The sequence below is a fragment of the Onychomys torridus genome, chromosome 13 (assembly GCF_903995425.1).
Source record: "Onychomys torridus chromosome 13, mOncTor1.1, whole genome shotgun sequence".
Taxonomy (NCBI): Eukaryota; Metazoa; Chordata; class Mammalia; order Rodentia; family Cricetidae; genus Onychomys; species Onychomys torridus.
Window position 1 is genome coordinate 31,389,821 of NC_050455.1, and position 144,179 is coordinate 31,533,999.

The following is a 144,179-nucleotide window of genomic DNA, read 5'->3' on the forward strand; positions in this document are numbered from 1 at the left end:
GGCTTATAAGGGCAATGTGACACCTGAGTCACTAAACACGGCTTTTGAGCCAGATGTGGTGGTCCAGCAGGCCTGTCATCTAGTAGGAAAGGCAGGGGCAGGAAATGCAGAGTTCCAGGCCAGTCTTGGCTACAATGCTAAGACTCAGTGTTTAAACAAAGAAAAATCAATGCCTGGTGATATAGGTTTATAATCTCAACTACTCAGAAAGCTGAGGAAGGAGAATCACAAATCCAAGGCCTGCCTGGACTACACATTCAAGTTCAGAACAGTCTAGGTAACATCATAAGAACCTGACTTAAAATTTAAAGTTTTGAAATGATGTCAGATGTATTTCATGAGCAGTGATTTCCTAGTTCTATCTCCAAGAAAGGGAAGAAAGAAAAAAGAAAAAACAAAAACAAACAAACAAACAAACCAAAAAAAAAAAAAAAAAACCCCAAAACTAAACCTCTCGCCACCTAACAAATTCCCTAAACCCTAGTGGTAACAAACCATTCATTATCTCCCAGAGTTCCTGTGGGTCGGGAATTTGGTACACCTTGCTAGTTTGAGTGCTTTCATGAATATGTGAGAAACACAGTTGGAGCAGGAGAGCAGTGGGTTTGTTGTTGTTTGGCTTATTTTGTAGACAGAGTTTTGGTATATAGCTCAGGCTAGCCCAGAACTTTCATTCCTCCTCCATCGACCTCCAGAGTGCCAGGAACAGGCGTTTGCCTCTGCCCTACAAGCCATTCTTTAAGCCTGTTTTTCCCCCATTCCAGGCCAGTTTCTCAGGCCAAACACTTTGGTGTCAATCTTGACTCATATATGTCTCTTATACCCAAATTAATCTGTCATCGAAACAAATTGACTTTATCTTCAAAGTACATCCAGAGTCCAACTGCTCACCACTCACCTAGCTAAACTTCCATTCTCTTCTCTTGCTGGCTTCCCAACCCCAACTATTGCTCACCTCTCTAGTCTGACAGACATGAAGCAATCACAGTGACCACATTTTTAAAACAGATTTTATTCATGTATTTTGATTGTGATATTCATGGCCTCTTTTTATTTGTTGTGGTTTTGTTGTTTTTGAGACAGGGTTTTTCTGTGTGGCCTTGGCTGTCCTGGAACTCTCTGTATGGACCAGGCTGGCCTCTGCCTCCCAAGTGCAGAGATTAAAGGCATATGCCACCACACCTGACTCCAATCTTACTGTCTTTACCCAAGAAAGTAGCTAAAGGATGGTAGTGTGCTCAATACACAGAATACACAAAGTTGAATGAATTTTGAAGTAACCCCACAGCTCGGATTATAATGTTTGTCATCAAGATAATTTTATGACAGTTAAAGGTGTGAGCTCTGGAGTAAAAGGGGCATAGTTGAGGATGGATCCTTGTGTTCATTATTTTGCAGACTTTCTGGGTTACAGTTTTCTTGCCTGTGACGAATGCCTATATATTTAGGGGTGTTTAGGGTAGTGTGAGAATGAGAGATTGTAACAGTGTACTGAAACAGTGTACTTATCACAGGATGGGTACAGAGTATGGGACTTGCTTCTAAAAGTTTCTTTCTGTCACTGTCTCTTCCTCTCTGGTATGGGGATTGAACCCAGGGCCTTATATATGGGTAAGTGTTCTACTGAGTTACACTGCTCAATACAAATAAAAGAATGAATATAACTTCAAAATTTTCTTTGTTTCTGGCATGTGGAAAGCAGCACTAATTATGTATCTGCATGTTGAATATATATATATATATATATATATTGCATCAAGGTAACCTAGTAACTGCATGCCTGGAGTAAATGCACCATCCATTCATGAATTGCAGGTGAGTCAGTTCTTTATACACAATGCATGCTACCAAATAAAAATCAATGGAAAAATTCTGGCTCATAGCTCCTGAATATATCTAAACCATCTGGCAAATTCAGTGAGCCAAGCATGGAGGTGGAATTGACTACATTGGTTGGACAGACTTACTCCTGTGAAAGTAACTGTTCTTTTAAAAAAACAAAAAACAAAAAAAACCAAAAACAAAACAAAACAAAACACCCCCTCAAAACCACATTTATTTATTTACTTATTTGTGTGTGTGTGTGTGTGTGTGTGTGTGTGTGTGTGTGTGTGTGTACATGAGCATGCTCCATCGTGTGCAGTGGAGGTCAGGAGAGTCTTGTAGGAGCTGTTTCTTTCCATGTGGATCCCAGGGATTAAACTCAGGTTGAACTCAGGTTTTCAGGCTTGGCAGCAAGCACCTTTACCTTCTGAGATACCTCACCTGACCAAACCAATTCTGTTATACATGGTACTTATCCAAGAGACGGTTTGCTATGTCCAAGAAGTGGTCCTAGTGTTTATAAATCTTCAGACACACACACACACACACACACACACACACACACACACACACACACCAGGTATGTATATATGTATCAAATGCCTAAATTAACCAAAGCAATTATGATAACACTGAAGTAGAGAAAAGAAGAAAATTAGGCAGAGAAGAAAAGTTGAGTTTGAGGCCAGCCTGATCTACAATGAGAGTTCCAGGACAGCCAGGGCTACAAAGAGAAACCCTGTCTCAAAAAACAAACAACAAAAAACCAAAACAAACAAACAAAAAACCCACAAATAAACAAACAAATTAAATACAAATAAAGGGCTTGAAGTTAAAAAAAAAAAAAGAAATTAGGTTGTAAATTTGTTCAGTAAATACATTAAACATTTTGTTGTTGTTTTCAAAACAGGGTTTCCCCGTGTATGTGCATCTCTGGCTGTCCTAGAATTCACTCTGTAGACCAGGCTGGCCTCAAACTCACGGAGATCCTTCTGCCTCTGCCATCCAAGTGCTGGGATTAAAGGCATGATCACCATGCCCAGCTTTTGGGTTTGGTTTTTAGAAAGAGACTGATTCCTTTTTATTTTATGTGCATATGTGCATGCCTGAATCTCTGTATGTGCACCAGAAAACGATGTCACATCCACTGGAACTGGAGTTACAGGCAGTTGGGAGCCACCAGCATGGGTGCTAGGCTAGGCGTGCCCTTTGGTCCTGTGCAAGCGAGCACTCTCTCACTCTTAACTGCTGTGTACTCTTATGGTTTTTGTGCTGTTGCTTTTATTTCTTTTTTGAGACATTATTTCTTCATGAAGTTCTGATTATCCTGGAACTAACTTGCTATAGAGACCAGAGTGGCTTCAAACAACAGAGATTCACCTGTTTCTGCTTTCTAAGTGCTGGGGTTAAAAGTACGTGTCACCACACATAGCTTGTTGTTTGGTTTTGAGACAGGGTGTTATTATGTAGCCCAACTTGGGACTGACCTGAGACTCATTACTATTCCATCTCTGCCTCTAAGTGGTGGGGTTACAGACATGAACCACCATACCTTGCTTATACCGTCAAGTTATACAGTTAAAATTAGGCCTGATCAAGTCACTCTTTACATGTTATTTATTTGCTTATTTCTTTTCTTTTCTTTTCTTTTTTTTTTTTTTTTTTCTTTTTTGAGGCAAGGTTTCAGGCAGCCCACCCTGGTCACCAATTCACTAGGTAGCTGACACTGGCCTTGAACTGCTTAATCCTTCCTCCTTTACCTCACAAGCAGGAGTGTTAGTGTGTAAGCGTGAGTGAGGACTGCATTAGGATTTGTTCTTTAAAGCTTGTGTCATTTTTGAGAGTAACACTGTCATTGCTGAAGTGAAAGAAAAATGTGAGGAAGCATTAAAGGGGGAGAAAGAAGAGGGAAGAGGGAGCAGTGGGATGTGGGAGGGTTCTAGGCTGCCATCAGAACTTCTGGGGGCTGCTTCTGCACCGCCTGTAGAGCTGTGATGCCCGAGAAACCAACTCATCTCTCTGGGCCTTCCCAGAGGCTATTTAGGCCTCCCATTTTGTTTCTCCTTATAAGGGGTATGCAAATGGAGGCCAGGAAGCCAAACTCCACCGCCGGCACCTGACTTCTGCACCTGTGAGATTACAGTGCCGTTGACATTTTCAAGTGATTGAAAAAAATGAAAAGAATAAATTTTTTTTTTTTTTTGTATGTGGAGCTGAGGATCGAACCCAGGGCCATGCGCTTGCTAGGCAAGTGCTCTACCACTGAGCTAAATCCCCAACCCCAGGAATAATATTTTATGAAATGGAATCAGCCTAGATGTCCATGAACAGGCGAATGGATAACGAAAATGGGCTACATACTCACGATGGGATTTTATTCAGCTGTAAAGACAAATAAAATTATGAAATTTGCAGGAAAATGGATAGGTGTGTGCATTATTATACTAAGTGAGGTAACCAAGTTCTGAAAGATAAATATTGCATGTTTTCTCTCATACTCAGAGCCTAGCTTTTAATGTTTTAATGTTTACATGAGTGAGGTCCTGACACCTGAAAGGGGGTCATAAGATGGAGGAAAGCCGCACTGAGGAAAGCGTGAGGGTAAATGAACACTTGTGAACTTGTGACATGAGAGACTTACTAGGGTAGAAGAGAAAGGGACAGGCTGGGGGATGGGGGAGAAGAGGGAAGAAGGTGGAGTAACCAAAACAAACTGAAAATGAAATAACGATAATAACATTGGGTGCAATTTTTTCAATTTATTTTTTATTTTTATTTTATTTTATTTTATTTTTATTTTGCAGAGGCTGGTGAGTAGAGATGAGTCTCAGGCCAGTTCCAAGATCCTGTCTCAAAAGCCAAGAAAAATAATACTTTACGATGCAAAAACTTTACATGGAATTGACAGTTTTATTCATTAAAATTTTCATGCTACTGGAACACAGACAGCCACGATCACTTGTTTACATATCATCTATGGCCAGATTCATGCCAAGTCATTTCATGTTGAGTAGTTGCCACATTGACCTCAAAGTTCACATCACCAGAAATGGTTACTATCATCTGGCTCCCTTTATAGAGAGCTAGCTTGCTCTCTATAAAGGTACCTGTTCTATGTATGGTATATTTAGTACAACTGCTTATTTTGTGTTGATCTACCTCTTTTATGTGAGATATGTGCTCATTAGGTGTTTTCCAAAGTGTTATTATACTGCATAACTCCACAAACTGTTCAGTTATCTAGAAGAGGTTCCCCTCCATTGGACGCTAATGCTTTAGTGTAAGTACATAACAGGGTCTCCGTATTTGTTACTGAATAAGCCTTTTAACACCAGGGACAAGCCACCAATTGAAGAACACAAACAGGAATTTCTCATCTCATAAAAAACTCAGTAACCTATTCTTGGCAATTTCCAACTCTCCTTTGCCATTATTTATTTATTTGTTGGCTTGTTTTTTGAGACAGCCCCGCTTTGCCGTTATTTTTTAAATGATGTTTGCTGATCAGAATTCTCCCTGAAAAAAAAAAAAAAAACAAAAAAACGAGAGAGAGAGAGAGAGAGAGAGAGAGAGAAATTGTGAGAGATTTTTGCGTGCTTTAACCCCAGTACTCAGAAGGCAGAGGCCAGTAGTCTGGTCTACAGAGAGTTCCAGGGCAGTGAGGGCTATACAGAGAAACCCTGTCTCAACACTCTCTCACACACACACACACACACAAACACACAGAGAGACAGAGAGATTCTGTGTAATTGAAGATTAGCAGCAGTAAAAAACAAACAACCCCCCCAAAACAAACAAACAAACAAAAAACGGAAGCATGAGTGCCTATCATCAAAATGAGTATGTAATGAAGAAAAGAAAAAAAAAAAAAGCAAGATCTTGCTTCTTTGCAATGTGTCCAACGTGAACGCATTGCACGTTGTGTTGCAGATTTACTACAGCTGAGTCATTTCGGGACACCGGAGTGAGTTTCCAGGGAAAAAACGAGCGGAAGGAACCAGGAAGAGGGGCTCTCCGGGTTCCCCCAGGCACTCCTAGCAGTAGACACCGGTTATTCCGGGCGTGGGTGGCGGCGTGGTGAAAAGAGGCGCCGCGGACCCTTTAAGAGGCACAGCACCTTCTCCAAGATACCATCTTGCACCGGGAGTTCACTGAACTCTCCACCTACCTTGCTAGGTCCCTCCGCCCTCACTGGATACGGCCGGCAGGCGGGGCGGGTGAGCCTTACGATTGGCCCATCGCGCGCGGCCCTCTCTCGCCTATTGGTGAGTGCGGCCGTCACTCCACATTATCTCCCGCCCACTGGAGCCTCCGGGCTTGGTTGAGTGGGGCTCTTGGGTTAGTTCCTGTTAGGCCCCGGCCCAGGGAGTAGGTGAAGTCTCTAAGATGCCCGGTGGGTCAGGGCACCCGGAGCTGTGAGGGAACGTGAGGCGGCGGCGAGCGGAGACCCGCGGCGGGCCTTAGGAGGAGCGGCGGCCGAGCCCGCCTTCCCTGCACCATGCTCATAGAGGATGTGGATGCCCTCAAGTCCTGGCTGGCCAAGTTACTGGAGCCGATGTGAGTGCGCCGGGCCGCGCCGGGCCGGCGGCATGGGCGTTGGGGACCCGCGGGGGCGTGGGGGGAGGGGAGGCGGGAGCCCGGGCCGCCCGCCTCGTACACGTCCAAGGTGGTGTGAGGTGTGTGTGTGTGTGTGTGTGTGTGTGTAGCGGGGGAAAGGGGCCGGACACGGGCGGCGGGGCTTCCCGAGTACACTGGGAGCCGGCCCCGGGCTGCAGGCCGGCGGGAGACTGAAGGACGCCGACCTGGGAGCCGGGGCGGGCGGCGCGGCTGTCGAGGGATTTTTAAATGTGAAAGCTTGAGGTATGGGACGGCGGAGCGGGCTGGAGGACTTTGCAAACAGTGTCCAGGAGCCCGGTGTCGAGGGCCTTCTCGGAATACAGGGGCCAAGAAGGGAGAGCAGGGGGTCCTTGGAGCTTAGTCGTAATTAGGGGTGAGCTCCAAGGCGTGAGGATGTTGAAGGGTTTGGAAGATGGAGTGCTGAAGTGCATGTGGGGGCATGAAAAGGGTTTTGAGTATGAGAGCAAGGAGACTAAGGGGTTTGTAAGGTGTTCTTGAGGAGTTGACGGTAGAATTGATTATTTTTAGGAGCTATAGGATGTTGGGGGACGAGTCGAGATTTTTATGTTTTATTGAGGGTTAAAAGAACTAGTGTATATAGTATGGATGATGAGGTTGAAGCGGGTATAGTTGCAACATCTTTTTTTTTTTTTCCCCCTAAGATACAGGTATTAGACGAATAAAAGGAGCCCAAGAATAAGGACCTTGTAAACACTGTTGGAAGATGATAGGGCAGCTGTAATTGGGGCGTAGGGTGACTGCTGAGGGGCAAGGAGAATGAGAGACCTGTCCTCTTCAGATGCTTTGAGTGGTGTCAGTTGTGGACATCTCATTGAGAGGCTTGACAGGGACAGCAGAGGTGTCAACCCCTTGTTTTAAGAAAGTAGAGGCTGTGCGGAGTGTCTGGAGATACTCGGGTGTAGCTAGTCTCTGGCACAGCCTTGTGGGGAGAAAGGATGGAAGAAGGCAGGAGAGACGTCTAGTCGACTCTTTGAAGAGAGCATGGGAAACGGAATGGGAGGGAAAGAAGCATTTCCTGCTCTCTCTCTTTCTCTCTCCCTCTCTCCTTCCTTCCCTCCCTCCCCTTCTCCCTCCTTCCCTCCCTTCCTCCCTCTCTCTCTCCCCTTCGCTCTCTGTCTCTGTTTGTTTGCCTCCCCCCCCCCCCCCCCCATCCCGGATGGTTCGAGGAGAAAGGCCGGCCTTGATTCATGAAATCAGATTACTCTAGTTTAAAAAAAAAAAAAGGAAAAAAAGAAAAGAAAAAGGTGTTTTTCAGGGGATGGAAATGGGAAGTAGTCCCAGAGGTGTGGAGGTATGAAAAGTTGAGGCTGTTGGTAGACATGGTCATGCTTGCTTTCCTGTTCATCTATTATTTCCTCCCCCCCCACACCCCCAAGATACTTGGTTAACTTTTTGTTTTGCTACTTTGTTTTTGGAGGGGTGGGGGATGGGAAGGTACCTCAAGGGGAGGGTCATCTGCGGAGGCAGGATGGTAAAGGAGGCTGCAGTGGGGGTATTGGATGTCTGAAGTGATATTTGTATTCTGAGAGTGAATGGGTAGAGCACAGGTATAAATGAATGAATGAGTAAATAAGTGCACAGTAAGGACTTCTGAGGTTTAGATGAATGGTGGTCTAGGTAGAATGGGCAGACTTGAAAGTTTGCTAGAAGAATGTTTGCATCCTTTTCCTACATTGGAAAGTTTCAGAGCTCTAAGATGGAAATGGATTGTGATGTGCAATTTGGAAATAAGATAGAACTAGGTAAATTTACCATACATGAGGAGAACTAAAAAAGGGGAAAAGTCTGTATGTTTTTAAAAATCGTTTGTATTTTTCTTAACACTGGAAAGAATCTGTTGTGAACACCTGTGTCCTGTTGTCTTTTCTTGCATTGTAGAACCCAGGGCCACACTAGTGCTTTACTGAATTACAGCCCCAGCCAGCCCCACCTTCTTCTTTTTTTTTCCTCCTCAATTTTCCCTGGTATAAGCTCTCATTCTGTTGGTTAGTAGAGCTCTTTACTATCTTTTAAATTTTAATCTTTTAAATCTTTTAAAAAGTATTAAATGTATGTTTTATGTATTGGGTAGATAGTAACAACTTTTAGCATTATAACTCCTTTTATTTAGTTTTTTTTTTTTAAGATTTATTTGTTTATTATGTATACAGTATTCTGTTTGTATGTATGTCTGCACACCAGAAGAGGGCACCAGATCTCATTATAGATGGTTGTGAGCCACCATGTGGTTGTTGGGAATTGAACTCAGGACCTCTGGGAGAGCAGTCAGTGCTCTTAACCTCTGAGCCACCTCTCTAGCCCCTCAGTTTTTTTTGAAACACCCTAAAATGTTTTACTAGATAGTGAAGTTACTAGCTAGTACTTTTCTTTTTCTTTTTTCATTTTTTTTAATATTTTTTATTTTTCAGCACAGGGTTTCTTTGCATAGCCCTGGCTGTCCTGGAACTCATTCTATAGACCAGGCTGGTCTCCAATTTACAGAGGTCTGCCTGCCTCTGCCTCCTGAGTGCTTGGATTAAAGGCCTGTGCCACCACTCACCAGCTCTTTTCTTTTCTCTTAAGGTAAAATCTAGTGTTAGAATGTCATCTTTCTTACTAATGATGTTTTTGTTGGGGTGATTTTTTTTTTTAAACTGGACTGACAATTTTAATTATTCTGTAATCATGAATGAAAATTACATTTTAAAATGAATGTTTGAGAGATGGTTCGGTGGTTAAGGGTATTTGCTAGGCTGGGTGTTGGTGGAGCACATGACTTTAATCCCTGCACTCTGGAGGTAGAGCCAGGCGGATCTCTGTGAGTTCAAGGCCAGCCTGGTCTACAGAGTGAGGTCCAGGACAGGCACCAAAGCTACACAGAGAAACCCTATCTCGAAAAAACAAAAACAAAAACCCCAAAACAAACAAACACAGAGTATTTGCGGGTTGGGAATTTAGCTCAGTGGTAGAGCGCTTGCTTAGCAAGCGCAAGGCCCTGGGTTCGATCCTCAGCTTAAAAAAAAAAAAAAAAAAGAGTATTTGCTGCTCTTCCAAAGGACCTGAGTTTGGTTTCTAGAATTCATGTAAAGTGGTTCAGTCTGTAACTCAGGCTCTAGAGGATTCAACATCTTTGGCATCTGAGGGCACCTGCACTCACATGTACATATACCAAAGTGCAGAAATACACCTACAAATAATTAAGAATAGAATAAGAACTCATCTTAAAAAAGTAAATGAATACTTGAAAGCAAGGCATGGCATTGTACACTTGCAGTTCAGCACTTTGGAGGCTGAAGCAAGAGGATTGCCATGATTCCCAGGCCAGCCTGGCCTGCATAGTGAGTTCCAGCTAGGACTATGTAATGAAGACCTCGTCTCAAAAGAAGAAGACCAAACAAACAAACAAGATTGCTTGAATTTAGTGTTAAAACTTAATTTGTGTTGATTTTCAAGTTAAAATGAAAAACACAGCATTCTTTGTTTTTGTTTTGAGACAGTATTTTCCCATGTAGCTTGTAGCTCAGGCTGGCCTGAAGTACTTTTGTAGCCCATACTGGCCTTAAACTTCTGACAATCCTCTTGCCTTGGCCTCCTAAGTGCTGGGATTAAAGTTACTCATTGAAGATTAGAAAAGAAAAAGACTTAGGCTGGCGTTATATGCTAAGCCATATAGCATATACTTCCTAATGTATGCTTCCAAACCCTGAGTTTGCTCTCTAGCATACAAACATAAGCTAAATAAGAAAAAAGACGTAACATCACTAATTAGACTAACAATGTGTCTTTCCTATGAAAGTTTAATTTTTAACTTATAGTATTGGTTTTAGAAAAAGATGTTGATAAAAAACAGTAAGTGCAAATGTCATATAAATCTTCATTCCTGATACACTGTCATAGCAAATTACTTTTTGTTTAGATATTCTAAAAACATAATAAGTATATGCTAATGTGAGTTGTGTTTGTAAATTTGCTTATTTCATATTCTAGATTCAAGAACACTTTTCATGGCAGATTGACATGTTATTTCAACATAGCATTTCAGAGCAGTTGTCAGGCTTTGAGATAATGTAGTTGCAGGGGTTAGGTTGGAATCAAGCTATGGCTGAACACATGAGTTCTGTTGTACTTTTTTAAAAGATTTTATTTTTATTTTATTGTATGGGTGTTTGGCATCCATACATATCTGTGCACTTTATGCTTGTGCCAATATATGCCAGAGAGGTATTAGGTCTCCTGGAATTGGAGTTAGAGATGGTTGTGAGCCATTTAGGGTCCGGTAGAAGAGCAGCCAGTGTTCTTAACAGGTGAGCCATCTTTCCAGCCCTGGAAGGAATAACCCTTTACCTCCCCTAGCTTTCTGGGAAAGACCATTACCACCATTTTTGATGGCAGTACACTAAAAAGGGAGGAAACTAGGTAAAGAATTAAAGACAGACTAGACCAACAAATCACATGGGTCCTTATTTTTCTTAAAAAGAATCGTAGACATCGTTATCAGAGATACCATATAGGCATTATGCATAAATTATGATGTTGTGGCATCATTTTATCAGAAATCACTACTCATTTTAAGAGGTGTGTGTGTGTGTGTGTGTGTGTGTGTGTGTGTGTGTTTCCACACGTGGAAATCAGAGAACAACTTGTAGGAGCCCATTCTCTCCTACCATGAGGGTTCCAGGGATCCAATTCAGGTTATCATGTCTGTTGGTGGGTGTCTTTATCTGCTGACCTATCTCTCTGGGGCCAAGACAAGCATTTTTATTTAAGAGACCTGCATTTCTACCAAAATAAATAAAATTTAACTTTTTTTCTTTTACAATACTAAGATTTGAACTTGGAACCTAGAGCATTCACGTCAAGTACTGAGCTTTCTGAAGGGAAATTTTAAACATTTCTTGCTTCTTGGTTGGCTTATGGTAAAGATTTGTCTTAGTATGTGGTCCCCCGCAACCCCCCATTTTTGTTTTTTTGGTTTTTTTGGTTTTTTTGGACAGATCTTACTGTATAGCACATATTGTATTGGCCTGGATTTCACTGTTGCCCAAAGTGACCTTCAATTCACTCACAATCCTGCCGAATTCTAAGTGTTTTGATTACAGGTCGTGTGCCATTGGTGTGTGTTTTTAAAAGACTGATGGGGTTTGTAAACTTCTTAGACAGTTGCTTCTGTCTGTGTATTATAATGGAACACTGTATGAATCAGGGCAGTGAGTTTCTACTTCTATATCTGTCTGATTCATTTTGATTTGGCAGAAATTATATTTCTCCTTTTAAATATTAATGTTTTACCTACCTTACAAATATAGTGTGGTAATAATGCAGATTCTCAGAAGTGTTCTTCAGGCATGAGGTACCATATATTTTATTTTATTTTATTTTTTGAAATAGGAAGATACACTAAGCTTTATAGATATTTTGCTTATTAATGTTGGGTACCACTACCATCTTTTTTGTTTGTTTGTTTGTTTTTTGTTTTGTTTTTTGAGACAGGGTTTCCCTGTGTAGCTTTGCGCCTTTCCTGGAACTCACTTGGTAGCCCAGGCCGGCCTTGAACTCACAGAGATCTACCTGCCTCTGCCTCCCAAGTGCTGGGATTGCAGGCGTGTGCCACCACCGCCCGGCTACCGATACCATCTTTAACAGACGTCCATTTGTCTTGTGTATAACACAGCCAGTGACTCATTGCCATCCTATAAGTAAGAATAGGGGTTGCAGGGCTGGAGAGATGGCTCAGAGGTTAAGAGCACTGTCTGTTCTTCCAGAGGTCCTGAGTTCAATTCCCAGCAACCACATGGTGGCTCAAACCATCTATTAATGAGACCTGGTGCCCTCTTCTGCCATTCAGACATATATGCAGGCAGAACATTGTATACCTAATAAATAAATAAATTTTTTTTTTTTTTTTTTTTTTTTTTTGAGGCAAGGTTTCCCTGTGTAGCTTTGGAGCCCTTCCTGGACCTTGCTCTGTAGACCAGGCTGGCTTGAACTTACAGAGATCCACCTGTCTCTGCCTCCCAAGTGCTGAGATTAAAGGCGTGCACCACCACCGCCTGGTTTAAATAAATAAATCTTAAAGAAAAAAAAGAGTAGGAGTTGCTAGTGAAAGTCATGGACTTGGCATGTAGTTTCTGTGAGTTCTGACCATTTCAGAGTCTTTAAAACTATGATAGGAAATATGTTATTTTGGAGTATGATGGAAAGGATATCAAAAGCTTCAAGAGTAGGATTATTTTATTGGTTCATATTTATTGGTTCAATAGTCATGGCAGGTATGGTTCACATCCTGGAGTAGGCTGGCAATTCTTAGGACATTAAACTCTGACTAGTTATCATTATAGTTGCTCAAATGGGAGGAAACATGAGCTATTGGTCACTAGGCCTGATCTTCTGGTAAATAAAATAGTAGGGTATAATGAGTATTTGGTACTCTATTCTGTTTTTTTTTTTTTTTTAAAGATTTATTTATTATGTATACAGAATGTATGACTGCAGGCCAGAAGAGGGCATCAGATCTCATTACAGATGGTTGTGAGCCACCATGTGGTTACTGGGAATTGAACTCAGGACCTCTGGAAGAACAGCTGGTGCTCTTAACCTCTGAGCCATTTCTCCAGCCCCGAGACTCTATTCTTAAGATGGAGAAATATTCCGAATTTTCTAAAGTGCACTAGTGGCTTCGCAGAATCCTTGTGCCTATAGTACGGCATGAGACTTGTTTAAGGTGACATTCACAGGCTTAGAGGACAGGGGTTATTTTGCCAGATGACTTGTTGGCATATTTTGGTGTATTAAGTTAAGAGTATACTTGATCTTAGGTTCTGTTTTGCTTCCTAACTATGTCTGACTTCATTCTAGTGGCCTAACAGCTATAGACTAGAAGCCAGAGTTGCTTGTATAGCCCTGCATTTCCTGTCACTGTGCTCTCTCATAGTTATTTCATGTCTTTTTGTCCCATATGTGAGTTTGTTCTGTAGTTTTTTTTTTTTTCATAGTCATCTCCTAGTCATGTGACTTGAAGAGCAAGGTCTGTCTTACTAAAAGTAATCCAAGTCATCAAACAAGAGACTTGGCACTAAGCCAAGTGGTGGTGGCAACACATGCCTTTAATACCAGCATTTGGTAGGCAGAGGCAAGTGGGTCTTTGAATTCGAGGCCAGTCTGGTCAACAGAGCGAGGTCCAGGGCAGCCAGGGCTACAAAGAGAAAACCTGTCTTGAAAAATCAAAAAAAGAAAGAGACTTGGTACTTCATTTCAGTAAATGTTGAAATGAATGAACAGCCATGAACAGCCATGAACAGCCTCATGTGTATATTTTGATTGCTAGACAGTTAGAAAATTAAGTTCAGATTGGGGGTGCAGCTTAGTGATAGAGTAATGCAGAGGGCCTTGGGTTTGAGTCCCAGCATAAAAAAGATTTGATTTTTGCTAATTTAACTTTGTGTATATATTTAACTGGTAGTAGCTGTTCTAGGATCCACAGTTTGGATATCAAAATGGCATTTGGAGCTGACAGATGGATGTGTATGTCATGCATATCATCCAGAGCAAAACTAAAAACAAACCTGGAGGTATCTCTTCCATATATATTTTAATTAAGAGTATTAATTAAGGGTTGGGGATTTAGCTCAGTGGTAGAGCGCTTGCCTAGCAAGCACAAGGACCTGGGTTCGATCCTCAGCTCCAAAAAAAAGAGTATTAATTAGCCCCTAATTAAGAGTAAAATGAGGGAAAAAAGAGTAAGATGAAGCCACGTGTGGAGGCACAGGCAGGGGGATCTCTTGTGAGTTCCAGGACAACCAGAGTTACATAGTGAAACCTGACTCAAAACCAAACCAAACAAACAAAAACTAACAAAGAATAAGATGAGCTAGGTGTTGTGCACTCCTTTAATCCCAGCACTTGGGAGTTTGAAGTCAGCATGTTGTACATGCTAGTGATGGCCATGTAGTGAAACCTTATCTCAAAGAGTGGGGTGGGTAAGAGGAAAGTGCTGCAGTCTTGATGTTAGTGTCACCCAATAGTCATGTGTTGAAACCTAATCCCCAATGTGAGGGTTTTAAGAGGTGAAGCCTTTATTAGTGCACTATAGAAAATAAAATTATCAGTGTTTATTTTCAGTTTCTCCTTTATGTAGGAACTTTGTGTAAGCACTCACTGTGAAATTTTCTAGCTTGATTTGTAGTTGACATGTCAGAAAAGCATTTTCATATTTGTGTGTTAACTTATATAGCCAGCACTGTGCATGCCTAATATTTCCTGTATCACTGACAGAGTGGTTTCCCTGACTATTATTATTATTATTTGGTTAGAAGTAATGCTATCTTTCTATAATAAACAGATTTTTTTTTTTTTTTTTTTTTAGTGTCTGAGTATTTTCAGTGTTAACCTTTGTTTCTTTCTAGTTTTAGTAAATATGGATATTGGTGGCTGTTAATACACATTAGGAGTAGGAGACCTTTACCCTATGATTCGTTAGTATACTTATTAGTGGCCTTATCTCTGAAACAGATCATACTAAGAAGTTAAAATTAGGCTCAAGTTAAGAAAAATGTAGGTTTTGCTTGAAGTGGAAGGAGGTCTAGTAGACTCTGTCTTCTTCCTGAAGCAAAAGACTGTAATGGCTTTTTAGTGGTATCAAAGGTAGGCCCTTGACTTTTTCATCTGCGATTAGTATATGACTGAAATCTGAAGCTGGTGTGTTAGCTGTGCAGATAATAATGTCTGCAAGTGGGGAATTTATCAAAAGAGAAAAAATTCAAAGTTGAGGACTTCGTGTATGTTTGTAGGTCAGTATTTCTGTTAGCTTTTCCTAATAAAAAGTCTGATTTTTTTCTCTTTCTCCCTTTCCTTTTCTTTTTTGATACTGAGGATTAAACTTTGGTCGTCACACATGCTAGGCAAGCACTCCATCACTGAGCTGTATCTCCATTTTGAGATAGGGTTTTGTTAAATTGCCTAGGCTGTTAGTTCACTCTGTATTCTAGGAAGGCCTTAAAATTATAATCCTCTCGCCTCAGCCTCTCAAGTAGGTGGGACTTCAGGTCTGCTGTGTAAATGATCTTGTTCTTTAAGATGACTTAAAGATCATTAAAACGTATTATACAGGATGTGAGTTTTAATGAGTCCTTGTATTGGTAACACACTGTTTTATTTCTTTTGTTATTATTTCAATTAAAGGTAACTACTGGTTGAGGCTTATAACACATTAATTTATCTTGCAGATATATGTTAGAAAAGTATATGTGATGTGAAATACATTTTACTTGCATGGAGTTACAGCCTAGTTTTACTTCCAAAGGAGGTAAACATTTTAAAAATTTATTTTATTTGTGTATGTGTGCCTGTGCATGTGTGTGTGCATTCTATGTATATGTGTATGTGTGTTGTTTGTGTGGACATTGAACTCAGCTCATCAGACTTGGCAGCAAAGGCCATTAACCCACTGAACCATCTCACTAGCCTTTTTCTTGAGTGGAGTGCAATTTTAGTGTTAGTTTTTTATTTTTATTCTGTCTGCCTGTCTGTCTGTCTGTCTATCTAGCTATCTGGTTTGTTGTTTTTAGACTTTAATCTGTCTGTCTATCTGCCTGCCCGCCCATCCATCCATCCATCCATCCATCCATCCATCCATCTATCTGGTTTGTTGTTTTTAGACAAGGTCTTACTATGTAACCCTGGCTGGCCTAGAACTTACTATGTAGGCCAGTCTGACTTCTAACTCAGAGATCCACCTGTCAGCCCTTCTTACCCCTCCACTCCTCCTCTGCCTCTTTCTCTCTCCCTCTCTCCTTTGCCTCTCCTCACTTCCTCTCCTTCTCTGCCTCCTCTACCTCACTTTCCTCTGCCTCTCCACCTCTCCCCCCTCCTCTGTTTCTTCTCCTCTTCTCTGCCTCTTCACGTCCCTCCACTTCCTCTGCATCTTCACCTCCTCTGTCTCAGCTTCTCCCCTTCTCCTCTGCTTCTCCATCTTTCTGCCTCTGGAATGCTGGCTGTTTTATTTTTTGAAACAGTGTTTCCTATAGCTGAACTGAACTTGACCTCTGATATTGTACCCTGATCTGCCTCCACCTACAGAGCGCAGGTGCATGGGCTACCTTTCCCAGCTCAATGGAATAACTGAAGATAGATGTTAGGAACTTTTATAACCTTTTTAACAGAAACCCATTTTTGCTGGGAAATACACGTGTCCAGTGTAGCTATGGACATAATAATTTTAAAATTTCTTTCTAAACTATGCTGCATCAGTAGTCAAGCAGAATCTTTGAGTTTGGTTCTGTAAAAGTAGCTAAAGGCTTTGTGTACTGTTGTTGCATACTGCTCCTGGGTACAGGAAGGGAAAAATCATTTTGATAGGACAAGGATGGTTTTGTATATCAAGGGTCTTAGGCTGTCTCTGTGATAGTTCTGGAAATCCTATTGGGCTACTATTAGTGTGTCAGTACCATGCGACTGTGTAATAATTGTGAACTTTTAACGATTATATAGTAGGAGCTGGTGTGTAGAAAGGATGAGTAAGACTTGAGAAAGGTCTTTGTTTCATCTTTCACTTAGTGTGACTTGGTGTTTTAGACGGATGGTTTCCTTGATAGCCCACTTTATTGGCACAACCTGGGAGATGGCAGATTTAAATGCTCTTATTTCTTTGGATGTAACATGCATTTGTGTTCAGTGTAAAATTCTACCAGGTAGTAACATTCATTCATTTATTTCCATTAAACAAATGCTTAAACTGTGATCACCTTTCCTAGAGTCTATTACTCTTTTGTCTTAACTATTAACTTTAACATTATTACACCAAAGTGGGTTTCATTAGCTCTCAAGGGGTATTGTGGAACATGCCTAAGAGCCTAGCAGGAAAGCGGGTGCAGCAGCACAGCTCCAAGTGTGAGGCCAGCTTGGGCTGCATTGAGATCCAGGCTAGTGTGGGCTACATATTGATAACTTGTTTCAATCCCTAAAATGTGTTTCATCAAAAACAGCTCAATTCTCTATTTGTCTTTCAGTCCAAAAACTCAATTATGTAAAAGGCACCTGGGTTTGTGTAACTCAGTAACTAGATATTTTGCCTATTTCTAACTAGAAGCTTCATTTTGTTTTTTTTATTTGTTTTGTTTTTTGAGCAGGGTTTCTAAATAGCTCTGGCTGTCCTAAAATTCACTGTGTAGACCAGGCTGGTGCTGAACTCACAGACATCCACCTGCCTCTGGATTAAAGGTGTAAGTCACCACACTGGGCTTCATATTCTAACTCAGAATTATGCTTGTCAAGTCATGAGACTAAAGATTTTGATAACTGCAAAAAGTAAAATAAAAAAATAAATAAATAATTTGTCATTTGCCACATTTATTCAGATATTTTATGTGTATGAGTGTTTTGCCTGTACATATATATGTGTGCATCCTGTGTTACCTAAGGAGACTAGAAATAGGAGTTGAATACCCTGGAACTAGAGTTGCAGGTGGTGACTACCATGTGGGTGTTGGGAACCAAACCCAGGTCCTCTGCAAGATCTTAACCATTTAACCATTTCTCCGGCCCCTTATTTATTTTTCTGTATCCCTTTTTATCTGTGTTAGAGACTATCCTTATCCATGACTGGTAAGACGGCTTAGTAGGTAAAGGTGCTTGCCACCAAGCCTCTTGACCTGAGTTAAGTCCCTAGAGCCCCCACGTGTTGGAGGGAGAGAACCAATTCCCACAGGCTGTCCTCTGATCCCCACCGGTGTGCATATACACGTACACGTACACACACACACACACACACACACGTTTAAACAAGAAGAGTATACTATCTGGTTTTATGTCAACTTGACACAAACTGGACTCATTAGAGAGAAAGGAGCCTCATTTGAGGAAATGCTTCCATGAGATTCAGCAGTAAGGCATTTTCTCAATTAGTAATCAATGGAAGAGGACCCAGCCCATGGTGGGTGGTGCCATCTCTGGGCTGATGGTTCTGTAAGAAAGCAAGCCCAGAGATGAGCAAGCCAGTAAGCAACAGCCCCCCCCCCCATGGCCTCTGCCTTGTTTGTGTTCCTACCCTGACTTCCTTCAATAATGAACAACTATGGAAGTATAAGCCAAATAAACCCTTTCCTCCCCAACTTGCTTTTTGGTCATGGTGTTTCATCACAGCAATAGAAACTCTGTCAAAGATCTGAGTTTTCTTTATTATGTATAGTGGTATGCCTGAATGCCAGAAGAAGGCATCAGATCTCATTACAGATGGTTGTGAGCCACCATATGGTTTCTGGGAATTGAACTCATGACCTCTAGAAGAGTAGCCAGTGCTCTTAACTTCTGAGCCATCTCTCTAGCTCCCTTCCTTCCTTTCTTTAGTCTTTTGAGATACAGTTTCTCTGTGAAGCCCTGGCTCTCCTGGAACTAGCTCTGTAGCCCAGGCTGGCCTTGACCTCAGAGGTCTGCCTGCCTCTGCTTCCCAAGTGCTGGGATTAAAGCCGTGTACCACCACTGCCCAGCTGACTTTCCTTTTTAAATTGTGTATTATTGTAGTATGCAAATAATAATATAATTCATTCCTAGCACACTTTGACCATTCCTTCTGATTTTGTAAATTAGCTCTGTATTTTATAAAATTGACAATGAATATATTTTTTCTTTTTTAGAATTAGGTGCATAGTCTGTCTCTGTCTCTAGAATTAGGTGCATGATCTCTCTAACATGTGTATGTGGAAGCCAGAGGTCAACATCAGGTGTTCTTTCTATATCCCTCTCTACCTCATCTCTTACTGAAACTTGCTGATTGGCTACATTGGTTGATCATCAGGCTCTGGGGATCTGACTGTCTCTGCCCCACTAATACTAGAATTACAAACATACGACCATAACTCTTTTTGTATGTGCTACGTATCCGAAGTCAGTTCTCATGCCTGTCCTCCAGGTGTATAGGCTTTAGAGAATCCCCTTCCTTAAGACAGTATTGGCAAGGAAGGAAAGTTCTGCTTTTTTACTAATGTGCAGGCTTTTGTTTAGGCTTATTTATTTTAAGATAGTTTCCTTGACCCAATGTGCCCCTAAACTCAGTGCCCTGGTCTTCCTAATCCTGGAATTTTAGGTTTGAGACATCACTTCTGAAGTAGAGGTATTAGTTTTTCTTTTGTTGGAAAATGTGATTGACAGTCATAAGTTTAAATGTCTTAGGCTTTCTCTTTGACGGAGGAGGCCTAAGAATTATCGAACAAGATTATATTGAGTAGCATTTTATAAAGATTTGATCATTTTGCTTAGCCGATGATTTAATTTACTATCATCCTGAATGTTCATTTTACCTTGATAAAGCACAACAAGGTAGCATACACCTCCAATTCCAGTAGGCAAAGGCAGGAGGATTTAAGGCCACATAAAATTCTAGATGAGTGAGACTCTGTCTCAGAAATAAAACAAAACAAAACAAAAACCCAAATAACTCTGAGGCTACATGGGGTTATGTGCTACTTAAACATGCATGTATTGGGAAATATAGTCTATTTTAAAAATACATACATATGTACATACAACATGTAAACTTTTAGTGTGATGTGACATAGATCAAACATTACGTCTGACAGATTGGTTAGGAGTCAGCAGCCAGAATCATATGATCTCTGGCATAGGAGGTGTTTTTGAGTATCAAAGCAAACGAGGGTTCTTTCTGCCACCTTTCAAGCACTTGTAGACTTGTTTTTAGCTCTTGGTGCTTTCTTTTGCTTGCAGCTGTGAAGCAAGCTAACCAGTAATGACTAAAGAACAGGGTGAGGTTAGTAGTAGGTTGAGTAGCCAATTTTGGATGTTGATCCCTGTGGCTCTAGGGAAGGGTACTCTTGAGAAGAGGAATAATCTGTCCATCACTTTCCCCTTTTCTTGCTTTTTCTTACTGGTCACATGAAACACACAGATCCTGGGGGTGTTAGTGGTGCTAGCATTGTAGGGGCTACCCTTTCCCTGTTGCTTCTGAGAAAGCAAATAAATGTCCTGGTTCAATGTTCTTGGTGTTACTAGAACTTTGGAAATAGGAGGCAAATTAATTATTAAAACAAACAAACAGAAAAGGAAAATCTCACTTGGAGTACATATATGCTATTTGTTATGATAGCTGCCTGTGTTTGAAGTCACTTTAAATCTTTGATCTTTGATTTTCTAAAACGGGTAATTTTACTAATAATGTCACTGTTTATACACAATGTTTACAATTTTAATTTTCTCTTTGTCTAACTAGATGTGATGCTGACCCTTCAGCCCTAGCCAACTATGTTGTAGCACTGGTCAAGAAGGACAAACCTGAGAAGGAATTGAAAGCCTTTTGTGCTGATCAACTTGATGTCTTTTTACAAAAAGGTAATTGTTTGGGGCCTTCAAGTATTTTAGGTAAATATTTGTAATTTAAAACTTCCTGAAAACAGCTAGAAGCAGCAACACAACCAGACTTCATGAAGGTATAAGCTTGGGGGCGGGGGGCGGCTTTGGAATTTGTGTGTAATCCATCCTCGAATAGTACCATGTTAATCTCTGTATCATTCCAGTTTTACTATATGCACCAATGAAGTGAGATGCTTTACAGTAAGGTAGTCAGGGTCCTTTGAATCCTTCAGTATACCCATTCATGAGTGCTTATACATTTGTTTTGTGTTTAGGAAGGACAGATTTTTCCTATCCTTTGCTTCTTTCCTGTACTGAGACAGTGGCTTTAATACTTTAGATTCTTTGCAGCTTTGGCAGTACTTAGCTGATGGTTGAGGGATAACTATTTAAGGCAACTGAAGTTGCTTTCTAGTGCTTGTGTGTGTGTGTATGTATGTGTGTGTGTGTGTGTGTGTGTGTGTGTGTGTGTGTGTGCCCATGCATATGTATTTATGATATTCGTGTATGTGCAGGTGCACATAAGTATTTGTGGTGAAAGTAGGTCAACTCTGGTGTCATTTCTCAGGAGCCTTCCATCTTAGGTTTCTTGTCTCATTGGTCTGGAACTTGGCAAAGTAGGCTAGGCTGGCTGACCAGCAAGCCCCAGAGGTCTTCCTTCTCCAGTGCTGTGACTACAAACAAGTGCCACCATGGCATGGATTCTGGGTTCAAATTCAGGTTCTTACACTTGTGTAGCAAGCACTTCATTGAGCTGTCTCCCCAGCCCTGAAGTAGCATACACTTGCTGTTAATACAGAGAACACAGTGTTCTTTGTCTTGTCTGGGGCATTTGAGATCCAGGAAGAATGGGTATGATTCTCTTCTCGCTGTACCTTTAACTTCTCATCTCCAACTGGACATGAGGTGCTGGCTGTGACTCAGCACTTGGAATTGGAAGCAGAAGGATCAGAAGATTGGCTGTCCTTTGCTGCATAGGCTGGACTGCATGAGACTGTCTCCGATTTCCTTTCCCAGCATCCTCCAACCATACAGAGCTGGCAGGAAGTTTCTCTTGCTGTTTTTTTGATAGTTTCTGTCCTATCCCACCTCTGCCCAGTCCTCTAAGCCACACTGCCCACCTCCCTGTCTTTGTCATCGAGTGTATCCTTTCTTCGAGCCCGTGGATGTGTTTTATGTTTGCTTGGGAGACTCTCATGTCCTCTGGATCTCTTGAGATGGCATCTCAAGTTCTCCCCAGTGTAGTTTGTAGAATAGTCCATGCTCCAGTTACCCTTTTCTTTCCTCCTTTCAGTTCTGCTTTATTCCTTTTTTCTTTTTTTTTGGGGGGGGGGGGGGTTGAGACAGGATTTCTCTGTTTAATAGTCTTGGCTGTCCTGGATCTCACTTTGTAGACCAGGCTGGCCTCGAACTCACTGAGGTCCACCTGCCTCTGCCTCCCACATGCTGGGATTAAAGGCGTGTGCCACCACCACCTGGCTCCCCCCCCCACACACTTATTTATTTATTTATTTTCTATTATCAGCTTGATACAGTACAAATTCTTATCCTAATAATGAAATGTTTCATTGAGGCTTGCCCAGTAATTGAGTAAAACCAAAACTTATTATAAGTCACAGTCATCCTAGGGTCTCCCCTGCTATATAGCCTTCCTGGTTCTGTGGGTTGCAGTCTGATTGTTCTTTGCTTTATATCTAGTATCCACTTATGAGTGGGTACATACCATGTTTGTCCTTCTGGGTTTGGGTTAGCTCACTCAGGATGATATTTTCTAGTTCCATCCATTTGCCTGCAAATTTCATGCTGTCATTGTTTTAATCTGCTGAGTAGTGTGTATACTCCATTGTGTATATGTACCACATTTTCTTTTTTCTTTTTTTTTGAGCTGAGGATCAAACCCAGGGCCTTGCGCTTCCTAGGCAAGTGCTCTAACACTGACCTAAATCCCCAACCTGTATCACATTTTCTTAATCCTTTCTTCAGTTGATGGGCATCTAGGTTGTTTCCAGGTTCTGGCTATTACGAATAGTGCTGCTATGAACATAGTTGAGCATTTGTCTTTGTGATATGATTGAGCATTCCTTGGGTATATGCCCAAGAGTGGTATGGCTGGGTCTTGAGGTAGATCGAGTCCCAGTTTTCTGAGAAACCGCCATACTGACTTCCACAGTGGTTGTACAAGTTTGCAGTCCCACCAACAGTGGAGGAGTGTTCCCTTTGCTCCTCATCCTCTCCAACATAGACTGTCATTAGTGGTTTTGATCATAGCCATTCTGACAGGTGTAAGGTGTTATCTCAGAGTTGTTTTGATTTGCATTTCTCTGATGACTAAGGATGTTGAGCATTTCTTTAAATGTCTTTCAGCCAATTGTGATTCTTTTGAGAATTCTCTGTTTAGCTCTTTAGCCCATTTTTTAATTGGATTGTTCAGTATTTTAAAGAAAGGGTCTCACTGTGTATCCCTGGCAGGCTTTGAACTTAAGACATCTGCTTGCCTTGTGTCTCCTAAGTACTGAGATTAAAGGCAGGTACCACCATACCTGAGTGCCTTATTCTTTTTTTTCATGGTGCTTGTAACACTCTGCTGTATTTTGCCAGTTTATCTGCCTTTTCCTTGTTTGCTTTTCCTTTGTTTGAAAGTAGAGACTTGGAACCAACAGTATTTGGTAAATAGACTCTGAAAAGTTACATTTATCTATCTATCTATCTACCTATCTATCTATCTATCTGTTTATTTATTTATTTTGCATGTGTGCGTGTGCCACAGCATGCATTTGGAGGTCAGAGGACAACTTTCTGAGTGGGTTCTCTCCTACACTGTGGGTCATGGAGATTGGAGTCGGGTCAGCAGGGTTTGTGGTAAGGGCCTTTACTCATTGAGCCATCTCATTAGCTTTGTTTTTGTTTTTATTTATCTGTTTGTTTTTATTGAACTATCTTTCAGATTACAAAATTGATACCTGTGAAAATACAATAGATTATGAAGAAAGTTGTTTATAAAAGGTTTCGAAGAATCTAATCTATTACCTTAAAGTTATATGTAACAGTCAGCAAGAGTTAGCAGTTTTTTTATTCTTATGTGTTTTTCTTCTTTGTTGATAGGGACTCATATAGCACAGGATATATTTGAACCTGTCATGTATTGGAGGATAACCTTAGACTTCTGTGAACTTCTGGTCTTCTTGCCTTTGCCTCTGAAGTATTGGGATTGTAGGCGTAAACCACTAAGCCTAGCTTACTATTGATTAAACCCAGGATTTTCTACATACTGGGCAAACACTCACCTACATCTACAAATCTATTTTTAATTTTTTGAAAGTTATTTTTATTTTAGGTGTATGAATGTTTTGCCTACATGTTGTCAGTATACTGTGTGCATGCCTGGTGCCTGTAGAGGCCACTAGAGGGCGCCAGATCCCTTAGAACTCAGTTATGGATGCTTGTGAGCTGCCAAGGGGTTTCCAGAACCAAACCTGGGTCCTCTATAAGAGCAGCAAGCAAGCTCCCTTAGCTGCTGAACCATATCTCTAGCCTCTGGGTTGTGTTATTTATTTATTTATCCTTTGGTGGGAGTATCACTCTAGTACAGGCTGCCCTGGAACTCACTAAGTGGTCTAAGTTAGTGATCCTCTCACCCCGCCTCCTAATTATAGTAGTACAGCTATGAACCACCATGTTCCACTTCAGCTAACAGTTTTATACTGTTTTGAAAAAAAAAGTTTGCTTATAAAATTAGTAGTGTAAAGGAGTTTGTCTGAGGATGCTTTTCTGAGGTAATCTGTTGTTCTTAACTTAAGCAACAAAATCTTAAGCTTATATCATTTGTACACATGTAATTATGTTTGAAAGATTTAAAAAGAAACAAAACTTCTAGAAGGGATATTTCTTCCTTTAAGGTAAGTCTTGGTTTTAAAAACCTGACAGCAGTGTTAAAGATCCCTTGTTTTTCTAAAACATTGGTAACAGTGTTTAAACTTTCCATTTTTGTTTGTAAAACATTTAAATTTTTTTTCTCTTTAGAGACTTCAGGTTTTGTGGACAAGCTCTTTGAAAGTCTTTATACTAAAAACTACCTTCCACCATTGGAACCAGTTAAACCTGAGCCAAAACCACTAGTTCAAGAAAAAGAAGAAATTAAAGAAGAGGTAATACACTTCTTAGATTCCGTTACCAGCATTCTTAATTGCAAGTTGAAATTATTTTTGTTTCTTTGTGGGTTTTTTTTTTTTTTTTTTTGAGACAGGGTCTTACTATGTAGCCATCACTGGCCTTGAACTTAGAGATCCACCTGTCCCTGCTTCCTATGCTGTGGTTAAAGGTGTTGTCACCATGTCCCCTCCCTCTTTTTGGTTTTTTTGTTTGTTTGTTTTAAGGCAGAGTTTCTCCCTACACCTAGAGTTGGATTTTCTTAGCTAGGCTACAAACCAGCCAGCGCTAGGAATCTTTTGCTTCCCAGAGTTGGGTTACAGGTGGGAGTAGAATACCCCGTTAATGTGGGTGACAGCATTTAAACCCAGGTCCTTGTGACCAGACAGCAAGCACTGTTAGCTGTAGAGCTATTTCTTCGTCCTTCAGAGGAATCCAGTGATTTCTAAAGAAGGAAAATTTGGCTACATACAGAGGCTTGAATGAAAGTAAAGTATGAAACTTCAAGAGAAATCATTAGGTAACATACTGTCACATATACAGAGAATGATTTACTCCATTAACCACACTGTCAACATTGGAAAAATAAACAGAAATAAAGACATGATTAAAGATACCAGGCTAAGGAGCTAGAAAGTTGGCTCTGTAGTTAAGAGGTTAAGAGTACATACTGCTCTTGCAGAGGTCTTGAGTTTGGTTCCCAGCACATACATCTGGTAGCTTATAACCATGTGTAACTCCAGCCCAGGGGATGAGATGCCTTTGATGTCAGTGGGCACCTGCACTCATGTGTATGTATATACTCCCACAATATAATTTTAAGAAGATTCCAACCTAATTGCTTGCTTGAACCAATAAAGGAACAATATAGCTTTCATTTATAGTTTCTTTTCTATATAAATCAAGCAATATTTGATAAGAATGTGGAAAAGAGGGTTTTTTGTTGTGTTTTTGGCTTTTCAAGACGGGTGTTTCTCTGTTTAGCCCTGGCTATCCTGGAACTCACTCTGTAGACCAGACTAGCCTTGAACTCAGAGATCCAGCGTTGATATTAAAGGCATGCACCACCACCACCACCTGGCTGTGGGATGAGTTTCAAAAGAGATGGGGTCTCATATCCCAGGCTGGTCTCAAACTCACTATGTGGCCAAGGATAACCTTGGAAACCTGCTACTTCTGCCTCCACCTCCAGAGTGCTGGTATCATGTGTCACCATTGCACCCAGTGTGGGACCTGAACCAGGCAAGTGCACTCTGAGCTACACTCCCAGCACATATATCTTTATTGAAATTAAACTTTTAGTCCTCTGTGTTGAAGGAGGACTCATAGAGGTCCTCCTGCCTCTACCTCTGGAGTGCTGGGATTAAAGGCATCCATTACCACCACCCAGCTGGAAAAGAGATTTTTATGTACACATATAGGTAGTCTTTAGACCAGTACCAGGAACAGAAATATTTTCCAACTTTTTAAAGAAATATTTGTTTTTATTTTAATCAGCTATAGAGTTGGCTTAGTGGTTAAGAGTGCTTGTTCTTGTAAAGGATCTGGGTTTGATTCCCACCACAAACATAGCAGTTCACAATCATCTATAACTCCATTTCCATGATGCACATAGTACACAGACATACATGCAAGCAAAAAATTCATACACATAAAATAAATAAATCAATCTAAAAAATGATTTTTCATGTATGTATCTGCCTGCATGTATGTCTGTGCACCATGTGTGCATGCCTGGTGACTATGGAAGCCAGAAGAGGATGTTGGATCCTGTGCTGGCTAGTTTACTGTCAACCTGACACAGGCTGGAGTCACCAAGAGAGGTGGGAACTTCAATTGAAAAATGCCCCCATAAAATCCAGCTGTGGGCAAGCCTGTAGGGCATTTTCTTAATTAGCAATGGTGGGGGAGGACCCAGCTAATTGTGGGGTGGTGCCATCCCTGTGGGTGGTTCTAAGTTCTATAAGAAAGCAGGCTGAGCAATCCACTACGAACAAGCTAGGAAGCAGCACTCTTCCATAGCATCCGCATCAGCTCCTACCTCTAGGTTCCTGCCCTGACTTCCTTCATGATGTGGAAGTGTAAACCAGATAAACCTTTTCTTCCCTAAGTTGCTTTTGGTTGTGGTATTTCATTATAGAAATACTACTCCTAACTAAGACAGATTCCCTGGAACTAGAGTTATAGACAGTTTTGAGCTGTCATATGAGTGCTGGGAACTGAACCTGGGTCCTCTGCAAAAGCAGCAAATGCTCTTAACTGCTGAACTGTCTCTCTAACTCCCATTTTCCAACTTCTAAAATTTACTTAATTCTACAGACAAAATGACTTAAAAATCTTTTATTTAGCAGTAACTGTAAACTTAGATCAGAATTATCCAGGTAGCACCCACAGCACTCATGATGCCTACCAAGATGTGTTTGTTATTGAGGATTTGCCTCACTTACTTTCATTATATCATTATATGTCTGCACCTTAATTTTTTTTGAGTCATTGTTCTCATAAACCATGGCCCTTCATCTTTTTGTATTTTTAAGAATAAGAATATTTTTTCGGGAGCTAAGATTGAGCTCAGTCTTCATAGAGTGCTGGCCAAACACCTACAAGCCTCAGGTTTGAACACTAGTGCCATATTAAATTAGGTGTGATGGTGCAGACTGTAATACCAGTATTTGCATGGCAAGGGCAGAGGAATCAGGAGTTCATGGCTATAATAGTGAATTCAAGGCAATAAATAGGATATATGAAATGTGGGATACATGAAATCCTGTCTCAATAAAAAGCCGGAGATTGATTAAAGTGCTTGCTCCACAAACATGAGGGCCAGAGTTTGATTCTGCACCTCCAGAACCCTTACACAAACCCTAGTCCTTGTGCCTATAATACCAGTACTGAGAGGATGCCTGGGACTTGCTGGGTACCAGTCTGGTGGTACCAGTGAGCTCCAGGTTTAGAGAGAGAACCTGTCTCAAAGAATAAGGTGGGGAGTCATAGAGGAAGACACCAGACATAGACCTCTGGTGTCTACATTTATACACACATGGGGTATCACACACACACACACACACACACACACACACACACACACACACACCCCAGTTTCAGTATCGTTAACCTCCATACCATGTACTGTCTATTTCAATTTTATTAGTTTACCCAGCAGTGTTTCTTACTTATAGACTGTTCATTTCTTTCTATATGGAATTCATTCTGAGGTTTTTGTGTATTGTTTAGTTGTCATTTCTGACTCACTTTAAACATTTCTTAGATTTATTTTTATTGTGTGTATGGATATTTTGCCTCCATATATGTCTGTGTACCATGTGTATGCACTGCCTAAAGAGAGCGTTGGATCCCTTGAAACTTGAGTTAAAGACAACTGTTAGCCATCATGTGGGTGCTGAGAATCGAACTCAGGTCCTCTGGAAGAGCAGTCAGTGCTTTTAACCAAATATTATATAATTGAACTGATCTGACAAACTGGCTGTTTTAAATTAAGATCAGCTGACACCATTATCACTTACTTTTTTTTTTTTTTTTTTTTAAAGTTTTCAAGACAGGGTTTCTCTGTGTAGCCTTGGCTGTCCTGGAACTCACTCTGGAAACCAGAGTGGCTTTGAACTTACGGAGATCCACCTGCCTCTGCTTCCTGAGTGCTAGGATTAAAGGTGCGCCCCACCACTGCCTGATTTTTCTTTGTTCTTATATAATTTCTTTTTATTTATGTATGTACTTCTTTTTTTTTTAATAGTATTTTATTTTATGTGTTTGGGTGTTTTGCCTATGTGTGTGTCTGTACACCATGTGAAAGGTAGTGCCCTCAGAGGCAAGAAGAGGGTGTTGGATCCCCTGAGACTGGAGTTATAGGCAGTTTGAGTTGCGATGTGGGTGCTGGGAATTGAACCCAAGTTCTCTGCAAGAATAACCAGTGCTTAACCACTAAACCATCTCTTCAGTCCCCAACTTACAGTTTTTGAGGCAAGGTCTCATGCAGCCCAAAGTGGCCTTGAACTCTTGATTTATCTGCCTTCACTTCCCAAATGCTAGGCTTCAACGTGTATACTAACTGCTGAGCCTGGCTCATAAAGTCTTTAAAAAGTAGGCTAGTGAGGTTTTTGCTATGTCTTTTCAAGTAGGAAAAATGGAGACCTTCCTTGCATACAGTTGAGAAATTTTTCTTTGGTGCTTTATGGTATATAATTTATATATTTGGTATAGGTAAAATATTTTATAACCTATTTTTTTAATGACAGGTAGACTTTTTCTATAGTTATAGCAAGTACTCACTGACTTATGAGAATCTAATGACAATTGATTTGAATATTAACAAAATGATCCTGGGAGCTGAAGAGATGGTGGCTCAGTTGATAGAGCATTGCCATTCTTCATGATCTTCCCAGCTCCCACATGAGATGGTATAAACACCTGCAACTATAGCTCTAGCTGATCTTCTAGCCTCTCCAAGGCACCATCCACTCACATGGGACATATTCATATATGCAGAACTCACAAAAAATAAATTGTTTTTTAAAAATGGTTATCTTGTTTGAAAAGAACAGTTTAAAAAATCATTGTAGGGTCCCATTTGTAGTATCTTTGTAGTAAAGTCTAATTTTGAAAACTGAGAAATGGATAATGTGAGCTTAGCTCTAGAGCTCTCCTGATGGACAGTTGCCTGGCATTTCTTGTTCCTAAGATTTTATGTTTGAGTTCATTGTGACTGCTGGTATAAATAGTAGTTCACACAGTCACACATAAACGTAATGGTTTAATTCCTGACCTGCTCAGCTGCTGCTTTTGCAGCTCGCAGCTCGTTCTGAAACAAATCTTAGGACTAGCTGTCGTGACTTCTTGAGCCTCAGCTGCATCGCACTGCCACTTGTTTTTATAATTAGATTATTGGCCACAGGGGAAACAGGCAAGAGAATTTGGACCATTGATGCAGCTCATCTGGTACTGAAAAACAATAGATGTGTGCTATAGTTTATGTTGCACACAACCTTTGTTCTTTTTTACCAAAACTTTCCCAGGATTGTACTTTGTGAAGAAACACTGTTTGTTCTGTGGAGTTCTTATTGTCTAGATTCAGCTTGTTGCTTCTTGGTGGATTAATGCATCATTTGTGTTCCTTGTAAATTGGTAGAGGAAACGGACTTTTGAATCCAGTTGGATGAGTATGTTCTCTGCTGTCATATGTCTGCCATATTGTGGTTGCCATTATTATACTGTCTGCATTTTATTAAATTGTTACCTTCTGGTCCATTTCCTGATTCTGATATTAATAAGTAAGGGCTTCTCCATTATTTGGAAATTTGTTTAGTTCTAACAAATTTTATTCATTTGTAAGTGGTACTAAGACTCAAACCCAAGACATTGTGCTTGACTACTAAGCTAGGCCCCAGCTCCCCAATCTTTTTTTTTTTTTTTTAATTTTGAGGGTTTCATGGTATCCAAGGTTGCCTTGAATTCATGATCCTTCTGTTTTCGTCTCCAAAATGCTCAGTAGGATTGCTTTTGCATGTTACCATACCTGACCCAAACTAACCTATTCATTTATTATGATTTTGAGACAGGGTCTTGCTATGGAGACTGGGTTGGCTTCAAACTCACAGAGCTCTGTCAGGCTCTACTTCCTGAGTGCTGAGGTTAAAGGCTTACACAGCCACACCAACCCAAACTTTATTAATTAATTTTTATTATTTTATTTTATTTTATTGAGGCAGGGGCTCTTTGTAGTCCTGGCTGACCTGTAACTTGCTCTGTAGACCAGGTTGGCCTCGAACACCTGCCTCTGCCCCCTGAGTGCTGGGATTAAAGTCGATGTGCCACTACCACCAACTGAGGAATAATTCTAACAAATCTCACAGGTATTTCAAGAGCCAGCAGAAGAAGAACGAGATGGTAGAAAGAAGAAATATCCTAGTCCCCAGAAGAGTCGTTCAGAATCCAGTGAACGAAGGTTTGTATTTGTCTTTGAAAATAGTAAGTTACTGAAAGCCGCTTTAGCATGCAAAGCTAGTTGCATAGCATTTGTGGTCTGTGTCCCAACGCCCTCTCTAAAGCCCCGAGGAGGAGGAGAGTGTTTCCTTCTTTCCATTCTGTCTTTTGCTGTTGTCTCAGCTTCTGTGTCTAAAAAACAGTCATTATTTGCTTTCCCCAAGAGCGCAGGGGTGGGAGCAGTCTCCTCAGAGAATTATAGTGAAATGTTCCATTCGTTTAGGGGTGCTCCGTATTAAAATTATCCATGCTAGCATATACCAAAGGGGTACAATTTGGCAGATGTTCACCTTTGATCACAACGTGCTCTTTGTTTAGGAAGACTTGTTTTGAGCCTTTCCCTCTTTCTCCTCCTGATTTCTGTCTTCTCCCCCACTTTCCCTCATACTTTGGGTTCACCTCTTCTTTTTCATTTCTCCCTGCCCTGTGTGTGTACTTGAAGTGGAAAACCCTTTCCCCTTTTAATCATGGTTAGAAGAGTTAGCATCAGTCTCGAGGCACTCTAAACTAGACATTATGAATTGTGACTTGTGCACAGATCTCATTTCTCTAGTCCCCGTATGGCGTTTATATCTGTGTATTACAGGACGCGTGAGAAGAAAAGAGAAGATGGCAAGTGGAGAGATTATGAGCGGTACTACGAGCGGAATGAGCTGTACCGTGAGAAGTATGACTGGCGAAGGGGCAGGAGCAAGAGCCGGAGTAAGAGCCGAGGCTTGAGTCGGAGTCGGAGCCGAAGCAGGGGCCGCAGCAAAGACCGAGATCCAAACAGGAACGTCGGTGAGTAGACCATAGCCCCGGCCGGGAGGAGTGGGCAAACTGAAATTGTCTCCCAAAGCTGGATATTGATCTTTTTACAAAGACAGTGCTAATCTTGTATACTCTTGGAATTAAGGCAGTTTTTTTAGAAGTTATTCTAAGTTATTATAGTGTATATCAAGGTTTAAATCATTTTTATAATTGACACAAATGTTTTTTTAGTTAGTGACAACAGCACTTGAGTAAAAAGGTTGCCTTCTTTTGTTTTTTTGTTTTGTTTTCCCTGAAAGTAATTGAATTGACTTGCTATGGAGGTTGCCCAATATTCATAAAAAGGAAAGTCCTAAAATTCCAGTGGAAAACCTGACCAAAATTCTGTCAGTGTAGTTGTTGAGAGTGTAAAATTGTTTTTCACAAGTCTGTTGAGATATGCCGAGGTGGCGATGTTCCTGCTTTTAGAATGTACTGCTAGTGAATGAGTTTAAGCTGTAGATCTCTCAGTAAGCCAATGTTGCTGTTCTCAGCATTGCTGTTCTTAGACAAGAAGTGTAGCTTAAGCATGTCAACATGTGACCTCTCTTGTTTCTTTCTGTCTCTAAAACAGAGCACAGGGAAAGATCGAAGTTTAAGAGTGAAAGAAACGACCTAGAGAGCTCCTATGTGCCCGTGTCTGCTCCACCTCCCAACTCTTGTGAGCAGTACTCCTCTGGGGCGCAGTCTATTCCCAGCACTGTCACTGTGATTGCACCTGCTCACCATTCTGAAAACACCACCGAGAGCTGGTCTAATTACTATAACAATCATAGCTCTTCCAACTCTTTTGGTCGAAATCCACCACCAAAGAGGCGCTGCAGAGATTATGATGGTAAAGACTGCCTTCTCTTTTGTCCGTGCTGTTCCCAGCTAGGAAAGCAAGTGTTGCAGATACTACATGGGTGCTCCCCAGCAACCTGCCTTCCTTTTTTTATGTGAATACTAGTGTTTTCTTTTTCTTCATACACCATGTAATGTTTTTTCACTTATAGTTTCCTGAAAATGCCCCCATACTGACATGCAAAGAACCTCAATTGTTTTTTGAGGCTCTTACTTAGTATTCTATGTGTTTAACCCATTTATCATAAATACGCACTTAGTCCTTTCCGGCATTTTCAGTTATAAGCAGTTCTGCAATAAATAGCCATGTATACCTTGCCTACTGGAAATTTAATGTTAAAATATTGTTTAAATTGATGCATACTATTCGTACTTATAGCATACAGCACGATTTCAGCACATGTATACTGTATGTAGTAATCAAATCAGGGTTAACTAGCATGTTTGTAACCTCAAACCTATTTTTGGTGTTGGGAATGTTCATGATCTTTTCTACCAACTATTTTAAAACAACTGTCAACTATAGTTATTTTATTATATTCTAGAACATTACCTGTCTTGTATCTACTTGAGTATTTTAAATTTGAACCATATATAGCAAGAATGGTTGCTTTAAAAAATATTATGAAATAGATCATTGAAACGAAATTATTAGTTCAAGGCTTATTTGTTCCTATCAAACCTTTGATAAATGGGCATTTGGTAAAATATCTAGGTTTTATTATTTAAAAAAAAACTTTTTTAAAATGAGTCTTATTATGTAGCCCAGGCTTGCCTCAAATGTGCATGTAACTCAGGCTGGCCTCAAACTTGAAATCCTGCCTCAGCCTCAAGAGTGCTAGGATTACAGGAGTCACCACCACACCTGTTTCTTATAAAAATTTAGCAACTTGGTTAATCTAATAGTAGCTACTTAGTATCCTGTTTGACCCTACTGTTGTAAAATTTCAATACGTCATATTCTCATAGAGAATAGAGAATATGCTTGCCTCTACCTCAAGATTATGTGGTTACTAACAGGTGAGCCCTAAGGAGATTTTCCACTTCTTAGAAAAAAACTTCAATGTAAATTAGGATGTTGAGTTTTCTGGAATTTGTTTTATTCTTTTAACTCTAAGTAGATCGTAATAAGGTTTTTGTTTTTGTTTCTTTAATTTTAATTCTTACAGAAAGAGGATTTTGTGTACTTGGTGACCTTTGTCAGTTTGATCATGGAAATGATCCTCTAGTTGTTGATGAAGTTGCTCTGCCAAGTATGATTCCTTTCCCACCCCCTCCTCCTGGGCTTCCTCCTCCACCACCTCCCGGAATGTTAATGCCTCCAATGCCAGGCCCAGGCCCAGGCCCTGGTCCTGGCCCTGGTCCTGGTCCCGGCCCAGGCCCAGGCCCTGGCCATAGTATGAGACTTCCTGTTCCTCAAGGACATGGTCAGCCTCCACCTTCTGTTGTGCTTCCCATACCAAGTAAGTATGTGTTGGTTGAATCTTGTTTTGTTGATGAGTTGTATTTAGAAGAACCTCATCCCCTTTGCTAACTTTAAAATGTTTGAAAAACAGTAATGGAATTTAAAATATTCTTCCATAGTTAAGATGTTCTTACTTTCTGCCATTCTTTACTCTACCTGCAGCGTGCCCTTTGTCTGTAGTAGCCTACCTTGTATTGATCTGGAGACGAAACCTTGTTAGTATCTTAAGATGTTAGCGAAGAAACATGCTGGGAGGTTTGTGGATTTTCTTAGTACTTAAAGAAAATCTCCTCATTGAGATTTTTTAAATTATAGACTCTTTAGAGGATGAATACTAATTTAGGCAGTATTTGTCTAATTGGCCTCAGTGATTATCTATTCAGTCAACTTTGATTTAACTCTGTTCTCATAGTGTTTTGGGTTGATTTGTTTTTGTGGGAGTAAATTCTAAATACCATGTCATTAACTGTGTGTATTTCCATGTGGATTTCTTACTGAAAAAGACTTTTTGTGTGTTTTTTTTTTTTTGTTTGTTTGTTTGTTTTTAAATTGCATTTATTGTATCCACCCCAATCAAGAGTAAGATATGTTTTAAAATGGCCATTTAAGGGCCTGGGGAGGTGGCTCAGTCAGTAAGAGTGCTTGCTGTGCAGACTTAAGGATCTGAGTTCAAATCCCTGGTGTTGACATTAAAAGCTAGACATGGCTTTGTGCCTATAGCCCATCTCTGAGGGGGTAGGGTGGAGACAGGAGGATTGCTGGGGTTGTCTGCCAATCTAGCTGTGGGTTCAGTGAGAGTTTAGAGGGAATAAGGTGGCGAGTAATAGAGCAAGACGTTTGACTTCCTTCTCTGACCTCTGTACACATGGTGGGTATGTGTGCCTTAATACCTCCCACATAAACTTAAGACGCATTAGTGGTTGCTGGCTGGCTATGTATGGTGACAAACTCCTGTTACCCAGCACTCTGGAGGCTGAGCAGACAGTTGAGGTAAGGTTTTGAGTATAGCAAGAACAGGAATAAAACTAGTTTTTTAAAATTCAATTGGAAAAACTTACAGAATGAATTATTAACACACATGTAATGGTCTAAGAAAATATCTACTGACATTTAACATTGCATTATTAAAGAATAGCAAATTGTTATCTTAAGAATTATTGCAATTTAAGCAATATTTCTCTGTTCCTGATACTAGGCATAGATAGAACTTAGGGCTTCACTCGTGCCTAAGCAAGTACTCCTCACTCAGGTTTACCCTCAGCCCCTTTCAATTTATTTTGCATCAGAGTCTCAACTAAGCTGCCCAGACTGGCTTTGAAGTAACTATAGTTCAGGCAGGCTTTGAACTTGACATCTTCTTGCTCTGTGTAGCCTCTTGTGTAGCTGGGATTACAGGTCTGCATTATCTGGTTCTCTCTGTCTTTTTCTTCTCCCAGTTCTGGGGATTGAACCCTGTTCTTCATGCATTTTGGGCAAACTGTCAACCTCTGAGCTATATCCCCAGCACTATTTTTCTTTTTTCAAAGCACTTTATTTTAGGGCAGTGGGATAGCTCAGTACTACAATGCTTGACTGTGTGACTTATGTGTCCCTGATTTTTGTCCCCAGTGCCAAAACTATAACCAAAACAGTTAGGACAAATAATGTAGCATGATCCTAACTGTGTACCCATTGCTGAGCTTCCCTGTAGTGAAGTCTACAACACACTAAAGTTGGTAACAAAAGGCCTGGCGGGATGACTCAGCAGGGAAAGGTGCTTGCTGTGGAAGCCTGGATGTCCAAGTTCAAGAGAGAACTGACTGCATAGATTTGTCTTCTGACCGCCACATGCACACTATGGCTAACCTCCCCTCCACTAATAATAATAGTAATAACACTAATCATAAAATGTGCCATGAGATGGCTCAGCAGATCAAGGAGCTTGCCACCTAGCCCAGTGACCTGAGTTTGATCCTTGGTATCCATATGGCAGAAGGAGAGAACCATCCCTCAGCTTGTCCCCTGACCTCTACATGTATTCTGTAGCATGTGAGCTGACAAAATACATTTTTAAAGTTGGTAATAATACACACAAGGATTTAGGGGTTGGGGATTTAGCTCAGTGGTAGAGCACTTGCCTAGCAAGCACAAGGCCCTGGGTTCGATCCTCAGCTCAAAAAAAAAAAACAACAACAACAACAACAAAAAACCCACAAGGATTTAATATATAGATTTTTTTTTCAACTTTGATTTGTGGGATTGATGGTGCTGGAGATTGCACCTCGCAGGGCTCTGTGTATGCTTTCTGTCCTAGTTTTCCTTGTGCTGCTAGATGAAATAGTGACTGAACTTGGGGTTTGTTTCAGTGTGGAGTTTACAATCAGTCCATCAGTGAGGGCAGCCAAGGCAGGACTGAAGCAGAGACAATGGAGGAATGCTCAGTACTGGCTTGTTCAGCTACAATTCTTATACAGCCCAAGACCCAGAGTGAGCATCCTGCTCAGTTAACAGTCAAGAAACTCTCCCATAGACATACCTGCAGACCAGTCTTCATTTGAAGTTCTCTCTTCCCAGGGGATTGGTTTGTGTTAAGTTGACAGAAATTGACCAGTACACTAGGCAAGCACTTTACCATTGAGCAACATCTCCAGCCCTTAACTTAGCAACTGTGAATATTAAATATTGATTGAAGGGGGTCAAGAGATAGCTTAGCAGTTAAGAGCAGCTGGTGCACTTCCAGAGGACCTGGGTTCAGTTCCCAGCCCCCACATGGTGGCTCACAACCATTCACAACTAGTTCCAAGGGATCAGACACCCTCTCCTCCCTTTACAAGCACCAGGAACAATTTTATGTGATGTACATACATATGGGCAAAAATATTCATACATGCAAGTTAAATAAATGTTAAAAAGTAATACAAAAATACAGCATATAACTCAAGCTTAGGAAGAAAACACATTACTTCTACAATATATATTGAAGTGATTTTATTCTCTTAAGCTTTTCTCTTTATTTACCTATTTTAAATTTATTTGTTATTGGGGTACGGACAGTTGAACTCAGGGTCTTGCAAATGCCAGGCAAACACTAGACGGGACCACTGAGCTCCGATCCTTACCACCCTTATTCCTCTATTTACTTATTTAGATACAGGGGATCTTTAATTTCTTATCTGTCTATCTCCACTTTCCAAGAGCTGCAATTGTAGACAAGTGCCATCATGCTGGGGATCCAGATCAAAGTTTTGTGCATGCTAAACAAGCACTCCACTAGCTGAACTACATCTCAAGCCATTTTTTTTTGGGGGGGGTGTGTGACAAAATTCTCTCTGTATAATCCTGGCTGGTCTAGAATTCTATGTAGACCAGACGGGCCTTGAACTCGCAGAGGTCTGCATACCTCTGCCACTCAAGTGCTGGGGTTAAAGTTACAAGCCGCCATGGCCCAGCCTCACTATATCTTTGATACTTTCCATTTGTCCTCACAACCACAAATTCATAAATATGTTTATTGCTCACTTATTGCTTAAGCCATCTGCTGTTCCTCAAGGCCCTTCCCGCCATTCTCATGTCTACCTGCAGAGGCACCCACCTCCTTTCGTTTGTAATAAGCTTTGCCTCTTGGAGATCCAGGACTGTCATCAGGATTGTTAAGTCCAGATAAATTAGTATTAGTGTCATTCTCTTACTACTAATTATTAATCTTGTACTTCTCTCTCTCTTTTTTTTTTTTTTTTTTTTTTTTTTTTTCTGTAGGACCTCCCATTTCACAGTCAAGCTTAATAAACAGCCGTGACCAGCCTGGGACAAGTGCAGTGCCCAATCTTGCACCAGTGGGAGCAAGACTACCTCCTCCTTTACCCCAGAACCTCCTTTATACAGTATCAGAAAGTAAGTAAATGTCACTTCAAGAAATTCTTAGATTTTTGCTTTTTTAATTAAACAGATCAGTTTTTTCATACACAGGACAGTGGAGTACCACCTGCAATTATGGCTTTTTGGGCCTTGTGGGACAGGGGACAGGATGTCTTTCTATGTTCTGATGAAAACTCTGTGTGTAGCTTCTGGGGATGCATCCTGTAAAGGATGGTAGTCCAGATTGGGTGGTGTATAGTTCCAGACCCTTAGTGTGAGCTGCTTTGAATGTAACTTCCAGTCCAGTCATTCAGTTCTGGTCCAAGGCTAGGGTCTTGGATTATGGCTGCAGCTCTGTGGTGTTATTTCTGCCTGGCCTGGTGTCAGCATGATGTCTAGGACAGTCTGGGGATTTGAAGGGAGACAGACCAACCCAAAATGTGTTTTTGATGGGTTGTCAAGATGGTGGATAAAGGCAGTTACCACCAAACCTTAGAACCTGAGTTTGATCCCTGGATCCCACATGGTGGAAGGAAAGAAAGGACTCTTTGCAAATTGTCTCTGATCTTCACACATGCATTTTGGCACTGTGTGTGAGTACACCAAAAATGCTATTGTTGCTAGCCATGGTAGTGCACACCTTTAATCCCAGCACTTGGGAGGCGGAGGCAGGTGGATCTCTATGGGTTCGAAGCCAGTCTGGCCTACAAAGCAAGTTCCAGGGCAGCCAGGGCTCTTACACAGAGAAACACTGTTGGGAGGGGGTGGGAGAGGAGAAAGCTTATTCTTGTGGGATGCATAACTGTACAGTTGTGTTCATATTCATAAAGCAACTGTGTCATATGGCTGTATTTTAATTTTGTGTGCTGGGTGGGGAGAAGCAAGAGATTCCTTTAGCAAAAGTTTAATGTTGTGACTGTAGCAGTCACTATAAAGAGCCTCTCTAAAACATATGGCCTGTCTTAAGAATCAGGTAAAATATGTCTTAATAATTGAAGTGAAGATAGAAAACATGTGAAGTGTAGTGTTTTAGCGCATTTTAAACATTCATGTTTAAAGTATTTCCTTTGATTTATACCTTTCTAAAAACCAAATGCCTAGTTGATTTTGTTTTTGTTTTTTGAGACAAGATTTCTCTGTGTAGCCCTGGCTGTCCTGTAACTTGGGCTATAGACCAGGCTGGCCTCGAACTCAGAGATCCCTGCCCCTGCTTCCTGAGTGCTGGGATTAAAGGCATGTGCCAGCCTGGTTTGATTTTATATATATATAATTTAACTATATATATATATATAGTTATTTTTCAGAAATATGTTTTAAAAGTTAATTAAGCCATGCATGATGGCATACTCCTGTAAATCCCAGCGCTGGGGAGGTAGAGGCAGGAGGATCAAAAGTTCATGGCCAGTCTCAGCCACATAGCAAGTATGAGGCTGCCTTGGGCAACTCAAGCCACTGTCTCAAAAACCAAAAACATTAAAAAAAAAAAAGTGGTTGTTTTACAGTGTCAGACTATGAGCTCTTCCTTTACAGAAATGACAGCATGTTCATTTTTTTTTGTATATCTGTTCTTATTAATTTGCTTTGCTTTGGAAACGTTTCCTCGTCTCTTCCATGTCGCAGAGGCAAGCAAGTACAGTAGTCGGGCCTAGTTTAATATCCTGTTGCTTCACCTATTCTTTCTCATCTAGGCTAAGTTGATTGACTTCTCTGTTCCTCCGTTTCCTTTTCATTATTGGCCCTCTGAAGAGAAATGAATTTGTATTCCTGTAAGGCATCTAGTAACCGTAAAGGATTCTATGAAGTTTCTATTTTCTAGTCACAGTTTAACTTCTGAGAATAATGCCTATTCTTAAATCTCTGTCTCTACCCTTGTCCTTGTCGATGGGTTCAAGATCCAGCTACTTATGTGGACATCATCGTACAAGTGACACATCGTTGTTGCGCCATTCCCATTCCCCAATGATGGTGGCCTTGATCATGGTCCTCTAGCATTCAAGACAAGCTCAATCTTGCTTTGCTTTTTAAAAACTTAGTTCACCCAAGTCTTTTTCTCTTTGAAGATTCTCTTTTGCTGTTATTTCCACCAGAACCTCTCCTTTTACTCACATCTGCCTCACTGCACATGTGGATCGTTGGGCACCATTATGCTTGTTTAAGCCCCTTCACCAAGTGTGGCACATAATATTTGTTGAGTGATGAGCTGTCCTTCAGGCTTTTGTCATGAGAACTCTTCTTAATGAATCATCAGAGATTCCTGACTCTTGCTGTGGTTCACTTCTTTCCTAATCCTTGTTCACTGGTTCCCAGCTTGCATAGTACCTGTGCTCCTACTGTGACTCAACTTGCCTTTTCTCCTTTCCTGCTTTATAATACGCTTTCTCTTCTGCTTTGGGTCAAGTCTAAGAACTTGAGAAACATTCATCTCCTATTTCCTACATAACATACAAGCATTTGTGTCATAACAGTGCATACTTACATATAGTCTGTTTGATTTTCCATTTATGAATATAAATCAGAAATCCGACATTTTCTCTTGTCTCATGGTCTTCTGATTAGTATCCTAACAGTGCAGGTTTGTTTTATTGTTGCTATCAGTGTTTTTACTTATGAGAAATATCAAATAGACATAAAAATGAGACTTTTATAGATGACCTGAGGTATGTTCAGTATAACAAAGATCCTTGTACCTGTTATCCAGCTTTAGTAGTGACCAGCGTGCCGGTTAACTCTTTCATCATTTCTATATTAATCAGCTGTGAATAGTTAAAAGTGGCTTTTGTACTTATAAATATGAAAACCTGGATTTATTGCAGTCTATGGCAAATGGCATAATTTTATATTGTTAAATTTAGTGTTGAGTCATAGTAAAAATTCTGCTTTTTAAAAAAAAAATTTGGCAATTATCCATTTGTTTTTATACCATATTGTACATTGTGACACTATAAATACTCTGCTTGGTGTTATTGAGACAGGGTTTTTCTGCATATCTGTGGCTGTCCCGGAACATACTATGTAGACCAAACTGGCCTTGAATTCAGAGTTCTACGTGCTTTTATCTCCTGAGTTGTGGAATTAGAGCTATGTGCCAGCACACTCAGATGGTGTTAATTTTTAAAAATTTGGCAGTTGCCAGCAATCCCAGTGACATAGCTTAATATTCATAAAATATTTGTTCAGTGCTTAGCATGTACTAGGCATTGTGGTAGATGCTAGGGAGTGAGATGTGTAAGATCATAGATCTCAGGTGACATTTCACTCGTGTCTTTGAAAGAAAGAGGGTAATGTTTTAAAACAGAAATTCCAAACATTTGTTTTCCAGAGGCTGGTAACAGACCTAAGACTATTAGGACAAATACAATTATCAACTTCTTTGTCAGAACAGAGGACTGCATAGGAAAATATCTAGTATCATTTTCATCTTAAAAATACATTTTAAGCCAGGCAGTGGTAGTGCACTCCTTTTTAATTCCAGCACTTGGGAGGCAGAGGCAGGAGGTTCTCTGAATCTCAGGCCAGCCTGGTCTACAGAGAGAGTTCCAAGATAGCCAGGGATATACAGAGAGACCCTGTCTCAAAAAAAAAAACACACACAAAAGGTAAAATCTTAGAATAAAAACAATCCTTTTAATAATTACCATTTTTGTCCCAAAAGCAGTACATGTGATAATTTCCCATTGGTATTTGTGTTTTACTACTTTACAGTCTTAGATGTTATATCAGTGTTTATAAAGAGGATTAATTTGTTAGCAAATAGAATATTAATGTTGGGTAAGTCACAATTATGTCATTAAAGTGACTTTGTAAATTTTCTTCCTTTCTTAAAAGCCTATGATTTGATTCTAAAATACATAGGGAGGAGCAGGGGAGATGGTCCAGTAAATAGTTTACTGTGCGAGCCTGGCTCTGGGTTCGGGTCCCCAGCACCACATAAGAGTCAGGCTCGGGAGTGAGTGCCTGAGGCTCTAGTGCTGCAGTGGAGGAGGCAGAGGGATTCCTGGAGTACATTATAGGTTCAGTGAAAGACAGTGTCTCAAAAATAAGAGGCAGGATGGTTGAATACTTGTCTACATCGAGTGAAGTCCAGGGTTCCAGTATCAGTACCACATAAAACCAGAGATGATGGCACATGCCTATAATCTCTACACTTATGATGTAAAGGCAGGAGAATCAGGAAGTCAAGGCCATCCTTATTTACATAGTACATTTGTGGCCAACTAGACATACATGAGACCCTGTATCATTTTTTAAAAGGAAAAAAGGTTGAAAGCAAAGCAATATAGAATGACATTGATGTCAGCATTGATGAGCATGTGCCCACATAAAAATGTACATATGTTATATACATAGTTTATAGAAAAAAAATTAAAATCCCAGGGGATGGTATCTGATAGCCATCTAAGTATTTAAAAAACAATTTCAGGGGCCCGATGAGATGGTTCAGTGGGTAAAGTGATGAGGTACTTGTCTCCAAGCCGGTGACTTAAGTTTGATTCTCAAGACCCATACATACAGTGGGAAGAGAAAGCCAGTGTAGGTTGCCCTCTGATCTGCATATATTTGCATGTACACACACACACACACACACACACACACACACACACACACACACTAAATGTTACATATTCTGTGATCATTACCAGTACATTGGTCTGCAATGGGAACCACATGTGTAAAAAACAACTGAAGGGGCTAGAGAAATGGCTTAGTGGTTAAAGGCACTGGCTGTTCTTCCAGAGGACCTGGGTTCAGTTCCCAGCACCCACATGGCAGCTCACAACTGTCTGTAACTCCAGTTCCAGGGGACCTGGCACCCTCATATAGGCATACATGCAGGCAAAACACTAATGCACATAAAATAAAAATAAATACAATTTTTAAAAAATTGAAAATTGGAGATACATGGGGAGGTGGCTCAAATGGATAAAGTACTCACTGTACAGCTGTGAAAACTGGAGTTCAGATTCCCTGAATGAAGCCAGATGTGTGTGGTAGCACAATTCAGGTAGTGTATGCTCCTACAGTAAGAAGGCAGGCAGTTCACTGGACTCTTGAGGGACAGCTGGATCACAGCATGAGACCCTGTACTAAACAAGGTTAGCAAAGACTGACAACCAGGGTTGTCCTCTGAGCCCCCCACATCTACACCCAGTGGCACACAATGCATTGGCATAATACATAAACACACAACATGCACATAAAAACCTTGAAGAATATAATAGTTTCAGTAACAGACTTCCAATATCTTTTTATTTAGTTGATTTTAATGTAGTTTTTTTCCATTCTGAATACTGTCTTTGAGACATAAGTTGAGTCCTTAAAATTGTTCAAGCTTTCATTTGTAAATAATATAATTGGTAATTCTAAACAGTGTAATTTGGTTTGTTCAAATAAAGTAAAGAGCTTTATGTATATTTTTGGTGTATTGGGAAATTTGAGGGGTTGGAGAGATGGCTCCTTGGTTAAGAGCACTGATATTCTTTGAGCACCCATATGGCAGCTTACAACTGTCCATGACTCCAGGGTATGCGACACCCTCTTCTGCCCTTCATAGTTACCAGGCATGCGTCTAACCAACTCACAGCCACCTTGATGTTTGAATTGCATGGTGTCTGTGGTTTTAAAAATACACATTGTATAAGCTTGTCCTTTAGTTATTGATTATATATACTAGGCAGATTTGTGCTGCATTGTACATTTTCAAATGATTGAGGATATATTAAATTGCTGTTGCAGTGTACTGATCGACTCTTTAAACAAATTTTGAGAGGATTGGTGTTAAATATGTAGTTACATCATCTGCTTTGCAGTGAGGTTTGTTATCTCTTTTTCTCCATACATGTGGACAGAGAAGATGGGAGATTTTATTTAGCCTATTTCTTCTTACTACTATGAAATCAAGTGATTACTTTGTGGCCTGTCTTATCTGTGTGTTTTAACAATCTAAAGGAATTGTACAACTTGTAAAGACATTTAGACACATATTAAAATTTTTCTAACTTTGCTTTATTATGTCTTAAGGCCTTGTGGTATAAAATGTTAACTAAATCTTACAAATTAAAGTTTCATATGTTGTCAGGGAATGGGACTAAATAGAAACCAAAGGAAGGTTTTATTCTGTGATACTTTGTAATTTTCTGGCCCCATTGTTTAGAATTTGTGTCTGTATATGTACATACGTGTGTGTGCATACATGTGTGTTTGTGTCCGTCAGTGTACTTTATTTTAAAACATGGCACCTAAAATTCAGAATCATTTCCTATATCTAGTATTGATCTGTTTGCATTTTTCTTCATTTTTTTTTTCTTATTACCCTCTCTGTGGTGATAACAAATTTCCACTACCTTTTGAATTTTCTTCTATTGAACATTTGTTATTCTTTGTGAGGCTATGGTTATGGTATTTTGTTTTGTATTACTTACTTTCCCCCCCTTGTAGATATGCGAGTATATTTTGTGCAGAGATGACATTTTGTTTGTGACTAGAGTGGCATGTGCATGACAACCTTCATATCTGCACAGCTCATCAAGTATCAGATTCTTTGTGAACTATAGCTCAGGGTGCCTTTCTGTGACTTGATAGGTTCATTGTTCAGCTGTAGATAAAATCAGCATAAATTTACTCCATTTAAGATTCAAAAAATAGAAAGCCAGGTGTGGTGTTGCATACCTGCAATCCCAGCACTTGGGCCATGGAGGCAGTAGGATCAGGAGTTCAATGTTAGCCTCAGCTGTGTACTGATTTTGAGGCAGGCATGTACTACACAGAACCCTTTTTCAAGAGACAGAGAGAGAGAACATTCTAAAAGGCAGATTATGCAATGCTAATTTCTTTGTACCTTGATGCATCCTAACCAGCTGCATGTCTGTGCTTTCTTGAGTTAGACTCTCAATAATGTCTTTCTCTGCTACTTGTTCCTGTTGTAATTTCTCTGTTCTTGGCTCACAGTCTCAGGAAATACACCATTGCCTCAGAGAAGCAAGCTTGTGACTCTCAATCCCAGCTGCCCTCCTATTCTTTCCTCTGTAGGACAGCCCATGTATTCTCGTGAACATGGTGCTGCTGCATCTGAGCGACTTCAGTTGGGGACACCGCCTCCTCTGTTGGCAGCTCGTTTGGTGCCACCTCGAAACCTCATGGGATCCTCCATTGGGTATCATACCTCAGTCTCCAGCCCCACCCCTCTGGTCCCAGGTAAGCTTTGCTTCAGATGGCCATCCACCTCACTGACCTTTTATACCTTAAACTGGTCAGCCTAACAGATAACCTGGCACTCTGACCTGTCCAAAGTTCCCATTAAACTCTTAGGTAGAGTTTTTCTGTTTCTCTGCTTCTGTGGTTTGTCCCTAGTGGTTGTTGATGATTAGGCCCTCTGTGTGTGTCCGTCATCTCTGTTGTCCTGTATATTTACATTCAGTGCCTTGGTAACAGTCACATCTTCCTTGAGATAGATAGGAAGATGGTATCTGCTTGAGTATTTTCTAGTTAATTACTTATATATTATGAGAAAAGCTAGGGTAATTTTTCTTTTAAATAAAACTGCATTTCTGCTTTCTTGCTGGTGCTAGATAAACATAGTTTCTACCTTCTGCTCCCTGTTGTATGGACAGATTGCTCATAATGAATGTAGTGTTTCTGAAAGTTATTTTGCCCTATTGACATGTGTTTTGAAGATTTGTGCTATGCTTTGTTGGTATCTTGTTAGTCTCTTTATTTAAACTGATGTTTTCCTCACTTTGCCTTTAGATTCTAGTTTATAACCAAAGGACTTTTTAAAAAACAAAAAAGGGTCACTATATAGCCCAAGTTAGCCTTGAACTTGGAATCAAGATTACTAGGTTTGCAGGTGTGCCACTATGCCTGGCCTGACTGCAGAACCATGACATTTATTGGGTCTCTGTGTACCTAGGGGTCATAGAACAAGATCACTTGATTGTGTAAATTCTGAAACTTTTTGTGGCCTCAACTGTAGGAGAGTTTCTGTTGCTTCTAGGCAATAATTGTAAACTTTGACCATACTTTGTTGATTTGCTTAAAAGTTGAAGTAGTGTTTCTTTTGTTAATTTTTAGAGTTGGCATGTGTCTTAGGTAGGGTTACTATTGCTGTGATGAAACACCGTGACCAAAGAAACTTGGGGAGGAAAGGGTTTATTTGGTTTACGCTTTCACATCACAGTTCATTATCAAAGGAAGTCAGGACAGGAACTTAAGCAGGGCAGGATCCTGGAGGCAGGAGCTGATGCAGAGGCCATGGAGGAGTGCTGTTTACTGTTTTGCTCAGCCTGCTTTCTTACAGAACCAGAATCAGCCTAAGGATGGTACCGCCCACAATGGTCTGGGTCCTCCCCCATCAATCACTCATTAAGAAAATGCCTTATAGCTGGATCTTATGGAGGCATTTTATCAATTGAGGTTCCCTTCTTTCAGATACCTCTAGCTTGTTGACATAAAACTAGCTAGGACAGCATAACTGTGGAATTTGTTATTTTACATTTCATCCTCAAACTATTGCTCAGATATTTAACATACTTAAATTTAATAAATAGATAGGATTTGTCTTTAAGCTATACTCCACTAAAGCACATCTTTCTCTTGATAAGTAATAATTCTATCTAGTTGACTTAAACAAAAAATTAAGGGCATGGATCATTCAGCATAACGCTTGCCTCCAAATTGTGAGGAGCTAAGTCTGAATCCCCAGCACCCACATAAAAAAGCAGGCATGATGACACATGCCTATCATTCTGGCACTAGAGAGAGAACTCCTGGGATTTGTTGGCCAGCCACTGCAGCTGGACATTCAATGAGAGACTTTATCTCAGGAAGTAAAATGGTGAGGGATTAAGAAGAACACTGAGCATTGACCTCTGTCTTCCACATTCATGTGCACACGTGTATTAGTCTGTACACAGAGAAACAAAAAGTTGTAAGGAAGGAGCTTAGAGCAGGAGCTGACGAGATTCAGTATGACGTCCAAGAATGCCTGGCAGATTAACTATATTGGTAGTGCACTGAGATGGAGTTTGGTTGTATTAAGGCATTATCAGAAAGCTTTAGGCTGAATATAAGCCTTGAGAATGAATGCAAACCCTGTAATAGGAGTATCAGTGTTATAGTAATTTATTAATTTTCCTTAGCTGTGGACCACAGACCACAAAGGTGACTAATTTTCAAGATCATTTATCGTTTTATTATAGGGAATAGTTTTTAATCTACTGATATTCTATATCATGCCATGAAATGTTTTCAAAAGTTGAAGGAAAGAAAATGAGGGGGATATGTGGGTGAGAAGAAGCATTGGCCAGCAGTTCTAGTTCTGATGCCATATGTCTCAATCGGTTGCCCCCTACTGGCATTTAATTGTTCTAAACTTGGAGTTGGTGTTTTGTGCAGGGAGAAAACTTGCTCATGGAACCTGAAGTTGTGGGGCAGGGGAATATAGTATTCAGGGCAAGGTTTAATCTAAGTAGACAGAGGCTGCAGAGTCATGCTTTTAGAATTCAGGAAGTTCTTAAGGGGGATTGTTCATTTTAAGAATTTATTTTATTTTATTTGAGACTCACTATATCACTCTTGCTGGCCTGGAACTTAACCATGTAGATCAGGCTGGACTCAAACTTACAAAGATCCACATGCTCCTGTCTTCCAAGTGCTGGTATTAAGTGCGTGTACTCCCACACCTAGCTTATTTTATTATTTTTTAACTGTGTGTGTATATGTCTGGGTGTGGGTATATGCAAGTGAGTATAGGTGCCTACCCCACCCAGAAAAGAGTGTTGGATCCTTTGGAGATGGAGTTGTTCACATGTGGTTATGAACCAATCCATGTGAGTGCTGAGAACCCAGTTTGGGTCTTCTGCAAGAATAGCATGCTCTCTTGTCCACTGAGCTTTCTCTAGCAAGTGGATCATTTATGAGCTTATACTCTATATCATATAAGTGGCAACCATTAGTAAAGATCTGAATGTACCTGATGGTGTAGCTTGAACTTTATATGAATCATTAAATACATTTTCCATTAAGAACAAAAGGGAAGAAACACAAGAACTTCTGCATAATAACTATGAAAAACAGTGTCTTCAGTCTGTCTTACTCTGATTTGATGTAGAGTGAAGGGGTTATGTGCCATTTGGGTTCTCTGTCATTTCTTTCAGAATTGCTTTTAACACTAATAAAATAGTTACTTAGGGTTAGAATTTTTTAAATCATTTTTTGTTTTAGAAAAAGTATAAGAAACATGATAAAAGTACATTGGTGAATAATAGGGTGGTAATAATAGGGTGGTATTAAGATAATTATGAATACTTTTTTTTTTTTTTTGATTTTTTGAGACAGGGTTTCTCTGTGTAGTTTTGGTGCCTGTCCTGGATCTCACTCTGTAGACCAGGCTAGCCTCGAACTCACAGAGATCTGCCCGGCTGTGCCTCCCAAGTGCTGGGATTAAAGGCGTGTGCTGCCACCACGTGTCTACCTACCTCTTATTTGAAATATGCTTTGGATAGGAAACCAGCTATTCTTTCTTCATCTTAAAAAATAAATTTATTTGTTGATTACAGAAATACCTAGAAATTGAGACACAAAACTCAGTAATCTTTGAGTGAAAATTGGTGATGAAAATATGTATTGTTATTAGACTAAGTGATTGGTATACAGGTAGACATGACTGAGTGGATTGAGAAGTAAACTTCACTGTTTGAATTTGAATGCTGCTTGTATGTTTGTGATAGTAGTACTGTTTTCTTTTACTCGTAAAGGGAGTGTATGGTAGAGCTCAAAGAGAAGTGTATATGGTTGGATGTCATTATGTTTTTTTGAAGAACACATAACTTGAACAGCTCTTTATTTTTAGTGGCAAGGGAATAGTTTGAGCACTCTCTGATTTTCTAAGTGTTTTTTCTTCAGATACATATGAACCAGATGGTTATAACCCTGAAGCTCCTAGTATCACCAGTTCTGGCAGATCACAGTACAGACAGTTCTTTTCAAGAGCACAGACACAGCGCCCCAACCTGATTGGCCTCACATCTGGAGATATGGATGCAAATCCAAGAGGTGAGAATGCCCTTTTCTGATGATAAATGCTATGCAGCAGTTCATCAATAGCTAATACCTTTGTGTTTCTGCTTTCACTTGAGGAAATTAGACTACTTAAACTTTTTAAAGATACTTTATAATTATCTCAATAGTTTTATAATAACTTCACTTGTAAATTTTATTTTAATGGTATAGTTAGAATATATTTCTTTTTAGACACAGAAAACAGTAGTACTTTTTAATCACTTTTTAGCATTTTAGCTGTGTGCTGGGTACAGTGCTAGGTTATATACAAGGTGAGATGACTGGTCCCTTTCCCTCAAAGAACTAACTGATCAAAGGTGTATTCTGTATTTTGAGATCTGTAGCTTCAAACCAATAATGTTACAAGCATAAACACTGCAAGTAAATTAGCATTTTATCAATTTACTCCTTAAGATCATAGCTACTGTCTACAAGGGGGGAGGGGGGATTGCAGCTACATACTCCAGCCCAGTGGCACATATTTTTTTTTTATCTGTGTGGAGGCAGGAGGACCACAACCAAGATTATCTTTATCTACATAGTAGGTTCAAAGCCAGCCTGGGCCACATGGACCCTGTCTAAAAACAGAAAATAAGCAAACAAAAAAAAAAATCCCCAAAATTACATCTATCAGGATCTGCTTCAAAGTTTTTAAGTCACAAACCTTAAAAAGTCAGGCCATGACAGTTGTGGTGGTGCATGCTTTTATCACAACACTAAGAGGCAGAGACAGATAGAGCTCTGTGAGTTGTAGGCCAGCCTAGTTACATAGTAAGTTACAGGCCAACCAGGGCTACAAAGTCAGACCCTGTCTCAAGCTGCCCCAAAATCAAGCTAAGATTCAATAGAAGCATATACCTTTAATGTGAGTTCATTCCTCTCCTTGCTAATATGTTAATCTGTATTTAAGATAGGGTCCCATGTAAACACATAGCTAGGTGTTGTTATCCGATACCTGTAATCCCAGTCAGTGCTCAGCAGGCTGAGGCAGAGGATTGCTTGAGATCCAGGCCAGTGTGGGCTACAGAATGAGACCCAATCTCAAAATAAAGAAAACAAGAACTGTAGAGATGGCTCAGAAGTTAACAACACTGGCTACTCTTCAGAGGACCTGAGTTCAATTCCCAACACTCACACGGCAGCTCACAACTGTCTATAAATCCAGTTCCAGGGGATTTGGTACCCTCACACAGATATAACATGTAGGCAAAACATTAATGCATATAAAATAAAAAAATAAACAAAATAATATGGTAATAGTGCATATAAGAAAATCAAGATTTTTTATGATGTGGTGAACATTTTGTTGGACCTTGACAGAGGCAAATAATATCTCTAATACTGTTTGATCCCTTATCAAAGACAGTAATTGTTACATATTTATATTGTTAAGTAGGTAAATTTATGGTGCCATCTGTAAAATAAATGTCTTACTCTTCAGACATCTTTTTCTAATAACTTTCATTCATTTGTATTCATTGATGATCTGTGCTTGAGTTAATTGTCATATTGGATCGCCTTTGACATTTTAAGCTTGCATTTTAGTTTTTTGAATTTAAAGAACAGAGACATTTGTAGGTTTTCTTGCTGATAGATGTTTCTAAGAAGGAAGTGATAAACTAGACACAGTTGTGCATGTCTCTAATTTCAGTCCTTGGGAAACTGATCCAGGAGGTCAGTGATATTGTCTTCAAATGAAACAAAAATAGAAAATGATAGTAGATGAATGCTGTCCAGAACTTTTTAGCTCTAAACTAAATAATCCAGTCCATTTGATGTTTTTCCAAAATATAGTAATGGGAATTTTTGTTTTCAACAGCTGCTAATATTGTCATCCAGACTGAACCACCAGTTCCTGTTTCAATTAATAGCAACATCACCAGAGTAGTCTTGGAACCAGAGAGCCGAAAGAGAGCTATTAGTGGTTTGGAAGGGCCACTTACAAAGAAGCCTTGGCTGGGAAAGTAAGATGGTTTTGTTTATTAAAAATATGTAATTGATGCTTGTATTGTTTCATTTGTGTTAATAAAGTAGTTTAAATTATCGTTAACCTTGATGGGAGTGGTGGTACACACCTTTAATCCCGGCACTTGAGAGGCAGATGCAGGTGAATCTCAGGGTTTGGGGGCCAGCCTGGTCTACTTGAGTGAGTTCTAAGATAGCCAGGGCTACACAGAAACCCTGTCTCAAAAAACCAAGGGAAAAAAAAAAAAGATGGGAGAATTAACCAAGATTCATCAATGCTTGTTTCAGGCAAGGGAACAACAATCAAAGTAAACCAGGGTTCTTGCGGAAGAATCAGTATACAAACACAAAATTAGAAGTGAAAAAAATCCCCCAGGAATTGAACAACATTACCAAGCTCAACGAACACTTCAGCAAATTTGGAACCATAGTTAATATCCAGGTAAATTAGTTTTATCAGTGACAGAATGCATGTGTGCTGTGAGTCTTGGAAAGTATTCCTATCAGTTCTTGTTTAGAGTCAGTGGTAATCTGACATCTTTGCAAGATTTGTAAGTTCTATTATATATCCAGTGTGCGTGTGTGTATAATGGGATTATTTAGTTGAATTTGTTCTTGAGAATTCATTTGATTCTTTTCTATATAGTCCCTGAAAACACTGGACTAGTTCCTGTTTATTTTTATTGTTGTTTTCAGAGGTCTTGGTCTGAACAAATGAACCCCTGTTATAGTGTTAGTCTCTAAGAAGCTGAGATTTTTGGCATATTATCCAACACTAAATCAATTGCAGTGACAGTATAAGTTTTGATAGCCACTTGTTAGTAGTTTGAATTTATAAATTTGTTACAAGTGAGAATTTAATTGAGTATATTTACATGGTAGTTTAAAGTTTCGTGTCCTTAAATTTGTGTCCTTTTTCTCTTAAAAGTTTTCTGTCATTATTCTTTATGGCATTTAGAAAGAGAACTGGATGGCTTATTATACATAAGTAAAACAGTTTTCTCAGATGCCTATGTTTAGTACCACAGGCTGAATAAATGTACAATAGAAATTTGTTCTATTTTAGGAGATAGTTTGGCAATTAAGAGTGCTCTTCCAGAGGACCTGAGTATGGTTCCCAGCATCCACATTGGGTGACTCACAGCTGCCTGTACTTCCAGCTCCAGGGTCTAATGCTACTTGTACTTGCTTGCTTCAGAGGGATTCCTTCTTAGCTTGTAGATACCTGGTTTCTCACCATCTTCATATGGCAGAGAGGGAGGTGGAGAGAAAAGGAGGGAGTCCTTGGAGACCCTTTCTTCTTCTCATAAGGCTACCCTAACTTACACAGTTATGGTCACAAATTTAGTACTCCATGTAACCTGAATTTTTCCCTAATCCTGTTCTCCGTTGAGGGATAGGGTTTCAACATATAGATTTGGAGGCACATAATTTAGTTCATAGTACAGGACTGCACTACTGTCCAAGTTTAAATTGTTCTCGTTATTTCGTTAAAGGTTGCTTTTAAGGGTGATCCAGAAGCAGCACTCATCCAATACCTTACCAATGAGGAGGCTAGGAAAGCCATTTCTAGCACAGAAGCAGTTTTGAACAATCGGTTCATTCGAGTACTGTGGCATAGAGAGAACAATGAGCAACCAGCACTCCAGTCCCCAGCACAGCTCCTCCTGCAACAGCAGCACACCCTGAGTCACCTTTCACAGCAGCACCATAGCCTACCACAGCATCTTCATCCGCAGCAGGTGATGGTAACCCAGTCTTCCCCCGCATCAGTCCATGGAGGTATCCAGAAGGTAATCATGTTTCCTAACACTCTAGTCTCACTTCCCAGCCAGTATTTTCTGACCCACAGCCCTGACCCCTTCCACATTAGAGTTGTTCATGGTTTGATGTATAAACCAGCATCATCTGCTCTCCTGAGACCTCATTATTTTAGAAGTACAGATTCTTAGACCTCACACTCTTTAATTAACTAAGGATTTGGTGTGGGTACAGGTGGGTGATGTAGGTGAATATAGGCTCAAACTTGACATTGTGTGTCTTTGTAGATACTTTCTACTTTATTACTGAGGCAGGGACTCACTGAATCCCAAGCTTGCCAGTTCTGACCAGCTTCCTAAGGATCCTCTGTTTCTTCTTCCTAACTGCTGGGATTTGGTGGCTTTTTATGTGGCTGTGGGGATCTAAACTCTAGTTCAACTTTTATCCAGCTCCCTTACTTTCTGAATCAATTCCTTCAGGAAATGCCTAAGAATCTGCTTTAGAAAGCTTTGTAGTGTCCTAAAGATGAGACAGCTGTTCTGTAACAGGGTGGCTCACCCAGGTGTAACTTGTTTGACTTTACCTGTAGGACTTCTAGATAGGAGCTTTTAAAATCTGATGTTTAAAAAGTTTCTGTGGGTCTGGAAAGATGGCTTAGAGGTTAAGAGCACTGACTACTCTTCCGGAGGTCCTGAGTTCAATTCCCAGCAACCATCTGTAATGAGATCTGGTGCCCTTTTCTGGCCTGCTGGGACACATGCAGGCAGAATACTGTATACATAACAAATAAATAAATAAATCAAAAAATAAAATAAAAATAAAAAGTATCTGTAGCGAGGCACATGTGCTGTCTACTACTAAATTCTGAATCTTGAGTTATTTCATATCCACCCAAGTGTCCTACCCTTTCTCATGTAGACAGTTTTACTCACTTAAAACTCATTTAAAACTGAAACGGAGGTTAGGTGGTAGTGGCGGCACACACCTTTAATCCCAGCACTAAAGAGGCATATCTCTGAGTTCAAGGCCAGCCTGGTCTATGTAGTGAGTTCCAGGACAGCCGTGGTTACACAGAGAAACCCTGTCTGGAAAAAACAAAAACAAACAAATAAAAACAAACAAACAAACAAACAAAAAGTAAGTGTCTGGTTTTTGTTTTTGAGAGGACTCAGTTTGTAGCTTAGATTGGCCTCGATATGATCCTCTACCCTGGCCTCAGAAGCACTGGATGTATAGTTACATTGCCATGTCTAGCCAAGAATTAGGGTTTTGAGTCTTGAATTTATTTTGTCCTCAGTGCCTAAAAAATAAGTAATGCTTAGTATATACACATTTCTTAAAACATTTGGATGAATAAGTAAAGGAAGGAAAGAGCTAACTACTGGCCATTAGAGCAGTTTAGATATTGACAGTAATAATTAACCATCTTTAGGGTAAATGTGTTCTGGTGAAAAAACAAAAGCAAGCAAACAGGGCATTGAGGCAGAAGGCTGTCAGGCTTGAGGCCAGCCTATGCTACATAGCAAGTTCCTATTTCAAAACATTGAAAAATATGTGCATATATACCGTACAGTATATATAGTCTCAATTCTGTTAACTATTCCTGCTCATTGACATCTAAACCATGCATTTTTGTTTGTGTTCTGTTTGGTATTTGGACCCAAATGTGACTACTTGTCCTAGATGTTAGACAAATGGTGAAAAACTGTAGCCAAAGATTATCTTTTCATTTCATTTCTATTTATACTTCTAGCTGGGCTGTGGTGGCGTACGCCTTTAATCCCAGCACTCGGGAGGCAGAGGCAGGTGGATCTTTGTGAGTTCGAGGCCAGCCTGGTCTATAGAGTAAGATCCAGGAAAGGCACAAAGCTACACAGAGAAACCCTGTCTCGAAAAACCAGTAAAATAAAATAAACAACAACAAAACCTGTCTTCTAGCCTGGTGGTGGTGGTGGTGGTGGTGGTGGTGGTGGTGGTGGTGGTGGTGGTGGTGGTGCAGCAGCAGCACGCCTTTAATCCCAGGACTCAGGAGGCAAAGCCAGGCGGATCTCTGTGAGTTCAAGGCCAGCCTGGGCTACAGAGTAAGTCCCAGGAAAGACGCAGAGCTACACAGAGAAACCCTGTCTTGAAAATCCAAAAAAACCCAAACAAACAAAACAAAACAAAAAAACCTGTCTTCAAAACACTGTATACTGCAAAGAAGGTTTTTAAGTTGCCAGCAGTTTTCCTGTATGTGGGTATGTGTGTTACTGTGAAATTTATATTTTTGGAGCTAAGGATTGAACCAAGGGGCTTGTGCACACTCGGCACATGCTATACTCCTGAGCTCCTCCCAGCTATTATGACATGTATTAGACATGCAAAACAATGTGTGTAATAAAACTATATGTATACAGGTAACTGAAGCACCCTCTCATTTCAACTTTAACTTCTGTCTTAAGTTTGTGTCACTCTTGGGTGTTTTTTTTAAAACTTGTATCACATAGATGTTTATTTTGTATTTGCAGATGATGGGCAAACCACAGACTTCTGGTGCCTACGTTCTTAACAAAGTTCCTGTTAAACACCGTCTTGGACATGCAAATACTAACCAGAGTGACACACCTCACTTGCTAAATCAGTCCGGTGGTTCTGGAGAGGATTGCCCGGTATGTATTTCTGTGACTTCATGTTTATTTAGAGTCATTCATTCAATGGCATAAAAAAATCATTTGGTAGCCCAGGCCGGCCTCGAACTCACAGAGATCCACCTGGCTCTGCCTCCCGAGTCCTGGGATTAAGGCGTGCGCCACCACCACCTGGCAAATGTTAGGAACAAAGTTTTGTTTTTGTTTTCTTGCCGGAGCTGAGGACCGAACCTAGGGCCTTGCGCTTGCTAGGCAAGCACTCTACCACTGAGCTAATTAATCCCCAACCCCTGTAGTCTCAACAAGACAAGCATGACATTTGACTTAAGTATACTTCCCTAATTTCCATAGCTCAGTCAGGAATTTGCTGGTCAATTTGTCTTTATTTAGAGTTATCTAAGAATTAGAGAATTTTAGCTTTTAGCTGTTTATTTATAGGTAGGGGTCCTTATTAGCTGACCCCCTCCCCCATTACCACCACCCAATTTTTGAGACAAGGTCTGACTGTGTACCTCAGGCTGGTTTCTGCTCATGATCCTGCAGTTTCAGTGTCCCAAATGCTGATTAAAGACATGTATTACCACATCTGGCTCTCATTTTTCCTTTTAGGTATAATTAAGAACTTAGTGAAAGCTAGGGAGATGGCTTTTAAAGGTTACCTGAGTTTGGTTCCTAGCACCCACACATAGCAGAAGACAATTTTAACTTGCTCCCAGGGATCTGATACCCTCTTCTGGCATCTTTGGGCACTGCATGCACATGCACACACTCACACACAGACACATTAAATTAAAAATAACTAAATAATTGAAATTAAAATCTTAAAAAAACAGAGAAGGTAATTCTGCCATAAAATCAAGTGTTGAGTCTTGCTTTTAGGAATATATCTGCAGTAACTCTAGTGTAGTGGTTATTATAGATAGCCAGAGGAACTCTGAAAAAAAAAATAGTGATAGGGGATAGTCTAAAAAAATACCATAAGGACTGTTACTAAAACAGTTTGATGGTGGTACAGGAATTAATAGACCAGTCAAACAGAACAGAAAAATCTAAAGTAGACTTCATTGCAAAAAGAAAATTCATTATTGACTAGCTAGTATCAGATCAGTGAAAAAAATAATGGGTGTTTTGGTAAGTCCTATTAGCATAAGTGGATAGTCATATGAAAAAGATAAAATTACATTCTTCTTTTTTTTTTAATTGCACCATTAAATTTCAAGTGGACTTGAGACTTAAATGCTGATGGAAATACTAGATTCAAACCTCATGAAATCAAATTTGGCAATGTTTGGCAAAAATTATATGTGTAATATACTACTCCTTTTCTAATAATGTGTACCAGAGATATAGTGTCTAAAATATAAAGTACATATTATAAGCTACTGTAATTATAAGAATCCCCGAATGTCTATCAGCAAGGGACTGATTTCCTAATTTGTAGTGTATCTATATAGTAAAATGCATTTAACTTTACAAAGGACTGAGGAATACGTTTTTTATGTACCATGAAGTATGTTTTAGGGCATAGTGAACTGAGCAAAATGAAATTTAAAAGTATATAAAAGAAGCAAGGGCAGGAGAATTCTAAGTTCACTGCTAACCTGGGGTTCTTAGTTAAGACCTCGTCTGAAAAAAAAAAGTAAATTAAGTAATTTAATAACAAGAAAAGTGAATTGACTTTAAGTGTGATGATGGTGTGGTGATTATGTTGGGAAAAAGGAATTCATGTCTTTTAGAGATAGAACTAAAATTAGTGAAATAAATTTAAAGTGTTTGTGATAATAGTTGGGAATATAAATAAAATAAGATTTTTTGTTTTTAATGTATTTTTATTAAAAGTTTTGAGAAGGAACAATCATTAGTCTTTGTGGAGAGATGTTTAATAATTTTATGGTTTGTAAAGCGTTGACATTTTTGTCTGTGTTCTCATGATTATGGAATGATCTTGATTCTGTCTTGATTCATTATAGTTGTAACAGTAATCTTGTCTGATGTTGGTAGTTTATGATATTGTACTTAATAGAAGGACACTAAGGTCTTGGTTAGAAGCAGGCCATCTCCTATGGGTGAGGCTTGCTATTCTTTTTCTCATAATTAAAATGTAAAAGGAAGGAAACATGGCATCATATTGAGAAACAGAATATTGATATTAAAAATATATTTTTATCTTTTGACATACAGTTGAATTTATAAAGAACTAGCTTTTATGTATGAAATGTGTTTGTTCATTTGTTTGGGACAAGGTAAGTAACTCAATATAGACCAGACTGACCTAGAAGACACAGAGAGATTAAAGGCACCTTACCCAGCCAGTGAAGTTCTTAAATATAAAAAAACTTTTGTCTAAGCCAGGCAGTGCTGATACACACCTTTTTAATCCCAGCACTTGGGAGGCAGAAGCAGGCTGATCTCGAGGCCAGCTTGGTCTACAAAGCAAGTTCCAGGACAGCCTGGGCTACACAGAGCAACCCTGTCACCCCCACCCCCAAGTTTTATCTCTTGAATAGAAGCAGTTATTCTAAAACTGATCTTAAACATTTTAAAGATTTAATTTAATCATACTCAGGTGTTACTACTTTTGGTTTTCACTTTTTTTTTTTTTTTTTTTAAAGGTATTTTCTACTCCAGGTCATTCAAAACCAAGTTACAGCTCCTCAAACTTAAAGGCACCTTCAAAACTTTGTTCAGGGTCTAAATCTCATGATGTTCAAGAAGTTCTTAAGAAGAAACAGGTAATGGTTTCCATTCTTCTGCCTGTTAGTGCTTTAGTGCCTGTGCTGACATCTTTACATTCATATTGCTCTAGAGCTATAAGACATGCTGACTTTCTCCTCATTTAATACACTTGAAATGATGAACAAACTGAAAAGTGCTAGACAGTTACCTTTAGTAGCCATATTAAATACAAAGAATAGATTTGTTTGTTTGTTTGTTTTTGAGTACTAAACCAAGGGCCTTAAGCACACGGAGCTATAGCCACTAATATTTTTTATATGCAGGAGGTGGGGTCAAGTCAGGGTTTCTTTTGTGGTCCAGGCTACCCTGGAACTTGCTTTGTAGGTCAGGCTGGTCTCAAACTCAGAGATCCTCCTGTACTACCATGCTCAGCTAACCTTTTGTTTTTCATTCAAAGAACAGACAGTTTTCTTTCTCTTTTTGAGGAATGGAAACCCCAGGGCCTGGCACATGCTGGATAAGTATTCTACCACTTAGCTACACCCCCAGCTCAAAATATTTTCATTTTCAATTCCCTTTGTTTTTTTAAGATTTATTATTTATTTTTATGTATACAGTGTTCTGTCTGCATGCCAGAAGAAGGCACCAGATTGTGTTATAGATGGTTGTGAGCCACCATGTGGTTGTTGGGAATTGAACTCAGGACCTCTGGAAGAGCAGCCAGTGTTCTTATCCTCTGAGCCATCTCTTCAGCCCTCCAACTCTTTTTAAAGTCAGATAATGTTTCACCTAAGTATAATATGCTTATGACTCATCATATGACTCAGCTTTGAGTAGTATTACCATGTTAGATGTAAGCTGTTTACATAGGGATTTTCAGCCAAAAATATTTATTTATTTATTTACTTACTTACTTACTTACTTACTTACTTGCTTATTTACTTTCTCGATTACTTACTTACTTTTTGGGTTTTCAAGACAGGGTTTCTCTGTGTAGCCCTGGCTGTCCTGGAACTTACTGTGTAGACCAGGCTGGCCTTGAACTCACAGAGATCTACCTATCTCTGCCTCCCGACTGCTGGGATTAATCCCCTGGCAAAAACATAGTTATATGTACTGTCTTCTTCCAGGAGTGTAGAAACATTTTCCAGGCCAAAAAAAATTTTGAGGTATAACTTATAACTTATAGCTGTATAGTTAACTTATAGCTGTATCTCATGTTTTAAAACTTTAAGCTTCAGAAATAAGGATTTGGCCTATTACACTGGAGAGTGAAAGCAGTTTGCTTTTATTTAAAGATACACAGTATAGATATAAATTACACAGTTTTACTGGAATTGTTGGGAAAATATGTTCAAAGTCTTCATTTCTGATTTTGGGTTTTTTGTATTTTAGACAGGTTCTTTGTGTATCCTGGGCTTATAGACTTATACTAGCCACATCCCATCCCCCAGCTGCTGCTTTCATCTGTTTTCTATTTAGGAGGGAAAATCCATTTCAAAAAAGGAATGAATTGGGAATATATCATTAGCAGATGTGTTTTTAATCCATTGCTGACTTCCTTCTTTACCTTATTCAGGAAGCAATGAAGTTACAGCAAGACATGAGGAAAAAGAGGCAAGAAATGCTGGAGAAGCAGATAGAATGCCAAAAGGTAGAGTGTGGACTCATCCTTTGCATTCCAGAGTGTCGTGTAGAATTTGCTTACAGAGGTATAATGGTCAGGCTTTAGGGCTTACATTTACTTAGTATAGACTTACTTTTTTCTGATTATTTTGTAGATGCTAATTTCCAAGCTAGAAAAAAACAAAAACATGAAGCCAGAAGAAAGAGCAAATATAATGAAGACTTTGAAAGAACTGGGAGAGAAGATCTCACAATTGAAAGATGAATTAAAAACGTCTTCTGCAGTCTCCACACCATCCAAAGTAAAGACAAAGACGGAGGTATCCAATTGCATTTCTCCTTTAGCAGGCTTACAGAACATCTGTCATGTGCTTGGCATGTTGAATGTGCAGTACAAGCCATGGGCAGCCCCTAAACTAGCTGGTAAAGTCACTACTAGACTAGTGGGAGAGAAGCAGGCCGTTAGAGAATAATGCTGTAAGTTTAAAGTCCTGTTTGGACAGATGCTTGTGCTTGGTAGACCTCTGGCCAAGTGCGTTTTAGACAGGTTTTGTACCAATGAGTATACATATACATCAGCCCTAATGAGCAGTCAGTTTTGCCTTTTATATTCTTAGAGGCCTAAAATTTTTTATTTGGTTTTCAGGGAAGCTGTGTTTTTGTTTTAGTTTCTGGAGAAGTGCCTTTGTTTATATATGTGGTTTGAAACAGTCTTACTGTATAGCCTAGGCTGGCCTTGAATTTGTTGTCCTCCTGGCTTATAGCCCGATTGTGGTCCTTACAGACATGTGCTACTATCATGTGGCCTAGGTTTTGTTTTGTTTTTTGTTTTGTTTCAGTTGTGTGTCATCCCCCCAACTCCCCCCACACACACACAGTTTTTCTGTGAAGCCCGGCTGTCCTGGAACTTTGTAGACTTGCCTGCCTCTGCCTTCTAAGTGCTGGGATTAAAGGCATGCACCACCACTGTCTGGATGTGGGATAAATTGGAAACAAAATTTATCATTATCATTATTATCATTATTATTATTATTATTATTATTATTATTATTATTATTATTTTGAGATAGGGGCTCATTTATCCCAGGCTGGTTTCAAACTCACTATGTGGCCAAGGATAACCTTGAACACCTGCTCCTTGTGTCTCCACTTCAGCGTCATCGACATGTGGGACCTGAACTAGGGCCTTGTATATGTCAGGCAAGTGCACTCTGAGCTATGCTCCCAGCACACAGATCTCTTTGAAATTGAATTTGTAGTTCTTTGTGTTGAAGGAGAAATTGATAAAATATAAGAAGAAAAGAACTATTTCCTATTTTCAGCTATGCTGTGATCTCTTACTAATTGAATGTAGCCATTGATTTTGCAAGAGTAAAGATTTAACACACTAATTAAAAGAATAATCAGGTCCATTTCCTGGGAACGCTGAAATGGACCTGGCCAGAGTCCATCAGCCTGGCCAGTATTTAATTAAAGCTTGCTTCAAATTTGGCTTTAAAAGCAAAAAAAGAATCAGAAATTCTGGATCCAGCTCAACCTATTTTTATTAAGCTGTCCATTTTCTTACCCTAGAGAGCACTTGCTTTGCGCAGAGGTTTCATTGTATTATAGCTCTGTATTGGGATTGTTTTCAGTTACTTTCAGGCCTTGAAGAAATGGGAATAAACTTATTACATATATCTGTATACTTTTATATGAAAACATACAGTATATTTGAAATAATACTTCTTTTATTAATTTAAGAATAAATTACTGGGGCCGGGGGCAATGGCTCATGCCTTTAATCCCAGCACTCAGGAGGCAGAGCCAGGTGCATCTCTGAGAGTTCGAGGTCAGCCTGGTCTACAGAGTGAGATCCAGGACAGGCACCAAAACTACACAGAGAAACCCTGTCTTGAAAACCTAAAAACTTAAAAAAAAAAGAAAGAAAGAAAAAAAAAAAGAATAAATTCCTGGGCTGCTGAGGTGGTTCAGCGGTTTGTTGCAGAGCCTGAGGAGCTAACTTACTTCATTCACAGGCCCACATGGTGGAAGGAGAATACTGAGTCCCACAAGTTGTACTTTTCACTTTCACTAACTATGGGGGTTTGTGTGTTCGTTTTTGTTTGGAAAGGCTAAATCTTAAATCAGGATTTTGTTTGAAAGCTGGATGTAGAGAAACACTGTACTTGTAGTACTGGGAGCAGAAGCAAGAAGAGATGTTCACAGCCAGTCTCAGCTGTGTACTGAGTTCCAGGCCCGCTTGTATTCTATAGACTCTGTCTTTAAAAAAAGATACCTTTTTAAAGGCCGGGATGATGACAGCCTTTTTCTTAAAGGGGGAAAGCGACTTTGAAAAATATAGTCCAGGGGCTGGAAAGGTGGCTCCTTGGTTAAGAGCACTTGCTGCTCTTGAGGGCCCAGGTTTGGCTCTCCGCACCCACACGATGGCTTACAACCATCTGCAATTCTAGTTACAAGGGATCGATCCAGTGTCTCTTCTGACTTCCAGGAGCACCAGGCACGTACATCTAGGCAAACACAACACAAAATAAAACTAAATTAAAAAAAAAATCTTTAAAAATGTAATTCAGATATATTACTGGTATTTTCTCCAGTTCTAGAAGAACATCTAAGGTTCTCTCTCTCTCTCTCTCTCTCTCTCTCTCTCTCTCTCTCTCTCTCTCTCTCACTCTCCCCCTCCCTCCCTCCCTCCCTCCCTCCCTCTCCTCCCCTCTCCTCTCTCCCTCCTCCTTCCTTCCCCCTCCCTCCTCTCTCCCCCTTCCCTCTCCTTATGAGGGTACCTGGCTGCCTACCCCTCCGCCTCTCTTTTATGAAAGGTCTTTGGATGTTACTCAGGTTGGTCTCAAACTTGTAGGCTTAGGTGATCCGTTCAACTCAGCCTTCTAATTATTTTAAATGTGATTGTAGGCGTGTGTTACCACATCCAACCAGACGTGCCTTTTGCAAATTACAGGGGGCTAGAGAAAAAGCTCATTGGGTAAGAATGAACACTGTTCTTCCAGAGGACCCAAGTTTGGATCCCAGCAGCCACATCAAGTGACTTTCAGCTGCCTCTTCCAGGAAATCTGACACTCTCTTCTGGACTCTTTGAACACTGTGCAAACCTCCACACAGATATGCACAAAAATACACACAATAAAAAATAAAGAGCATGTGAGGAGCAAATCTTTCATAGCTACCTGAAGACCTGTTCAATTTTATATTTTATCTAATTAATTAACTTGTTTTAAGACAAGGTTCCACTCTGTAACCTGGGATGGCTCTGATTTGAGGCAGGCTTGCCTTAACCTCTGATTCCTGGAATTACAGGTGTGAGCCACACTCCTGATCCTGTGTAAAGCTGATAAATACGTGCTCTATCTGGTCTTTGTGTGTTTTCATTATGATGCTTGGGTAGTCCTTACACTTTCTTTCCAGCAGAGTCCTTATGCTGCCTGTGTTTGCAGAATTATGTCTGTGAAGGTTCACTTCCTCAGAGCACCCATGTCTTTTCTGTCTTGTTTTTTTAGAGAAGCATGCTATTGTATAGCTGTAATGCTCTGAATAAGATCTTAGTGTTTATAAACCTGAAGTCTCCCTTTTTGCTGTTAACTTTTCCCAGGCCCAGAAGGAGCTACTCGACACTGAGCTGGACCTCCACAAGAGGCTCTCTTCAGGGGAAGACACAACAGAATTACGCAAAAAGCTCAGTCAGTTACAAGTTGAGGTGAGATTTAACCTAGATAACACCTCAAAAAAGAGATTTTTCTCTTTATTTACTTATGAAGGGATAATCTAACAATGTGCATTACCTTCTATTTCTTGTTATTTAGGCTGCAAGATTAGGTATTTTACCTGTGGGGCGAGGAAAGGCTATGTCCTCTCAAGGTCGAGGAAGAGGACGAGGTCGAGGAAGAGGGAGGGGCTCACTAAATCACATGGTGGTGGACCACCGCCCCAAAGCACTCACAGTTGGAGGATTCCTTGAGGAGGAAAAGGAGGAATTGCTTCAGCATTTCTCAGTAAGTGTTTCATGTGACTCATGCTCACTCTAAAAACAGTGCACTCAGCACTTTGTTTGCTGTAGTCTATAAATATCAAATGATTTCTAGGTTAGAAATCTTAGCTGTTAAAACTTGGACCTTACCAATTTTTTATTAATGTATTTTTAAAGGTCAGGAAGTAGGTTTGCTCTGAAATTCCCTAATAAACTATGTAAACACATTTGTAGTGGGACAGTGTTCCAAAGCCAGATTTGATTTTAGGATTATTTTAGTTTACTAGTTATTTCTAGGCAACAAATTAATCTGGAATGGAGACAAAGCTCAAATTAATAAGGCAGTAGCATGTTTATTCTATATACAGTGTTGAGACAGATGTTGCTACAGACAAATAAATATGCACAGTATATTCTCTTTCCAGCCATTCATTAACTCATTTGGTAGACATTTCTGAATTAGAGTTTCATAAATGGGTTTATGTAATGTTAAATTACTTTAAGCATAAAAAAAAAACAAACGTGAAATTGTATACAGTAAAGTCTTTTTTAAAATTTTAGTCAGGGTCTCAAGTACCCCAGGTTGTCCTCAGACCTCTGTGTGTAATCAAGGATAACCTTGAATTTCTGACCCTCTTGCTTACATCTTGCAAATGCTTGAATTACAGGCATGTTTATACCACTGCGCCTGGTTATAGGTCGTGCCAGGGAGTTAACTAAGGGATGAGCTCTTCCAGGCAAGCACTGTCCAGGTTGAGCTTCATCCCCAGTCTCCTGTGAAATTCTTTTCTTCGTAAGAAAAGTCAAATCTTAAACTACCCACCATGATCACACAAGTGCAAGTACCAGAGCCAAGATAACCAGGTTCCCCAGTCCTAGGCAACGTAATTACATTATTTATTTATTTGGGAGTGTGGGTGATTGTACCACAACAAGCACGTGGAGATCAGAGAACAACTTTTGGGAGTTTCTCTCTTCTATCTTGTGGGTCTCAGGAATCAAACTGGGGTTATCAGGCCTGCTGAGCCATTTCACTGACACACACCACCACCACCACCACCCCTCCACCCCCCACCCAGAGCCAGACATCTTATTTGAGAAAAATATTTCCAGCCCTATTCTGTGTTAAAGACAGTGAGGCAGATCATGATGAGGAAGGCCTCACTCAAATGAAAATGTACATAGGTGGTGCTGGGGAGATAGTTCAGTTGGTAGAAAATATAAAGAACTGAGTCTAGATCCCTATTATACCTATAATCCCAGTGCTGGGGCAACAGAGACAAGCCCTGAGGCTTGCTGACTAGTGAGGATAGCCTGTTGTTGAACTCCGGGCACAGAGTGAGGCTCCTGTCTCAAAAATGTAGGAAAACGTATCAGGAAAGATACCAGTGTCAGCCTCAGTTCTCCACAGGCAAATTCACATCTGAACACACAGAACCACCAAAAAAACTAAACACACCATATATAATACACAGTCTGAGTTATCAAAAACAACATAGGGACATAGAACATTATAGTGTGTATCAAAAGTTGGCAGACTTTGGGCCTAGAGAGATGGCTCAAATTAAGAGCATTTCCTGCCCTCCACCCCCCCATGGTGGTTAAGACAGGTTCTTTCTACATAGCTCAGGTTATTCTAGAACTTACTGTGTAGACCAGGCTGGCCTCAGACACAGAAATCCACCTTCCTCTCCCTCCCAAGTGTTGGAATTAAAAGTGTGTGGCACCACTGCTGGCTTAAAGGCTTGTTTTTGAAGAGGGCTCAAGTTCACTTTCCAGCACCTTGTGTTGACTAGCTCACAGCTGCCTACGTCTAGTGCCAAAGAATCTTCTCCTCAGGCAACTGTAGACACAAGCATATACTCACAGATATCCCCCCCACACACATACATATGAATTAAAAAAAATCTTTTTTATTTTTCTGTAAACAGTCAAATTGTGAACTATTATAGGGTTTTGTGGCCTCCAAATGGTCTCTGTCATGTTTTTCTCTCTCCTTTCTCATTCCTGTACGTTCTTTTCCTTTCCTCTGGTTCTCTTCTGTTCCCCTCCTTCCCTTTTGGTCATTGGTCATTCTGCTTTTCCTATGTATTTACATGCTTTTTTGCCTTATAGCCCTTGCAGTTTATTGAGAGCATCTTTGGTCCAGACTAGCCTCTTAAAGCTTTCTGTGTCGCCAAGACTTAGCTAGATCTCCTGTTCATCCTGCCTCATAGTTCTAGGCTTATGGGTGTACACCACCAAACTGACTTTGTTTGATTTTTGAGACTGGGTTTCACTCTATATATAGCTCATGCTAGCCTAGAACTCACAATACAGCTTAAGCTTGTTCCAAACTCATGAAATCAGCCTCAGCCTCCTAAATGGTAAAACCTGTACCTGGTCTCCTTTTTGTCTTTTTAATAACCATTTTAATAAAGTACAAACTATTTTTAGTTCATAGGCCATCAGAAGCAGAGTGCTGAGTTAGGTACAGTGGTGTGTCCTATTGTCCTCGCATTTAGGAGCTAAGGCAAAAGGATCACTTGAGTACAAGACGTGAGGTCTAGAAAACAGAATCCCATCTCTTAAGAAACAAAATTAGTGGTGGTGGTGCACACCTTTAATCCCAGCACTTGGGAGGCAGAGGCAGGCAGATCTCTGTGAGTTCAAGGCCAGCATGGTTTACAGAGCGAGATCCAAGACAGCCAGGGCTGTTGCGCAAAGAAAAACTGTCCTGAAAAACCAAAAATAAAAACAAGAAAACAAAATCAGGCTTCTGTGTTACATGTGGTTTGAGAACTATAGTTTGCAGAGCTCTGGCATATGTTATTTTATTGCCTTAAATATTAAATGTTAAGTTTAAGACATTTGTCCTTAAGTATAAATATTGTTATAAATGAATAGAACTTTATACGTTTTAAAAATCAAAATCAATGAGTTCAGGAAAAGCTTTTTAAGAAGAATATATTCTTTATGTCACAGAGATCCGAGGACAGTAAAGATCTGTTTTTGTTGGTGCTGCTTTTTTTTTTTGGTCAAGATTTATGTGTGTACTTGTATACATGTGTGTGTGCATGAATGTACATGTATGCAGATGCCCAACAAGGCCAGAAGAGGGTATCACATCCCCTGGAGCTGTATTTACAAATGGCTGTAAAGATGCTGGGAACTTAAAGGGATCCTCTAGGAGAGCAGCAAGTGCTTTCAACCTCTGAGCAGTCTCTCTTGCCTTTGGTTTTTTTTTTTTGTTGTTGTTGTTGTTGTTGTTTTTGAGATGGAGTCCTATATAATTCAAGCTGGCTTCAAGCTTACTACATCACCAAGGCCTGCCTTGAATTAATGATCCTCTTGTCTCTATTGACCAAGTGCTGGAATTCTAGAATGTGCCACCATGATTGGCTAAAGAGGTTAATGAAGAATTCTCATTAAGGATTTAAAAGTTTAATCCTGAAACTGGTCATTTTAAGTCCTAGAGTCTTGTTTAAAGGGCACAAACAGGGCAGGCACTTTTACACTCTCCTTCATCCCTTCTTGAAGAAGAGATTTTGTGAGTGCATTATGGAAAATGGTTTTCCTAAGTGTTAAGACTGTTTGGACTGCACAGAGGAATTTTTCAAGTAGTGGACACTAAGTTGTCCGTTGTTATTTTTGAGGCAGGCTCTCACTCTATTGCTCTGGCTGGCCTGGCATACGATATGTAGACTAGGCTGGCCTCAGATTCAGAGCACTGTCTTCTTCTGTCTTCCAAGAGCTGGGATCACAAATGTGTACCACCATGAAGGCTCTAACCATAGAAGTTTTAATTGTGTGGCGTGGTTTATTTGTTGTACTCACTGATGGAGGGTGTGGTACATGGATTTTTTTTCTCCTTTCTTGATTACAAAATAACATATACTTGCCTAAAGATGAATCTGGCTGCAAATAACATACTTTGAAAATGTAAACTATCTTTGAGTAAGAGGTGTATATGTATTTGTATATTCCTGTGTTTGCACATGTGTGTACATGCCTGTGGAAGCCAGAGGTTGACATTAACTGTTCTATTCACTGTCACTTTCCATTTTACTTTTTGAGACATGGTTTCTCATTGAAATTTGGAGTTTATTGTTGTAGCTAGACTGGCTGGCCAGCATGCCCCAGGGATTTGCCTATCTCTGCCCTTGCTTTCCCCTCCAGCACTGAGGTTACACATGCTCTCTGCTGCTCCTAGTTTTTGTGTAGCTGCTGGGGATATGAACTTGGGTCACCATGATTGGTGACACGGTAAGAACTTTAACCACCAAGGCATCTCCTCAGCCTCTATTTTCCTCCCTCTTACCTTCTCAAAAGTTTACGTTTAGTTGTCTTGTGTATGTGTTGTGTGAGGGCACACATGCTACTGTGCATGTATGGAGCTCATAAGAAGGCTTTTGGGAGTTGGTTCTCCTTCTAGCATGTGGATTGAACTCACATTGTCATACTTGGCAGTAAGTACCTTTACCTGCTGAGCCATCTTACCCACCCTCTATTTTCTTTCCATTTAAGAATTTTTAGGGAGATTTTAGCATTGCTTGAACACACAAGCTCCTACCCTATTTCTCTTCTACTTTCCTGCTATGTTGAGTGGTAGCTATTTTTTCCTCAGGTTGCCAGAATATCTGCAGCAACACAAACACCACAGCTTCCAACAAGAATGTCCAGAGGCAAAAAGGAGGGTGTGTTTCTTATGCCAGTTTTTAAAATGCCGTCGTCTTCCCAACAAACTTTCTTAACTCCCCCATCCTGACTCACACCCAGTGATGTGTTTTCATGTCTTAGCCGTCAGTCAGTCTCTCTCTCTCTCTCTCTCTCTCTCTCTCTCTCTCTCTCTCTCTCTCTCACACACACACACACACACACACACACACACACACATCTGAATTGATCTTTTCTGAGAGGAACCAGTTACTATGATTAACTTAAACTACTCTTGAGTTGCCCTCTGAGCATAATTGCCCTAAGATTCTGTTAACATGGAAAAAAGTGAAAGTTAATTGATTATGGAGCAGTATCTTTCATGGTGTTCACTGAAGAAAAATTAGATAGCTGAAATATAGAAGGAAGTAAACAGCACCAACCTCGGCTGCTTATGCCATGACACACCCATGTACTAGGAGGTCAACAGATAACCTGTGGGAGCTGGTTCTCAGGGATCAAAGAGGTTATCAAGCTTGTGGGATGAACGCTTTCACTCATTACGCCATCTCACTGGTTCACCTTAGACTTTTGTTGTTAATTTAACTTTGTTTTCCTAAAACACATAAATGTATATCATTTAAGTCTAGAAATAGTTGGGCAGTGGTGGCGCACGCCCTTAATCCCAGCACTCAGGAGGCAGAGCCAGGCGGATCTCTGTGAGTTCAAGGCCAGCCTGGTCTACAGTGCGAGATCCAGGAAAGGTACAAAGCTACACAGAGAAACCCTGTCTCAAAAATAAAAACAAAACAACAAAACGAAACAAACAAAATGAAATTAAGTCTAGAAATTTAGTTTAGTGGTGCAGTGCTTGCATATAGTGGTACATAGAGCATGCACAAACCCTGGGTTCACTCTTTTCTCTATACAAAGAAATAAGTAAATAAATAAATGTCTTCATTGACATTTGCGGAGAAGTATTTAGAAAGCAGTACTGAGGAAAGCACTTAGGGTTAGGGATGTAACTCTGTGGTAGACCCTTGCATATTGTGTGCAAGACCCTGGGTTCAACCCACAATGATACCGGGTGAAAAAGAAAGAGAAAAGAAAGAACAGAACTTTTACCATGAGTTGGAACTATGTGACTGTTTCTTTTCTTTTTGACCAGATCTCATTCTGGAACTCAGAATGTAGCCAGGCTAAACTTAAAGTAATCCTGTCTCAGCCTCCAGGGTGCTGGGATTATAGGTATTAGACACCAAGCCCAGCTCTAATTAACACTTGTTGAATACAAAGCTAGGCAGTTCAGAGCATTTGAGAAAAGTGAGTGAGCGTCATGGCACACATCTGTAATCCTAGTGCTTGGGAAGCTGTAGCAGGAGTTTGAGTTCCAAACCAACCTGGGCCTGTCAAGGCCCCATCTCTGGAAAAGAAGGTTAGGATTTGGTGCGTGCGTGCGTGCGTGCGTGCGTGCATGTGTCTCAGAAGAGCTTTATGAGGCATAATGGAAAAATGCATTGCAGTGACTGACAAAGATGATTCATCTCAGAAATGGCAGGATTTGAAGATTTTATGTATAAATATCAAAGTCAGGAGGTCAGTCATTGAAGAAAGTGTCTGTTATCCTCATCCTGCCTTGCACAGTAGAGTGACTAACACAACAGTGTTAAGGCACCAAACATGGCGGTGCCTTAATCGATGGGCCCCGCCTTAACAGATCATGTTCCCTCAGACCAGTACACGTTGTAAATAGCAGTGTTTGAAGAAATCCTTAGGAAACATGAGTACATACTTACGTGTTCTTTTAAAATACACTTTAGGCTGCAAACCAAGGGTCAAAATTCAAAGACCGTCGGCTACAGATATCATGGCACAAGCCCAAGGTACCATCTATATCTACTGAGACCGAGGAGGAAGAAGTCAAAGAAGAGGTAAATTCAATCATTAAAATAAGATTTGAATTCCAGTACTTCCTCTCTATTTTTCTTTATATCAAATAAAAATAGACACCTGCTTTTCTTTTATTCAGTTAGTTAAAACCAGCCTAGAAGTAATAGCCTCTTAAAATATCAGAAGTAATTTTGCATTTTTGTGTTTTAATTAGTTTATTATAGAGAACATTAATCCCACAGTGTAAATTATTTCTGAGTCTATAATCTTGCTTTTTATTTTTTATTTTATTTTAAATTATTTATTTATTTATTTTATTTTGTTTGTTTTTTCGAGACAGGGTTTCTCTGTAGCTTTGGAGTATGTCCTGGACTAGTTCTGTAGACCAGGCTGGCCTGGACCTCACAGAGATACACCTGCCTCTGCCTCCCGAGTGCTGGGATTACAGGCGTGTGCCACTACCACCCGGGCAATTTATTTTTATTTTATGTTCATTGGTGTTTCACCTGCATGTATATCTGTGTGAGGGTGTCAGAAGGCCTGGAACTGGAGTTACAGACAGTTGTGAGCTACCATGTGGGTGCTGGGAATTGGACCAGGTCTTCTGGAAGAGCAGTCACTGCTCTCAACCACTAGAATCAAGTTTTTCTAGTTAATGAAGTATGTTCTGACTATATAGACAAGTTTATATAACAAAAACAGGAGTGTTCCCAGGTTAGGAAGAAAGTAAGTCTTTCATGCAGGTGATGTTTGTAGATATTTCCACTTCATGTCAGATTTTAGATTTTTATATAAGATGTGGAATGTCATGTCATGGAGAGAAAGCTAGCATATCTACTCACAAGTCAATTGTAGATAGCCCAAGAAAAACTGGAAAAGTTGCTGATTTTCCTCATTTTTGTTAATGGAGTAAAATCAGTTTTAATTTTTTTTATAATTGACAGTGTAGGTGTGTGTGTGTGTATACACAACACATATATATTGACTAACTCTTTCTAAACATCCACTTAATAGTTTGTTTTGTTCTTTTGCTTTTTGAGACAGGATTTTACCCTGTGGCCCAGGCTACCTTCAAACTCACAAAATGCTGCCTCAGTCTCCTGAGTGCTAAGATTATAGGCATGTACTGAGATGGCTGACTTCCACATAGCATTTTATTTTCTTAGTGTTATTGGGATGAAAATCTCCTATTAATATTTTCAATATAAGCAGAAGATAAATAGTAATATCCATTTTTAAGGTGTATTCTGGGCTATGGGGAGGAGAAATGGGTTAGAAGGTACAAAATCACAGCCAGATAGGATACAAAAGCTCTAGTATTCTGTTAGAGAATTAGCCACGTTATATTGACAGTTCTCTGTATTGTGTTGCATAATTCGAGGTCACTATTAAGAATGTTGAATGTTACCATTACAAAGAAACAAACATCTTTGTTGTATCTGAGTTGATCAGTTGTTTAAATGTGGCAAGATACCGTACTATTCTCTATATTAAAAGATTGGGGTTGTTTGGTTGGTTGGTAGTTTTGTTTGTTGCCCTGAAAATAAACTACTTGTATATTTTTGTAAATCTGACCTGGATTTTTAGCTAATCTGCTTATCAGATGGCTGTTTGACTTTGTGTTTGTGCACAGCTAAGCGGATGTACTCTTCTTTTTTTAGGAAACAGAAACCTCAGATTTGTTTTTGCATGACGATGATGATGAAGATGAAGATGAATATGAGTCTCGTTCGTGGCGAAGATGAAATTTGATGCGAGCTGTGTAATTTTTAGAAATATTGTTTAGAAGAACAACTTTTTAAAATTATTTAAAGAAGTCAATGAGCCAAAAAATTTTTTTATTTTTCTCTTCAACACAGTAGGTTTAAGGACAGCAAGTTGCTATTCCAACACATCTCATAATTGTCTGAGATATCAGATCACCAAAGGCCGTGACTTTGTGCAGTTGTGAAGATCCGAAGGAGTGACCGGATTCTCTAGAACCTTACTTTCCACACCATCTGTTTCTGCTCTTGGTGCTGGATTACAATGTAAAGACAGGGTGTTCAGAAAGTTTATTTTGGATTATAAATCTGCTGATAAAAATTTCATTAAATGTCAAAATCGCCTGGAATCTCTTAACTCTTAGCTATTATGGATGGGTCGTCAGACAGTAGAAGATACTCGTAATTTAAATACCCTTTTCTTTCAAGGATGGGCTTGGAAGAAAAGTAATTTTTTTTTTTTTACTGTGGAAGAGCCCACTTTACAGTCAGTCTTTTGGAGTTTATGTGCAGCGGTACCTCAGCAAAACCACCATCTCCGTTCTCAGATGCTGCAGAGCGCTGTAACTGGTTCTGTGGTCCTCATTTTCTCCTCACACTTGCTCCAGGGCTTCTGCACTCATCCTTCCTTGCTTTGAGAAGTGGTGAGCATTGCTTCAGTTGGTCCTCTCTTTTTTTAAATAATTCTCAGTTTGCCTTTTAGCCCTTCATTCATTCCCCTCATCTCCCTCATCCCTTTTGATTAATAGGCCTAACTTTTTAAGTAAGTGATTCAGTTGGGCAATCAAGAATCAGTCATCAGAAAAAGGTTTAAACCAGCACCTTTATAAGTAAGTTACCTTTTGATAAAAATAAAGGCAGAATTTTAGGGGAAAGAGTTATTAGCTTCCCTCTTTAAAGCGTCAGCATAGTTCTAGTTACACAAATGGGTTAAAGATATCTGAAATTCTTTTCCTAAATTGTAACCATGATGGTGAGGTGCTGAGGTAGGGGTTAGGAGTCTGCGTATGCTAGAAATAAATGAGATTCTAACTTGACATTGATCAGATGACCTTATATTTTCATAATTTTATAGATGTTGCTGTCCATGAACGTACGCATACTTTAGTAGGCAGTTTCCTTTATTGTGTGCATTTTTACTGTACACTGTACAGAGTATCTGTTAGGTAAAATATACGTGTAAATTTATGTCCTTGTGTTCTGAATGTTAGATGGAAAAGCAGAGGAGCAACACTACGCTGTACTGACTACTGGGGAAATGAAATGATTACTGTACATAGGATGTCATTTTTTTCAAGGAGATACACATCTGTGTTTTTATAATATGTGTGGTGTGAAATTTGAAACTTCCTGTTGGCTGCAGAAGGTTCTTAGTGATCACTAACTGTGTCAGGGTTTTGTTCCCTGAGGTAAAGACTGTTTCTTAAAATAGAAATAGTTCACTCAGAAACCTAAAACCATCAGGATTCTAGATTTACATAGTGACAAGGAGTTAGATCCCACCTTCTGATCATCTTTTTTCTCTTCATATTGTCTTGGAATGACGTGTCAAACATCAGGATCCTTTTTCAGTTTGTGTAGTTTTCCCTCTGTAGTGGGACTTCCTCTCCAGGTTATTGTTTTCTGCTAACACCGGGGCTGAAGTGAGCCCACAAAGAAGGAACATGTTAGAACAGGGAACCTACAGTAAGCATCTTGCTCCTTACTTCTCCATCATCTCTAATGAAATTTTCTTGATGTCTGTGGCTCAGTCAGTATATATTTGGAAAGATTCATTGTGGTGAATATTTTGAGTCCTGACCATTTAAACGTGATAGAGGGAACAAAGGATTTATATATTTTTTGTACAAAGTTTTTTCTTAAATTGTATAATTTTGTAAATAATTTGTTTGGGTTTTTTTCTTTTGTGTACTAAAACTACCAGCGTATAGATTTCAATAAGAATTGTTGTATTTTTGTATTTGGAAACTGAAAATTACAGTAAATTAGTGAAGCCGTAGAAAGTCTCCATAGACTGACATTCAACAGAATGAGATTCCTTTTCATATGATTTTTTTTTTTTTAACCTTAAAATTGACATCTTTATACACTCACTAGAGAGAGTTGAGGATTTGTTTGGCATCTTAGTTACTGGGGCAGAGGGTGAAAGAGAAAGGTGCAAGTGTGAAGAGTAGATTATTTCTCAGTGAGGTTTTTGGTCCTTAGTACAGAACTTGGGTTTTCAGTATTCCTAAGTAACTAAAATTCTTTTCCAATGTGTTTCACTCAAAAATGAATTATAAAATAGAGATTAATTACACTAAGGTTAGCATAAATTAGCTGAATATGTGTATTGTGTATATCTCTCCCCTTTACCCCCATCCACCAATCTCCAGCTGTTAGAATTCCACACCATGACCTGTTTTCTTGGCATCTTTGTGTATAGAGATAACATTTAGCATTTGAGGCAAATTCTGCTGTTCCTAGTGTGTGCTCCATGTAGCCAGTGACTAGGTCAGTCAGATTTACGTGATTTCTGTCCAAACCTAAAAAGGTAACCCCAAGGAATACGAAATTCTCAGTTTTTTCTTGAAGCGTTGGGAAAATGTTGTTACCAGCTGAGACATTGGAAAACAGTCCTTTTACAGTGAAAAAGATCTGTGGTGATGGATGATTATTTCAAAAAGAAAAAAAAAATCATGTGAAAAGGAATAGTGTTTCCTCTTGATGTATAGTATGCCTGTATTATAGTTTTTACAAGATTGTGAACTTGTGTAATAGTATATAGGAGATATTGTTGGATTTCTAACTGTTTATACATTTAAATTCATATATGTAATGTTTGTTTTATCGATTACAATCTGAATTTCTAAGAAGCATGTTGACTTTTGCAATAAAGATGCAATATGGAATGGTTCACAATTGGGGGGAAAAAAGAAAAAAGATGAAAATATTACAAATTTAAAAGAATCTGGAAAATTTATGAACCATTCCAAAAATTATAACAATCACTAAAAGAGCTGTAATTCTGGCTTGTTCTGGAAAGAAAGAAATGTGAGTGTGAGCTTGCTTGTGAGCCTGAATGAGTAGTGGATATTCGTGAATGCTTTATGTACATGAGAGACTGTTGCTTAATATGAAGTTGGATTCACATCCACTGGTTTAAATGTTGAAAAGAATTATTCATTCAGCAAGGTAGTCTGGACCACAGAGGAACATGGTAGCATATGCCTGGTGTCTCTGCATGGGAGTCCCACCAGAGACCCAAAGTGAGGTCCTAGTTCAGAAAAAGAGGGAGGGAGGGAGACTGAGAGAAAAATATGCAAGTTCAGCTAGTAAGTAACTTTAAAAAAAAGAAAGAAAAAAAGATTAACTGATTTTATTTTATGTGTGTGGGTATTCTGCCTGTATGTCTGTATACCACATGTGTTTATTGCCTACAGAGGTCAGCAGGGGGTATTGGAGTCCCTGGAACTAGAGGATGATAGCCGCCATGTGGGTGCTGAGGGTCCTCTGGAAGATCAGCCAATGCTCTTAACTACTGAACCATCTCTCCAGCCTCCTGATCAACCTTTCATAACCATGTTTTTGGGTTATGAATAAGTTTATATCTTGAAACAAAGCACAAACAGTTTAACAAAGACATTTATTTTAGTACTAAAGACATTCAATATGCCTACCAACAGTAGGGATGATATTTAAACTAGGAGAAGGAAAAGGACCCTTCAGAAAAGATGGATCACAGACCTATCAGGGAGCACCAGGATTCCATGGTGAGAAAGAGTACAGGAAGTATGTTACTCAGACACCTATTAATTTGTAAGTTGATATTATACCCCTCCAAGTGGCTATGCCTTCTCTAAGAATGTTTTTTTTCTTCAAGAAAATACTGAAAAGTAGTCAATTCTATTCTCATCCTTTATAGAAAATTAGAAGAGTGTCTATATAATTTGACTGGCAAAGGAGGAGCCTGTTAACGTTGGTTTTGACTAGATCATAGATGATCTCATGTGTATTGATTACTTCTGGAACTTGGTGGGGGCAGGCATTCTGCACATCACTGTATGTGTCCAAAAGGAACACCATTTTTTGCTAAAATGGAGCTCTGGTTACCAAAAATTACTGGTTTTATTGAAGTTTTTTGTTGTTTATTCCTGATTCTGATATAAATTATACTAAGGGAAAAAAAATCAGTTTTAGGTTATGAGCCCCAGATAAGACCTAGTCAGAATTTAGTTATAGTAGACATGATCCTGGTGTGTGTGTCCAGGTTGGTTTCCAGTAGAGCACACTGGATCACATTAATTTCAGGGCAGACTGCACATTTTATATTTTCTAACTTTAGGAGCTGACCGTCATCGGCTCAGACTAACACTGCTATTATATATGTGTTAAAAATCACTTTCACCTCTGATAAATTGATATAACCAAGAGTTGGTGTTTCAAAGGATCATCTGCCATGCGGCCTCTTACGTGCTTACCTGCCTTGGGTTAACCAAACCTTCCCAGCAATCAGGTGACTTGATAGAGACACAGTTAAGGTCAAAACAGTGGTTATTTTTAAGATTTTTTTTTTTTCATGGAAGTTTGGTAGTCTAAGATAAAGGTGTAAAACATTGCTTTTATGTTTATGTCAGATACTGTATGGGTGTTCTTTACTAAAAAAATTATTTATTTTTAGCAATTTTAGCTTTGCTAGTATCTCATAAAACATTGTGACTTCATTCACCCCCAGACCGCAGCTGGGAGATGCCAATAACATTTCAGTTTTCAGTAAGACAGCAAGGGCTAATCTGGGCCTTGCCATATTAGTTTGTTCCTCAAGGGGGAATGAGGCTGGTCATGGGCTGTGTGACGTGCGTAGGCCACATGCTGTCCATCTGTAAACGTGTATCTTAGTAAAGTTAGATTTCAGTCTCTGAACCCACCCTCCAACTAGAGTTACTTGCCGTGGCGTTTGGTTGTTAACGGTTAGAGCCTGCAGGGGGCTCCAAAGGGCAAAGCTTAGGCGTGAAACACTGGCCGCGGCTCTCCAATGTGAGCTTCTCTTAGTGCACATCAGGCAAAAGTTCACAAGACAGTACTTAATGTGCAGAAGCACACTTGCCTTTACATTAGACAAAATTGTATGTCTGAACCCCCGTTGACCTTCCAGTTGTGGTTTGGAACACGACTTCTCACCGTGACACCATCAGTACCATTTTAAATACTGAATGATGTATTTCTTTTCCTTGGAAAGAATTCTAGGGTCCAAAGCTGACCTTCAGCCTAAAAGATAAAAGGGGTTGCATAAGCTTCTTGGTGCTGCCACCTGAAAAGTATTTTTTAATCTTGGGTTTTAAAAGCAGGCTCTTCTGTGAGCCAAAACAAACCTCCCTCCCCACCCCCCAAAAGCACCTTGTAAGGGCCTTTGGGAGATGACTGTCCTTTTGTTTGCACCCTTCTCTTGAGATGCATTACAGTGCCACTATACTTGGCACTGCTACTTAGGTAGTTGAAGTCACTGCAGGAATTAATTACATATATAATATGTATGTGCATATGAGAGCTGCTTGACATAACTGTGTGTCTAAATATGATAAATAATAAATTAGTTTTCTTTGGATTTAATTTTGTATTTAGAGTTTATCTTAGCCATCAATGAGTTTTTATATTTGTGATAAAATTATACATATTCTGACATTGTACAATGGGATTCTATTCCATACAGTTGTAAGAATTACAATAGGTAAACCGATACATTAAAAATAATCATTCTTTTTTTCCCCTCACTTTTAACATCTAAGTATTTACTCCTCTTTGTTTCTCACTTGAATTCTTTTTTGCCTATTAAAAATTAATTTCTCCCATTAATTATCAGGTAATACTGTTCAGGAACATGAGAGGAGGTGACATTTCAGTTCATGCACAGAGTATATACTTGGTGAATGGGGTCCATTGGGTCTGTGGTAGACTCAGCACTAATGGTATTGCAAACTTCTTGCACAACTCTTGTTTATAAACCTCTTGTCCATGTGCCGGTCATACTCCGTAGTCAATCAGGTCACACTTCCTTATGCTGCCATAGTACCATGGCAATATCTTTGGCTACTTTAAAACTTTGGAGCCGGGCGGCAGTGGTGCACACCTTTAATCCCAGCACTCGGGAGGCAGAACCCAGCAGATCTCTGAGTTTGAGGTCAGCCTGGTCTACAGAGCGAGATCCAGGGCAGGCACCAGAACTACGTAGAGAAACCCTGTCTCGAACACTTTTTGGATGATTGTTTTTTAATGCAGACTGTGACTCAGGGCAGAGCAGTTACCTGCTTTCTATGCCCACAACTGTTGGGGAAGATACAGAACGCTTATGGCCTTGTTTAGTTTTGAAAATTCAGTTTGAGAAAGGGATAAGAGGCTTCCCCAAGGCCACACAGCCCGGAGTACAAGGACCAGAATTTGAACACAGGTCTGTCTCTAGAACTCATGGCCATGACTTTTGCACTCTGCTGCTTCAAACACAGTGGAATGCTGCAAGTCTGTGGGATGTCACTGATCTTGATTACTGTCAAATGCTGTCATCTTACCTCCTGTCTCATATGCCTCAGACTGGAACCAAGCTTCCCGGGGGACACCACCACACTTTTAGATAGCGTATTTGGAACCAGGGAAAGCAGCGTTTATTCATGCTAATTTGTGGAGAAACGGTTTAAAGTAATCACTTTCTGTGACCTTTGCAATGTACAGCCAGCCAATTTGATGCATTTTACAATAATTTGGCTATATCGTAACTTGTTTATTTTATTTCCAGTCTTATCTTAATATTTTTCCTGTAGCAAACTGAGTTATGATAATCTTAGAGTATTTCTCTATTGCTTCTCTGTGTTTTTCAATATTTCTGGTGCCTTCGTTTAACCTTGGCATTTAGAAAATCGTGTTGCACATAAATGAGTTCACATGCTTTATTGTTGTTTTCATATAGTATACTGAATTTTCTGGACAGAAAGTGCTGAGAATAGCAGTGTTCATTTGTAGTTATGTTTATACCTTTTTTTTTTTTTTTTTTAAAGAACAGTCTTACTGAATTAAAAGCAATAGTCACATCATGGTTCTGTTTATAACTATTTGCCTTTATATGCTCAGCTTCTTTATTTTAGAACTACTATTTTAAAACCTTGAGGATTTCTACTTTACACCATTCTGGCCACTAAACAATGTTTACTGAGTAGTGTAGTTTTTATGGTATAATTGTCAACTGAAAGAAAAAAAAAGAAAGTGAAATCAGCTGTGAGGGAGAGAAGACTTTTAGTTTTTTGATAGCACTTGAGAAAACTAGACATGACCTAACTGGCCCAGTGTAAAGTGTTTTTCTTCAGAAGTGTTTGTATATGTGTGTGTGTTTTGTTGATATGTGTGCGCATGTGTTTGTGAGTGCATGCACATGTGTGCTCACATGTGGCTGCCAGAAGTAGATGGCAGGCGTTGTTTTGTATTCCATCCCATTTTTGATGACAAGTGTCTCCCTGTATTGCATCCCATCTCAGTTTTCAAGACAGGATCTTTCATCAAAACTGGAGCTCACCGATTTGGCAAGACCAACTATCAAGAAGCCTCAAGGAAACCCCTTCCTTCGCCTACCTGATGCTGGGATTATAGGTAGGGCCTTTAAGGAATGTACCAGGGATCCAGACTCAGGTCCTAGGCTCAAGTATGCTACCGACTGAGCCCCTATTGGTAAAATGTGTGGACACGGAATGTTTCCAGTGACACTGTTATAAGACATCACTGAGACAAAGGAGACTTGACTAACTTCCCTGCTGCTAATATAGCACTTGCTTTCACAATGGGAATTCTTCCTAAAAATACAATCAATTATGTCCTGTTTTAGAAGATATTTCTATTGTAAGTGCTAAAAGCATGAGCCTATTGCTACAGAGATCTGCTGTAGCATGTTAGGAAAGACCACATCTGGACTTATTTTCTTAGTTGTAATATTTTGACTTAAAATTTTTCTACCAATGACTTTGAAACACTTATGACTCTGCAATTTACTTAAGTCCTAATAAATTATACATTTCTGTAGATTAGCCATTCATGTGAAAATTATTTGGACTCACTCAGAATGGTGTGTGGTCTCTTAAGGCCTCTTGTGTGTCAAGGAGTTTAATTCACTCTGTTTTACACTTTCAAGTAAATACTACTGGTAAGTCAGATAAAGCTGAAGGAAACATCTTTAAATGTTGAAGTAAGTTATTAAAATTCACTTAAGACATATCAGGAACTTTCTAATGGAAAATTTTTGTGTTTCTGGTACTGTTTTTGCGGGGCTTTTTGGGAGTCATAAACTCAGAAGTGGCTGCATCTAAAGAGAAAGGAATCTGGGATATTCAGATGTGCGTGGAAAACTGAGCCATGGGGGAAACCATTGCACATCTGTTTGGTCTTGTGTTTTATAACCAAGAGGAGTGTTCGTTCACCTTTGAGGTCTTAATGTCATCACTGGTATCAGACTCATGATTTATAGACACAAGGTGACAGGAACAGTTACTGTAAGTTTTGGTGGTTTTTCTCTTCACCTGCACACACTCCTGAGAATCCAAAGGAAACCTGTGAGTTTAAGGAGAAAGCGTAACTAGCTGTGAGTGTGTTCAACTTTGTAGGGTTATCATCCTGTACCATTCATGTCCAGCAGCATGGAGCTAAGGGGCGGAGGAGTGTGAATGTGTGTCATAAATAAAATTAAAACAGATGAGAACTTGAAGCATTTTGAACACTCCCTTCAGAAATTGTTCAGTAAATGACTCAATGAAGACCCAAGAGCTAATAAAGAACAATCCATCCATCTCTCCCTTTTCTTCAGTTCATTCCGACAGTCAATGTTAATGACTGTAAAAAGTTATTTTATCATGAACCTTCATTGATTCTTGTTTCTTTAAGTATTTGCCATTTTTATGTGGTACTTTTAATGTCAGTATTCTCTCTCTCTGAATGAAGTGGCAAGCAGCACTCTGAGAGCCCCCAGACCCAGGTCAGGCAGCTCATCACCCACAACTTAGGGCTCTTCCTGGCTGTACTGTTGTCAAAATCTCCCCAGCCTAATGGTCAAAGTATTGCTTATCATTACATAACTAATGTGATGCACTCTGCTGAACGCTTTCCAAACATCATTTAATGTCCAGCAATGTGAGACATACTATTCTATTCCTTATATCTTATTTTTTTGTGCAAGGGAAAACGAGGGCATTAGAGAGGTTGTGTAGATGAAAGACTCACAGCAGAGCAAAGGGTGGAAACCACTTAGTTCTGCTGGATGTCAAAGTAGGACTTGTGGCTGTTGTCCCCCCCCCCCTTTTTTCTTGAAGATTTATTTATGTATACAGTATTCTGTCTGCATGTACAGCTGCCCACTAGAAGAGGGCATAAGATCTCATTATAGATGGTTGTGAGCCACCATGTGGTTGCTGGGAATTGTGTGTGTGTGTGTGTGTGTGTGTGTGTGTGTGTGTGTGTGTGTGTGTGTGTGTGTGTGTGTGTATGCACAAATATGTATAAATACAATCTGCTGAGTCTGTTTGTGTTTGTTTCAAGGCTGACCACTGCATTGGACGACCAACAAGGGGTCATCCCTGGGAGAGGGTAGTCCTCCCAGCAGGCATTAGTTGCCTGTAGAATTATTTCCTCCTTCCATGTTAGTATGTTTGTCAATACTGCCATTGTCCCAGCCGTGTTCATGCAGTGTTGCACGAATCTTAACAGGTCTTATCAACAAAATCAAATTCTGTGCCACGTATTGGGGGACCACTGGAAGATCAGAGAAGCAGAACAAGCCACAGCCACCTCACCTCACCAATTCTTCAGCTGATCCTGTTTCCTCAGACTGGAAACCTCTCAGTCCTCATCTGAATAGGTCTCAGCTCAACTGCTGCTCAAAAGCCTGAAAGCTTAACCAGCTCTAGTTCCTGGTTTACATGCCTTATATGCCTTTCTGCTTTCTGCCATCACTTCCTGGGATTAAAGGCTCTTGTTACCACCCCTGGCTGTTTCCAGTATGGCCTTGGCCTTGAACTCACAGAGATCCTCTGTATCCCAAGCATGTGCGCCACCATTTTCTGGCCTCTATATCTAGTGGCTGTTCTGTTCTCTGACCCCCAGATAAGTTTATTAGGATGCACAATATTTTGGGGAAAACAATACCACCACAATGCAGCCATCTGGAGGGGAGGCTGTTTCACAGCAGACTTCCTGGTGTTCTGGCTCCTTCAGTCTTTCAGTCCTCCATGATGTTCTCTGAGCCACGGGTGTCAGAGCTAAGATGTGGAGGTGACCATTGAGGCTGAGCTCCCATGTTAATCTCTGTGTTTTTCCCGGTTGTGGTTCCCTTTGGTGGTCTCCACTTGCTGCAAAGAGGCTTCTTTGATGAGGCATGGTTTCTCTGACCCAGCAAAGTGGTGATAGTAGACTCTTTTCTTTCTTTCTTTTTTTTAAAAAAAGATTTATTTATTTATTATGTACACAGTATTCTGCCTGCATGTGTCCCTACAGGACAGAAGAGGGCACCAGATCTCACTACAAGTGGTTGTGAGCCACCATGTGGTTGCTGGGAATTGAACTCAGGACCTCTGGGAGAGCAGTCGGTGCTCTTAACCACTGAGCCATCTCTCCAGACCAATAGTAAACTCTTTTCTAAAGTCCATGACTACTATAATAGCCCCCAGGAAGCTGTCTAGGTTTCCAGTACAAAAAGCATGATTTCCCTCCTGTGGAATGGTCCTTAAGTCCAGTCAGACAGCTGTTGGTTGCCCCCGACATGTGAGTGCCACTTTACTGCACCTGTATGCATATCTTGCATGCTGGTAATTGATCTGGTTCATAGGTGGTGTGGCTGGGTAGGACCGTTTAATAGCTTCCTGTCCTTGGCAGCTTGCATGGTATTTTCTGGAACCATGGAAGCTGGATGGCAGGAAAGAGGCTTTCAGGTCAGATCTAGTTCGAATCATCTGTGCACTGTACCCTGTGTGTTGTGACAAGTATTTTCCTATTAGCAGCCGTGCAGTGTCCACAGGATATCAGTGAGCGCTGAAGAAGTTAATATCACTGAAAACTCCTGTGAAGTGACGTTGCTGTTAGCACATCTGAGTTTCATCATGTTGTTCAAATGGAGCTATCTTCAACTGTAATTGAATTTCCTACCTCCGTTGTTAAACCATGTGGTATCAGCTGTGAGTGATAGTGACCTTGGAGAAAGATAAGACTTCATGTCTGAGCTTGCAACTCTATAAGGCATCAGGGGAGTTAATAGACCTCCAGGGATGAGCCCCCTTAATTGGTTGTCTAATTTTCAGTTAGACCTCAGCCATTGGAAGTGGACATTACCTGTGGCCACAAAGTAAGGCAAATCCAGTGTGTTTTGATGGAGGGGGCTTCTTCTCCTCATTACAGTCCCCCTTTGCCAGTTTTCCTTATGCTTCCTAACAGATTCATAAATATCTCCCAATCCTGAGCACTGATTGGAGACTTGTATAGGCTTCTCTGCTGTGTCCCCAGGACCTGCTCCTGATAAATCCTTCAGTCAATCATTTAGTTATGTAGAATATGTTTTTCCCTCGCCTCTGTTTTGGTGCCCAGGACTGAATCTAGGCTAGGGCTCTACCTCTGAGCTCTATTCCTAGGCTCATGCCTGAGCCATTCTCTGAGGTGTATATATTTGCATGTAAAAAGAAGCCAGTGAGGCTGCTGGTGGTGGCAGCACTTGGGAGGTAGAGGCAGGCAGATCTCTGAATTCAAGGCCTTGTCTACAGAATGAGTTCCAGGGCTACACAGAGAAACCTTGTCTTGAAAATAAATTAATTAATTAATTAATAGATAAGCTACTGGACAGTACAAAGTTTATGGAATAGTGCCACAACTCACCCATGGACTGTGTTTCTGAATAAAATGCAGATAAATAGGAAAAAATCAAGCTAGGAGGAAGAACTGCTGGGGAGATGGCCTGGAGGTAAAGTGCTTGCCGTATAAGCAGGAGGACTTAGAACTCAGATCCCCAGCACCCACATAGAAGTCTGGCCAAGTGAGGCATTGGTCTAGACCCCCAGCACTGGGAGAGTTGGGGGAGGCAGGGAGAGGCAGATCTCACATCCCAGGGGCTTCCAAGCTGCCAGACTAGCCTAAATATCAATATCCAGGCACAGTGAGAAACCTCTCTCAAAAATAAGGTGGAGAGGATACAGGGAATGATACCCAGTTGACCTCTGACCTCTGCATGTGCATGCATGGGCACACATATGTGCACACGTACACCAAACCCTCAAAGCAATTGAGAGGCTTAGCAATTAAGAACACTGGCTACTCTTCTAGAGGACCCCCATTCATGTCCTAGTTCCACACTTCCGAGGGGGATCCAATGCTGCTTCCATGCCCCACTCCCAGGACACCAGGTGCACATGTGTTGCACATATACACACTCAGGCAAGACACACATAAAAATAAGTGAATAAAATTTAAAAAGTAAATTGATATTTCTGCCATTTCACAACTTTTAGAAAATTACCCATGTTTCTGTGCAAAGTAATCAAGTTAATAAAAGTATGGAGGATTCAGGTATAGCTCAATTGAGAAAGTGTTTGCCTTATAAACATGGGGGGGGGTGAGTTTGAGCCCAAGAACCTATATAAAAGAGAGCTGAGTATGGTGGTTGTGTGCATGGAGTCTCAGCTCTGGGGACACAGACAGGTGAACCCCTGGGTCTCACTGACCAGATAGCTTAGCCTACTTAGCTTAGCCAGGTCCCAACCTTGTCTAAAAGACAAAACAAAACAACAACAACAAAAGAAACTAAGGCCTAAGGAACCACACTCTGATGCCCACACATATTCATACACACGTGCCCATGCACCTAATGTCCACATACAGTTTATACATACATGCACATGCACCTGAACATGCACTATGCACACATGCAACTTATGTTAATAAAACAATTAAGCATTTCTTTTCATTGGGTTTAAACAAGTGATTTATTGAACATTCTATAATATGGAACATATTTTAAATGTTCCAGTGGGAGATATGCTACACGTTCTGTCCTGAAATGAGACTTCACCTTGCTTCCCTCTCTTGTCACTACTGATGTACCACACAATGGCAGTGACTAAAGACAGATGTTTGCTTCCATGATATTGATGTTTTGATCTCTGTATGTCCTTAAGACATCACCTCTGCATTCGACTGTAAGTCTTTCTTTCTTTCTTTCTTTTTTTTTTTAAACACATTTCCCGTAGCAAAGGATTTTCTTTAGGAAGAAAAGGAGGTTGTGACAACATGAGTCCCTCAGGGTACCATGCTTAATTCACTGGACAATCCTCTGTTTTCCATCTTATCTTTCTCTCTGTTGGGGTGATTAACTTCACGGACTACCCAGGAGCCAGGGGCAGAAGCTGTGTTTTGAATTTAAAATCAAAACGGAATAGCAGGTGTGAAATTTTGGAAAACTATCAGGACTAGATCTGGACTGCAAGAAGGGCCTCATCTCATCAGTAAAGAACAGTAACGTGTGGTCTCCACCAGACACACCAGAGCAAAGCAAAGGGCTCACACCTTTAGGAAAGGACGATCCAGCCCAGAAACTGACAAGTGCTTTCCCGAGCTACAAACCTCGTGACTGTGGGATCATCCAGGCTTTCAGGTTGTGATAGTATTTTCTGTGGTGGGGTCACAGATTGCTTGAGAGTTTGGAGCTCTCTTCAAGTAGGAAATGATAATTTGGCGTTACCACGCTGTGCCTCGTAGTACTATGAAAAAGCACTGCCCAGTTCATGAAGAGTTTACCATTTCTGCGCCGTGTCGGGAACAAGTGGCGCCTTCGAGGTTGTTTCAGGACTGTGTTAAATCCCATGACAAGCATGGAGGACAAGCATGGCCTTGCCCACCCCCCACCCCTGCCCCCCTGCCCACCCCCCCACCCCTGCCCCCTGTACGTGTTAATTTTAAATAATCTCAGCTGCTCGCATTTTTATGAGCATCATCTCCTTCTGAGCAATCAGAAGTCGGCAAGGCTGAGAAATGAAGAATTCTGGAATAGCTGTTTAATTTTCTCCCTTTCTCCCACTATCCGGTTTAATATTTTAAGACTCTCTGCAGATATTTCAGTAATGGATGTAATTCTAGATGTTGCTTTTTAGAGGTGATAATATCTGTCTCCGAGTAAAAATGCCAGAGCAGAAATGTATGAGGATCAATGGGGTAAAAAGTAGTCTGGAAATCATGATTTTGAACCTGTGGCATAGGCAAACTAGAACACTGCTGCGGTGTGACCCTGGCCCACAGATGACGTCACCATCTTTGGTGGTGGTAATCAAAACATCTCTTGACGGTTATCGCTGTGTTGTTAGTGGCTTATAAAGGGCAAAGGTGTGTGTTTTCACAGACGATGTGGGTACTAAGCATTTCCTGGAAGTAGAAATGTAAGCCATACGGGAGGAAGGAACTGGACACAGTGTTGCCCTGTAGCTGAGCATCTCCAAAGTTGATCGGTCTGTGCAGAGGAAATGGTTGGTACCATTGCATGGCCTTCCTGGCTAAAAGTAAAGCAGCAGGTACACAAAGTTCTGCTGCCCCGTCTGGCTGCTGCTTTGCTGGCATAACTAACTGTGGCAGCTTGGCTCTCCTCGGTCCTTGGGGGTTTTCTCTGGAGTTTGGACACCTGAACTAATGGGCTGTCTGGTTTTAGGGAGCAGACTCTTTTCTTCATGGCATCCCTATTTTAATTTCACAGCCTAGCAGCTGCCTCGGGCCTCATTCATGCCGAAGTGTTTGCCCACGCGCTAGATGGAAAGCAGAGGGTGGCGGGATACTAAAGGAATCTACTGTGCTTGCTCTGTTGTGTTTATATCACCTCTAAGAGTGCCTTTGAGTCCTCGGCTGAAGTTGATTCTGGAAGAGGGGGAGGGTGGGCTCCTGCTGATGGTCCTGGATAGACAGAAGGCAGTACTACCCACAGGAGAACTTGCTGGAAGCCTGTGGGAGACAGCAAGGTTGTGCCTGCCCTACTCAGTGTGGCTGCCTTAACCGTGCCCACTGTCATGACCAGTTCCTGAGACTTTGTTTTTTCAGGTTAGCAGAGGCATATTTCAAGACCTCTGTTAGAGAACACATGGATGGCACTCACTCACTCACTCCAGAATCCTGAGCCAGCACACAGGGTGATGCCCCAGCCACATAGCTTCCTCTCACTCCCTGCAAGGAAGCATTAGAAAGTACAAGCAGAGAGTGACTTCTCTGGAGGGGATAGCCTCAGATCTACCCGCCTGTGTGGCGGCGGGTTATTCATTAATGACATTCCTTAGATCAAATGTGCTGTGACACAAGATGCAGACTCGCTGCCTTTGATGGGAAGTTCCTGGAGCAAACTGTACAACAAAGGGGCCTGGAGAGCATCAGAAAGCGCTAACTGTCACCCCAGCACTGAAGAGTCCCAGGCAGTTGTCCTGGGTGAGGTCTCTTTCCTCTCCTCTCCTCTCTCTTCTTTTCTCTCTCTGTCTCTCTTTGTCTCTCTCTCTCTCCCTTTCCCCTCCCCCTCCTCCTCCTCCCCTCCTCTGCCTTTCTCTATCTCTCCCCCCTTCCCCTCTCCATGGATATAGATGTACATACATACTGGAACTGTCCATAGTATGGAAGGTATGTCCTAGGATCATGTCATGTACTGATGACGTGTCATTCTGTAGGCAGGATCCAGGTGGTATTCCCATCAAAGAATAAGCACACATTTATTGTGACCTTCTTATATATAAGTTCTGACTGCCTACAGCCATACCACCCTGAACACACATGATCTAAGCTAAGCAGGGTCAGACCTGATTAGTACTTTGGTGGGGGAATCTTAAGATCTTAGTGCTAAAGGTACCATGGAAGGATCTAATTCCCAGTCTTCAATGAGGGTTGGGAGCAAAAAACCTGGGAAAAGGGAAAGGTTAGAACCTATGGACCCCAGTCTGGTCTCCATGCTGATAATGAATTATCCTACAAATCTTCCTGGAACCTGAAAGGTCATTGTGCTCCACTCAGGACTGTGACAAGCACTGTGATCGGAAGTGTGAGTTAGGAGGAAAGGTGGGGTCTCTCACTGTCATTCCATCACAAAAACTACACAATGAAAAAAGAAAAGCCTAATTCTTCTCACCTCTTACCGTTAGTTTTAGCATCCATAAACTCTGTTCCTAATTTTATTGATTTATACATGTACAGATTATTGAAGCAGGCTATTTATTTCATTAACTTGGTGTGTGTATGTGTTTGGGTGCACACTCGGAGTTCGGAGGATAATTCAATTTTCTTCTACCTTGTGGGTTTGAGGGGTCAACTCAGGTCATCAGGTTCAGCCACAAAGCATCTTTAGCTGATGAGTGAGCTCTCCAGCCTTTGAGACAGGGTTTTGCTGCGTTGCTCAGGTTGGCCTTGAACCTGGAATCTTCCTACCTCAGCCTCTTAAGTGCCAATATTATAGGAGTGTGTTACCAATCCTGCCTTGATATAATACTTTAAATACTGAAAACCATGAGAACTATTTGTGCCTTATAGTTGAAAGAAATACTGACCTGGATGCAGTGAAGCATCCATTGGTGTTTCCTGTCATTGCTACACACACGTTTTTTTCCTGTTTGTGCCTCCTCTTTTCCCATTCTATTCTTTATGAAGACACATCTGCTTAGCTTTGGTGATTAGTGGAAACATTAGCAGACCTACTGTTTTAGAGCGTAAATAATTAATGGCTGCTCCTGATTAATTTCTTCGGAAGCTGACTCTTGTTAGACTGGAGTTAGATATATTTCTTGAATTAAGAGGAGATATAAAGATAGGGACTCTGCTTCCTTTGAAAATAGGCCATTGACTTTTGAGGGAAAATCGTGGCATCTGAGTCTATGAGTGGCAAGAAGAGCTAACCTATGTCACTGAGCAGCAGCGCATGACTTTGGTTTTCTACGGTCCCTGTACCATAAGGCATCTCTTTGACAATCTGTTTCTCAGTGTTTTTTGAAGTTTAATTTATTTTTCATTTCCTTTTTTTGTTTTTATTTTTCCTTCCTTCCTTCCTTCCTTCCTTCCTTCCTTCCTTCCTTCCTTCCTTTCCTTCTTTCTCCCCTTTTCTTTTCCTTTTGTTGTTTTTGAGACAGTTTCTTTAAGTGGCCTGGGCTGTCCTGGAACTTGCTCTGTAAATCAGGGTGGCCTCCAATTAAGAGATTCTACTGCCTCTGCCTTGAGTACTGAGATTAAAGGCATGTGCCACCACTTTTTTTTTTTTTTTTTGAGCTGAGGATTGAACCCCGGGCCTTGCGCTTGCGAGGCAAGTGCTCTACCACTGAGCTAAACCCCCCAACCCCACCTGGCTATTTTTTATTTTACTTTTGAGACAGGGTCTTGCTACATAACCCAGGTGATAATCCTGTCCTAGTTTTCTGAGGACTAGGGTTACAGCCACCACACTCAGCTTGCAAGTCTTCCTGTTAATCTAACATCCCAAACTCAAAGATCCCTCCTATCCCTGGGCCTGTCCTCCCTGCTTGTCATTGCCTGCCTAAGGACCTCCTTTGAGATGACCCTCACACAGCAGAGCCCTTGCTTGTTTACTTTTTAGTCCTTCCATTTGTTAATATACATCTCATATAAATAAGCTATTTCAATTAATGAGCAGGCAATAAAAATACAGGTTCTGGGGCAAATAGCCTAGTGAGATACTGGCTTCCCAGGGGCATTAGCCTAATGAATAGACTTCTTCCTGGGATAAGAAGTGTATATCAGCATTTGCTTTCTTCTGATACCCTCAGCAGACAAATCAGACACACACACACACACACACACACACACACACACACACACACACGCCACATCATGGCTTTTTGGTCTTTCAAGGACCCTGAGAAACTTCAGCCTCACTCTAAGCTGGGCTGTGCTTTACCCACTGAAAGTAAACTGTGGCAAATTTAAAAAACAACCCCCCAAGTTAGTAGGTTTATTCTGCAGAAACTGGTCCTTCAATGCAGCCTAGTGTGTGAGACCCAGGGAGGTTGTGCTGAAATTCTGAGTAATGAAACCTTTACAGCAGAGAGAGGCTACCTTTCAGGGGTGGGGGTGGGGTTCATGATATCCTTCTGGCTTCAAGAGTTTTCTCCCAAGCCAACAATGCCAAGTACTAGTGAGGAATGTTAGTGTCAACCAGAAACTCCAGGCCAGCACGAGCAGATCAATTTAACAGATTCTAGAACAGGTTGGGGATGTGCCTTGATGTCAGAGCATTTGTTCAGCATTGCAAAGCCGTGCATTCGATCCCTAACCACCCGCACAAAGTATAACATGGCACACAAACCGCACTTATCATAACGGTATTGTCATTACCCAAACAGCTGTTGAAGACATGTTGAGCACAGTGCTAGTGTTAAGTGATGGTTCTAAAGGATGCTTTTAAGAAAAATATGCCGGGCTGGGGAGATGGCTTAGCGGTTAAGACCACTGGCTGTTCTTCCAGAGGTCCTGAGTTCAATCCCCAGCAACCATGTGGTGGTTCACAACCATCTGTAATGGGATCTGGTGCTCTCTTCTGGTATAAATGAAAATAAAGCATTCCTATGCATAAAATAAATAAATATTAAAAAAGAAAAATACACCATTTAGTGTTACAGTGATCCTTAAGGTACATATTGTTATATCCACTTTACAGATAACCTATTCTGATGAAAAGCACAGAGGTGAAATAACTCAGGGAAGAAATGACTAGCCAAGGGCATGGATGCAGACAATATGAGTTTTTGATTTATAATTTGTATCACATTTTAATTTAGTTGGTTATATGTGTATGTGCACGTCCACGAGTGCATGTGCCATTGTGTGTCACAGCAGGTGTGTGGAGGTCAGACAATTTTTAGAGGCGGTTTTCACCTTCTACCACCTGAGTCCCAGAGATCAAACTCAGGTCCTCAGGCCTGAAGGCAAGTGATGTCATCACTGAGCCATCTCATCACACAAGTGGGCTTTTAAAGGAGAACACGACTTTATAAAACTCATTTCCAGAAAACTCTCATTTTAATTTAAGAAATATGTATTTACCTATTTATATTTTTGTGCCTGGCTAAAGAGAATTTTTTTCTCTTCTTTCACTCATAATCATATATCAATAGCGTCTTTGTATTTTTGTGAATAGGAAAAAAACCCACTTTCGTATTAGAGATAAAAATGTATTTGTTATGTTTAAAATAAAACATATTACCAGGGGCTGGAGAGAAGGCTCAGCAGTTAAGGACACTGGCTGCTCTTCCATAGGACCCTGGTTCAGTTCTCAGCAACCACATGGCAGTTCACAACTGTCTGTAACTCCTGTTCCAGGGGATCTGCCACCCTCACACAGATCTACATGCAGGCAAAACACCAATGCACAAAAAATACAAATAAATAAATGATAAATAAGATATATTAGCTATTTATAGAACAACTACAATGTCTCTCCACTGTCTACTTCATGATGTCCTGTTGATGTTCTTTTGACATTGCCACCTAAGCTCAACACAGCAGCACCTTGTGGAGATGCTATTTTTAAAAAGAATAATGCTCCCCTTTTCTGTTAGGTTTCTCTCCACTATGATTTAGAATTGATGTATGAAGAAAACTAGGCTATCATTTACGTCTAACCAACTGCAACATGCCCTTCGGGCTGTGGCTGGGCGTCTGCACACCAGGAGCTAGGCAGAGTACAGCAGAACAGAGTCCACCAGAACATTCACAACTCAGTCTTTAATATCGGCCTCTTTAATAAATGGAGCCATAAAGCTGTATTGAAGTGAGTATACATTATTAGTATCGCTTACCGTGTTTATGATCAGCTCCACATCAAAGTGACATAAAAGGCAGAGCTAGTACCAATTAATACCCAATTGCTCATCAAACTTTAATTTGTGTTTGCTTTCCCCTGATTGATACATCTTTTATAACTGAAAGGCTCCATCTCTTCATAACATAAGCTATCATTCAGGGCCACTTGTTTTAATCACTCTGCAAACCAGCGTGGAATTGTCTAATAATTCACCCAGGTTTTGTCACAAGGGCCTGAAGTTACAGCAGCGATCCTTGAAATGCTTGGAATTATTAAAATAGCACATCGGAGTCCTGGCTAGGAAGCAGTCCTGTGTGACTGATGACTGAGATGATGTCTCTTCAGAGGCATGAAGCGTTATCTCGGTTTTGGCCCCAGCCTTGGATTTGGGTAGTGTAGTCATGGAAGAGGATTCATAGATTTGTGACTGTTGGCGTGGGCCGGGGGGGGCGGGGGAGGCAGGGGATGGTACCTGTGAACGTGGTTTCTGCAAGGGTAGTTCTTAGTCATTGTTGATTCAATTTGGACACACTACAGAATGACAGAACCACATCTATTCAGTGGCATTTATTAGTCCTTCTGCAGATACAGAATTGTGGGGCACCCAGGACTCTTCATTTGGCTTGGCTGTTTCATTCTACAGGGTATCAGAGGGATTTGTAGTATCTAGTGAAGGTGCCAGGACCCTAGGAAGGTCTCTCTGTCTCTGTCTCTGTCTCTTTCTGTCTCTGTCTCTGTCTCTGTCTCTCTCTCTCTCTCTCTCTCTCTCTCTCTCTCTCTCTCTCTCTCTCTCTCAGTTCACACAAGGCTTCTTACAGGTTCAGGCTATTCCTAAAATATTGTAAAATAAAACATCAAAATGTAACTAGGAAATTTTGTATTTTAATTCTCACATTGACTCACACAAATGCTTCTCAGTATTTTAAAACAGAAAGAAGCCTGGAGAGATGGCTCAGTGGTTAAGAGTGCTGGCTGCTTATCCAGAGGACCCTGGGGTTCAATTCCTAACACTGGTAACATCCCCAACACCTAATTTCAGGGGATCTGACTCCCTCTTCTGGCTTCTGTGGGCACTGCATGCACAGGATGCACAGACATATGTGCTGGCAAAACACCCACACAATACAATAAAAATAAATATTTTTACTAAAAAGAAGAGGAAGAAAGGGGAGAGGGAAGATGGAAGAGAATCATGGTGATGATTTTAGACACAGGCTCATTTGGAGAGAGAAAATCTTGACCTAGCAGCACTGCTCCAAAGAACTTGGGCCGAACTCTGACATAGGTTGTGAACCCTGGCCATCCTTTCCCAAGGGGATAGAGGTGGTAAATACTTCCTTATGGGGGGTGGTGGTGAAGGTAGATATGGGATGTATCTGGTTGTCTGAATTATGTCAGTCAGACAAAATGACCTTAAACTGTTTTCTGGACTACCCTGGAGATTATGAGCTTCCAGGGTTGTCGGCTGAGTGAGGCAAATGAGGTGCCCACAGCAAGCTGGAGGCATCGTCCCTGCTCCCAAGGATGAAGCAACAGCAGCTGTCAAGAACACACATCTTGCAGATACACTTGCCAGTTCTGGCTCTGCATCTTCTAGTCATGGGATGCTGGCCACACTGTCCAATTTCTGAGCCTGTTTGCTAACCATAAATGCAGGGTAAGAATGGCCCTCCCCTCCTGCAGGACTGTTAGGAGGATGAGACTCTCAAGCATTGGGCACAGTGCCTGGCATAGTATAAGGTTCAATAAATACTGGGCTGGAGAGATGGCTCAGAGGTTAAGAGCACTGACTGCTCTCCCAGAGGTCCTGAGTTCAATTCCCAGCAACCACATGGTGGCTCACAACTATCTGTAATGAGATCTGGTGCCCTCTTCTGGCCTGAAGGGACACATGCTGTATACATAATAAATAAATAAATCTTTAAAAAAAAGGTTCAATAAATATAACTAGCTATTATTATAAAACTATTGCTTGCTGCACTTCAGAGCCAAGAGGCCAGCCAGGAAGGTGCAGACGTGGGGTGCTTCACTCCACTGTCTCCCAGGACAGCAAGTGTGGTTGTAGGAAGCATCGTGTTATCCAGGGAAACACAAAGGATAGCAGCTGGTTTTTTGTTTTTAATTTTATTTTTTAACTATAGAATATTTAAACTTCGTACAGAGTTCAGAAAAGAACATGAAAGTTACCAGAACACTCATAATTCAACTTAAGAAATAGGACACCGTGAACAGTAAAGTGCTATACAGCCAGGCATTAAAATGAATCAAGTAGAATCCTGTGCAGAGACATCTCAAAAACAGAGCAAGACAGCCATAAGATGGGAACAATAAGAGGCCATTTATGTCAAATTCATAAACTTTCAGGAGGATGGCCAGTGTGAACTTCTGAGGGATGTAGGCATAGTAGTAACAGTATCAAGGTATGCAGGGGAACTTAAGCAATGCTTTGAAGGATGGGGCTCCTTTAATGCTCAGCTGCTCTGTCTTTGTTCTCAGCAGGGCCCAGGCCAAGGGTTCCCCTCCCGGTTGTCTTTACACAGATGTTAGCGCCTGCTGAGACAGAACTCCAGGCAAGCAGTGTTAAATACACTGAAAGCAAAATTCTTCTTTTGAATAGATTCAGCTCCCATTAATGTCCAGGGGCGCTCTCTCTGCAGGCCCCAGTCTCTTTTTGACTCTGTGATGCCTCTCCCACACATCATGACATGGCATACTGGGCCTGCATTCTGAAGGTTGGATTTAACATGAAAGCGGGCAGCCAACAGCATAAATGTATATGAAATGGAATCAATAGCAAGTGTGTTTTCCCTCCATTGAGGGTAGTCCTGGGAGAGAACATCACAGGAGGTAGGGCAGGGCTAAGGGGGCGGGTACGAGGAGAACAGAGAGGGGAGAGGGAGGTGCGCACAGGGAGTTGGGGGGCAGGCAGTGCTAGGTGGCATTCACTGTGTGAGCCGGGTTAATGAGAAACGGCCTTCATCCCTTAAAAAAAAAAATCAATTATCAGTCCTTACATAATAGAATAGGAACTCTGTTTTGTTCATTACACTTTATCCTAAGAGATCATTGTAATAAAGAATTTTTCCTGAGGGTTCGTGAATTATTGTTATAAAAGGTCGATGTAAGATTTTATTCTGGGGCTGAGAAGATGGCCCAGTGGTTAAGAACCCTTGCTGCTCTTCTTCCCGAGGACCCAAATTTGGTTCTCAGGGTCCCGGTTGGGCAGCTAATAATGGCTTGTAACTCCAGCTCCAAGAGATCCATCACCCTCCTCTGGTTTCTGCAGGCACCTGTACACATGTGGCACACATATGCATAAGTACAAATACATATGCAAAGACACATATAAATAAATTATAGTGTGGGCGGCAGTGGTGCACACTTTAATCCCAGCACTGGGGAGGCAGAGCCAGGAGGATCTCTGTGAGTTCGAGGCCAGCCTGGGCTACAGAGCGAGATCCAGGACAGAAACCAAAGCTACACGGAGAAACCCTGTCCCTAAAAACCTAAATAAATAAATAAAAATAAATAATAGCAAAAATGAGTCTTAAAAACTAAGATTGTGGTTTATGATAGGATTAAAAACTGGGGCTGGCCATGGTAGCACACACTTTTAATCTGAGCACTTGGTAGGAGGCAGATATATCTCTGAGTTCCAGGCCAGTTGGGGCTACATAGTGAGATTTTGTTCAAAAAAAAAAAAAGAAAAAGAAAAAAAAGAAAAGAAAAGTTAAAAAACAAAATAGAAGATTAAAAACTGAAATCAGGCGGGGGGGGGGGCGAGAAATAGATTAATACATTATTCCCCTGCAGAAGCCGTGGAGGAGAGGGATGCCATACCTCAATGGTGGCTCAGTACTTCTTGGTGAGTGCTTCATGGTAGTGATTTTACATAAGGTGGGACTGTGGGGATATGTGAGAGCAGAGGCACACTCTTAGCCAAGACTGAACCCAGGGAGCCCGACACTAGAGTCTACACCTGTCCTCTGTAACCTGTCTACCACACGGCAGGCTGTGAACTAATGCTGTGCTCACTAACCAGCTTGTACCCAGACTTAAATTTTACATCATATTCTATAGCCACCAAGGCTTTGGGAACTGTTCTGTCCTTCTCTGTCCCAAGGATTATACTATATAGTCTAATACTGGAGCCTTAGCCTGAAACTGAGGCCTCTTCTCTAATACCCCTCCCCCCCCATTCTAAATTTACTTTGCTACATCTATACAGTATACATCTGTCTGATATTTCTCTTGTAACTGTCCCCCACTTTCTCAGAGCTGGGTCTTTTTATATTGCATGCCCATCTGCAGGCTCAGGTGACCGACCCATGGGGAACATCTGGCTTTGAGAAATCATCCAGATACGCTGCGTTTTCCAGAAGTTCAGCATTTGTCTGTTTGTTTGGTATTGGTTTTGTTTTGAGACAGAGGCTGCTGTAGTGCAGGCTGGCCTGGAACTCTCTATGTGGGTGACAGTGACCTTGAACTCCAGATCTTGTAACTCAACCTCCTGGTGCAGGAATGATGGATTCCTTGGTTGGCTGCTTCAGAACACCTTTCATTTTCAGCAGGAGGTAGTGTCCCCTCCCTTCACAGCCCAAAGCACAATACATACGCTGATTTGCATTCATTTTATTTTCAGGGAACAATGGAGACTTTCAGAGCTCCGGTCACCAGACCCAGGCGCACATTTTCCATGAGAGTGTAATGTTGGACATCTTGTGACTTTGCAAAGAGTCAGAGGATGTGAAATGATTCACTTGGTGATTAGGATTTTTGTTGGTTGTGAGCAACAGAGACCAATCCTGACCAAGAAGAATTTCGGATCGATGTGGAGTAACTCACAGAATTGAGAGGCTGCAAAGCTCATGGAATGAGAGGAAACAGATTAGGGGCCTAGAAACAAAGCACTTTACAGAAGGAGGCTGTCTGAACACCCATTGTTTCTTTCTTTTTTTTAAATGGATTTTTCAAGACAGGGTTTCTCTGTGTAGCCCTGGTTGTCCTGGAACTCACTCCGTAGGCCAGGCTGGCCTTGAACTCTGAGATGCACCTGCCTCTGCCTCCTCTGCCTCTGCCTCTGCCTCTGGGATTCAAGGTGTGCACTACCACCTGGCCATTTGCTCCCTTATTTTCTAAAGCAGCAACTCAATATATAGCACCTTGGAGTCTTATGGAAGCCAGGGGACTCAGGCCACAGCACACTTGCCTATACATGCTAAGGACAAGCCCATCGATCACCCTCCTTCTCTGTAATCAGCTCTCTGATTGGAACTCAGATCTATATCCTCTGCAGGAAAAGAGAACCTGACCTGTGACACAGTTAGAGATAGTTTCTAACTTTGAAAGCCAATAGCCAGTCCCAGTCAAGTCCCCAAATATGTCTCCTACTTGTCAGGAAATGCCAGCTCCCTTTGATTTACCCCCTTCTTTCCAGTGAAAACAAATACTTCATATTACTCAATTTTGGATGCTGTCCATACAGATCTAATAGCTTCCCGGCTGACTATTTAGATTCACAAAGATCATTGTCTTCTAAAATATTCATCACCTACTTCAAAATAATTTTTAGCACTCAAGAAATTTATGTCTATTGAAGAAAAACCAGAAAACAGAGATAGAATAGAAAGAAAGAAAGAAAGAAAGAAAACGGGAGAGAGAGCCAGAGCTGGAGAGATGGCTCAGTGGTTAAGGGCACTTGTTGCCCAAGGCCTGGGTTCAATTCCCAGCGCCCACACGGAGGCTCACCATCAGCTCAGGGACCAGGCACGTATGTGGCACACAGAAGCACATGCAGGAGAAACACTCATACACAGAAAGTAATATAAGTAAATACACAACACAATTTTAAAAAGCAGAATGAAAGAAAGGAAAGAAAAAAGCCCATAGACAACTACCTCATCATGTTGTGTATGTGTACCACCTGCTTCTTTTCTGTGTGTAAGGTCTGATATATGTGTGCTTACAATTTCAAAAAACATCTCTCCCATATTGTTTTTGCACTTCCAATGAGCATCAGGGTTTTGTTTCACTTTAGACAAAGTCTCCCTCTGTAGATCAGGCCGCCCTGGAACTCACTCCAAACTGGCCTTGAACCCAAGGTGATTCTTCTGCACAAGCTTCCCAAATGCTAGGATTCCACCTATGAGCCACCACACCTGTCTGTGCATCAGATCTTAATATCATTTTTGCTTACTTGTTAATTCTAGAGACAAAGCTAAAACCATGCGCTGCTTTTCTCCTTTGGAGACTTCATTTGATCATTGATCTGTTGGATGATAATCAGAGTAAAACTAATTGTTCATTCTGTTCTTTTAGGATTGCATTTGACTTCTCAAGAGTAGTACAGGAAAGGCCTTTCTAAGAAGAGCCAAACCAGGGGTGATTCTTTGTTTTTTTTTTTTTTTTTTTTTTTTTTTTTTTGTTTGTTTGTTGTTTGTTTTGGTTTTGTTTCTGGTTTTTCAAGACGAGGTTTCTCTGTGTAGTCCTGGCTGTCCTGCAACTCACTCTGTAGACCAGGCTGGCCTCAAATTCACAGAGATCCACCTGCCTCTGCCTCCTGAGTGCTGGGATTACAGGTGTGTGTCCCCTCAGCTCCCACCCCTCATGGCTGATTTGTCTCTTTGTGGAACCAGTAAATATAGATTTCTTTTGATGGTAAGTGACCTAACAAAAGCCCTGACTCAATAGTGGTTTTCAAAATCTTAACTGATCAGGGCAACAGGCTTTCCCTTATGGATACCTAGGTTTGCTAAAGAGCCCCAAATCCTTGGGGGGTATTCTTTAAAGGAAGAGCTAACACTTGTCTGCATCTTACTGCTAAGAAAAGGAGACAGACAGTACCAAGGCCATCAGAGAAGTCAGTGGTGGAGCCCAAAAGAGAAACTGAAGTTCTAATGGCCCAATCCTCTGATGAAACCACAAAGCCACAAGGCTTCCCTTTCCGCCATTTCAGGCCTGGCCTCCCACTGCGGCTTGAATGGCGATTTGCCATTCACAATCCTGGTTGCTCAGTCAAGAGAGCTGACTCCCCAGCTCTCAATTGTGGGTGAAGCATCTTATCATGCACAGGACCCATTGATCGGTTTCAACAGCGACTCCTGAGTTATATGGCCCCTAAATGTTTGCTGAGAGAGAGATCTATACTGTGGATGCAGAGATGAGTACTTACGGGAACTCTTGTTTGATGTATGAGTTCTGCTGTTTTGTCTCAATGAAATATCCCCGAGCACTTGGAGACTGCCTTCTTCCAACCTCTTTGCCTTGTCTCTGTTATGCCAGAAAATAGTGAAATCACATGCCTTTCTTATATCATACTCTTGAAAACATACTCTGAGAGGGCAGAATCTCTGCCCCCGCCCCCCTTGCCTCTGTTTCTGAGATAGAATCTCACTGTGCTGTCTGGAATTCCCTACATAGCCCAGGCTGGCCTCCAACTTCCATCAGTTGCTCTGCCTCTCAAGTGCTGTGATTACAGATGTGCACCTCCACACTGGGCCCAGCAGTAGCTTTTTGATAATGATTTTTCAATTCATAAGAAAGAGCAAGCAAGCTTTTAAAATGTTCATACCCGTTGACTGAGGAATTATGAGTTAGTAATTTACGAAAATCAAATGATGCTGAAAGGCTCAGGGGCTGAATGGCAAGCATTTTCTCTTCAGTATTTTCTGTTTGTTTGTTTGTTGTTTGTTTGTTTGAGACAGGGGTTCTCTGTGTAGACTTGGTTGTCCTGGAACTCGATCTGTAGACCAGGCTGCCCTCAAACTCACAAAGATCCACCTGCCTATGTCTCCTGAGTGCTGGGACTAAAGGTGTGTGCCACCACCACCACCGCCTGGGTTCTATTCAGTATTTTTCACTATGATGAAGGCACCCAGAGAGAGAAGAGAGGAGACTCCCTGGACTATATATACTGGGCTATTGCATAGTGTTGTATGCATCCATTAAAACTAACTTCGCTAGAGCCAGTGACTCCAAGAAAAACTATTTATGATATGATGTTAAGTTTTTAGAAGTCACCCACGACCTTGATTTTGATGCCTGTTTTGTGAAAATAGTGCACACTCAGAACCCCTGCCTTCCCCGGTATCTCAGCCTCAGCTGTTGTCACCCTTTATTGTGATGATGATCCCCTCCCCATCACTGGCCGACAAGAGGCGGAAGTCCTCTCTACCTGAACTGTCTTCCTTACACACCCTTCAGATATCAGCCCGAGCGTTCCGTCTGCAGGAAAGCTTTCCTTAACCCTTAAGTAGAGTTTGCATCCTTTCTCTGTTCCGAGTCACCAATCTGAGACAGACATTTTTATACACAGTGTTATCAAAGTCCCAAGCACAAGAAGATATGACCATGTCACAGACTGTCACAGTGGTAAAAACTATTGGCTCTGTTTTCAAGTTTTATGGATACTTTGTTGGTTAAAAAACAAACAAACAGAAATTAAATAACATGTGAAATTATTGATAAGTATTTGTATGTGATAAGTTTTGAGATTATTTGACAAGCCTTTATCTTTGGAGAGAGGTGCATTCTGAAATAATTATGGAAGTAATCTAATGGATATTTGCTTGAAAATAACCCAGGAGGTATGGAGAGATGACACAACAGTGCGGACAACACGATGCTCTTGCAGAAGACCCAGGCTGGGATCCGAGCACCTGTGTGGTGGCTAACAACCGTCTACAACTCCAGCTCCAGAAGATCTATTGCCTTCTTGTGGCTTCTTCAGGCGCTGCATGCACATGGTACATACAGGCAAAATGCACATGCACATAAAATAACAAACAAGCAAGCAAGCAAACTAACACAAAAGACACATTTGGGGTCTTAACGGCCAGAACTGCGACTGTGTTCTGCATATAACTGGAATACACAGTACTGGGTATATGAGCCTCATTGTACTACTCTGTAGATTTCTGAGAATGGTTGAAACTCTTTTTTTCTTTTTTTTTCTTTCTTTCTTTTTTTTTTTTTTTGAGCTGAGGATTGAACCCAGGGCCTTGTGCTTGCTAGGCAAGTGCTCTACCACTGAGGTAAATCCCCAACCCCCAAATGGGGTTTTTTGTTTGTTTGTTTTGTTTTTTTTTTGTTTTTTGTTTTTCGAGACAGGGTTTCTCTGTAGCTTTGTAGCCTGTCCTGGACTAGCTCTGTAGACCAGGCTGGCCTCGAACTCACAGAGATCCACCTGCCTCTGTCTCCCGAGTGCTGGGATTACAGGTGTGCGCCACCACCGCTCGATGTAAAACAGTGAAACTCTTTTAATTCAAAAGCTCAAAGTAGAATTTGGCAAGGACTGACTCCTCCCTCCCTTTCCTCTTCCAGCCCAGGCATACGGCATGCTTGGGAAGGGATGAGGATGCCGTAATTTGGGAGACTTCAAGTGCAAGTAGCCATCTCCAGTCTCCAGTACCCTACAGAACCTCCCAAGCAAGGACAGAAGAGGCAGGGTGGGTTCTGAGACACAGAGACTGACACACAGTGACACACTTCTCAGGTCTCCAGGGCTCAATGCCTTGCCACCCTTGACTATCCAGAAGATGATTCCGGGACTGGGGCAAGTTGGTGTACCTAGAAAGCATATCCAATCTTCCTTATTCTTGTGTTGAATTTCACTTGGCTGACACTTGTCCTGGAGTAACCAGCTCTAGGGTTTTTTTTTCCTTCCCAGGCACCCATACATACATAATATCCCCACCCCTGCACACAGAATTAAAGCAAAATAAACCTGAACAAAGAGAGACATTTTACAATGGAATGTGGGAGGCTACTAAAAGAGTAAGGAAGAACCTCTACTGAGATGGTAAGATGCCCACAATGGCCCCTGTCATCACTACATTGGTGGCAGCTATCACCAACACCTTGCAGGCATCCATCCACTTTGCCCCCCAAACAACCTTATGATTTGCTACCAAGTATTGTACCACAAATGTCGAGAAATCAGTCTTGGTAACTCAGCTTGAGCTGAATTGGACACTGTCCACCTGTAAGTCCCCACAGTCCCTTTGTGGGCAAGGCGGACTGTTTAAGAAAGGAAGCTGAAAAACTGAGAATGCAGATGAACACTTCCACCCAGGAAGTAGAAGCGGGGGTGGGGTGGGGTGGGGGTGTCAGAAGTTCAAGGTCATCCTCAGCTACACAACAAATTCAAAGCCAGTCTGGACCACAAGAGGCTCAGCTCCTCCCCCCAAAAAAGTCAAGTTGCGATGTGATATTTTGAAACCATGGATGTAATGGGCTTGTCAATTCAACAATTTCCCCCTCGGTGTTCTACGGCAGAAGAACACTTTTGGTGGTCTAGACAAGCCCATGCCTTTGCTCTAATTATAGACTTCAGCTGGTTCTTAAGAAGCATATGATGGGAACTTCTTTAAATTAATGTTATTTACCTGCTAGGATATAAATGCTAAAAGGATGTGGTCTGCATTATGGACGAGGGCTCTGTAAAATGTGATATTAGAAAATGGAAATTTTATGAGTTCTGGGAAGAGAAATAGGTGATGAGAGTGAAGTGGGAGAAAGTTCTTATTTTGGCTGTTTTGTTGGAACTTAGTGATTCCAAAATATATGTATTGTGTAAATCGTGAATAACAGAACTACAATGTTCCAAGGTAAATCCAATCTGGCCCCATCAAGGTCTGTGCTTCTTCAAAGTAACCTGCTTAACATAATAGTCCTTCCGTTGGAACTGAGGGATTAAGTCACAGAATTCCAAGTCATAGAGGCACCGGATGCTGTCACATCCTTGCTAGAAGGGGTGTGAACCAATCTTTCTTGGGTGGATTGCTCACCTCACTTGGGGACCTTGAGGAGCATGGTAGTAGAGCTCATGGAGGCCTCGATGGGCCTGGTTCTTGGGTAGTCCTCACGAGCACTGAAACTGTGACCTCTTAAGACTTGGTTCTAGTCATCTCTAAAATGAAGGCAGTAACAGTTCCTATAGGAAGGACTATTGGAGGGGACAAGGAGAACACCAATGAAGTGTGTGGTACTTTTGTCATTGTTAGCATCATTAGCATCACAGACAAGCAGAGCCATAAGAGACAAGTAATGATGTGAGGGACAAAAGAGGTTCTTATGCCAAAGAAGAGACAACTCTCCCACCCTCAAGACTACGTTCGGTCAAAAGGTACCCATCTTATCTTTTGCTTATTTGTCTTGTTTTATGTTTTCACTTTTAGACAGGGTTTTTCTATTTCAGTTCTGATTGGCCTGGGATGTAGACCAGGCTGGTCCTGAATTTTGTAGCTTCACTATGTAGCCCAGGCTGGTCCTGAACTCTCAGCAATCCTCATATCTCTCAGCCTCCTGAATGCTGTGATTACAGGCATGTTCCATCATGCCCAGCTTCATTCTAGTTTGAGCTGGGTTCTCAGGCCAATTCTGTTCCTCTCACTTTTGAGGAATGTTTATGATAGCCTTCTGTTTTGAATGTTCACTGGTATTTTCAAAAAGTCTACATGAGGTCAACAAGAAGATTCGGTAGGCACTAGCTACCAATTCTGATGACTTGAGCTCAATCCCTAGGGCCCACATAGTATAGTTCAAGAACCAAGTCCCACAAGTTGTCCTTTGACCCCTATGCCCACTTTCTCTACCACACACAAAATAAACAAAAGTACAGAAAACAATTTTAAAGCCTATCTTATGTCAGTGTTCTCATTAAGATGGACAAAATAAGGTGGAAAGGTCTCAATAAAGGAAGATAAACTGACTGACATCCTCACCATCCTCAGATTAGCTGGTCCAGTACTAACCTACAATATAATGATACAATTCTCTTTTAGGCAGTTTGATTTACAGTTGCACATGCTGTCTCCTACTGTTATCTTGCTGAACACTGGCAAAAGTTGGGAGGAAAGCAGAACATGGATCATTGTTTTGTAGTGAGGGGAGCCAAGGGAGAGAAAGGTGAAAACCTGAAAACTTTTCTGAGAGCATAGTTTTATATATATATATATGGGTGGTGGTGACATATGCTTTAATCCCAGCACTCGGGAGGCAGAGGCAGATTGATCTCTATGACTTCTAGGCCAGCCTGGTCTACAAATCAAGTTCCAGGACTGCCAGAGCTTTTACACACAAAAAACCCCGTTTCAAAAAACAAAACAAAACAAAAAAAACAAACAGAGAGAAGGAGGGAGGAAGAGAGAGAGAGAGAGAGAGAGAGAGAGAGAGAGAGAGATTTTAAAGCATTTATTTAGAAGGGCAGGTTGTATTTATACCATGCCCCATGTGGAGGTCAGAGGACAGATCTCAGGAATCAGTTTCTCCTTCTACCATGTGGGCTCCTGATCATCAGGTCATCAGTGGCAGGCCCCTGTGTCAGCTGAGCTATCTCACCAGCCCCCATAGTTACCTTTAATAGAAGCAGAGTCAGTGTGTCTGTGGCTATGTTAGCCTGCCATCTTTTCACCACCCTAGACAAAGGAAATGCATAAAGCCACTCACTGGTTCTTTAACTAGAACAGACATCACTAATCAATTACATTTTTTTTTTTTTTTTTTTTTTTTTTTTTTTGTGTTTTTTTTTGTGTGTGTGTGTGTGTGTTACTTAAGTGCATGTTCAGGATCAAGTCCTTTTACGATGCCCCAGGTGCTCTTTACCAACTGGACACAGGTTGCACAGGAGTTACAGTAACTTACTGGCCATTTGGGGACAAGACTGTCTAGCCTTCCACGTGATCTTGCCAGCTAGTTAACTTGGCATATCAAAACTACTGAGGAAGAATCTTTTCCTTAGAAATAGTATGCCAGGTGCTATTTCCAGTTGGCCCCATGGTCAACCTTAATTGTGTGCTTCTCCAGGGAAAAATCCTGGTCCTTTTCATATTCTACAACCTAGAACAGAACCTGACACAGACAGATACTGAGCCATGTTTTGATCGATGGATAGGTGGGTAGATCGGTGGACAGATGGATGGATGGAGTTAGCAACTGAAAAGGCCCATAGAAAAGGCCTCCACTTCAGCTGATGGCTTTGACGCCTTTCTGTCTCCTAGGAGTGGGCTGTCAATCTGGAAAGCAGGGTCTGCCTCCCAAACACCATTTATCTCCATTTATCAGAGAATATTATTAGACATTGTGGTGCTGAGGTAGCAAATTAGTTAGGGCTTTTAGTTCTGGGTCTGTGATAAGGATTTAGGGAACCAAGTTCTGCTGGGGTCTCTCTATTGCTCTGGGCCAATGACAGCTGCACCCTGCTGAGGGATCAATACCTGGCTGCCAGTCCAGTTACTCCTCACTGGCTATTTTAAGGACCTCCACAGAGACCTCCTGGACTCAAGAGAAAACATTCTGCAGCAATGGAGCCCATTGCTTCTTTTCTGTAACAGGGTATTATAGCTTTAGCTTTGCCTCTGAGCGTGGGCATGCAGGTCAATCCAGAGTTCTCCTGGAGGGTAATATCAAGCCACTTTTGAGGGGGCAAATATCAGCCACCTCCCCGAACTTCTCAGACACTCAGACTTTGACATTGTTGGTGATAATGTGAGGTTCCAGACACTCTGCCTTGCTTAGATTGCTTTTTTTTCCTGAGTTGTCTCTTTCCTAAGATAAAAAGCCAGCAGGACCAGAAGATGCTTTTAATTCACAGTCTTTTATGCACTTGGGGTTGATTTGTCCTGCATGTGATAGGTTTGTACAATCCCATTTCCTTACTTTTTGAAGAGAGGTATTAGCATCCTTTTTGTGGTAATAATGACTAATAAAAATAATCACTACAGATTTTGTTATTGTTTGAGACAGGATTTCTCTACATAGCCCTGGCTGACCACTGTGCCTGCACTACAGATTTTTAAAAAGTAAAATATCTTCAATATATACAAGATCAAGACTAAATCCATTAATCTATCCCTAATTTAGAAATAGAACAAGGCTGGGCATACTGGCCTATGACTTTAATCTCAGTACTAGGGAGGCAGAGCCAGGTGGATCTCTGTGAGTTTGACGGCAGCCTGGTCTACAGAGCGAGCTCCAGGACAGGCACCAAAACTACACAGAGAAACCCTGTCTCTAAAAACCAAAATAAATAAGTAAATAAACAAACAAACAAATAAATAAATACAGGTATTTGTGATGTGATTCCTGCTTCTGTTCTGGTCCTTGGTCCTACTTGTGCTATCCCTTGCTCCTTGGTTCTGCCACCTTTAAACTTCCTCTTGTGTGTACGCACTCTGTCCCCTCCAGTGTGAAACATTCCCATCAGGTGTGCCTCTCAAGCTCCTCTCATCCCATCGGGATCATGTGAAATGGCATCTCCCCCTAACAAGACACTTCCACCTGTAACCATGCCAGGCAGGTCATGGGGCATGTCTTCTGTGCTCCCTGAGCACCACCAACTAGCTCTGGTATTTTATACATTAATTTCGTGATGGAGATTTAGTATGCTCCTATTATAAGTCAGGCCTTGCTCTTTATTCCAGGTTTACAGAGATGAGTGAGATAAGGTCATGTCCTTTGCAAACATGACAAGAAGATGGAGAAGGAAATAGATGGGGTGATGTGATGGTAACTGGTCAGTGTTCTTTAGGAAGGTAATTGAGAATGATGTATCTAAAGGGCTATTTGAGATGGAGAACTAAAAGAATACAGATAAGTCAGTTCTATGATGGGAGGGTGGCAGGATTTTTCACAATAACATCCCATGCCCACTTCCTCACCCTGGAAATTGTATGTAATTTATTTGATTCTCCATACCTGACGGAGTGCATAGCATCTAGTGTGGGCCCAGTAATTGATCATCAAAATGCTTTATGAGTAAATGAGTGAATGAGCCAAACTGTGTGAGCTCAGAGCAGACCTGAGCAATCAAACTTCCAACAGCCTTTCCTCGAATGCACTAATCACATCACCCCCAAATCAGGCCTTCTCCAGTGCCAATAGATATGGAAAGAAAGGAATTCCATTGGCCACCAAGACCCCAATATTGAGTTGTGGAGAGAAGGGCATTTACCCCACACTGGAGTGTGCCTCATGTTGGAGTTTGCATTACAGTTGTCCCCTGCAGATGCTCAGCTCCTAGTTTGGTGCTATCTAGCCCCTCAGTCATTACGTGTCATTGACACACACACTGTCAGCATGTGGCACGCACAGGCATGGTCTCATTGAATCTTTGGAACACTGCTATCATCTCCGTCTCACACATGAGAACTGGGAGACACCTGGAGGCCAGATAGGTAGGAAGGGTGAGGCTAGGGCTGAAACCTGGGTCTGTCTCCTGGGAAAACCTGTGTTCCTCAAGACCCAGGGCCATGGGCAGCAGAAGACATGGGACTGAACAGGCTGTGTCTCTGTGTTTTGAAGGGTTCTGCACTTGGTTAATGTTCTGATTTCACTACCTGGAGATTCTCATGACATTTTGACAAGATGATCCACATTTTCCAAGCCACTTCTACCCAATGCTGTGTTAAATACTGTGTTCTCCAATACTTAAAACACAAACTCTCTTTCTCAAGACTTCATGCAAAAATCAAAATATACACATAGCTTCTTCCTACTCCCACCCATGATAAAAGGAACACAGGTAGCAGAGTTGGTAGAGATTACAGACATGCCTGTAATCCAAGCACTTGGAAGGCTTAGGAAGGCGATCTCTTTCAATTCAAGCCAGCCTGGTGACATAGTGAATTCTAGGCCAGCCTGGGCTACAGAGTGAGATCTTGTCTCAACACAACGCAATACAAACACAGTAAAACATGGAAGGTGGTAGTTGACAGGACTGTACACAGTTTTATATACAGCAGAGCAAGTTTTATGAGGAAAAAATTAGCCTGGCACACAATGCACTGTGTCCTCTAGATGAACTCCCAGATCCTATTTACAGATTTCCTTTACAGTAATTTTTAGGCTTAGTCTCAGATAGATGCCCAAAAAGAAAATCCATGAATCTGTGTTTCCCAGAAAAATCTTAATACTTGTACATGGATTTTGTTCCATTACATGCCCCATTAGCATCTTTGACATTTATTAAAAATATCTTGTGAAATAGTGTTATATACCTCTTGATAGACACCTACCTTGTTAAGAAAGGATGGCTTGGTTGAGACTAGGGATCTAGGTCAATGGCAGAGCACTTTCTTAGCAATATGTAAGGCTCTGGGCTTGATCCCCGATACTAGTGTGAAAACTTCAAAGGTGACTTAGCTTATATCTTGTACATTCCTTCTGTTCTCCACAGTCCACCCCACCCACACCCACTTCCTTTTCTTTGCTGAAATGAGCCCCTAGTGCGGTTTACCACTTGATCTCCCATGCTGGTGATCCCCAGGCCCTCTGTTGCCATGAAAGGACTCACATTGTGGAGGCCTGCCGTGCTGAAGCTGGTCAGGTAACTTCGGTTACTTAGCAACTTCCTCCAGCTTTGTTAAGTTGGGCTGTTCAATCTCCTTAATGAATAAGAGCATCAAGCCAGGTAATTGATGCCTGGACGTTTAGCTCATGAATAATTGACTGTCTGGGTAATCCTAGATGCATTTCCTCGATCAGATTGTACAATGGAACAGTCATGTCATAGCCAGTGTCGAGTTTTTAATTTTTCCCCCTCTTTATCTTAATCAGTTTTATGATGTCAGAAATCTGCTTTCTTGACCCAGACGCTCAGGTGAACAATGAGGATGGTGGCGATGCTCCCGGACCCAGACACATTTCCTCTTTCGTCCACAAGAGCTCAGCATTTCCCCTTTGGTTTGGGTTTTGGAAACTTGCAGCCCTTCTGTGTTATCTTTCCCCACATACATCGGGAAGGCAGTGTGGTCTAACAGGGAGGAGGGGAGTGGGAATTGGGTTTCCTGGGCAATGCCAATCACTCACTCTGCAGTTCCAGGCCAATCCTAGTTTATCTGACTCATTTAGCCCTTTGTTTTTAAGTCATTTTAAATCTATTTTCTATTACTATGTGTATGGGTATGATGTATAGGACAGGTGGGGGATGGGGGCTACAGCACACATGAGGAGGTCAGAGGACAACTCTGTGGAGTCAGGTCTCTCTTTCTACATGTTGACTCAGAATCTTGCTGGTTGTTTCTGCTGCAATGTGTGTCCCAGGCTATCTAGCCTTAGAGCTTTTCTGTCCCTGCCCACCCATCTCACTGTGGGAGGGCTGTGATTACAGATGTGTGTCACCATAGCTATGTTTTTATATTTATTTATTATTTATTGGGTTTGTTTGTTTGTTTGTTTGTTTTGAGACAGAGTTTCTTTGCATAGCCCTGACTGTCACAGAACTTGCTCTGTAGACCAGGTTTGCTTCAAACTCAGAGATCCATTTGCCTCTGTCTCCCAAGTGCTGGAATTAAAGGTGTATGCTGGGCTGGAGAGGTGGCTCAGAGGTTAAGAGCACTGTCTGTTCTTCCAGAGGTCCTGAGTTCAATTCCCAGCAACGACATGGTGGCTCACACCTGATGCCTTCTTCTGGTGAGTAGGCATACATGCAGACAGAATACTGTATACATAATAAATGCATAAATAAATATTGAAAAAACAACAAAGGTGTGTGCCTGGCCATAGCTGGTTTTTTTTTTTTTTTTTTTTTTTTTTAAACAAGAAATAATACAGGATCCAAGAGTTAAGGTCAGAGCATCAGACTTGTGCGGTAGGTACCTTCACCTGGTGAGCCACCTCACTGGCTCTGTTATTTTATTTGTCAATTCAGTTCACATATGGAGCACCTCTTACATATCAGGCATAAAAGATTCCAAAACAAATAGTGTTGGCCTATTCTTTTTGTCTGTATGAGGTTTATATACTATACAAAGGCATATAAGTAAACCAGGAAAGGAATTAAGTTAGCTTAAAGCAAAGTAAGTTACTTTTCCTTCATGTAGTTGAAAAATACTCAGGGGATTGTGGGTTAAACATGATTGAGGAGGAGATGGGCTGGCTGTGGCTTCAGGCTGGTCTTGAACCTGTGATCCTCCTGTCAGTGCCCTCCAAGTCCTGGGATTGCAGGAGTGTCCCTCCAAACCTGCCTTAGGGTTTATATTGGAAGGGTAGGAAAGAGTATCATGGACCCTGAGTAGTACACCAGGAACCATGATGTGAGTTGATTTTGATGCACACATTGGATGTCTACTTTTGATACAGTTCATGAACACAAGAATTTGTCGCTATGGGGAGTTATGGATGGTGAACTATGGATGGGACTATACTTTTCAAAATACATGCTTCATTAGCAGTACCGGCAATGATCCTCTGAATACGTGAGAACTGCATGTTGTCGGATTTCAGGGAAGGGACTGGGGAGGTAGCTCACTGAGGACAGCACCTCTGTAGGATGCCAGAACCTTTGGTTCAGTCTCCAGCACTGCATAAAATGGCATGTTGATAAATGCTGGTAATTCTGGCCCTTAGGTGGAGGCAGAAGAATCCAAATTTCAAGAATCACCCTCAGCTAGAAAGCTTGAGGCTAGCCTTGTCTACATGAGACCCTGTCTCAAACAAAACACTGTAGCCCAGGTTAATCCACTTACTCAGTACATAATCACTGAGTTCTAGTGTTAGTAGCAGAAGGCATGCAGAACCCACTAAGGTTAGTGCCCCGGCCTCACCAGGTTTACATTTTATTAGGAAGATAGACAATAGCCCAGTATGCAAGAGAAGTAGAGCTATGGGGCATTTAACATGATAATAATGAGGAGAAGCAGCCAGGCAAGGAGCTTCAGGAGAGCTCTGCGGGAAAGGTGGGTGCAGTTTACACGGGGTGGTCACAGGGAGCCATCAGTGAGGAAGTGACCTTCAGTGGATAAGTGAGCATTGTGGCTAGCTGGGGGCACATTTTAGACAGCGGGAACAGCAAGAGAGCCTTTTTCCTTCCCTGTCACCTGCTTGATTCTGGGTTTCACGCCCCTCTGAGAGACCATTAAAATGCTTATCTCAATAATGTTTAGAATAAAACATACATTCCTTGCCCTGGCTTGCAAGTCATATTAAATCTCTCTACCTCTCTTCGTGCCTTTTATGAAACCCCCTGTTCCGTCAGCTACGGCTGTAGTAGCCTTCTTCCTGGTGCTTGGGGATGCAGACCCATTCTTCGCTGGGCCTCAGCACTCACTAGTCTCTCTGCCCAGAGATTATCCTATGCTAAAACTCCTTCTGCCCATAAAGGTCTGGCAACTGAGAGAAGGCCAAAGAGACTCACTGAAACTCTTTGGCTACTCTCCACCACAGAGTTCCCCCCACCCCATTGTTATCATCAAAGTGTCTCTGATTAGGACCACTTACCACTTACAAATGATATAGTCATTTCCTACTGCAATGAAATTGGCCCGTTATGTATAATGTGCTCTTTGGAGAAAATGAGGTTATAAATGTGAAATGTAACAGAGTACCCGCTATCATATTGGGGAACTTACAGCCCATTAGAATGTGGCATCCCTTTCCAGGTCCTTCTATTTGCCACCAGGTTTGGGTTTGAATTTGGAACCATTCCATTGTGATGACTGACAATCATGATGTCTGTTTCAAAATAGTAAAGGATTTTGGATATTCCCAATATAAATAAATGATAACAAATATGCCAATTACCATCATATATATGTATGTATATATATATACATATATGTGTATATATATATATATATACATATATATATGTATATATATATATGCATGTGTATGTATTGTACAGATGTGTTGAAAAACCCTGCTCCCCAAAAAATGTGTATCTAGTGTGGGTCAGATAAAAATAGTTTTGAAAGACTTGGGAATGTGCTCAGAGGTTTCTGTTGCTCAGAAAGTGAGATCCAGGAGCTGGAGAAATGAATGAACTGCCATTCTCACAGAAGGGAAAATTGCAGAGACACTGGCGTTTCTCCTCATGAAAGGTCTGCCCCAGGAAGAGAGAGGATTGTGATTAGCTGGAGGGAATTCTCTGAGTCTTCTATCTTGGCAGGCCTGGCTGCTCAGTTGGACCAGCTGGAGGAACCCAATGCGGGGAGAGGGGGGAAGGTATCTCTTCATCTCCTTCTCCAACCCAGCCTGTGAACACATCTTTCTCCCATTACCAAGGTTTAACCACGAATCACCATTGGTATTTCCAATTTGGTGCATCTTTTCCTTTTCAAACTCAGGAGTTCCATCAATTATTGAGGCCTGAGTGATGCTCTCAGGCAACAACACCTCGGTCAGTCTGTGTGGCTTTCTGAAGGGAAACCACCTGGCCCCCCTCACCTGTTCGTTCATCCCGGCTTTCTCCCTGAGCTCCTAAGGTGTGGTGACCAAGAACAGCGCCAAAACCATCAATATTTCACAGCGGTAATTAAAGTAAGCAGAGAGAGTTGAGTGTGGGCCTCTTGTAACTGGCTCACTTTTCCAAAACAAGCGCCAAGCATCTTAGGGGAGGGGGGGAGGGGGATAAGGCCGGAAATAGGCTTCTGGTGAAAGTTGGGATGGGGGCGGGGTCTAGGTTTTCCTTTAACAGGGCCTTGGGGAGTTGGAAAGCCCCTGGAGTCCTCTGGTTCAAGTCCAGGACCCTCTTTTGGAGATTCCTTCGAGGGATTAGAAATTAGGCGGCGGGAGCAGCAGACTGGCTGTACCCACTCCTCTAACATCTAACCATAAATGAACCTAGGGGCTTAACAAAGGCTTGCCTTTGTTGGGGTTGGGGGTAAGGAGTGCAAGGTGAGCTGCCCCTGAGGATCTCTAGCTCCTGTTCCCCCTTCTTGCGCACAGTCCCCAAGTGCCAAGGCACCAGGACGCCTGGTGGGCGGGAGAGACGGGAGCCCCGCGTTTCTACATCTATTAATTACCTCCAGCATGGAAGAACTGCCTATAAATACAGTGGCACTTTAGATAAAACTTTCATGCAGCTATTTAGAGCCTTTAAAATATAAATGATTTCCTCTAAATTTTTTATCATAAATCAGGGCATGGAGCTAGGCGACGAGACGCCGACTTCCCCCCTGATGGGAGCAAAGTCTTCTCTTGTTTTCTTCTTCTCTGCCTTTTCTGCCTTTCTTTTTCTTTCTTTTATGCTTTGTCTTTTTTTTTTTTCTTTTAATTTAAGAAGAGTGCTTAATAGATCCTTTTACTGAGTCCAGGGCTTAAGAGGAAGGGAACAAATTTCACCACGCCCCACCAAGCTGCCTTGGTGGGGGGCGGCAGGTATGGTGGAGGAAGCTGAGGTGTAGGGTCACCCTAACCTGAGTTCAAATCCCACCTCCACCGCTAATCTCTTTGTGACCTTGAGTAGCATATTTAACTTCTCTGATCCCCAGTTCTTGCCTCCAAAAAAAAAAGAGGTGTTATCAGTCCTTGCTCTGTAGTGACGTTTAACTGACTTTGCAAAGCCCGGTTCCAAGTGAGAGCTCTTGCCCAGGTAGACAAGTTGCTCCATCTCTCTAAGCTCATGCATAGAGAAAGGGGGGAAGTGATGCTGCTGTTGCCAGGGAGCTCCCTGAATGCTGAACAGATAGCAGAAGGGCTATACGCTTTGTAACTATAGGCGAGGGGTGTCCCCTGCCCAACATGTGCTGGGTACAGTGGTCCTGCTGTCAGTATGCATTTGTGATTATACCAAACATGGAGTTCGCAGGCAGAGAGCCCAGGTCTCAGTTTCGATTTATGTGATAGACTTGGCCTCTCTCCTCTTTCTGAGCTCACATTTTAAATCTTGACCTGCTGGAAGAGCCTATGTGGCCGATCTCCCCAGGCCCCTAGCAATGATTAGAAAACAGGCCCTGATGCTGAAAGTTACTGGCCCAAGGTCATGCAGTCAGTCAGTCATTTGTGCACACTGGAATCCACACTTTCTGGGCCCTGTCACCTACCCCTGACTGCCTCTGCATGTCCAAGCTGCTTGGATACAATACATGGTTTAAGTCTTCGGCATAAAATAGAAGATCGGTCCCACAGAGAAGAACTTTAGAAAATTGAACTCTTAAGAGGCCTGTGGCCAGGTAGTACACACCTTTAGTCCCAGCACTCAAGAGGCAGAGGCAGGCGGATCTCTGTGAGTTTGAGGACAGCCTGTTCTACAGAGCTAGATCCAAGACAGATGGGGCTGTTACACAGAGAAACCCTGTCTTGAAAACAAAAACAAACAGGAAAAAAAAAAAAAAAAAAGGAGGTCTGTGAACCAGAGGAGAAGAATGGAAACCCAGACCCTGTGGGTCAGAGCTGGCCATGCTGCTCACAGCTATTCCAGCTATTTTTAAAATCTGGAGAGAGCAGGATTTAAAAAAAAAAAAAAAAGATAAAGAAGGAAAACAAAACCTAGTCGCTGGATGCTGGATGCTGGATGCTGGATGCAGGAGAGTCCGGAAAAATCTCCCAGGTAATATATATCAGATCCCAGCTATTGACTCGGATTCTCTGAGAAGCAGTAGATAGATGAAACCAGGGCACCCGGAGACTGTTCTCTCTCCTGGAGCCCTCCTCAGCGGCACAGACACAGTGTAGGTTACCTGGGAGCAGACCTCAGATCCCAACAGCATCCTGCTTGAAAACCACCCTTCACAGGCCTCCCACTCTCCTCAGAATACTCTCCTTCCAGGACCTAGCTTTTAGCCAGCCTCACTGCTCACAGAGTCCAGTTCACTACCCCCAGCTACCCAGGTCCTCTGGCTTATCAGGCTTGGTGTCCCCTCCGGCCCTTTCTGAAGTGTTTGCTTTTCATTGTATCCATCCCTCGGGCCTTACTTAGTGCATGTAAGTATGTATTGTCTGCCTATTTATTCTCTGCACCATGACCAGTTTATTTCTCTGCAGCAGTCATGTATCTTTTTTAAAACTTTACCTTTTGTGGGAGCTTCTGTTCTTCCGGGCTTGGAGGTTAATGCAGGCGAAGGGCTGACTGACTGACTTGTCTACCCGTAAGCTCCTATCTACAGTCATAGAGACAGGAGCAGTAGGTACTCAACAATGGGTTTTCTGTTCATGTAACTGAGAAGTACTCTTAAGAGACCCCTTGGCTCAGTCCACTCACATGCTTTTCTCCTTTTGTTTTCGTGAGACATCTGTCTACGTGGCCCAAGCTAGCCTCGAACTCTTGACTCTCTTGCTTCGGGCTTCCCAAGAGCACACGCTGGTAAGTGGGAGGTGGGAGGTGGGAGGGATATTTCCAGGCCTCTGAGATCATGTGCCTTCCCACCTCTCCGTGATGCTGGGATGGAAATCTGTCGGGTAAACTCTACCATTGATCTCCGACTGGCTTTCCAAATGGAGAAACTGAGGCTGGTGCGCCGGCACGGGGGCGGGGGCCTCGCGGCGCGTGCCTCACAGTTGGGATGCTTGGCCTCTGGCTCCCCGGTCCCTCTGGGCATCTCGGATCCTCAGGAGCCTGGCAGACAATGAGAGGCAGCGGCCGACAGGCGAGTCCCGCAGCAGCTGCGCAGGCGGCGGGTACACGTGAGAAGTTTGTGAAAGAAGCCGAGAGAAAGGGAGAGGAAGGCTCGCAGCAGGCGGCTGCGGACACCTGGCCCGGGCCGGCCTCGCCAGCTGCCTGCCTGCGATGGCATCTTGAGTCCGGGCTGGTCCTATCGAAGCCATCTTGCCTGGTATCCTCCCTGCCCCCTCTCCAGTGTGCCGAGGTTAGGCTGCACTGGTGTGATGGTGGCTGGGATTAGCTGTGGCTCCAACCAAATGCCCCTGTGCCAGAAGAGGAAGCCGGTTTAGTTCAGAGCCTAGCACATCACTCTGTAAGCGGGCCTTGCCTTCACCTTCAGATCGAGCCTCCCTCCGGCCAGAGTCTAGGAGTGGATTTATTCAGAAATCCATTTATTTAAAACTAATTGCGTAAACTTACAGGCTGTTTGGCCTGGAGACGCAGGCACAGATAAGACTCACTCTCTAAAAAGTCCTAGAGTCTTTCAAGGAGCCTCATTGTCACATTATTCTTAAGAAATAACAGAGCCGGGCGGTGGTGGCGCATGCCTTTAATCCCAGCACTTGGGAGGCAGAGCCAGGCGGATCTCTGTGAGTTCGAGGCCAGCCTGGGCTACTGAGTGGGTTCCAGGAAAGGCACAAACCTACACAGAGAAACCCAGTCTCCAAAAACAAAAACAAAAACAAAACAAAACAAAAAACAAAAAAGAAAAAGAAAAGAAATAACAGAGCAGAGCTGGAACAATGACCCAGCGGTTAAGAGCACTTCCAAAGGACCTAGTTAGATTCCCAGTCATCTGTAATTCCAGTCCCGGGGGATCTGATGCCTTCTGGCCAGCGCCCACACCAGACATAAATGTGGTACACAAACATCTACATACATTTTTAAAAAATGTGTATATGTGTTTGCCTACATACATGTTTGTATGCACCAAGTGCGCACCAGGTGCGCACCAGGTGCTTGCAGAGGCTAGAAGAGGATGTTGGAATTAGAGACAGCTGTGAGCCACCATGTAGGTGCTGGATATTGTACCAAGGTCCTCTGGAAGAGCAGCAAGGGTTCTTAACCACTGAGCTATCTCTCCAGCTTCTCACATACATTTTTTTAAACGAGTCTTTAATTGTACAGGTTGTGGGGGAGGTTGAGGCAGAAAGGTCTTAAGGCCAAGGCCAGGCTTAGTTACATAGAGAGAACTTGTTTCAAAGTAAGAGTGAAGGGGCTGGAGAGATGGTAAGAGCATCATTGTTTTTACAGAGGACCTGGGTTCTGTTCCCAGCATCCACATGGAGGCTCACAACCATCTATAACTCCAATTCCAAGGCACCCAAGACCCTTCTCTGTCCTCTGAGGGCACCAGACACTCATGTGGTAGACATACATACATACAGGCAAAATATCTATAATCTGAAAAAAATTAAAAACAAATGGAGGACTATAACTCAATGGTAGAGCCCTTGCCTTGAACGCACTAGACCCTAGGTTCGGTTCATCATATGGGGTAAGTGCATGAAGTAGTTCACATTGTGTCAGACAAGAAGCAGAAAGAAAAAGGGTGCTGATGCTGCCCTGGCTTCTTTCCCTCCTCCATCTTATTCCTTTGTGTATACCAGCTCTTGGGATGGTGGCACTTGCATTCAGGATGGATAGTCTCTCCCCAGTCAGTCCTTTCAAGAAACATCCCCACAGGCACATCCAAAGCTGTGCTTCCTACATGATTCTAATGAGGATTAACCACCACAATCCACTCTTTGTCTGCTTAACACTCAGATACATCTCTCTAAACCACAACCTTCCATCTTGGCCCCCAAATGCTCACGTATAACATATCTCATAATGCAAAACATTCTACCCAACTTCAAGGGTTCCCGTAGTCTTAAAAGTTCCAACATTATTCAAAACTCCAAGTTCAAAACAGTCTCTGGGTCTTAAAGTAAATCCTTAGCTGTGAGCTCTGGTAAAAATCAGGAAACAATTTGTATCCAGTATACAATGCCATCAAGTGAACATCACATTCCAAAAGAGAGGAAGTCACAGGCCAGAGGGATGGGACCAAATCAAGACTAAAACCCAGCAGGGCACATTAAACACTGCAGCTCCATTTCCAGCATCAAGGGCACATCATATTCTAAAGTGAAGTCAAGCTGGCTTGGGTAACTGTCTTCTGGCTTTGCTGTTGATGGTCCACATGGCCTCTTTCGGGGGTTGGCTCTAGGTCTTGCCTGTATCTTCCTGGCACGTCTACTGTCACCTTCATGCACCTGAAAGAGTTGCTAGGCAAGAAGTCAGGAAACAGAAACAATGGTTGGCTCCTTTGTTACACAGTTCCTTTGTTATTTTATATATATAGTGAGACAGATGGCTCACCCTCTCATCCAACCAGAAAGGAAAGAGATGGAGCCCTCTGGCACCATGTCATGGATCTCTAATATTATTGTCAACTCCAAAGCCTGAGCATGAGTAGTTCTAGAATCCACATCAGATAATCACGGTGTGACTTTCCCACTGTGGCTCTCAACCAGGAAGGGAAAACTCAAGGGGAATGACCCCACTGCACATGTCTCACAACTTTGAATCTGTGATACACATGTACCCGAGGCATGATGAAGTAACTTATACAATCTGATCATCTGTCTTCTCTGGAGACACAGTCTCCTGTATGTAGCTTGGGCTGGTCTTGATCTTCCTATATAGTCAAAGATGACCATTAACTTCTGATTCTCCCAAATTTAACTCCCTAATGTTGAGATTATAGCTATGCACCACCACAGCCTATGATGTAATTATCCTAAGAAGTTGAAGTAGTCTCATGATCCCCCACAAACTTCCTCCTATCAATACCTTCAAGCCTATCAAAAGTGTGTCTCTATTCCTGAGGTCCCTCACTTTGCCCCCAAGTGTGTATACTTTTGCTTTCTCAAATACTTACTTATTTTTGTATTGTTCATTCAGGGTCTGCCGTAGCCCAAGTTGACCTTGAACTTTCCATGTAACTGAAGATGACCTTGAATTCCTGATCCTCCTGCTTCCACTACCCAAGTAGCATGATTATAGGTATGTACCACAATGAACTCAAATATATCCATTATCAACAAATCTTTTGCCTGTGTGTCCACCTATAAATTATTTTATAGAGGATAACACTAAGTTTGATAATCTGATCTTCCTAGTCAATCTTTTCTACAGCCTATCACCCTCCCCGCAGGGTAAAAAGAAACCAACTTCACCACACATAACCAGGTTTCCTACAACTTCCTTCCAAACCTGGATGGAATCTTCCACAACACTGTAACTCTTATATTCCTCCTGCAAAATCGGCACCGTGTGGATGACACTAAGTGCTGCCACCAGCTTCAGAAGTATCTGGTCCCCTTTTGTGGTATTTTGACTGTAATTGGCCCCCATAAGCTCATAGGGAGCAGCACTGTTATAAGTGTGGCCTTGTTGGAGGAAGTGTGTCACTATGGAGGTGGGCTTTGAGGTCTCCTTTGCTCAAGCTACTCAGTGTGACAGTGCACTTTCTGCCACCTGTGGATCAAGCTGTAGGACCCTCAGCTCCTTCTCCAGCACCATTTCTGTCTGCATGCTGATAACAGACTAAACTTGTGAAACTGTAAGCCACTCCAATTAAAGATTTCCCTTTATAAGAGTTTCCATGGTCATGGTGCCTCTTCACAGCAATAGAAACCCTAACTAAGACACCTTTGGACCTTAGCTTCAGTGACTTCTTAGTGTCTGGGCAGCCAAACTCAGAGTTCCCTAGTAAATGTCCTTTCTTCCTGGAAAGCCCTTCAAATGAGTTTATAGTTTTATATTGAGGCCTGTAATAAATAGTTCCTAGACAATTTTCCATTGTCCCAGTGGAAAGTGCTTGGCTATTTTCTTTTTTTTAAATTTTGATTTATTTGTTTTATATGTATGGGTGTTTTGCCTGAACTTATGGGTACCATGTGTATGCCTTGTGCCTTAGGAAGCCAGAAAAGGATATTAGATCCCCCTGAAACTGGAGTTACAGATGGTTAGCTGCCATGTGGGTCCTGGGTTCTCTGGAAGAGCACTGGCTGATTTTGAAAAAATATTTTTTGTGTGTGAATTAATTCACTTATCTTGTGGGTGGGGCAGGACATGCGTGTGCCACAGCATGAATGTGGAGGTCAGAGGACAACTGGAAGTCACTTCTATGTGTTAGATCTAGGAAACCAACTCAGAAACTCAGGTCCTCAGGCTTAGTGGCAGGCATCTTTGTAGTAGAATATTATTTTAAGATGTGTTACTTTTGTTTTTATGTTTCATTTGTTTAACTCCATGAAGCTGTGTTACTGTACCTGTCTAAAACACCTGATGGTCTAATAAAGAACTGAACGGCCAATACCAAGGCAGGAGAAAGGATAGGTGGGGCTGACAGGCAGGGAGAATATATAGAAGGAGAAATATGGGAGGAGGAGATCTAGGAGACAGAGAAGGAGGAGAACATCAGGGGCCAGCTACACAGTAAGAGTAAGATTTACAGAAGTGAGAGAATGGGAAAAGCCCAGAGGCAAAAGATAGATGGGGTAAGTTAAGGAAAGCTGGCTAGAAACAAGCCAAACTAAGGCCAGGCATTTATAAGTAAGAATAAGCCTCTGTGTGTGATTTATTTGGGAACTGGATGGCGGGACCCCCCCCCAAAAGAGTAAAAAACAAACAACAACACATCTCTACTAGCTGAGCCATCTCACTGCCTCAGCTTTTTAAGTGGGTGCTAATCACTTTAATAACAGCTACCTTCTTTTCCACAGTTTTGAATTCAATCATTTTTCTGGCCATATTATATGGTTTTCAAATTATTCTTCTGCTGTCTCGAGTCTCACTATAAACCACACTAAAAACAGTAACCATGTCACAGCCTGAACTCTATGCTGTCATGGAATTTCCTCCACCAAATGAATCTGTCACCTTTAAACTCCCCCCTCCTCCACACACACGAAGTTTATAGACAGACAAAATCCTTTGCTAGAATGGAATTAAAATTGCCTTTAGTCAGGTTCCCAATAGAGACACCACTTCCATCAAAACCCTCAGGAGATCAATCTTTTCTTCCTGTACTCCTAGTCTACTGAATTCTGGACAGAATTCCCCTGCTCAGCTCAGCTCAGCTCATCACATTCTAGGGCTTCTCTAGTCTGCTTCTCCAAAGGGTTAAAAACTATGTGGTTAGGTTTAACCACAGCAAGAATGGAACTTCTGGGTCCTAGCTTTCTGCATTAGACACCTTTCTTGTCACTGGTCAAATACTGATAGAAACATCTTAAGAGAGTTGAGACAAGTACAGAAGAGTCAGAACATAGCCCTTCATACTCTGGGGGGTCAGGAAGTGGAGAAATGAGAATGCTGGGCCCTGCTGGCTTTCTTTTAACCTATTTATTCAACAGCCCCTGGGGATGGCACCACCTACATTCAGGATGGGTCTTTTTTTCCCTCGGTTAATCTTCACACTCACAAGTTGACTTCCACAGTCTTCAGGGTCATTCTAAATATAGTCAAGTTGACAATGAGGATGAATTACCACAGCTCTTGTGCTCAAATCTCTAAGTCTGAGTTTGGGTGATCTGTTTGAAGAAGCTGGAGTTGTTTCTCATTCACACTAATGTTGAAAGCCACCAGCCCACAGGAAGATATCTTTTGCAACTACCTTGTGTCTCTCTGGAGAACTTAGTGCTCTGGGCCCAGACTTAGAGTTATATGCAGCAACACCATGTCCTTGCCAAACTCTAAGATCTTGTTTTGTTTGTTTAATGGTTTATTTGTTTGTTTTTTGAGACAGGGTTCACTATTTAGCTACCTTGAAACACACTAAGTAGACCAGGTTGGCCTCGAACTCACAGAGATCTACCTGCTTCAGCCTCCCAAGTGCTGTGACTGACAGTGTGTGCCACTATACCTGCCTTAAACCCTGAGATCTTGAAACAGTGTCCTCTCTACCTACAGAACATGCCATAAAATCCAGCAAACAGTGGGCATTTCAAAGTACTTAAAGAATGGAAAATGTGACTCCTTTGTTGCCACTTGCATAAATGCTTACAAGGCCCTTGGTTGGACCCTGAGACAGATTGTTTTGGACCCTGTGTGTATGGTTTTTGTTTATTTATTTGATTGTTGTTTTAGACAGGGTCCCTACTATGTAACTTCAACAGGCCTGGAACTCACCATGTAGACCAGACTGGCCTCAAACTCACAGAGATCCACCTGCCTCTTTACATGTGTTTTGATTACAATTCAATGCCATGGTGTAAGCATATGTTCTGGTTTAGTTTTGTGCAGGCCAGTCTCCCTTGCATGTCCAGCTACAAATACTGGTTGGTCGAATTTCATTAGATTTTCATCTAATTGACTTTAAGTTTGAAAGTCCTGGAAAGTATGTTCTAAGGCTCATATGGTGCTTGCATTCTTTTTTTTTTTTTTTTAATTTTTGTTTTGTTTTTTAAAACAGCATTTCTCTGTGTATATCTCTGGCTGTCCTGAAACTCACTCTGTAGCCCAGGCTGGCCTTTAAACTCACAGAGGTCCACTTGCCTCTGCCTCCTGAGTGCTGGGATTAAAGGCTGTGTCATCACTGCCTGGTCTAAAATTATTCTATTTTATGTGTATAGATGTTTTGTATGGAAATATATTTGTGTACCATGTTTGTACAGTGCCCCTGGAGGTCAGAAAAAGGCATCAGATCCCCCAGGAGTGGAGTTAACAAATAATTGTGAGCACCATGTGTGTCCTGAGAATTGAACTTGGGTCCTCTGGAAGGGCAGCTAGAACTCTTAACCTCTGAGTCATGGCTACAGCCCCAATATTTGCCTTCCTTATGATCTGTTTCCCTCTGCCGTCCCCAGTCTGTTATCTAAAGGCCTTCTTGAAAAGACTGTTCTTATAATGTGACAAGAAAACATTTGATGAAGAGGCTCACACCACAAAGCTTTAGAAAGCTAAGTAGGTACATGTATGAACACAATAAGTACATGTATGACCTCAATTAATCAGTTTTTAAAATTTTGGCCTCTTTCCATAGCTGAGTGTCTCTGCATGTAGTTTTACTCTGTCTCCATAAATAGGTTTATGTTTAAGTTAAGGTCATCATACGTTTCTCTAAGCATCATCTCCAGTGATAAGATACTCAGGTTGTATTAGTTTTGTTGTTGTTTGAGATAGGATCTCATGGAGACCAAGATGGCCTGTGTCGTCAATGTGAGTCTTGAACTCCTGATTCTCCTTCACCCACGTCCCAAGTGCTGAGGTTACAGATGTGCACAACCACATCCATCTTACAGGTTTTCAATGGTTTAATGTCCTTTCTGATGCTATAGAATAAAGAAAACTGCATTTCTGCCAGCTAAAGAAAGAAATTGTTCCTTTGCAATTTGTATTTCTTATCTTTCAGACTGATTGATGGTTGAGTTCTAACCATGTTCACTATAGTACTGGGTGAAAGATTAATTTAAAAATGTGACACAAAAATAAATATTTAAAATGGTGCACACACACACACACACACACACACACACACACACACACGCAGGAGGCTGATTTTTATGCTAGGTATTAGCTTACTGCTGGTTGGGAACCATTGCTAGTAGACAGTAAGGGAGGAGAGGACTGGAGGATGTTTCCTAGGGGCTATGAGGGGAGTCGTGGTATTGTCCTGATCAGTATTTTCCAAGTCCATGAGGGCAAAAGCCGTGAAGGATGGGTGTGGGTGAGAGTTTCTCTAAGTATTAATCTTCACAGACAACTAGGGCATTACATAGAGAGAAGAGGGGCTTGGGGCTCCATGGGTCCAGGTAAAATAAAGATCCCCCTTCTTTTTGGACTTGCACTGGGCAAGGAACAAGACTGAGGAGAATTAAAAGCTAATGGGAGATAGAATAATATGTGTTTGACTTCTGGGGACTTGAGGAATCCTGGCCAGAAACTTAGGGCTTGCTCAAAATGTGTTACAAATAAACCAGCATGCTAGCTTTTTGTTAAAACTGGAAGTGCTTAGCAATCATGTAGTCTGCTCTCTCGTTTGGTAAACTGAGGTCTAGCCATGTTCACATCAACCCAATGTCAGAAATCATCCCTCTGAAGTCCCAATGTTTTGATGTATAGTCTACATTTCAAAAATCCCAGCTGCTGTTGGATATAATGTTCACACCTGTAGTCCCAGTACCTGGGAGGTGGAGGCAGGTGATCTCTATGTGAGATTGAAACCATCCTGATCCACATAATGAGTTCCAGGACAGCCAGAGCTAAATAATGAGATTGGGGGTGGGAGGCAGGCAGCTTGCCCTGAGCTATATGCCCGATCTGTGTTCCCCCTGCTAGTTAGTAGTCTGGTGACTCATTGGAGGTTGGGTGGAGTGTCATTCACAACTGTCCCAACCCTGATGTTGTGGCACAAACCCAGTACTGAAGAGGGAGAGGAAACAGTTCACATCTGCAGAGAGACCACCACATTCATGGAGAGTCTGCAGGCCACTCTTCAGGTTAAAGGAGAGGTACCAACATTTGTTCCATCATTTCAACTTTCAAGTGCTTACCGCCAAATAATCCTCACAATGGTGGGGGGAACTTGCCTCCTGTGTACAGATGGGCACTGCAGTAGTGAGGCTTCAAGATGACTGTCTGTAGAGGCAGAGGAGAACTTTGAATCTGATGGCATCATGCACTGGGGTGTGAGGAAGTGTCCTGAGTACTCAATACTTTCTTTACAGCTTTAAATCACCACCACCACCACCACCACCACCACCACCACCACCACCACCACCACCACCGCCTCTCCACAGGGATTGTTCTTTTTCAACCACTGCAAGGCAGGACCCAGAAAGTGCCTTGGGATGAAGAGAAGGGGCTGTCTGATGGTCCCTAGGAGAGAGGGGAGCCAGGTCTAAGGCAGGGTGTCCTCTTAGGCCAAATTCATCCCGAGGGCCTAGACTTTCCACACTCCGTCCCTCACCGTGTTACCATTCTGGGAACTCCAGCAGGCACTTGGGCTTGGAGACACATGGCTGTGACACGGTTGGGCACCAGGAGTTTCTATTTCCAACCCGAAGGCGGCTCTCCGGCAGCTACAGTCCCAGGATTCCCCATCCATTATTCATGATGTTTATTAGCTCCCGGGACCGGAGAAGAAAGAAGGGGAGAGAAAAAGGAGACAGTTGGGGACACGGAGGGTGGGACAGAACCAAATTTAGGACCCTGAAGTTGAGGAACTTCTGGAAAGAAGAAGAGGGGGCTAAGAGATCAAGAGCACAAAGTCAGACGTGCTGTCTGCGCGCCAAACCAGTGAGTGAATGACTCTGCTCCAATCTAGGAGGTCTTGGGCTAGCTCTTTTGGTTCTTGTTTTCTTCGCTGGTCTAGTGGGTTAGCAGTAGCCACTTTCGTATTGCCGGCAAAACTTTGGTCCTATCAACTAACTCTGAATTGCCTTGCACAAATTGGTAGCTAAAAATGATAGCTGTTGTTATAGGTATTGTTTCTGGTAAGTGGTGGTCCTTCACAAGTGTGCTGAGGGATTGCCCAGGCTAGGCGGATTATTGCCCTCAATTGTTATTGTGAAGACGATTTAGCAAGCTTCCTTGGGCCCTCTAGGCTGAGAAAAAGGGGATGGGCAGTCTTCTTTCTCAAATGAAAATGAAAAAGGCAAGGATTGGGAAGAAGCCACAGGCTTGTGGATCAGGACGGCAGTTACTGTCTTTGCCTCCACCCAAGCCCACAGTAGTGGGGAGTGTCACCGAGGTTCATTTTGGTAGCCTCTGGTCCTTGCCTAGGCTGGTTTCTGAGCTTGGAAACACCTCTTGGCTATGCGCAGGGGTGCAGGACTTCGGTGGAGGCTCGGGTTTGGGTTCCAGAGGACCTTGGAAAGGGCCAGTTTGGCGACAGTCGGACTGATTGATTCTCTCTCTCTGACTCTCTCTCTGTCTGTCTCTGTCTGTCTCTCTGTCTCTGTCTCTCTCTGTGTCTCTGTCTCTGTCTCTCTCTGTGTCTCTGTCTCTGTCTCTCTCTGTCGCTCTCTGTCTCTGTCTCTCTCTCTCTCTCTCTCTCTCTCTCTCTCTCTCTCTGTGTGTGTGTGTGTGTGTGTGTGTGTGTGTGTGTGTGTGTGTGTATGTGTGTTGGGAAGTCTGGGTGAGGTAGGATTCCTGCCCCTCGCTCAACCTGAGTCTGCCCTTCTGTCTCGGCAGTTCGAGCTGGGACAGGACAGAGGTTTAGGACTTTGTGCAAAAAAGTCTAGGAGGAAGGAGGAAGAATCCGTAAAGTCTAGCAGGCTGGAGCCAGGCGGGGCGGGGCGCACAGGAAGAGGCTCTGCCAGGCCGGGGTATAAATGCAGTGGAGGGGGCGGCCGCATCAGGCTCCGAGTGGCGCGCCGAGACCTGCGGTCCCGCCTTGCCTCCCGGGCCGCCCCTGCGAGGCCCGGGCGCGTGTGCACGCCTGCGCGTGCTCGGGCCCTTCCTGGCAGGCTGCTTGTAAGATGAGTGAAGAAGCAGGTGGGGGAGAGGGGAGGCAGCAAGCGAGAGGGCGAGGGGAGCGCGGGCGCTGAGCGGCGCTCACTTGGAGCTCGGAGAGTCAGCAAGACGAGCCTGATTCCATGTCCCCCGCTGCCTCCCTGCCAGACTCCCGAAGATGATGGCCATGAACGCCAAGCAGCCTTTCGGCATGCACCCGGTACTGCAAGAACCCAAATTCTCCAGCCTGCACTCCGGCTCTGAGGCCATGCGCCGAGTTTGTCTCCCAGCCCCGCAGGTACGTAGCGGAGCATAATTACCGCTCTAAGGCACATTTTTTGACAGGCACTAGCTTCATGTTTTTTTCATGTCGCCCAGAACAATCGCCGCTGTCTGAACCCCTCGCCTTGTCTCCCCCGCGCTCTCTCGCGGCGCTCTCTCTCATTCATGTCTCTGATCCACACGTCTGTTCCAACAGAGAGGCTGCCTCCGTATTAATTTTTATGACCTGGGCTTTGAGGAGAGGCATCTCGGTTGCTTGAAAATGTGTTTTAATCCTGAGTTGACAGTATTCCCCACTGACCGTGCTGTGCGCCTTCTCGCTTGCAGCTGCAGGGTAATATATTTGGAAGCTTTGATGAGAGCCTGCTGGCACGCGCAGAAGCTCTGGCGGCGGTGGATATCGTCTCCCACGGCAAGAACCATCCGTTCAAGCCCGACGCCACCTACCATACCATGAGCAGCGTGCCCTGCACGTCCACCTCGCCCACGGTGCCCATCTCCCACCCGGCTGCACTCACCTCGCACCCGCACCACGCGGTGCACCAGGGCCTCGAGGGCGACTTATTGGAGCACATCTCGCCCACACTGAGCGTGAGCGGCCTGGGGGCCCCGGAGCACTCGGTGATGCCCGCGCAGATCCACCCGCATCATCTAGGCGCCATGGGCCACTTGCACCAGGCCATGGGCATGAGTCACCCGCATGCTGTAGCGCCCCACAGTGCCATGCCTGCGTGTCTCAGCGACGTGGAGTCAGACCCTCGAGAGCTGGAAGCCTTCGCCGAGCGCTTCAAGCAGAGGCGCATCAAGTTGGGGGTAACCCAGGCGGACGTGGGCGCGGCTTTAGCCAATCTCAAGATCCCTGGCGTGGGTTCACTCAGCCAGAGCACCATCTGCAGGTTCGAATCTCTCACCCTGTCGCACAACAACATGATCGCGCTCAAGCCGGTCCTCCAGGCCTGGCTGGAGGAGGCGGAGGCCGCCTACCGAGAGAAGAACAGCAAGCCGGAGCTCTTCAACGGCAGTGAGCGTAAGCGCAAACGCACGTCCATCGCGGCCCCAGAGAAGCGCTCACTCGAAGCCTATTTTGCGATCCAGCCACGTCCTTCCTCCGAGAAGATCGCGGCCATCGCCGAGAAACTGGACCTTAAAAAGAATGTGGTGAGGGTCTGGTTCTGTAACCAGAGACAGAAACAGAAACGAATGAAGTACTCGGCTGTCCACTGACTACGGCGGGTGCGGCATCCGGAGGAGCCGGGAGAGCCTAGTGGCATCGCCCCCTTCCGATGGGAGGGACCTTTACGGGACACTCCAAAGTGTTTCCTGGCAGGTCAGGCTCTCTCCCCTGAGTCACAGACTTTCCCCCTTTGTCCCGCCTAATTGCCTCCTGACCGTCTCTTCCTCCCTTTCCTCTCTATTCCCACCAAAAAAAAAAAAAAAAAAAAAAAAAAAAAGTTCTGGCGCTAGGCGGGGTTAAAAAAAAAATTCAAGGGAAGGCCTGGCGGAACTTTGTGCTGTCCGCGGTGCTGAAACTGTAGCCCCAGGCTGACTGGCTAGTGGATTCACCCCGCCATCAGACTCCAAGGTGAAAGTAGAAAGTAACACTTCTTTGCTAAGCGTCCTTAGGCAAGGGCAAACAAAGGTAAGGAAAAGAGCGATAGATAACAATATAAAGTCTAGGATATTTAAGCAGGACACAAACATGGAGATTAATTTATTAGAGTATATAAAACACATGTATGTTTCCAAAGGATAGCCTTATAATAACTCCCTTCTGCGCCTAAATTATACCCATAATATTTGTTGGTTTACCGTACATTCTCATTAAGTAGCATGGGTTAATGTGTGAGGAGATGGGAGTTCTGGGCTATTGGTGGTCAGTAGGATTCCAGGCAAGGTGGGCCCAACCCAGAGACTGAAAATACTTGGGACGTCTTGATTGTTGGTGAGCAGAGGTCAGTGCTAGCTCTGGCTATCATCCTCAGCCTCCTGGAGTTTGAAGAGCAACCGCCTTTTGGAGGGGCAGGGCTGGTTGGTGGTTCCAGACCAGACCAACTGAAGACTCCCAATCTATGCTCACAGTGACCGTAACTTCTGGAATCATATGCACATCTGTCCAACACATCTAACCTAACTGTTGCACTTTTATTACTGTGGCTGTTGGCATCATTAGTTCCTGTTACTTATTTGACTCCACTTTTCCTGCCCCTTTTGTGTGTCTCTCTGTGGAAGTTCACTTAGCGTTTTAAGCCAGCAAAAGAGCAGGACCACAGACAGAACTGGAACCTTCTCACTGCAGCCACAGCTTTCCCAGAGTTTATTTTTCGTTGCTTCCTGTAGTTTGGGTGTTGCTGTGTGACCTTTGGTTTCGTTTCTGGAATAGATACAAATAAAACACTGTGTCTCTTCTCTTTATCCCTTATATTAACTTCTAAAATAAATGCTTTATTTTTCAACCTGAATTGCCGTAGTTTTCCTTCTCTGGCGCTAAAGATAACTAGACTTGGAAAGGGTGTACAAATGAAAACTTGTAAGGATTGAACCATCTCTCCTCCCCAGTTCCTTCCCAAGCAACCTCACACTCTTACTTCAAACACAGTTGACATGGCTTTGGCTTCTCCCTGAATCTCAGATGCCTTCAAAGGCAATTTCCTCCATGCTTCTTGATGCCAAACTGTCAGGCTATTCTCTTAACTTGGAAACTTGGAAGCCTGGCTGATTGGGAGTTCAAACTCCAATGCTGTCACTCAGAGGCTAAACCACCTTGGGGCTAGATTCCTAACTTTTCCCTGTCTTCTGGTCCAGCTTGTTGGTCTACAGAATGAATACCTATTACCCATCTCACACTGTTTTGGTCAAGACTGCCTAAGACTATCCATTGAAGGCATCTGGTAGGTGGTGCTTGGTACTTTATAAGACGCAAAATACTATTTTAAAGGATTCAAACACCTGCAGAGATGAGCTCATAGAGGCAAAGAGGGAAGAAAAACAATTTCTCGGACAGAATATTGGAGCCTTTTCCAAATTTCTTCAATTCATTGGAAATCGTCACCCGAAGATTATCACAGGGTAGTGTGTCTTGACTGTTCTGCGGAGGGACTAAGATGCCTGTTACAAAAACGGTTATCAGTGCTTTGCACCCAGTAGATGCCAACGAATGCCTGTATCCTTCTCTCTTTCCACTCCATATGAGCGGAAACTTTTTGAGTGCGTGTGAGCCTTAGAAACACGTTTGTGGTTTAAAAATTAATGCTACAGGACTAAGAGTCATCTGCACATTTCCCGGGCGGGTCTTCAAGGAGCGGGTCCTTTCTTTGCCTCTGGCCTGAAATTCAGAGCAAAGCAGGGTAAGGTTCCACGTTGTGCTCCAGCGCCGCCACATCGCCTCTCCCCCCAACACCTCTGTAAAAGCAAACTTGTGGATAGCCCCCGGTTCCTCAGGCCTCAGCACCTCGCACCCGCCTTGCAGAACAACCCCAGCAATTCCTCCACCTCCCTCTCCATCGGCGTCCTTTAATAATAAATGCCCTTATGCCATTACATTATATTGTGGGTTTTGAAAATTTAAAATACGGCTGATGCAATATTAATTGCCTATAGTGGTATAAAACACAGGGCCGGAGCCCAGCCGGGCTGCAGACGAGGCGGCCCGAGAACGTCCCGCGCCGAAAGCGAAGCGCTCCAGAAGGACGCGCCTTTGCCGGCTGCTGGGTTTCCTGCAGGTAAGAGCCTTGAAAAAAAGAAAAGAAAGAAAATTCTTTTTTTGTTTTTGTTTTTGGCCCTGTATCAACTTTTCGAAAAGTTCCCTGATGTTATTTATTTAACTTTTAAAATATTAGCCGCCGCAAAAGTTGGCGAGATTTTTGGAGAGGCGGAGAGAAGCTGCCTGTCTGAAGTGCACTTGGTTAAGAGTTCGGGCCGCGCTTTTGCTCCTCTTGGCGTTGCGGCGCCGGCCTCGGTTGAAGTATTTTGACCAGCTCGACTGCCGGCGGCGGGAGTTGAGGCCCTGTCTGCAAAGCGCCCCACCCTCTCCCTCTTGCTGAGTGCGCCCGGCAGGCGCCGCTGGCTCTCCCCTTTGGCTTTTTCAGGAAGCCAGGGGAGATGTGGTTTCCCCAGGATAGTGCAGCGGCCTCTGGCACTGTCCGGTGGAGGTACAGACCTTGAGGGGAGGGGGTGGCAGCAGATTCGGGGTTCTCTCTGGCCTAGTTTGCATCGTCAGTGGGTCATTTCCCAACGCTGTGACCCTGGGCAAGTCGCCTTACTACTTAGCCTTAACTGGTGATGACTTCTAATTCCAAAAGCAATCTGAACGTGCGTACCTAGAGCGTCTGGAACAGGTTTTAATGTTTTAAATCCCACCAGCAGCTTGCAACGTTCACCATTTAAGACCTAGCTGCAGTTCTTTGGTCAAGAGAAAGTGAGGCCAACGTGCTAGGCTGTTTGTGTTGAGGGGTGCTGTGGACCTCTGCAGGGGGTGGGGCTTTGAGTGTCCTCTAGGGATGGGGCGAAAGGCGTCTAGGGACCTTAAGTGGAATGAGTCAGGCCAACACTGACTGACTGGCAGAACTGGAAAGCAGGAGTGCTGGGTTCCTTAGCTGTGTGGTCTCTGGCTAGTGTTTTGTTTTGTTTTTTTTTTTTTTTTTTTCCCTATGTGCCAGAGAGTGTCTATTTTGCTCGGTGTTTCTTACCCAATGCTCAGCTCTGATTATGACCTTGAGTGGTCGATAGACATCTGTTGAATGAATGAAATTTTGACTTTGTAAAGTGAAAACACTTCAGGTTAAAACGGAGTCAACAGTGAGACAGACTCCTGGGCACTCGGTTCAAGGTAAAGGCTGTGTGCTGTAGCTACTCAAAAGTGGCCAGGTTCTGTCCTCCTGAAATGGAAGAGGTTGTGCCTTGCCCAGGGGAGATCATGACTTGAATAGAGTAGGCCTGAGACAGACACACAGTCCTGGAATGGTGAGGAGTCACGAAGAAGGGCCAGAGAATGACATCTGTCTTGCCCTGTATGTGTGGCCAGCCTTTGGCTTGCACTTCAGCTCAGGTTCTTGATTTCCTTGCTCTGGGCAAATCAAGGGCAGAGTAACTAGGCCTCCTTGTGCTAAAGAGATCTTACGGCTCAGACCCTGTGTGCGTTTGTCTGACCAGCGGGGAGACAGAACATAAGAGAAGAAACACTAACTATCTCCCAGGGTGGCTCTGATGATTAAATGGGATGGCATTACACAAAGCAGGGGCACCACTCTTGGCAGGCGTTGAGGAACAGTCTCTCTTCAAAACAGAGAAGTGCGCTGAGGCAAGTTCAAGGCTTAACCTGAACTAGACTGACCTGCTCAACCCTTGCCCTCTGAGAGCCATAGGCTGGTCCTGTATAAAAAGGAGAGGACTTGTGTCTTTGGGCTCACTGTGTGGCAACATGCAAAGTGTAAATTAACTTGCTTGGCACCCAGTGGCGTCGATGCTGCAGAGAGGATGACTTTACCCTCTGGGAATCTCCGGAGAATATATCTGTTCCCAAAGGAGCAACCTGGTTCCAGTCCCTTGAACCCTGGACTTCCATCAGGTGTCTGTAGTCCAGACTTCGAACTTTTCGGAAAAAGAAGATGAGGAATGGGGTTTCAGAGTTGTTGACTCCCCCTACTGCTTTCATGTTGTGCCCGAGAACCAGAATGCAGGAGCCTAGGATACAGCTTCTCGAAGCCCCTCCTCGTTTTTATTTTTGAAGGTCTTGGTTTGGTACCTTCTCTTATTGCTTTTTTTTTTTTTTTTTTTTTTTTTTTTTGGGATAGGGTCTAATGTATCCCCAGGGTGCTCTTGAACTCTGTTAGCTAGTCTGCTCCCCCCACACACCCTCCCTCCCCGCTGGTAGTCTTTCAGACTCCCTGATAGCACCTTGTTTGTTTACACAGTAGTAAATGCCGCCTGGAGAGCTAGCCTCTCCGTGGGCTTTACTTCTGCTTCCCAAGAATGCACAGCAGGCCTACACAGCCAGCCTCTCCCTTACCAATGCTTCTTGGACCACTGAACAATTATGTCTAAAATCTATGGAGGGTTTCCTGTATACCTGGCTGGTTTATACACTTTACCAGCATTCATTTCCTAGTTCCTACACACGGTGAGGAGAACTGATGGATGGATGGGCTGATGAACAGACGTATACTGGGGATGGAGCCCTGAGTGACTTGTTAGGCAAGTGCGCCTCCCACTTACTTATTCATTCATTCATTCATTCATTCATTCATTCATTCATTTTTCACACGGGTTTTCTTTGTGTAACAGTCCTACCTGTCCTGGAACTCGCTTTGTAGACCAGGCTGACCTCGAACTCACAGAGATCCGCCTGCCTCTGCCTCCCAAGTGCTGGGATTAAAAGACGTGCGCCAACACCACCCCTTCCCTTTTAAAGCAGGATCTCCCTGTAGGTCCGGGGCTTCCAACTCTTCTCCAATTTCAGTCTCCCAAACTCCAGAATAATAGGTGTAGTCGTCAGTATAATTTTAAATTCCATTTTACAGATAAGAACACAGAGGCACAGAGGCTCTCGTGACAAAGTGAACACAGCAGTTTGGCGGAGAGATCAGGCTACTTGTCTTTGCCCTTTCTGTCCCCCTGTGCGGGGGCCCAAGGGGCTGGAGCGGGGAAGGAGGGCGGCCTGGGATGCAGGCAGCGTGGAGAGGTGGTCTTGGGTTCGCTGGGCCGCCCCCTAGGTCGCCAACTCTCAGCTCCGACAGACGGTCGATGGTCCCTGTGCTGTCCTCCTGCATCCCCGCGGTCCCTCCCCCACCCCGCAGGCACCAGCCGGAGACTGCCGAGGGCCAGATCCCCGGGGCGCCGCGGAACACTGGCCCGGGCGGCAGTCGGAGCCCACAAGGGCCCCGCGGGCGAATTAGCCTCCGGTTCGATCGCTACTTTCCGATCACGTCAGGTTTCCCTCCGCCCTGGACGCTGCTTCTCCGGCAGCCCGGCTCCCGGGGCTCCCCCACTGGGGTCGAGGGTCAGGGGCGCCTCCGGAGGGGCTTCCCCTCGGCCGCACGAAGCCCCAGGGCTTCCGACCCTCACAGAGAGGCCTCCGCCCTCCAGTGGAGACCCCGCAGCAGCTCGGTCCTGGAAGCAGCCCCCAAACCTCAGCTCAGCTGCCTTCTGGTCTGTGTAGGAAAAAGTAGACGAACCCCTTGCTGGGTTTTCGTTTTGTCTCTTTTCTCCCAACTGTCATTTTGTAGTGCAAAGATTTTTTTTTTTTTTTTTTTTTTTTTTGATCTCTAGGATTTTAATCATAAGAATTCCAACCGTTCACCCTTGGGTAACCCAGGTTTCTGTTGGTCTTCTTTGGCCTTATAGTTGTTTTATTTTGAATTGCTAGCAGGAGGCACCGCCCCGCTCTAGTTCTACTGTCCGGTGGAATCCCACCCGGAATTCACCTCGCTCCCTTCCTCCTCAATCCAGCTCCAAATCCCTACCTTTCTCCATGCCCGAGGCTTTGCCAGGCCGCCCAGCTCTCGGCAGATCAAGTTGATGTCCAACTCTCATAAATCAGAACCATAAAAAGCTTACTTTCGTATGCACTCAATTTCTACCAAACCTAAACTAATTGCATAAATTCCTTTAGGCCACTCAGAGCTGCTCTCTGGGCTGGGATCTGATCAATTAGTCATTAGGTACTCCATTAGCTGGGGTTTAAGCTGCCTCATATAAATGTCTCCTGTCAATGTGCTTGTAATTGAATGAATAAAAAAGGGTACAATTATTAGCGCAGAAGATCAGAGTGAGGAGAGGTCAGTTTTATTCAAATATGCTAGAAAATGTCTCGATCTAATAATAATAATTAATGATAACAATATCAAAACAACAATAGCAGTTAGCAGACGTTTAGACAGAAGCCAACCCAAGAATTCGTGTCTACTGGCGGAAAAGCCCTGGCCTGAGACACAGCAAGCAACCTTGGTGCGAAGCTGTACTCTGTACTCTGCCCTACCTTTCATTTGAGTTTCCTTACCTACAAAATGAGATTGGTAGACTCGACCCTTTCCCCCTCTCCTCTCTCTTTCTCCATTCCCCACCCCCACCTCACCCACCCCACCCCCACTCCTACCTTATCCCCTCGTAGCCCTGGCCTCCAACTTGGTAAATAGCTGAGGTTGACCTTGAACTTCTGACCTCCCTACCTCCACTTCCCAGATGCTGGGGCTACAGGTGTTGGCCACCACACATAGCAAAATTCAATTATATTAAATTTCCTTAAAAATAAAGCTTTTTTTTTTAACCTCTTCGAAGTGAGCCCGTTTCTCCAGTAAGATGAGTTTTTCCCTGATGTGCACAGCTATGGTAGGTCTGGGGAAGACGCTGAGCACCATGCTGGAGAAAATGCTGCTGAGCACACACACAGGCATAGAGAAATGGAAGGGGACGCTCAGGTGATGGTCTTGATTTTCTGCTGGGAGATCTTCAGAGTACCCTTTGGGTTTTGTTTCTCATTGCAATGACAGAGACTAATCTAACTTTAGAAAAGCAACCTAAAGGAGAAAAGATTTGTCCAACTCTTGGCTGCAAAGGTTTGTCCAGTTATTGGTTGGCCAAAACCCCAAACAGCACCTTGACTCTCTCCTAGCAGAATTAAATGACAGAAATGGAATCATCCCTAGTGAATACATCACACTACACCACTGGTGAGAAAGAACCTGGGCTATTCCCAGAGATCTGGGGTCCAGATGTGTTCCTTCAGTTTGACCTGGACAAGTCCATTGATGTCCCAATGCTTCGCTTCCCCCGGTGGCTTTAACTTGAAGAAACTGAACTAGGTAATAGTTTGATTTTTGTGGAAATCCACAAGATCCCTTAAGACAGTGAGGAAAATGTTTTCTCCTCCAGATTTTTAAAAGACACCTTGACAACTCAAATACTTTCCCAGTTTCTTGAAGTTGTTCAACCACGGACCTCCAGGATTCTTGTGTCCCAAGTGTTAAGTCTCAAACACTGGGACAAAGGGCTGAAGTGCCTATTTAACATATCAAAGTGGACATGGCCACCAAATTCTTCCTGCCTCCTTCAATTCCTACCTGTTAGGGTATGGTTGGCATACCCTGCCCGTACCCTAAACTTCTCCAGTCCAGAGACTGGGCTGCCCTTCCCTATATAACCAGACCGGTTTGGTTACCTGTTCTCTTTTGGTCTACCTTTTTCCTTCCTGGCCCCTTGGTCTGGCTCTCCTCTCTCTCCTCTCCTCATACAGCTCAGGGTCCATCCCGTTCATTCTTGATTCTCCCAGATGTCCCTGCCTCTGGCTATGCTCTCCCTTTTATCTACAATAAAGTTTCTAGTTTCTCCCCCACCATACCTAGGAACAGTCATATCCTTTGCTTTTTTTCTTTTTTTCATTCATCAGGACTAGTGATGTTATAGACTAGTGAGTTATAACTCCTTGTGTGTGACTAGGGAAATACCCTTAAACACGGAAATCAGTTTAGCAAACCGGAAAGACGCTCACAGATGGCAAAAGAAGGGGCTAGCTGGACAACGTGAATTGCCAGCAAACTCCAAATGCAAAATGAGTTTTCAGGGCAGAAGTTAGCCTTCTAAGCCACAGAAGTGGGAAAGGCCTGATGATCTGGCATTGTCAGCAGCTGGAGAGGAGATTTCAAATTGGCAATGTCCCTGCTCTGGCCCCTCCTAAAACCAGAGGGCTGGATGATGGGAGGGGCGTCTCTGATGCAGCCAGCACACCATTGTGCTGTGTATATGGTTTGGTATATTTGATTTTTGATACGTATTTTGGCTTCTTTTTCTTTTCTGTCTTTCTTTCCTCTTTTTTTTCTTTTCATTTTTTTTTTCCCTCTTAGAGCATAGCAGTATAATCAAAATTAGGCTGGTGGGTCTTCAATTCTACTACTTGAGAGGGTGAGGCACGAGGATTGTTTTAGCCCAAAAATTGAATCCCATCTTTAAAATAAAAATTAAAAATATGTTTTTAAAAATATTTATTTTTTGTGTGTAGTGTGTGTGTGTGTGTGTGTGTGTGTGTGTGTGTGTATGTGTGTGTAGGTAGGCATGTGAATGTGAGTGCAGAGGTGTTGAATCCCCTGGCAGCTAGAGTTACAGGCAATTGTGCGTTGCCTGATGTGAGTGCTGGGAACTGAAATTAGGTCCTCTGGAAGACCAACAAGAACTCTGAAGCACTGAGCCATCTTTGTAGCCTGCCTCTAGTCACATTCTTTATATTTTTTCCTTTTTATCAAAAATATTTTTTCTCATATAATATATCCTGATTATGGTTCCCTCCCATCTACTCTTTTTCAGCCCCACCCCATCATCTAGATCCACTGCTTTTCTGTCTTTCATGAGAAAACTAACAGGCTTTTATGGGATAATAACAAAATAAATATAACAAGATAAAACCAAAACTAACACATCAGAATCGAACAAACCAAGCAAATGAAAGAAAAAGAGCCCGAGAGAAGGCACAAGAAACAGAGTCCCACTTGTTCACACACTCAGGAATCCCATAAAAACACTAAACTGGAAACCATAATATATACAAAGGACCTGTATGGTAAAAAGAGAGAAGAAAAAAAATAAATAAAAAATTTAAAAAGATAAAATTAAATGAAAAAAAAAAAGGAAAAGGAAAAGCCCCGACATGACATTATGAGACAGGGGACCTCCAAAGATGCCATTGAGTTCCCTTTCTGTTGGCCATCTACAGCTGGGCATGCAGCCCACCCTTAAGAGTAGTCTGTTTCCCCAGTGAGATTCCCTTGGAGGACACCAAATTTTCATTTGCAAGTGCTCAGACTGCATTCTTTTATTTTTTTATTTTTTATTTTGTTTTATTTTGGCTTTTCAAGACAAGGTTTCTCTCGCCCGTAGACCAGGCTGGCCTGGAACTCATAGAGATCTGCCTGGCTGTGCCTCCTGAGTGCTGGGATTAAAGGCATGCGACACCACCCGCCAGCATACCGCATTCTTAAAAAACAAAACGATCTGAAAGAAAGTGTGTCATGCCCTGGATTTCTAGTTCTCAGACTTCTGGGACCATGTGACAGAAACATGGCTTTCTCATCTCTTCCCCTAAATGCCTTCCCTGGATGCTGAGTGTATGTATATGCACCACATGTGTGTGCAGGTGTCCTTGGAGGCCAGCAGGGGGCGTTGGATCCTCTGGAGTTACAGATGGTTGTGAGCCACACAATGCGAGTGCTAGGCACCAAATCTAAGTCTCCTTAAGAGCAGCAAGTGCTCTTAACCTCTGGCTATCTCCCCAGGCCTCCTATGTCCCATTTTATACAAAGTACTAATATTATTGTGAAAGCCCCTATATGTCTCATTTTATACAAAGTGCTAACATCATTGTGAAAGCCATTCTCCTGTCCTAATTACCCCCTTGAGGTCCACCTACAGTTGCCATTGCATTGGGAGTTAAGGCTTCAGCTTAAAAATTGAGGTGGGTACAATACTCAGCTCATAGCTTATAGCCTCCCGTGTGTCAATGAAGTGAGCTGATATTTGGCCCACAAGAACAAAATATTAACTAGTGTAACCTTTTTGTTTTAGGGCAAAGATTAGATCCAAACATATTAGTTAATATCATCCTCTCAGTGGCATCAGGGAATGGATTCCAGACACCTTGACGATACTAAAATTTGCAGGTGGTCATGTCACTTATTTAAAATCAAAGAGTATTTGCATGAATCTGTATGTTTACCTCATTCCTTGTACCTTACGCTATCTCTAGATTACATATGACCCATAGTGCAGTGTAATTACTGTGCATATAGTTATTGTGTTGCTGTCCTAATTATGTGACTGTGATTAAAAAAAAAAAAGTGTCCTGAAACTACTTGGGGGAGGAAAGGGTTTATTCCAGCTTACACTTCCAAGTAGCACATGGAGGAAAATCAGGGCAGGAGCTCAAGGCAGGAACCTGGATGCAGGAACCTGGAGGCAGGATCCTGGAGACAGGAACCTGGAGGCAGGAACTGAAGCAGAGACCACAGAGGAATGCTGTTGACTGGCTTGCTCTTCATGGCCCATGTTCTACCAGCTTTATTATCCAGACCAGATTCACCTGTCTAGGAATGGTGCCTTCCACAGTGGGCTGAGCCCTACTACACCAATCATCAATGAATGTGTTTTCCCACAGACTGAGCCATAAGCCAATCTAGCCTGGGAAATCCCACAACTGAGACTTCACTTTTCCTAGGTCATTCTTGGTTGTGTTACTTTACCATAAAAACTAATCAGACCAATTATGTTCTTTTAAAAAAAAAAATCATGTATTATTGTAGTGTATGTGTTCAAGTGTGAGAGTGTACTTGAGGTTGACTTTGGACATCTTCTCCCATCACTTTCCCCTTTATTCATTCACACATGGTTTCCTGCTAAACCTTGCTGATTCATCTAGTCTAGCTCACCATCTCACCCAGGGATCCCTTGTCTCTGTCTCCTGATCATTGGGATTACAGATGAACCGCCACACCCACTGACTTTTATGTGGGTGCTGGGGATCCAAACTCTGGTCCTCATGATTGCATGGTTACTGTTTTATCCACTGAGCCATTTCCCCAGCCTGTATTCTTTGGAGAAAAATGAAAGGACAGGATATGTCCAGTTCAAATATATCATTTTCATGTTTATATTTGTGGATTTAAGCCCCATAGATAGGAACGAGCTATTGCTTGTGTTAAAACCAAAACCAAAACCAAACCAAACCAAAGCAAAACAAAACAAAAAAAGACAAAAACAAAAAACACACACAAGAACAACAACAATAAAAACAACCTCTTAGTGATCACTTTGGAAGACTAGATATTTAACCAATATTTGAAACCAAGTCAGTGAGTGAGCTAGCTGCTTTCTCTTCCTGTGATTTTCTGGGCTCCCCACTGTACTAGGTTTACTGCTGTGGGAGAAAATTGAGGATGCTTTCAAAGGTGAGACCAGAAGGATTTTCATGGGAGCCTTATTCTTGTTCAGTGAGGGTCCTGTGGGGTGTAACTAGATAGGCAATGAAAGTCACACAGAGAAAAGATTTTAACTGCAGCCATGGAAGAAAGTCCTGAGGGTCATCAAAGTTAAGCTAAGCTATGACCTCATCAGAGCAGAGCACTGCCGTAGAGAGCCCCGTGAGTTCCAGGATGTGTGGGGGAGATGTTAGTGTTAGATGTATGGCTGGATGAGACTACATCTCTTGACCTGAGAGCTGAGGATTCAGTATTTTCAACAGGTCATTCCCAGCTTCTTCTGATGACAGTGTAAAGGTGTTGTTGAATCAGAAGCACGTACAACTTCCTGGGAGGTATTAAGGAACATAAATATTAGTTAAGTATTGTTAATCTTTGCATTTGCTTTTGGAATATCAAAGTACTTGCTATTAGGCGTTAGGCTCGGTTCTCTAGTAATTAAGTGGATGAGCAAACTCCAGAATACTTGCCTGTTTGTAGTGTTAGTACAAGAAGCCATGGAGTTAATTTTTGTGAAGAGGGGACTGGATTGGATGCCTCTCTTGCCGTTGCTTATTGGTGTGATATTTTCTTCTCTTCTGTTTATTTTCTCCTTTAGGGGAAAAGACAAAAAAGGAGACAGGCTTGGTGGCTCAGGTCTATAGTTCAACCATGGGAGGACCTAAGGCAGGAGGGTCAGAAGTTTAAGGCCTCTCTGGCCTGGAGTGTGATCTCAAGGACAGCCTGGACAACTTACTGAGCTCTTGTCTCTAAATAAATTGTAAAAAACGAAAGCTGGACGGTAGCTGAGTGGTTGAGCAGATGTCTAGCATGGGAAGGGCCTGGGGTGCAGTCTCAGGCACTTCCCCCACCTCGGTTTTGAAGATCTTCCTTCTGTCCCCTTAGTTCTTTCCATTATTTATTTGTTAGTTTGTTTACTTGCTTGCTTTTGAGATGGTCTCACTGTGTAGTCCCGGCTGACCTGGAATTTGCTATGTAGACCAGGCTGGACTCCAGAGATCCACTTGCCTAGTGCACCACCGTGCCCAGCCTTCTCTCTTTCCTGATCAGATTTGATGCTTGGAAAGGTCGGTGGTACCTGTTGCCTTTTCATTTGGGTCTGGGAGTGTTCTAGAGGCAGTGGGTTGTGAGTAAAGCTCTCAGTAAAAAGAGACACAAAAATTAAGTTAAATTAAGCCAACCAATATACAGCTCGGGATTCATACTATTTATTTTATGTCTACTCAAACAGGGCTTTTTCAGAAACCTCAGATGCTGAATCCCATGGGCTACCCTTTCCAGCGAGGTCTTGAATGGGAAATGTTGCCAGCTGGTGGGCTCTAAACCCTTGCTGCAGGTGCTGGATACTGAGGGTTACTCTTCAAAATAAAAGCTATCAGCAAAGCTGTAGAGAGGTGATGTGACTTGCCCAGGGTCATAGTGTCAGGAAATGGCCCACTGATGATGCAAAGGAGGCCAGTGAGAATCCCAAATCCGAATCTGCTGTCACCCCCCTTCCCTCAAGGTTGAGGCCACTGCACTATCCTGAGGAAACCACATCTCCCTGGCTTCCTGAATGTTGTCTTCCAACCCTTTTATTGAGTGTACTCCATGACCATTTGAAGATTTTTTTTTTAAAGAAAATCTTTTTTTGCTCTTTATATTAAAGAAGGAAATCTGTGGGGCTGCAGAGATGGCTCAGCAATTAAGAGCACATATTCTTTTCTTTTCTTTTTTTTCAGAGCTGAGGACCGAACGCAGGGCCTTGCGCTTGCTAGGCAAGTGCTCTACCACTGAGCTAAGGTGCCCTCTTCTGACCCCCATGGGCACAGATATCCATGCAGTGCATAGACATTCATACAAGCAAAACACTCATACTCATAAAAGAAAATTTAAAAAAAGAGACGTGCTGGAAAAGTTACAGTGAAAGAACAGGAGAAAGAAAGAGACCGGAGCTGGAGTGTTGGCTCAGGGGTTAAGAGCACTTGTTCTTGCAAAGGACCTGGGTTTGATTCCCAGCACCCACATGGAAGCTCACCACCTCCTCAGGAACCAGGCTCGCACGTGGTGCACAGCCATACATGCCGGCAAAGCACTCATGTGCACCAAATGATAAAATAAATCTTTAAAAATATTTTCAAATGTTAAAAGAAAGAGAGAGGCCATGTGTCATAGTGCTTTTAATCCTTGCATTTCGGAAGCAGAAGCAGGTGGGTCTCTATGAGTTCAAGGCCAGCCTGGTTTCTACAGCTTCAAAGCAAGTTCTAGGGCAAACAGGACTATAAAGTGAGAACTGTCTCAACAACACCTTTTTATCTTACATGGATGCTATCCTTTCAGTTATACGTCTAAGATTATTACCCACACCTTCTTTCGAATGTCTTTTCTCATCTCTACCCCTGTATTAAAAACCCCTGAATTAACAGGAAAAACGTTTGCTGTTACTAGGCATGGTGGCACACATCAGTAATCCCAGAATGTGGGAAGCAGAGGTAGAAGGATTGGGAATTTGAGTTTAGCCTAGACTACATAGGAAAGCCCTTTCTAAAAGGAGAGTTATTGGTTTGTGCTTTCTTTTCTTTGTTTTGTTTGTTTGTTTGTTTTCTACATGCAGTGGTTCTCAACCTTCCTAATGCTGTGACCTTTTAATACAGTTCCTCAGGTTGTGGTGACCCCCAACTGTAAAATTATTTTTGTTGTTAATTCATAACTAATTTTGCTGCGGTTATGAGTAATAATTTTTGGAGATAGAGGTTTTCCTAAAGAGGTCACGACCCATAGGTTGAGAACAACTTTACTATTTCCGTGATTCTCTAAGGTACTGACTTTCATTTTTGGACAGGCTAGATTCCCAGAGAAGATGCTCAGTTTCCTACCTAGAGGGTTTCTGTCTGACTGTTCATGGTCAGGTTGCTGAATCGATGAAGAGGAGTGGAACTGTCTGTGTTTGCAATTTACAACTTTATTAATCTTTGTTTTTTAGATGATTTCCTGCCTGTATAAGTTCCTTTCCTCATCACTGTGATAAAATGCTTGAAAAGAAGGCAAGGTTGGCTTTGGTTTAGTTTGAGGGTACAGTCCATGGTGGCCGGGGAAGGAGGGGTAACAGGAACAGGAGGCAGCTAGCTGGTTACATCTAGTCTGAAGTCAGGAAGCAGAGAGAGATACGCCTGGTACCCAGCTCACTTTTCTCTTTTTCTTCAGTCTGGGATCTGGACCCATGGAATGGTGGGTCTTCCTTCCTTCGTCAATCCTCTCTACAAACTCCTTCACAGACATTCGTCTCCCAGGTGACTCTAGATCCCGTGAAGTTAACGGTTAATACACACCATCACACTCTCCGTAACTGTGGTTGGTGTCTCAATCATAGATGTCCATTTTCCGGTGAACAAATGCCTAGCATTCCGGCAGTTTGGTGAAAGACAGTGGCCCACTGGGCCAGGCCGAATGAGTGAACTGGAGAGGCAGAGAACATGAGCAAGCATTTCTGAAAAACACTCTCAGCCAATCCCAAGGAGCCTGTGCCTAGTTCCCCGTTCCAGGCACCTGTTCCTCGGCATCTCCTCAAGGCTATAAGGAATTCGCTGTGCATTTCAGGGTGCCTATGTGTCACCTATAAGTATATGCTTTATATATTGCTAATGCTTATTTCGAGCTTAGGTTTGGGAGACGGCGGAGTAGTTGCGTTCAGCCTGACACTGCAGGTGTAAGTTTTCAGGAAGAGAGAGGATATAACCAGAGGGCTGAGGACTCCTGGGAGGGTCAGGGAGGCACACGAGACGCTCTTTTGTATCCCTTGAAACTGTGAGGATGGTCATGTCTGTTGCATTCTCACCCTTGCTAAGTCTATAGCTTGTACCAAATTCTCGGAGGCCTCCATAGCCGCCTCCACATCTGCGTGCCATTTCTCAAGAGGCCGTATGTGGCTTGTAAATACATTAAAGGTGCTGGTGACAGGGTTAAAACTGGCCTTGGAAACACAGTCAGGCGTAGTAATTTCACCAGATTCCATAGCTCTTTCCTAGGTTCAATGAAATTTTGGTTTTTAAGGACAGAACACACACATATTGAAATTTGAGGTGGAAATTAACTGATGAAACTTTTAACAGATTTGTAGTAACAAACTCAGTCACCAGAGGCCATGTCAATGAGAAAAGTCAGGGTTGTACCTTAAATCAGAGAGCAGTGCATGCCTGGCTTAAAGGACACAGGCTTTCCAGCATCCATCCACTGCCATTGTTGTGTGTGGGTGGAAGCAGGGTAAGTAGGTCTTCTTATTTCCCAGAAAAGATAGAAATCTAGATTTCTAAAATATGATATCTTCTCTTGTCTCCTACCATAAAATAAATCAAAATTTAAAACCACCTGGGATAAACCAAACATATCTATAAGCCAGACTTAACTCACAAATCACTAGTAAGTGATATGTAACATAAGCCCATATTTTCCTTTGGCATATTAGAAACCTTCATCCTAGAATCAAGATGCTCCAAATGTTGTCCTTGCCCAGTATAGAACGTTCTAGACTAGCTTTTGGGTCTCTGGATCTTTATTAGTTTTGTGTGTGTGTGTGTGTGTGTGTGTGTGTGTGTGTGTGTGTGAGTGAGAGAGAGAGAGAGAGAGAGAGAGAGAGAGAGAGAGAGAGTAGCTAGGCAGGAAGTATAGGCAGAATTAGCAGACAAGGAGAATTCTGGGAAGGAAAAACAGAACTGAGTCAAGAGACACCAGCTTACTGTCCCAGGAGCAGCATGTAATGACACACAAGTAAAGCCATGGAACACATGGCGACATGTAGATTAACAGAAATGGGTTGAGTTTAAGTGTAAGAGCTAGTTAGTAGGAAACCTGAGCTAATGGCTAAGCAGTTTTAATTAATATAAGCCTCTGTGTGTTTACTTGGGTCTGAGTGGCTGTGGACTGAGTGGGACACAGGAAAACATTTAGCTACAAGAGAGAGTTTTTAGTGTGTAGTAGATTCTAATGATATAAAATGAAAAAAGTACTGCCTCCAGTTTTCCTAGCTGGACACTCAGAATTTTCTATGGGAGTTATAAAATAAAATATGATAGAGTAGAAAAGGAGGAGCAACAATGTTAAACAGATAGATTTAAGGGATTCTAGAAAGGCCTAGCATTGCCCCCTAAGATATTCTGAGATTATAGAAATCTTTTGTTTCCCCAGAACGTTCTCACTGTGTAGCCCAGGCTGTCTCAGCACCCGGAGTGCCAGGATTACAGGATGCAGACAAGTCCCTTATTGTCACTGTTCTAACATGCCACCCACATCCACATGTGGGGATTGAGTGTTTACAATGTGGCCAGTGCAACCAAGAACCTAATTTTTGGTTGCATTTCATTTAATTTAAATTTAAAAGCCACAATAGCAGGGGGCTACTGTGTTGGGAAGTTTAGAGTGTGTCTCCCCACCCTACACCCCAGGAGGTATGTGAGAGTGGAGTGGAGTAATAGAACAACCCGTCTATCCTACAGCTACATCCAGAGGTCTATACCAGTACATGTTTTCTCTGATGTCCATGATTTCTCTG

At 42.2% G+C, this 144,179-nt stretch overlaps 2 protein-coding genes across 4 annotated transcripts; both read left to right on the forward strand.

The window, feature by feature from the left end:
• Positions 1-6,132: 6,132 nt before the first annotated feature.
• Rbm27 (RNA binding motif protein 27) lies at positions 6,133-74,503 on the forward strand. 3 transcript variants are annotated; one of them, XM_036204903.1, is made up of 21 exons: positions 6,133-6,381; positions 20,657-20,775; positions 24,817-24,941; positions 30,810-30,901; positions 31,526-31,719; positions 32,303-32,563; positions 33,741-34,034; positions 37,772-37,906; positions 44,897-45,061; positions 48,770-48,919; positions 50,745-50,889; positions 51,179-51,332; positions 52,387-52,683; positions 55,159-55,299; positions 57,891-58,010; positions 59,534-59,608; positions 59,736-59,900; positions 63,185-63,289; positions 63,396-63,584; positions 70,015-70,125; positions 71,746-74,503. In XM_036204903.1, exons 1-21 carry the CDS (start codon positions 6,323-6,325, stop codon positions 71,827-71,829), a joined length of 3,180 nt encoding a protein of 1,059 aa, XP_036060796.1. In that variant the 5' UTR covers positions 6,133-6,322; the 3' UTR covers positions 71,830-74,503. The 3 variants fall into 3 exon arrangements, with proteins under 3 accessions (XP_036060796.1, XP_036060797.1, XP_036060798.1); XM_036204904.1 differs by lacking the exon at positions 44,897-45,061; XM_036204905.1 differs by lacking the exon at positions 33,741-34,034.
• A 50,822-nt stretch (positions 74,504-125,325) lies between these two features.
• Pou4f3 (POU class 4 homeobox 3) lies at positions 125,326-128,161 on the forward strand. The gene is made up of 2 exons (XM_036204995.1): positions 125,326-125,718; positions 126,030-128,161. The coding sequence occupies exons 1-2, from the start codon at positions 125,599-125,601 to the stop codon at positions 126,924-126,926; spliced, it is 1,017 nt and encodes a 338-aa protein (XP_036060888.1). The 5' UTR covers positions 125,326-125,598; the 3' UTR covers positions 126,927-128,161.
• Positions 128,162-144,179: the final 16,018 nt, after the last annotated feature.

Bases quoted from the DNA above. Each gene is read 5' to 3' on its own strand.
- Pou4f3 (XM_036204995.1), top strand. From the start codon at position 125,599: ATGATGGCCATGAACGCCAAGCAGCCTTTCGGCATGCACCCGGTACTG. The intron at 125,719-126,029 runs GTACGTAGCGGA...TCTCGCTTGCAG, and splicing joins TTTGTCTCCCAGCCCCGCAG to CTGCAGGGTAATATATTTGG.
- Rbm27 (XM_036204903.1), top strand. From the start codon at position 6,323: ATGCTCATAGAGGATGTGGATGCCCTCAAGTCCTGGCTGGCCAAGTTA. The intron at 6,382-20,656 runs GTGAGTGCGCCG...TTGTCTAACTAG, and splicing joins GCCAAGTTACTGGAGCCGAT to ATGTGATGCTGACCCTTCAG. The intron at 48,920-50,744 runs GTGAGAATGCCC...TGTTTTCAACAG, and splicing joins TATGGATGCAAATCCAAGAG to CTGCTAATATTGTCATCCAG.